At 50.0% G+C, this 130,216-nt stretch overlaps 5 protein-coding genes and 1 long non-coding RNA gene across 22 annotated transcripts; 3 read left to right on the plus strand and 3 right to left on the minus strand.

Annotated features, from left to right (window-relative positions):
- Positions 1–9,780: 9,780 nt before the first annotated feature.
- On the minus strand, positions 9,781–26,411 carry LOC105074541 (cytochrome P450 4F3). Of its 3 annotated transcripts, none has more exons than XM_010962111.3 (13): positions 26,320–26,411; positions 25,715–25,913; positions 20,637–20,781; positions 19,450–19,503; positions 19,230–19,357; positions 17,708–17,829; positions 16,733–17,003; positions 16,324–16,390; positions 16,007–16,136; positions 10,593–10,726; positions 10,448–10,512; positions 10,242–10,324; positions 9,781–10,039 (listed from the first exon to the last, which is right to left on the minus strand). In XM_010962111.3, the coding sequence occupies exons 2-13, from the start codon at positions 25,910–25,912 to the stop codon at positions 9,862–9,864; spliced, it is 1,575 nt and encodes a 524-aa protein (XP_010960413.1). In that variant the 5' UTR covers position 25,913; positions 26,320–26,411; the 3' UTR covers positions 9,781–9,861. The 3 variants fall into 3 exon arrangements, with proteins under 3 accessions (XP_010960413.1, XP_010960414.1, XP_074206641.1); XM_010962112.3 differs by having other exon boundaries at positions 26,301–26,391; XM_074350540.1 differs by lacking the exons at positions 25,715–25,913; positions 26,320–26,411 and adding an exon at positions 22,309–25,004.
- A 7,125-nt stretch (positions 26,412–33,536) lies between these two features.
- CYP4F22 (cytochrome P450 family 4 subfamily F member 22) lies at positions 33,537–63,522 on the minus strand. Of its 5 annotated transcripts, none has more exons than XM_045522004.2 (14): positions 62,897–63,025; positions 54,234–54,348; positions 53,005–53,227; positions 50,003–50,147; positions 45,079–45,132; positions 44,831–44,958; positions 44,530–44,651; positions 41,164–41,431; positions 39,932–39,998; positions 39,708–39,837; positions 38,070–38,203; positions 37,110–37,174; positions 36,143–36,225; positions 33,537–35,762 (listed from the first exon to the last, which is right to left on the minus strand). In XM_045522004.2, exons 3-14 carry the CDS (start codon positions 53,224–53,226, stop codon positions 35,585–35,587), a joined length of 1,596 nt encoding a protein of 531 aa, XP_045377960.1. In that variant the 5' UTR covers position 53,227; positions 54,234–54,348; positions 62,897–63,025; the 3' UTR covers positions 33,537–35,584. The 5 variants fall into 5 exon arrangements, with proteins under 5 accessions (XP_045377960.1, XP_045377959.1, XP_045377958.1 ...); XM_045522002.2 differs by lacking the exon at positions 62,897–63,025 and adding an exon at positions 63,505–63,522 and having other exon boundaries at positions 33,538–35,762; positions 54,224–54,348; XM_010962118.3 differs by having other exon boundaries at positions 33,538–35,762; positions 54,224–54,348.
- A 9,900-nt stretch (positions 63,523–73,422) lies between these two features.
- LOC141574660 (uncharacterized) lies at positions 73,423–85,025 on the minus strand. Its single transcript, XR_012501624.1, has 2 exons — positions 84,394–85,025; positions 73,423–73,683 (listed from the first exon to the last, which is right to left on the minus strand). It is a non-coding gene; the product is annotated as an uncharacterized LOC141574660 (long non-coding RNA).
- PGLYRP2 (peptidoglycan recognition protein 2) lies at positions 84,165–89,534 on the plus strand. Its single transcript, XM_010962119.3, has 6 exons — positions 84,165–84,319; positions 84,992–85,115; positions 85,983–87,077; positions 87,396–87,606; positions 88,260–88,557; positions 89,313–89,534. Exons 2-6 carry the CDS (start codon positions 85,025–85,027, stop codon positions 89,382–89,384), a joined length of 1,767 nt encoding a protein of 588 aa, XP_010960421.3. The 5' UTR covers positions 84,165–84,319; positions 84,992–85,024; the 3' UTR covers positions 89,385–89,534.
- Positions 89,535–91,771: 2,237 nt separating this feature from the next.
- Positions 91,772–102,213, plus strand: RASAL3 (RAS protein activator like 3). Its single transcript, XM_074350543.1, has 18 exons — positions 91,772–91,909; positions 92,039–92,373; positions 94,124–94,254; positions 94,415–94,493; positions 94,605–94,666; positions 95,039–95,109; positions 95,721–95,847; positions 95,934–96,032; positions 96,471–97,013; positions 97,374–97,518; positions 97,768–97,912; positions 98,781–99,017; positions 99,109–99,310; positions 99,417–99,535; positions 100,400–100,790; positions 101,067–101,224; positions 101,728–101,791; positions 101,898–102,213. Exons 2-18 carry the CDS (start codon positions 92,052–92,054, stop codon positions 102,039–102,041), a joined length of 3,039 nt encoding a protein of 1,012 aa, XP_074206644.1. The 5' UTR covers positions 91,772–91,909; positions 92,039–92,051; the 3' UTR covers positions 102,042–102,213.
- A 1,701-nt stretch (positions 102,214–103,914) lies between these two features.
- WIZ (WIZ zinc finger) lies at positions 103,915–129,899 on the plus strand. 11 transcript variants are annotated; one of them, XM_074350544.1, is made up of 13 exons: positions 103,915–104,074; positions 105,480–105,743; positions 110,806–110,878; positions 112,502–114,642; positions 115,776–116,099; positions 120,208–120,378; positions 121,281–121,784; positions 122,846–123,244; positions 123,817–124,368; positions 125,488–126,015; positions 126,213–126,632; positions 126,928–127,123; positions 128,182–129,899. In XM_074350544.1, the coding sequence occupies exons 2-13, from the start codon at positions 105,539–105,541 to the stop codon at positions 128,339–128,341; spliced, it is 5,673 nt and encodes a 1,890-aa protein (XP_074206645.1). In that variant the 5' UTR covers positions 103,915–104,074; positions 105,480–105,538; the 3' UTR covers positions 128,342–129,899. The 11 variants fall into 11 exon arrangements, with proteins under 11 accessions (XP_074206645.1, XP_074206648.1, XP_074206647.1 ...); XM_074350545.1 differs by lacking the exon at positions 103,915–104,074 and adding an exon at positions 104,268–104,707; XM_074350547.1 differs by lacking the exon at positions 122,846–123,244.
- Positions 129,900–130,216: the final 317 nt, after the last annotated feature.

Raw genomic sequence — 130,216 nt, forward strand, 5'->3', positions numbered from 1 at the left:
TGAGCCAGGCCAGTTCTGTAAACTGGGGCTGCCAAATTCTTGGCAGAGATGTTGCTAGTGATTAGGTTTCTCATTGCAGAAAGAATTCAGAGATGAGATGCGGAGATTAAGAAAGCAAAGTGAGGATTTATTAAGGGGTGGATAGTACACTCTCTATGGGTTAGCGGGCAGTCTCAGGTGAGCAGCTGCCCTGAGTTCCTTTGGTAAGCTGGTTACATAGGTTGTAAAAATGAATGGGCAGAATATTAATCGTAAAGGGAAGAGTTGGGGGTTGTACTCCCTGACTTTCATCCCAGCTCCACCTTCCTGAGGAGAGGAGGGATTTTTGTCCTTACTGTCTGGATCAGAAGTGTCATGGCATCAGCGCATGATGGGTACTTTAATCTGCAAGGCTAATTTTATTATAATGAGGGCATAATGAGCAAAACATTATATTAGGACACTGGAGACTCCTGTCTTTTCCCACCTTTGTTTGTAGGCCTCCAGGCCACTTGTCACCCCAAAATGTGTGAATGCTTATCAGCCCAGAGGTTCCTGCTTTTCTTTCTCGGCCCAGGGACCCCTGTTGTTTACATGATGTATGGTTTCCTGCATTTGGCGCCGTGCCCCTCTCCTTTATTTGCCCAATTCCTGTCATTTGGCCCATGTCCCCCTTTCCCTGCTCATATCTAGCTATCTGACTGCTTTAACAGAGGTACCAGGTGAACAAATTAGCTGGTTTGGTAAAAAATAAGGCACAAAGAAAACTTCAGGAAAGCCTAGAAAACCCACAATAGTTGGCATCAACTTGCCCCGGATGGGATTTATTGGGTGATGCCAGTTATAAAAAGTAGCCTGACCACCAGCCAGAACTGGGGAACTCAGGACAGAGAGGTCAACAGAGAACATCCCTGTGAAAGAGGAAAGGGTGTTTCTCATCCAAAAACCAATGGAGGGAGGCTCCAAGACCATCACGCAAAAGGAGAGGAAGGAGTCTGCAGGGGGAAAGAAAGAATTTTGCTCCCCCTTCAGGTGTCTGCTTAGTCAGTGGGCAAAGGGGTTGCCGAGGTACAGAGGAGCCATATTGCCTGTCCGTAGAGACATGTGAAGCTAACACTGACCCACGTTGAGACATTGTGCTGCAACAGTGTTACTGAGTCCAAGCTTGTACTGCTTCCCCTTCTACAGGCCAATAAATCAAGAGGTGAGGTGTTGGGGCAAGGAATAGTGACTTTATTTGGAAAGCCAGCAGACTGAGAAGATGGCAGACTAGTGTCCCAAAGAACCATCTTACCCAAGTTAGAATTCAGGCATCATTTATACTAAAAGAGGAAGGTGGCTACTTGTTGTAGATTTCTTGATGCTGGCCAGACCCTGGAGGAGAAGTGATAATCCTTTGTTCTTTCAGCTGTCCACTCAGGTCTGGTCATGATGTTTCTGTAAACCTCCAACAACACAAATGTTATTCTCTGTTCTTCAACTTTTTATTGCTATATGAATGAAAATTGTTTTGGATTTAAAGGTCAATCTTGGGAGGCAGAGCCTTGAGAATGGGTTATCTTATCTATTTCAGGCTATAGGCAACATTCTTTTACAAAGATGTAGAGCCAGCATGACTAAGCTCAGGCACCAGAGCACAAAGGTTAGAACTAAAGGAATAGATCCAGTATGGGGTCAGAATATATGTGATTTCGGCTAAAGGGTACTTACGATTCAAGATACATCTGGTGGAAGATTACTGCTAGTCATAAGGAGCAGATTTTTCAGTTAATAATCTTAGAATTTGGGTTCATAAAATTTTTTTCTGAAATATAGCTATCTGAAGTCTTGTTCTGCCTGTTTTCCCAATATACAGTGTGCCTCATTCTGTTCTTTGTACTGAATTAGCAACTGTAGTGGCGAATGACTTAATCCTTGTAGAACCAGATGGCAGACAACATTCCTTATTTTACACTGCCTGTAATTTGTAAATGTCCCCTAGTTAAATCCACCCTTATTTAGCCAGAAGTCCTTGCCAGGACCCCACTGTTGTTGCATTCCCCAAAGGGACTGGATACCTCAGCAAACCAGTTGTGTGAGTGTCAACATTTATGTAGGAACAGAAATATCTGAAAAATTACAACCAACACCTGGAATGGGAGGGCAGAGTAGAAGGAATTTTTCTGTTAAATGTATCCATTTAACCGTTTCCTTTTCTTATATGAAGCCTGCAAAGCATTTTTAATTATAATTACTAATCTATATAATTATAAATTATATTTTTAAAAGGAAAAATGCTTAGTGCATGCTTAGTGTCATGCCTAGACACCTGTGAGAAGCCAGAGGGCATTGTGGTTAAGAACAAGGACTCCAGGTGCCGGGGTTCAAATCAGGACCAGTTGTGTGAATTTGGGCAGATCTCTCTACCTCCCTGTGCCTCAATTTTCTTGTCTGAAAATTGAGGATAAGGACAAAGTGATTGTGAAAATCAAATGAATTGACATGAGTTAAGTGCTTACAACCCTCCCTGGCTCATCACCAAGCATAAGTAATTGTCATTATTTCTCTTATTTTATGACGGAATGAGGACATGAGCACCAGCCATGAGCCATAGGTCCCGCTGGCACACACATCAGTGATCTGGTAGGCTAAGAACATTCCCCGTTCATTCTCTCTGCTCTTAGCAGGAAAGAGGCTCCCAGGAAAAGAGCAAGCACCAGACTTGGGATCAGATGGTTCATGGTCAAAGCTGGGCTTTGCCACTCTTCAGCTGTGTGACCTTGGACAAGAGGCTTGCCCTCGCTGAGCTTCACATTTCTCCTCAGTAAAAAGGGGAAAATAACAGGCTCTTGGGGATTGGAGTAGCAAGCCTATGTGAGTGTCTTAGTTTGGGTTCTCTGGAAGTAGACTGTAATGCAAGAATTCAAGTGCAAATAATTTATTTGAAGGCAAGAATTCAACTGCAAGCTGTTTGCTGGAGAAGTGATTCCAGGAAATTCCAGTAGGGCAGTGGGGCAGTGAGATGGGGAAGGGAAGGCAACAGGTAAAGTGTGCTTTAGCAAGAAAGCTTACACTGTGGGCACCATGGGCTCAGTCCCTCTGGGAGACAGCAGAGAACATGCACTCACCAGTCCTTAGTCAGGACTTTATCCAAGAGTGTTATTTCTCCAGAATGTCCTCCTGCACTGCAATGCTGAGGTCTGGGGACAGGGGCAGGGGGCCTCCCACAGCAATTGTTGTGAGGAACACAGCCTGGTACAGACAGTTACAGTGGTTCAGTGACTTCAAAAAACAGACACTCACACCCCTACACACATCCACACACATATATCCACACATGCACACAACTGCATACACAATCACATACGCATATACACTGTGTGCACACAGTCACACAAACACACTTACATACACCCATGTGTGCTTGCAATTACATACACACACATGTGCATGCAAACACACACATGCACGTGCACACATACACACATGCATTTCCCCGTGCACACAATTACATGCATACACTCACATACACACACTATTATGCATGTGTGCACACTGTTGCACACTTACACACAATCGCATATGGAGTCACACAGCCACATACACACACAAACATTGAACTAATGGAGACCAGATGACTTAGAGCTTGTTGTCTCAGAATCTTCCAGCAGAGGGAGCCTCCAACACATACTCAGGAGAGGAAAGAGCACCCTACAGCATCTAGTGACTGGACTAGACCTGAATTATGTCTTGAGAATTAAACACAGGAACCACTGGACCCATGCCTCTTCTCCTCCCTGTCTCTCATTCATTCACCATCACATCCCTTAGTGGAAAGTCAAAGCCTGTGTGTAGTGGGAGAGGAGACATTTGACACTCCAAGTATAGATAACTCTTGAAGGGACTTTCTTCATGGTGGGGGAAAGAAATGATGCATTAACTGGGGGGAAAGTGGGGACAAGGGTAGGTTTTTTTTAATTGAAGTAATACAGCATTATTTGTATTCCAGTGGGAGTGACCCAATAGGCTTCAGGATACATGGTCAATATAAAAAAATTAATTTTATTTCTATATTCCAGGGGTCAGCGAACTATTTGGGCTATGTACTAGATATGGCCTCTTGCCTGTCTTTGTAAGATACATAAGCAAAGAATTGTTTTATATTTTTAAAGGATTATAAAGGAGTGGGAAGAAGAGGAGGAAGAGATCCTGAACATGGTATGCAAGGCCTAAAATATTTACTATATAGGTCTTTGCAGAAAAAGTCTGCCAACCCTGCTGTACACTAGCAACAAACAATTGGAAGATGTTTTCAAATATCATTTTTCAAGTAGCATACACCACAAAAAGTGAAATACTCAGGTATAGGCTTAACAAAATACATGCATGATTTCTATGATGGAAACTTCAGGACACCAATGAAAGAAATCCAAGAAGACCCAAATTAATGTAGAGGTATACAATGTTCATGGAGTGGAAGACTCAAGGAGGGGAGGGTATAGCTCAGTGATAGAGCACATGCTTAGCATGCATGAGATTCTGGGCTCAATCCCAAGTACCTCCATTTTAAAAATAAATTAATAAAAATAAAAATAAAATAAACCTAATTACTCCATCCCCCCCAAAAGACTCAATATTGTTAAGATGTTAAGTCTCCTCAAACTGATCTACAAATTCTAAGAAATCACAATCAGAGGAGGACTTTTTGTAGAAGTAGATAAGCTGATTATAAAATTTACATGAAAATGCAAAGGACTTAGAATAGTCAAAATTTTTCTGAAAGGGGAAAATGTAGCTGAAGGATTTACAATACCCCTTTCAAGACATGCTATAAAACAATAGGAATCATAATAGTGTGGTATTGGCCAAAGACTAGACACAGAAATCAATGGAACAGAAGAGATTCTGTATTAAAAAACAAAACAAAACATGCAGGGCAGGTCAATGCACAAGGATAGTCTTTTCAATAAATGGTACTGGAAAAATTGGATATCTATATGCAACAACAACAACAAAAAGCCAAACCCATACCTCACCATATACAAAATTTTACTTAATATGGATCATAGAACTAAATGATGCAAAAATGTAAAACTTTAAGAAGAAAAAAGAAAGAGAATCTTTGTGGCCTTAGGTTAGACAAAGAATTCTTATATACAACACCATAAACATGATTGTGAAAACTTGATAAATTACACTTTATAAAAATTTTAAAATTTTGCTCTGTGAAAGAAATTTAAGATAAGGTAAAGATCTGCCACACACTAGGAAAAAAGACTTGCAAATCACAAAGGACTTGTATGCAAAATATATAAAGAACTCTTAAAATCCAACAATCAGAAGGTAAATAATCCAAAGAAAATTAATGGGGGAAAGATTTGAACAGGTACTTTACCAAAGAAAATATATGAATGGCAAAAAGGCACAAGAAAAAATGTTCAACATCGTAGTCATTAGGAAATGCAAACTAAAATCACAGTCATATATCATTGCACACCTGTAAGAATGGCTGGGGGAAAACTGACACTGCCAGTTAGTATGTGGATCAAATAGAACTCTCATACATTAATGACAGAAATTTCAAAAGACACAGACACCTTCAGAAAACAGTATGGAGATCTCTCAAAAAATTAAAAATAAAACAACATATAACCATATAATCCAGGAAAACTGAAACCAGGATCTCATAGAGATATCTGCCCTCCCATGTTCACTGAAACATTATTCATAACAGCCAAGATATGGAAACAACCTAAGTGTCCTTCAGTGGATGAAGATGTGGTAAACATGTACAATGGACTGTTATTCAGCCATGAGAAAGAAAGAAAACCCGCTCATTTGTGACAACGTGGATGGACCTTGAGGACATTATGCTAAGTGCAACAAGCTAGAGAAAGACAAACACAGGCAGCCCTCCATGTCTGTGGGTTCTGCATCCACAGATTCAACCAACTGTGGATTAAGAATATACAAGGAGGGAAACTTCAAAAAGCAAAACTTGGATTTTCTGCACACCAGCTACTATTTACATAACATTTACCTTTAATTAGGTATTATGAGTAATCTAGAGATTATTTAAATCATACAGGAGAAAATGCATAAGTTAAATGCAAATACCACACCATTTTATATGAGGGACTTGAGCATCCCTGGATTTTAGTATCCACGGGGAGTCCTGGAACCAATCTCCTACCACCCCCGCAGATACTGAGGGAGAAGTGTACTGTATGATATCACTTACATGTGGAATCTAAAAAAGACAAACTCAAAGAAACAAAGAGTAGAGTGGTGGTTACCAGGGTTTGGGGGAGTGGGAGACATGGGGAGATATTGGTCAAAGGGTTCATTTATAAGATTAACAAGTTTGGGAATCTAATGTACAATATGGTGATTATAGCAATGAACATCTGTACACAAATATTCATAGTAGCTTTGTTCAGTACAGCACAAAACTGAAAACAATCCACACATCCTCCAAATGATGAAGAAAACATGGCCCATCCATACTATGGAACGTTACTTAACAATAAAAAGAAACAAAGTATTAATGCAGACAACACGGATGAATCATAAATGCACTGTTAAGTGAAAGAAGCCAGACTATAGGGGTGGAGAATGGATCAGTGTTTGGCAGTAGTTAGGCTGAAAGGCTTTTGACTACCAAGTGTGACAATGGTAGTGGTGGTTACACAACTCTAGGCATTTGCCAAAACTCAGAACGTCTACACCAAATACAGAAAACCTTACTTTTTTGAAAATTTTCTAAATGTACACAGAGTTTTAAGATGAGGCAGAGGGTAACTAAGCACATATATTATCTGGATAAATACACTATGAAATGATATGCACAAAGTGCTTACCTAAAGATGAGAAAACTGGGAAAATGAAGGACTTATGGAAGATGGCTATTTTTCACTGTGCATTTTATTTTTTACATGAGTGAATGTATTTCCTGTCAAAAGTATTCCATATAAAAATTTAGGCACCACCCACCAAAGAGTCTCATCTGGTAAGCCTGCAAGTGTTCTCCAGGTGATCTGATGTACCTAGGGCTGAAACACACCTTGAAGATCATTTCTCTGGAAGGTAAGGCATGACCTCTGAAACCAAGCTGACCAAACTTACCTCTATCCCACCACTCATCAAATGAGCGACCTTGGTTAAGTAAATCTCTCCAATGCATAATACTGGTGTGAGGATGAAATCATTGTTTACCTGGGGGACCTGAAGTGTCATCACCTTCTCCCTTCCAATGGTCTATTTCTGTTAATAGGACCAAAAACATCAATGTCTATGGAGTCATCAGGACTTAAGTGTTGAATGAAAAGTGTTTAAGCACACTCACATCTTACATGAGTGTATGTGTATCTATTGTTATAAAAATGAAATTTCTAGGGGGTGGGTATAGCTCAGTGGTAGAGTGTGCGCTTAGCATGCAAGAGGTCCTGGGTTCAATTGCCAGTATCTCCACTGAAAAAAAAAAATTAAATAAATAAATAAATAAACCTAATTGACCCCCAGGTAAAAAAATAAATAATTTTTAAAAATGAATTTTCTACATCAAAAGTTATTTGATTTAAAGTAACTCAATTTATCATTGGCAGTGATATCTCAAGCCATCAAGGTGAATAAAGATAATTCTTGTAAAGTGAGATAAACTAAATTATTTCTAACAGAATGTCATTTAAAAAAAATAAAGAGTGGCTTGAATACTTGACACGTAAAGGTTTAAAAAAAAACCCAAGATGATGATTTTATGTTATGGAAGGAGGTTCACGATATATTATTATATGAAAAACCCAGATTAACAAGAAAAGTGTATGATAAAATAGCATTTTTTTGATTGAGGTAAAATTCACATAACAAAAAATTCACCACTTTGACTATTATAAACTGTTTGATTCCTTGCATCTAATACATTCACAGTGTATGCAACCACCACCTCTATCTAGTTCCAAGATATTTGCATCACCTGAAAAGGAAACATCATACCCATTAGCAGTCATTCTCTATTTCCCTCCCCACCCTCCAGTTCTTGGAAATATCTCTATGGATTTGCCTGTTCTGCACATTTCATGTAAATAAAATCATATAATATGTGACTTTCTGTGTCTGACTCTTTTTACTTAATGTAATGCTTTCAAAGTTCATCCATGTTACATGTCTCCATTCTTCATTCTTTTTTATGACTCAGTTATAGTCCTTGTTAAGATATACCACATCCTATTTACCCATTCATCTGTTAATGGATATTTACAAGTGTACAAGTTTTTGTTTGAACACCTGTTTTCAATTGTTTTGGGTACATACCTTGGTGTGGGATTGCTGGGTCACAGGGTAATTCTAGGTTTAATTTATTGAGGAAACACCAGACTGTTTTCCACAGTGGCCACACCATTTTAAATTTCCAACAGCAATGTGTGAGAATTCCAATTACCCCATGTCCTCACCAACACTTGTTATTTTCCATTTTTTATATTCTTGCCATCCTAGTAGATGTGAAGTGGTATCACATTGTGGCATTGATCTGAATTTCCCTAAGGACTAATGATGTTGAGCATCTTTCCATGTGCTTGTTAGTCAGTAAAATAGCATTTTTAAAAAAGGAGATTACATGTAAATGTAATACATTTAGATGTAAATTCAAAATTTTACTTGTATAAGGATTACATATAAATTTAAAATTTGGCATTATATGGGATAGAATATGGACGGTGATTAGTTTGACGTGTTTGGATTATGGATATGATTGTATTTTTTACTTTTTATTATTTGCATTTTCTTCTATGACGAGGTATCATTTGAAGGAAAAGAAAAACATTTTAAATAAGAACTCTGAAGGCAAAGAAAAACAAATGGGGTTTCATCTCAGAATATATTAAATATTTATTCATTGCATGTTACAGGGTTTCTTTCTTGTTTTGCAGCCAGTAAGTCTTCTGGCCCCTAACCTCTAGGCTCCTGAAAAGCTCTGAGGCTAGGACTCTATCCCAGGACCCCCGACGGCCTGAACAGGGCGAGTCCTAGGGCAACCGCTGTCCCTGGTGCTGAAGGGCCTCCAACCTGCCTCCCCATCCCCCACCACCCTCCTCCATCTTCCTCTCACTATTGTGTACCCTCTTGACCTCCACTTCCTAGAACATCTAGGTGAAAATGAAGTCCTGCCTCTCTGAGGGGGGAAAAATGTTTTTTTCAGGCTATCTTCACATCAAAACCCCTTGCAACTATTAACAGTGTAACTGTGGAGATTTTGAATTTACTGAACCTTCTAATAATAGTTTTCTTCAACAGTAAGTTCCTACACTTCCCGAAACTTAAATATAACTTTTGTGACTTTAAAACATTTTAAATTTGAGAAAATGGTGCAAAAAGTAGGGAGGAAATTAACTCATACTGAGTACTGATGCTTACCAGATACAGAATCAGTCATTTTGCACATGCTTGCTTATTCAACTCCACAACAGCACAATAAGGTGGCTACTATTATGTGATAAAGTAACTAAGGCTTAGAGAGGTAAACGATTTCCCCTAAACCGAACAGCTAGTAGATGGCAGACTGGGATGGTGACCTTGGTGGTATAACTGCAGGGAATGGTGGATCCAGGGTCATCTGACCCTGACTGCATCTAGCTCTCTGCTCCATCTTTCCTAAAGAGTAGTCTTGTCCTCGTGATCCAAGATGGAGCTTCAGCTCCCACATCAATCCCCCACTACCCCGTCCCCCAGGTTCACTCCCTGGATCCTCACAGGCCACGCCCACACCCTGGATCCTCACAGGCCCCAAGGGCCCCCTGCTGGTTCTAGACGAGGCTCAGGCAGGGGTGACAGCACAGTTTTATTCCTAGGAATCTGCAAAGTGAGGTGTTTCATGTCAGCGTGGATCCCAGGCCAGGAGGTAGTGGATCATTGCTGTCCTGCGGTCAGTGGCTCCACCCGCAGCCAAAGTCCGCCCTCCGCGCGTAGGATCAGCTCCGGCAACCTGCGCGGCTCCTCCTCATCCGGCAGGACACGGAAGCGCAGCAGCGTGAGCGCTAGGACCACCTTCATCTCAGTCATGGCAAACGTCTGCCCAATGCAGTTCCTGTGGCAGGATGGGGAATGACTGCACCTGGGACCCCTATCAGGTCTCGTCATGCCCAGAAACCACCTGGGACACCCATCCCCTTCTGCAGGGTTAGAGAAGGAGTCTAACCGTGCCTGAGACCCCTAGGTGGGCTTGCATGTTCCCTGAGACCCACTACCATCCTCACCCCAACCCCACCTCACACACGTGCTGGCCTTACCTGGGCCCCGCTGAAAAGGGAATAAAAGCCAGAGGTGATCTCTTCAGGGGGGTTTCTGGATCAAAGCGAAAGGGATTGTATACCTGGAGGCAGAGAGAGGCAGGGCTGCTGGGTGGGCTTTCTCAGGATACCCAGACACCCCTAAAAAAGACAGATGTGGATAGAGTGGAGGGGGGAATATCTGATTTCCCCCGTGGTGGACGCACCTCAGGGTCTGGCCAGACTGATGGGTTGTGATGAATCCCAAAGATGCTGATGACACAGATGTTCCCTATTGGGGAGGAGAGGACAGTCAGGACAAGGTCTCAGCTGATAGGGCCATCACCTTCCTCCCCTTGTCATTTTGGGTACCTTTGGGGATGACCCGGCCATCTGGTAGCACAACGTCCTGGGTACAGCAGCGAGAGATGACTGTGACTGGAGGATGCAACCGCAGACTCTCCTTGATGCACATGGTCAGGAAAGGCAACTGGGTCAGGTCGTCCCTAAGGAACCCCCATGACAATTATCCAGGGGCAAAAACAGAGACTACCCCCCAGCCCTTCTGCTGCCCTGTGAGACCCTCTCTCTGCCTCCCTCTGTCCCTCACTCCTATAACAAAATCAATTCCAGATGGATCAAAGATTTAGGCATTAGAATATCAAAACCACAGAAGTTACTAGAAGAAAACAGCCTGGTATTTTTAGAAGCATTTCTGAGCAAAACGCAACACTCAGAGGGTATCCTTTGAAGTGTTAATATATTTGCATTTAAAAGCTTTTTGAATTATATAAATAGCTTAAAATGAAAAAAAGAATCTCTGTCATGGACTTATAAGGTTATTTGAATGAGTAAGATCTACTCCACAATCTAGGGTGAGATGACCTAATATTATTAAGGTGTCAGTTCTTTCTAAATTAATCAACATATTCAATGTAATCCAACAAAAATTTTAGTTTGGTTTCTTTGGGTGGGCAGGGGGAACTTAGTAATCTTACTCAATTTGAATTAAAGTTCATCAAGAAATAGCTCAATCTGAAAATACAAGATCAAAGAAGAATCCAATCTACCAGATAGTAAGACCTACTACAAAAGCGTAGTAATGAAAAAAAAACAAAAAAAACCAGTGTGGTATTGTTGCAAGAACAGGAAAACAGACCCATGGGGAGAGAGAGAGCTCGAAGATGGTACATGAATAGGTAAGAACATCATCTGGCAAAGAAACCCTAGAAAACCCTGGGCAGCAGATGGATAGTTTGGTAGAAGGTATGCAGATAACTGGTGATGTAGAAACAAAAAAAACCCAAATCCTCATCTACTCCATATACAAAGTGGTGTCTCCTCTTACATGTGACAGGTAAAACCATAAAGTTAAAAAAAAAGATAATGTAGGAAGCATCTCCGTGATTTAGGAGTAGGAAAGAATCCTTAAAACCCCAAAAGCACAAGCTGGAAGACAAAAAGAAATGGATAAATATGCACAGAATTAAGGATTTCATTTTAATAAAAGACACCATGGACCAAAGTAACATTCAGATGAGATATCTGCAATAAATGTGCAGATATTAGAACAATTATCTTGAATATACAAGGAGTTTCTGCAAATCAACAAGAGAGAGGACAGGTCTCTAAGCGAAAAGTAGGCAGAGGACACCATCTAGGAATTCATGGAATTTCAAATGGAGATTTCAAACATGAAGAGATGCTCAAAGTCACTGATTATCAGAGAAATGGAAATTTGATAGCAGTGAGATGTTACTTCACATCTATTCGGGGTGAGAATTAACAAGGTGGGTACTGGTAAGGAGTGGCTGGGGTGTGGGGTAGAGTGATATGCACTGATATGTGGAGGTGTGGACAGGGACCACCACACGGGAGGGCATCAGCGTGGTCAAGGAAAGGCAATGTGTGATTTACAGTCCAGCAAGCTGGCTCCTGGGTTTCTATCCCAGAGAGATTCTCAGACAGGTGAATAAAGTCACATACACAAAGACATTCATTGCAGTGATGAGATGGAAGCAGCCTGGATATCCAGCACTAAGGGATTGGAGAGGAAAGTTTATGATGCTTCAAAGTAATTATCTAAATGGACGTGGAACCATGGATGTCTAATAAAATCATAGCGCTACATTTCTGAAAAGGGTAAGAACCATCATGAAATCTGTCATGTAATACATAATTGTGAATTTTAAAATGCATCCACTCAGAACAACAAATTATATAAACAAAAGGACTGGGCTCTCTAGAATCACATCGTTGGAGGGTTGGACGTGAAGATTTGGGATGACTGGAAATGACTAAGTTTTGAATGGGAAAATGATGACAATTAATCATGTGTCAAGGGGCACAATCAACTCCGTCCTTGACAACTGAGGTCCAAAATCCTAATTAATTAAAAATTTCAAGAATATATTTTGAACTACCCAAACTGATCCTCAGGATTCAAATGAAAAACAAGGATGCAAGAGAAAAATTGTAAAAGCTGTGCAGTGAGGTAGGACTGACCAACTTTGTCACATATGAAAATGTTTTTTAAAGTATGATAAATGAAGACTGCTTGGTGCTTATGTATTAATATATAACTAAATAGAACAGAATAGAGTCCAGAAATAGACCCAAACATATAAATAAATGTAGTTTATTGTGAAGCTATTATTTAGAATCCTAAGACAAACACAAAATATTCACTTAAATTCTGCTGGGACGATTAGTTCGCTATTTGAAGAAAAAAAATAGATGCCTACTTCAGTACTTATATCAGTATAGATTTCATATGGAACAAAGGATTAAATATTTTAAAACAATAAAAAATATTAGATAAATAAAATTAAATTTTTTATAAAATCTTTTAAAATAAATATATCCATTAGAGGAAAACAAATAAGAGTTTTACATTTTAATCTCACAGTATGAAAGGCTTTTCCAAGAATGATTTTTAAAAAGACACAGAAACTGTAAAAGACAAAAATTAATAAATTTGACTACAAATAAATGAACCAAAATGAAAATAAAGTCAAAAGACAATCTGGGGACTAATTCTTGCATAACAGAAAAGAACTAATTTTCTTTATATTTAAAGAGCTGTTATAAGTCAGTAAGGAAAAAAAAAATAAACAGGAAAAAAACCTCAAAGTAAAAAAGACAAATTAAGCAAACTGAAACTCCACAGAAAAAGAAACATTCATGGTTGTTCAAAATGTGAAAATGGTACTCAACTTTACTCATACTTAAATTACTGTTTACTAAAATAACAAAGTATTGTATTTCACCTAGCAGAATGGCAAATTTTTATGTTTCATAATGCACACTATCAGTGAAGATACAAAGAAATTGGCACTCTCAAAATCTGTTTGTAGGAGCAGATTTGCCAAGAGCTATTAAATTGTAAAACTCAAATGGTCTTTGATCCATAACACCACTTCTAGGAATGTGTCCTAGAGAGACATCCATGCATATAAGCTAAACGGATTTTCACTACATCATGTTTATTATAGCAAAAGGCTGGAAACTATACAAATGTCCATTGATAGGGGAATATTTAGAGAAATTATGGTCTATCCATATGATGGAATACTATACAGCTATCAAAAGGGGAAATATAGAGATCAACTAGTCCATCATACCCTGCAGGGTAAATCAATACAGAGATGCTAAAAGGCAATTTGGCAATATCTGTTATAATTGAAAATGTTTACATAAATGTCCCCAACAGAAGCATCCTGGGTAAATGAAGCAATGCTACTTACCCTCAGTGAGAAGGACTGCTGAGACAGATTATTGAGTGAAAAGAACAAGTGACCAAATGTGTCTGTATTTAGATTAAACTGTAATAATCTAATGTAATGCAGGATGTTTCATTTTGTGTCAAAAGAAAAAAAAACTATTCTCATTATTGACTTTACAATTCAAATTTAATTTTCTGAAACTTAAGAAAGGAACTTGAAGTTATATTGTCAACATGCATGCCCGAATGCTCTGCATATACTCTCAGTTGTACAGAGACAAGACAGAATGAATAAGGTGAGAGAGACTGAACCGATAAATGTAGGTATAGACTGAACAAGGTCTGGAAGGACAGAGGAAACCATTGAAGGAAGGGAATGGGTTTAGGACACCAGCATGACAGAGGCTTATGTGAGGTGATGGATGTGTTAACTAACTTTATTGTGATCATTTTACAATATATACATATATCAAATCATCATGTTGTACACCTTAAACTTACATAATGTTATATGTCAATTATTTCTCAATAAATCTGGGGGTTGGGGGAGGCTTCATTGTAAAGTCCATTGTACTATTTGGATTTTTACCGAGTGCATAATTTTTTGAAGTTGGGAGAATCACAAAAACATTTTTCCACTTCACAGGACTGCTGTGCCGAGCAAAGCCTTGAAGTTGAGGGCACTATCTCTAAAATGTTTGTCCAGTCCAATACTTCCTCTCCATCCTTCAGTCTTTGGCCCAGAACCTTCCCCTCTGGACCCCCAGACTGCAGCTCACCCCCTCCAGTTTGCCCCTGTAGCTGCAAGGAGATATTTCTAACATTCACATCTGCCCTGCCTCTCCCCTGCTCAAACATCTCCCATGGCTCCCCATTGCCCTCCAATGTTAGTCATAGATCTCCCTTCAAGAAAGAACTTGCCGTATAGCTGCAAGGAGTGCCATTAGCTGACCACCTCCAGCTATAAGGCCTCTGGGCTCTGCTGCAGTCTTCAAGCCAAGGCCACACTTTCCTAGGCAGCCCGAAGTCAAAGACTGAACACAGTGGGCCTCTACTGCCTGACCATTTCTGCCCAGTGTTACACACTCCTGATGGCAGCATCCCTGCCACGTCTATCTTTTATCCAATATTGGCTCCCCAGAGGACTTGAACTGACACCTTTGAAAACTTTTAACATGGTTTCCAAAGCACTCCAAGAAGGGCTTCCATTAACAGCTCCAGCTTTACTGGGGGCCTTTCTGATCCTCACACTGTATATTTCACAAGGATCCAGCCACCTTTACTCCATCCCAGACATTTCAGGCTCACTCCTGCATGCTTCCATCCTGGCCTTTGCACAAGCTGTCCCCTTGGCCTGGCCACTGTCCACTACCCACATTCAGGGTGGTGAATTCATGTGCAGTGCTTCGCTATCAGTCCTCACCTCCTTTCCTCTCTGGCCCGGCCTTGTCCATGTAGGACTTGAATGGAACCAGACTGTGAGTTGGGAAAGGAGCAGTATAGACATGTTTACTCAACAAAAAGATGGATAGCTTTTTTTACCCCCAGAGATCTCTTGTGAATCCTTGGAGTAGACTCTTAGGTAAGAATTAGAGAAAAGAGCAAAAATTAAGAGAAATAAGGGTCTTTGCCGGAGAAAATGCAACTTCAGGGAGAAAAGCAAGGGAGGTGAGAAGAAGTTTATCTACTGAACATGTACTAGATGGCATCTGCTCTGCACACATTGTCACAGTTCTCCAAGTGGCACTGTAAGGGAGAGATCCTCACCCCACCCCACCCCCATAGAAGAGAAAAGCGGTATTCAGAAAAGGGAATTGGTTTTACTAAAGTCACATAGCAAGTCAGTGCAGCATTCATGTGGACACTTAGATCTTTCTATCCCAGAAGCCTGCAAACTTTCCCCAGCTATTCAGACTAGGTACCAGCCCCTGCCTCTGGGCTCTGCTCCTATTCCCACTAAGCAATAATGACAGAATCAACAAAGAGATCTTTCTACTTCCCCAGCCAGGGAGCAGAGCCCATGAGAGGGGCTCAGAAAAAGGCCATGAGGACTTGCACTCACCATTCAATCTCTTTAGGCTCACGGTCCCTCAGGAGTTCTTGCACCTCCTGCCGGCAGCGCTCCTGGTATTCAGGGTGCTTTGCAAGGTTGTAGAGGATCCAGGAGAGGCCGCTGGCTGTGGTGTCATGGCCTGAGGAGCAGACAGACAGGCTTGGGTCTACTTTAGCATCAGAGGGTGGACAGCACCCTCCATTAAGGCCCTCCCACAAGGAAGATGGGAAGGATTGGGCGAGATGGGATGATCCAGGGCCCACGCACCAAGTCCCTGGGATGAAGAGACCCTGGCCTCTTCTGTAATCCCACATTGGGACCCTCACCCTCAAACATGAAGGTGTCAGCCTCGGCTCGGATGTCCTCATCTGACAGTTCCTTCCCATCTTCATCCTGGACAGGAAGCAAGATCCCCAAAATCACACCAGCTCTAAGGACACCTGAGTCTAACCTGAAATTGTCCCTGAAGCTCCATCATCCAAGCAGGATCCTTCCCTCTCCATCTCCAGAGCCCACCTCACAGGCCCCCTCCCTGGTCTCCTTCTTCCTGTTTACTCCTTCCAGGCAGCCTTCTGCACAGTCCTGTCAAAAACTTATCTCTGACCTGTCCTCTCCATTCCTCAAGCACCCTCTGTGACTCCCTAGCACTCTCTGGATCAAGTCCAAGATCTTTGATCTAACATTGGAATTCAAGGCCCAGTCTACTTCTTGAATTTAGATCCCAGAGAAGCTGACCTTGGCCAGCAGGAGCACATCAATGAAGTCCAAAGTCTTGGCCTTAGCCTTGGCCTGAAGCAAGTCATGGGAATCCTGACTAGTGAGGGTGCAGCGCCGCTCCTGGATGATGGCATTTGTGAAGTTGTGCACCAGGTTGCAGGCCCTCCGGAAGCGCTGCCCGTCAGGGGTGAGGTAGTACAGGAAGTCCATGTGCAGGAAGATCTGGTGGGTCCTTTTTGTCATAAGGGCACTGAGCTCCAAGATGGCAGCAATATATTCGCTGGGTTTCCTACAGGGTCCAACCAGAGAGAGCCTTAGGAAGCAACCTCTTAACACACAGGGAACCTTGGAAGCACCTGCCAGCCAGTAAACAGGACCACATGCCATCCAGAAAAGAGTGTCCTCCAATCATGCTTCTCTCTCTGCCTCCCATCTCTGTGAGCTGCCACATGTCCTAGACCACAGGGCAGAGCTTGGGAATCATGCTCATCTTTCCTCTCTCCTACACAATATCTAGCCCTGCCATTCTTCCTCAGTTTCTCCCAAACCTGCCCCATTTTCTCCACCAAGCTCAAGATTCCTCCTCTCTGTGGTCTCCTTGCCTCCTGTGTCTACACAGCAGCCAGTCTTCTCTCAAGTCACATGACCAAGTTCAGCTTTGACCACGACCCTCATCTGCTCAAACACCTTCCATGGCTCCCTGGAAACCTCAGGATAAAGTTCATGTCCTCTTTGGCACTCCTCCAACTTCACATCCAAGGTGTCTCCTCACTGTTGCACACACCTTGCTCACCCTAGCCCCCTGGCCTTTATCAAACATTTCTGCCTACTGGAAAGGATTGCTCCTTCTCTTTCCCTTCTTTGTCCTTCTATGTCCAGCTCTGACCCACCTCCTCCAGGAAGGCCCTTCTGATTGCCCTGGTCAGTCCTCCCTCCCCCATCTACTCCCTTGGGTCTATGGCTTATGTTCCCAGGCCCTGGGCTGACACTCACTCTTGGCAATTGCTGTCGAAGCTGAAGACACATTTCTGCAGACTGTCCAGGGTCATGAGGCTGATGTGTTCAAACATGTCCAGACGAGTGTTGCCCTCTGAGGCCAGGCACTGCCATTTGGCCTGGACAGAGAAGAGAGCAGAGCTCGGGCTGAGACCTCCCTCCTCTGAGCCTCTCCCCAACCTCAGCCACCTAGATGGACTCCCTTAGACCCCAAATCTTGGTCCTCTTACCCTAGACACCCATCCCCAGGGAAGACCAGGCTTGAGTGGGACTGGAAGCTGTTACTATCAAGACAGGAAGAGCCTACAGCTGGGAGTCAGGAGACCTGGGTTGAAGGTCCAGATCTGCCTCCTATGCTCTGTGTGCCTTTGGTCATCTCATTGCTTTCCACTGGGCTTTTCCACTGTCAAATTTTCAGTAACAGTTAAGATGACTTGCATTGATGTTGGGCAAACCAAATTAAAATTCCTGCTTCACCACACATAGCTCACTTACTAATGTGTGATCTTGGGCAAGCTCTCTAACCTGTCTGATCTTTCATTTCATCATCTATAATATGGCAATTATAATCCGCTCTTCCACATAGGGCTGTGAAAATTAAGTTAGACAGCATATGCCGTGGAAGCGGCACACTGTCTCTGATATACAGTAAGTGCTAAGTAGTTCTTAGCTGCCATCATCATCTTCATCAGTATCACAGTGGTAGACAACAGCAAAAGTGTCCTCGTTCCTCCGTCCCTCCCTGTACCCTCACTCTTTGCAATGAGACTTTGCAGCTCTTTCATCAGGAGGTGGAACCTCTGTCTCCACCTCTTGAATCTGAGCTGAGCATGAGACTTGCTTCAGTCAACAGAAGGTATATCCACAGGGTGCTAGATCTGAAACTAGTCTGCAGGAGGTACTGCGCATTTCTGCCCACTGTCTTGGAGCCCAGTCTTCTCCATTCAGTTGAGCCCAGGCGAGCCTACTGGAGGATGACAGACAAATACAGGAGTCCATTGTCCCACCAAAGCCATCCTAGACCAACTGACAGCTAGCCAAGCCCCAAACGTGTGTCAGAGCTGAAGCTGGCGCAGCAGAGCTGTCTACCGAACCCATCCATGACCACGGATATGTGAGTGATTCCAGCCAAGATGCAGGAACAATTCAACTGACTCATCATCTCATGAACAGTAATAAACACTAATTCAAGTCCATGAGTTTTAAGGTGGTATGTAATGCAGAATGAACCATTATGCAATTTTCAAGCTTATTGTTTTGAATTTAGAGTTTCATGAGGTATACTAGAAACTAAAGCCTTCTGAGCATCTACTGTGTGCCGGGAATATGACTCCATTACATCATCTTGACCACCCTTTAAGAAGGGATTATTATCCTGGTTTTAGAGATGAGGAAACTGAGGCTTGGTGAGGAAAATCAGTGACCCCCGAAGCCCTCCAGCAGAGCCAAGATTCTAGACCATATGTGTCCGAGGCCACTCCTCCTTTCCCAGGGCTCCAGAGGGGCTCAAGAAACTCACGTGCATGATGTCTGCACTCTTGTTGAAAATCTTCACATACGGCTTCAAGATGTCAAAGTGGAAGGCAGGTGTCAGCAGGCGGCGATGGTGGCTCCACTTGTCACCGGCACTCAGCAGGAGCCCATCCCCTAGCAGAGACAGCCACGGGGAGTGAGCAAGGGCAGCCCCTTCCCCTGGGCCCCCAAGGTGTCCCCAGCCCCCTTCACTCACAGTTACTCACCCAGCCAGGGCTTCAGGAAGCTGTAGAAAAACATATCCTTGGGTACGATGGTGGCTGACATGAGAGACAGAACATCAGGGGCCATGGAGAGAGGGAGGGGAGGGACTTTCGGTGGAGGATGGGGGCTCCCAGCCAGGAGTCTGCATTCCCTTTCCAAGCCCAGCATAGCAGAAATGGGGCCAAGGGCAGAGGAAACAGGGAGGAGGGGGCACCAGACCAGGCTGCAGCACAGAGTGAGCAAAGGCAGAACCCACAGAGACATCTCTACATGCTCAGATGCACCCTAACATGGCACATGTCCCAGCATGCTTTGACATGGCTCCCACATGGTCCAGCATGTTCTAAATACCTGAGTACAGCCCAGCACTCTACAAAATGCCTGACAGGAACCTAGGACACTTTGCCCCAGCACGCTCTGACATCTCCAGGAATGTCTGACACAGCCCCAACGTGTGCTAGCATGCCGTAACATGAAGCAGCACGCATGACACGCCTTGACATGGCCCAGCTCTGCGTGGCCTGAGACGCCTGCATGTCCCACATGCCCCTCAGATGGGCCCCAGGCAGGACGTCAATACAGTTCCATTAATGTCCCAGAGATGGCCCAGGGGTGGCATAGACAGCCTCAGTACCCTCCTCCACCCTACACTTGGCATTAGGTGTTGGGGCTCAACAGACTCCTCTGTCCTTAAAGAGACCAGAGGATGCTGTGCCCCTAAGATGCTGAGCTCCACCCAACTAGATACAGTTAGAAACCTGGGGTCTGGTAGTATTCTCCCACAATACTCTGGCCACATCCCTCCCCAAAATCACCTTCTAGCTTAGGGTCCCTCCCATCAGAGGCAGCTAGAGGCAGCCAGAGAACATACAGAGCTAAGAGGGAAGCTTTAGCATGCTACATAGCCTTGAGACATCATTATTAAAACCTGGATCCAGCCATGCCTGAAGACAACCCTCCCTGAGCTTTTCAATCAATAGATTTCCTTTCTCAACAGTGTGAGTTTCCACCACTCAAAACTTAAAGAGAGTTTGTCAACAAGAGAGAGCCAGGGGCCTGCCCAGGATCATCCAGCAGGTCTCTGTCAATGCTGCCCATTCCCCTGCTCAACCTGGTCTGTCCAGGAGTGGGAAGGGCTGGGAGCAGGGGAAGGGGAGAAGCTGGGGTTTGGGGCTCCTGGAAGAGATACCTGGGGCCTGGAGCAGAGGGGCAACGAAGTTAGGGTGGACAAGTCGCAGGATGGGATAGAAGGGCCCCATCCACCAGAGGTGGATGTCGCGGAAGTAGTGGCCCAGATCTTCAATCAGTCGCAAGCCCTCCTCATTGCTCTTCGCCTGGAGATGGGTAGGGATGAGACCAGGCCTGGCAGGGGGCCTCAGGAACTACAACTGCCCACTACATCCCGTACCCACCACACTCACTAACCCCCGTCTCCCCTCCTGCCTGGGTTATCTAAGATCTGTACTTCTCGCCAACTTTTTCCATGTCTATCTGTGTGCTTCTCCCTTCCCCTCACTCTCTTCATCTCTCTGTATAAATAGATAGATAGATAGATAGATAGATAGATAGATAGATAGATAGATAGATAGATAATGGGTGAATAAAAAGGTAGATGATAGGTGGATGGATGGATACACATGATAGATGTAGATAGATGATAAGTGGACAGATAAATGATGGATGGATGGAAAATGGTTAGATAGATAGAAAGATGGGTAGATAATGGATGGATGGAGAAATGATTAGATGGTGTGTAGATAGATGATGGGTGGATGGATGGAAACAGATAGGTAGGTAGATAAACAGATAAACAGATAGATAGATGTGTTTGTATCTATGTGTATATATACATATATATGTGTGTGTGTGTATGTATATATATATTTCTTTTGCTCCATTGATGTCTCTATGTGTCCTTTCTGTCTCCTTCACTCTTTCTCTGTATGTCTCTCTTTCTCTGCCCCTATTTCTGTCTCTCCAACTCCCCATCTCTGTTCTCCTCACCTCCACACCTCCCATGGTGCCCCATCACTCTCAGAATCAATCCCCTGCCCTTACCTGGTCTCGAAGTCCTGCTCACCCTACTCCTCTCTGCCTTTTCTCCCCCTGCAGCACTCTAGTGGCACTGAGCTCCTTCCAGTGGTTCAAAGCCAGGTGCTCACTTCTCACCTCCAGGCTTTGAATGTGAGTATCCTCTCCGTAGAATACACTTTCTTTTCTTTGCTTAAAAAATGCTTACTAATGATCCCAGACCCTCTCCCAAAAACTCTTCCTCCAAGAGCCTCCGGCCTTCCTGACAGTAGAAGCCTTGCCTCCTCTCTGGGCTCCCTTGGACCCTGTCTCTCCATCAGACCCACCCTGACTACACAGGATTAGGAGTGTCTCTAATTCTGTGTGCCCAAGAGTGGACTTCCTCCAGGGCAGAGCCTGGGCTGAGTCTCCCCAAGGACTCCCAGGCAGTGTCCAGAACATCAGAAAGGGGTTGAAAAAATAAATGAAAGAAAGAAAAAGATGACAAAGGGTGTCCAAGAGCAGGAGGGGTCTTTGGACCTACAGGGGCTGCACCGAAGCTTGGCAGTTGAGGGGCTCACGACCCTTGGATGCTGCAATGGCACCCACCGCCACGTGCACATGTGGGAACCTGTGGTGTTGGTGACAGACCAGGCAAGACCAGGGTGGTAGAAAATGGTGAGGAAGACGATGGGTCCCAACCAGATCATAAGTCCCTGGGGGCAGGTAGCCATGTTGAATTAAGTCCCTCAAGCCCTGCAAGGACCATCATTCCCCAGAAGCAGCCACAGCAGGTCCCCCTGCAGCCACTGCATGAAGAAGACATGCTCTCTACCCACAGGGAGGCTAACCTTGGCTCAAGAAGACAGATTTTTTTCATCCTGGGAGTGGGTCCAGCCTCAGGGGCAACCACAGGAGGAGATCCCCATGGGGGAGGTTTGTGGGTAGTAGGGTGGCCTCAGGACTTGTCCTTGGGTTTTGGTCCCACATCCTTTCATGTTCTGGCTGGTCCACACGGCCTCCAGTTCCTTGCATAGTATAGGGTCTGCAATCCTCGGACTTTCCAGACCCCAAAGGACAGATGTGAACTCTGCCTGCCAATCAGGACAGCAGCTCCCACCTATGAACCCGTTCTGCTGGCCAGGCTCTGTGCATAGTGCATCCTATCTGTCTGTCTGTCTATCCATCTATCTAGCACATCCTCTCCATCTATTTCTCACCATACATCCTAGCTATCTATCTATTGCTCCTGAACCTGTAGACACTCCCATCAATCATGCCATTTACAAATGAAGAAACAGAGGCCACATCCTCTAAAAGGGGAAGGCAGGTGGGTCACCAACTAGTGAGGCATCTTCCGCAATCCCTCGGGATGCCCTGTCCAAGCCTGACGAATACCACCAGGTACTCCAGGCAGGTGAATATAAGTCACTTTCACCATTATGACCTGCTCCCTGCTCCCTGCTCCCTGAGGACCGTGAGGTACTTGAAAAGATTGGTCCAAAGAGGGAGAGTGACTCAGCCGAAGTCACACAGGAAGAGAGACTTGAGGAGAGACGAGTGAGCAAGTCCAGCCTCCATGGCTGAGCCTATGGAGGGGGAGTCAGAAGTGCAGGAACTTTGTAACATTCCTGCTGCCTCCAGGGCTCGCTGAGAACATTCCAAGACCCATAATCTCAGGCAACCTCCACGATGACCTTGGGACATCCTTTTCTGTAATGAGCTGATCTCGGGGAGAAGAGGACAGAAGCTGGATGCTTATGCCTTTGGCCTTGGGTAAAAAGGGAGGTGATGGAAGTTACCCAGGCTTCCAGAACAACATCATCAAACATTTATTAAGGGCCTGATGTGTGTTAGCTTCTGGTCTGGGCCACTGTAGGTATTATGTCTGCCCCCCAGATCTACCATCTAGTGGGAGAGATGGAAAATAAACAAATAATTGGACAATTCACTAGGTAAGTATGAGCAAGGCCAAGTCAGAGGTCAAGGTCTGTGAGGGTCAAGGGAGGCCTGTAGAAGGTCGTTACATTTGAGCTGAAAATGGGAGGATAAGGAGCAATTCATTGGGTAACTGCAGGAAGAGAAGTGCTTCCACGCCAAAGAGCAGCACAAGCAAAAGCCCTGCGGTGGGAAGGGCTTGTTCTTTGAGGAGATAAAGCAGGAACTCAGAGTGTCCGTGACGTGCACAGGGCTGAGGAGGACCACAGGGCCTGGCCAGGAAACATTTAGTCTTTATCTTCAGAGCAATAGGCAGGTATTGAAGAGTTTTCAGCCCAGAAGTGGCATGATCTAAATTTCAAACAAATATCTCCATGGCTAAAGAGAGAGTGGATGAGAGAGGACAATGGTAGCAATGAGGAGACCAGAGAGCAGGCTGGGAGAGACTTCCTGGATGGGGCCAGGGGTGGCAGTAGATGCAGAGAGGGGACAAATGGAGGAGAGATTGTGGAGGCAGCACATTAGGACCAGATGCACAGGTGAAAGAGGCAGGTTTGGAGGCCCCAGACTATGGGATGTGGGCAACCGGAAGGATGGACTAGACTAAGGGTGGGGACAGAATTGGGGAGGGAGCCACGAGTTCAGATTCTGACCAAGGGATGAGGTGTTTATGAGACTCTTACATGAGGAGAGAAGGAAGGAGCTGGACACATGACCTTGGGCTCAGGAGAGATGTGAATTCATGGTCCACTTACAAGTTGGAGCCCTGGATAAGAAGGTGGCCTCAGGAGAAAGAGAAGGAGAAGGGGTTAGGATGCTGGTGGTACCCCACATGGGTGAAGAAGGAGCCAAGTGGAGACAGAGGGACCATGGGGAGGTAGGGGAGAGACCAGGGGAGGGTAGTGTCTTGGAATCAAGAGGAAAAGGAGGTTCCAGGAGGACAGGGTGGTCCACAAGCTCAGAGAACTGCTGGGAGGTGGACAAGATGGGGCTGGAGGGAGTCAGTGGGATTTAGAGACCTAGAGGTCACAGCCATTTGGCAGGAGCATGATGGAGGTGGATACCAGACTGGAGCAGGTGAGAGCAAGCAGAGAAATGGAGGCAGAGTGCAAACAACTCTGTGCACAAGGAGATGGCAGAGCGAGCAGACTGGAGGTCTTATGAGGCCCACTGGAAATAGGCAGTTGGGGATTTACATGTCACCCCTCTGTCTTGTTTTGTGACCTTCTCTAGCATCATCACAGAAAAGAGATCAGAGGACGTGGTGGGTTGAGCTCACATAAGGCAAAGGTTTTCCAAAGAGCCGTGAAGGAAAGCCCCGTTGCCAAGAGACTTCAGCCCACGGACAAAGGATGAGAATCTAAGCTATTTGTGTCCAAAGAAGTAGGATCAAAAGGAAGCTGTTGGACTTGGGTGTAGAGGTTAACTAGACATCTTGGCAGGGTCTAGGATGGGAGAAGATGGGAAAAAGAAGCTGGAAGGAAGTAGGGTTGTGGTCAAAGAATGCAACCTCCAGATCAATGGCTTTGGAGGTGGTGACTTTACAGGTGATGACAAAGTCCAAAGTGTGATTTGGCAATAGGGAACTGACACAGCACAGAGGAAGGGCCCCTGGAATGAGGCTAGGAAGGTGGGCCAGGAGCCCCCTCCCAGGAGGTTTGGCCATTAGGGCAGAGGCCAGAGTGATTCCTTCTGAAACGGGGAGTGGTCCATTTTATCCAAGTTGGACACTGCAGCCCACTGATGTACCTTGAGGGTGGAAGACAAAATAAGAAAAAGAAGGTGCCTGAGAAAGAGGAGGAGGAGGAGGGACTGCCCACATGTCTTCTCCAGCCCAGCTGTGCCCCCATCAGGGTAAGACAGGGTGGAGGTCATGGTCAGTTCCTGGGGGGGAAGTGGAAAAACCAAAGTGGAGCAAACACTGGCCTGAGGTCAACAGAAATGAACCAGGCCGGGAACGGACCTCAGACAGTGGCCCTGAGGAGGCCTCAAGACTGGCAGTAAAGACCATGGGGACATCAGGGGACCCCCAGAGGCCCACCCGAGAGCCCCTCAGATGTGCACTAATGTGGGGAGATAGGCAGAAACATGATCCAAAACAGTCTCGGGGTGAGGAAGGGCAAGAACAGCAAGGCGCTGGGGCGTGGAGCGGACCAAGAGGAGAGGGTCGGACCTGCCTGGGGAGTGAGGCAGGAGGTCTCCCTTGCTTCTCTGCCGCCCTAGACCCCAGCCCAACCCCAGACCCCCAGCTCCAATTTCCAGCTCCTCCGGAAATCCATCCACCTGAGCCCTGAGACCTGTCCTGTTGCCCACACTCACCAGACCCAGGTGACCCCAAAACCAGTTCCGTTTCGGGGGCTGCGGGAAACACCGGAGGCGGCGAACATTGTCATAGAAGGCATAGGTCCAAGCCAGGACGCGGGCCAGGAGCCAGGAGACCGCGGCCAGCAGCAGCAGCAGCCACGGGGAGGCTGCCACCGGCCCGAGACCCAGCCAGGTCAGGCTCAGCTGCAGCATCCTGTGGGGCAGACAGGATGGTGGTGAGGACAGGGGCGGGTGGGGAGGGTGAGGCAGAGACAGATAGCAGGAGAGGAAGGAGAGAGTGAGGGGCAGGGGCAGAGAGGGCGAGGATGGGACAAGAAGAGCTTAGAGAAGGGCAGACAGGGAGCCAGAGAGGGGAGGGACACCCAGGGAAATCCAGAGGACAAGGGAGAGAGACAGAGACAGAGAGATAAAGGAGGAAAAGGAGACGAATGAAGAAATGCCCCAGCTGAATCAGCAGGAGGTTGCCAGGGGCTCCGGTTACAAGGAAACCACCGTCCCCTCAACCACCCCGGGCCAGCTCTCTCCCTGGAGCCACCCAGCCTTGGGCAGTGTCCCTCCCAGCCCCAGACCAAATCCTCACTGGCCGCCCAGCCTGGCACCTTCTGTCTGGAGCAACTAGTCCCACACAACTTCCTCTGTCCTCCTCCTGGGAGGTCTTTATCCCTGGCTTGACCTCTCAACTGGGGAGAGGCTGGGTTTGGCTGAGTCAGCCAATCCCAGCACGCCGGGCTGCCTCCTCCCTGCCTGGCGTCTGCCCAAGACTTAAAACCGGAGGCAGCTGAGTCTGGAGAGGAATCAGCTCTGAGTCACATGGTGCAGAAGCTGAGTTCTGAGGATCAGCCCCTCCCACACGGGGTGAGGGGCTTGTGGGGAGTGGGGGGCGGGCATAGGTGACTGCTGCTCAGGTACCAGGTGAGCAGGGCAAACATCTCCAGGGCTCTTCTCCACACGTGGGCCAGGAAGGTGTCACGTACCATTTCTTGACACAGAATCAGGAACCTCAGAGACACAAAGCCTCTGGCCTCTGGGGCACACAGCCTGGTAGGAGTCCAAGTCCTGCCTCCAAGCAGCCCAGGGCCTAGGTTGAGACATGACTGCCGGAGGCAGGAACAGAGAAACCAGCTGGCTGGGGAATTACTCGCATCAGATTTAGGGGATAAAAGGGCCCCATCTGAACAGGGCACCTGGAGGGGTAAGGCTGTGAGGGTCCAGGAGAGAACAGGGTCCAGACAGGGGAGGGCAGAGCTGGGAGATCCTGAGTGGAGTTCTACCCCGCCCTCGCTTTGACTGTTGTCTGTGCTGACCCTCTCTGGGCTCAGTCTTCCCATCTAGGAAATGGGATGTCAGCCCTAAAGGGGGCATACCAGATCCAGATCCTGTCCCAAAGTTGTCTCAGCACCCCCTGAGGTCTCCTCATGGTCAGGCTCCAAGATGAGAGTGAGTTTGAAGGATGAGGTGGCTGAGTGAAAGGGTTTGGACAAGCATTCCTCCTGCAATGAATAGAATGTTGGAGGAAATGCCCTAAATTTCCTCCACTCCCCTCCCCCACCCCCATTCCTTCCAGGCCTACCTGATCCAGCTTCAGGTGGCCGGTCCTGGAGCCCTGAGCAAGTCTGGATTTTCTGCCCTAGATTCTTTTCTTCCTCTGCTGAGGTGGATCCACCTGCTGACAGGTGCATCCAGAGGCGAGTCGGGGCAGGCCTAGGATAGATGAGAAGCAGCAGGACTAGCCAGATGGGGGTGCAGAGAAGCAGGAGGAAAGAAGAGGAAACAGAGGTCCAGAGAGGTGCAGTAACTCACTCCAGCCCCACAGAGAAGTAATTCAACAAGACAGCATGAGTGAAGGGAAATCCTGGCTCAAAGGTTACCTCCTCCTGGAAGCCCTCACATCTCTATTATGATCTGGTACTTTTTTTTTTAATTGACGTATAATCAGTTTACAATGTGCCAATTTCTGGTGTACAGCATGTTTCAGTCATACACACACATACGTATATTCCTTTTCATATTCTTTTTCATTATAGGTTACTACAAGATATTGAATATAGTTCCCTGTGCTATACAGAAGAAATTTGTTGTTTATCTATTTTATATATACTAGTTAATATTTGAAAATCTCAAACTCCTTTATCCCTTCCCACCTCCTTTCCCCACCACCTGATAACCATAAGATTGTTTGCTACATCTGTGAGTTTGTGTTTATTTTGTAGATGAGTTCATTAGTGTCTTCTTTTTTCTTTTCTTTTTTTTAGATTCCACATATGAGTGATATCATATGGTATTCTTCTTTCTCTTTCTGGCTTACTTCACTTAGAATGACGATCTCCAGGTCCATCCTTGTTGCTGCAAATGGCATTATTTTATTCTTTTTTATGGCTGAGTAGTATTCCATTGTATAAACATACTGCAGCTTCTTTCTGTCAATGGACATTTACGTTGTTTCCATGGCACAAAAACAGACATATAGATCCATGGAACATTCTTGACTGTTTAACTGATCATCGCCCGTCTGCCCTTTAGAGGAGCCTCTTGGCAGCATAGATGACGTCTGCTGTGCTTCCTGGCACTTCATGGATGTTCATTAACAATTTAGGGAAGAAAGGGACTTTTATTGCTGTGAGCTTCAAAGAAGTGGCCACTCAAAAACTGTGTTCCTCAGACCAGCCACATGGGCATTAGCAGCAGCACCTAGGAAATGTCGAATTTGGGGCTCTAACCCGGACTCGCAAAGGTGATGGCTACAGGTATTCTGCTTTTGTCCCCAGAAAGAGGAGGAGTTCATTTCTCTTCTTAAATCTGGACTGGCCTGGGGTCAGCAGATGCTGTGCTAGTATGGGCCTTGAAGAGGGCTGGAAGCTTAAATTTACATTTGCTTTTGGAACAGATGCCCTCAAAACCCAGTTGCCACACTGTAAGGAAGCCCAAGCCTGAAGGAAAAGCCTTACTCCTGTAAATCAACAGCCCCAGCGGATTTCCCAGCCAACAGCTAGTGTCAACTGCCAGCCACAAGAGGGAGCCATCGAGCCGGTCCAGCCCAGCTCATCCTCCAGGTTACCACAGCTCTGGGTGACCTCATGTGGTACCAAAGAACCATCCAGTGGAGCCCAGCTGACATGCAGAATTTTAAGAGGAAATAAAATGATCACTATTTTAAGCCACTAAGTTTTTGAGGGGGCTGTTCATTACAGAGTAACAGATCATCAGCACATGATTACATCTACTGAATCAGAATTTATCTTTTAACCAGATCCCAGGGATTCTAGTGCTTGCTCAAGTTTGAGAGTCACTGCTCAAAGAGACCTGAGTCAGGCTCTGCAGGGTATCTCAGGAAACCTTACCCTGTCCTTCAGTTTGTTTGTTTGTTTTTGTCAAATAAGGAGAAAAGTCTGTTTTTGCCAGGGCTGTGTGTTTACTGAGCACCCCCTGTGTCCCAGGCACTATTCTAGATGCCAGGAGGCAGCAGGAAGCACAGCAGGCATCATCTGTGCTGTCAAGAGGCTCCTCTAAGGGGCAGATGGACGACGAGCTGATACATGATCAAGAATGAAAGGGGAAAGGGCAGGGAGGGATAAGTTAGGAGTTTGGGATTAATCGATACTCATTACTATATATAAAATAAATAAACAGCACGGACCTACTGAATAGCACAGGGAACTATATTCAATTTCTCATAATAACATAATGGAAAAGAATCTGAAAAAACATATATCTTTGTATATGTATAACTGAATCACTTTGCTGTTCACCTGAAATCAACTACACTTCAACAAAAAATAAGAATTTTTTTAAAAGAATGAAAGGTGAAGGGGCAAGGTCCAGCTGAGCTCCACCCAGTGATACACTGGGGTGTATCATTGTGGCCATCGTAGTCATTAATAGTCTCCCTTCTCCTCCTCCTCCTCCTCCTCCTCCACTTACACCTCCTCCTCCGCCTCCCTCCACTTATTGTGTGATGATTGTTCACAAAAACTAACCTGACCACCAAAGACCACCCCAAGCTACAGAACGGAGACTTGAAGAAAGGACCCTTGGGAAGTGAAGTGTTATAGAAAGAGTCCACTTGTCCCCCTTTCCTTCCCAAGAGGTGGATTAAAGATAGCAGCAAGGAGGGTATGGTATAGCTCAGTGGTAGAGCATGTGCTTAGCATGCATGAGGTCCTCAACTTCAATCCCCAGTACCTCCACTAAAAAAAAAAAAAAAAAAAAAAAAAAGATAGCAGCAAAATCCTTGCTACCCATCCCCTTAAGAGGTTATGATGATTTCGTGTGTGTGTCAACTAGGCTAAGCTGTAGTACCGAGTTATTTACTTAAACACTTACCCAGGTGTTGCTGAGAAGATGTTTCATAGATAAGAGCTAATATCGGGGGAAGGGCATAGCTCAAGGGCTAGGGTGCATGCTTACCATACATGAGCTCCTGGGTTCAATCCCCAGTACCTCCTCTAAGAATAAATAAATAAACCTAATCACCTCCCCGCACCAAAAAAAAAAAGTTGATATCTACACTCAATCAACTTAAGATAAAAGGGTAAATTACACTCCTTTACTTCAATGTGAATGGGCCTTAAGCAATCCATTGAAAGTCCTCAAGAGCAAAAACTGAGGTTTCCCAAAAACAAAATTCTGCCCCAAGACTGCAGCCTCAACCCTCGCCTGAGTTTCCAGCCACCCTACAGATTTCAGATTTGACAAGCTCCCTCCACAACTGCATGAGCTAATTCCTTAAAATAACCGCCTTTACTATCCATATCTTAAAATAAACATATAAATCTCAAGACATAAATTTATATCTCAGATTCACATCATACATAAATCTTAAGATAGTAGTAACCTACAATGAAAAAGAATATGAAACCATATATATGTGTGTATATGTATGACTGAAACATGATGCTGTACACTGGAAATTGACATGTTATAATTGACTATACTTCAATAAAAAATAAATCTTAAGACAAATATATATGTATAGATAGATGAGGGATAGACAGTTTGTCCTGTAGATAGATAGATGTAAATAGATCAATAGATTAGATAGATAGTATTTATTGTTTCTCTGGAGAACTCTGACTGATACTAAGAGGTAAAGTCTCCTTGAACCTGGGCTGTCCTCAGTGACTTCGGGGACTTGGGAATCTAGGTTACAAGAAGCCTTGCGGCTTCCTCCCAGTCCCTTTGGAATACACTCTCTTAGATCCAACTGCCACGTTAAGAGGAAGCCCAACCGACCCCACTGGAGAGGCCCTATGTTGAGGGGACCCCAGCCAACAGCCGGCACCAAACTGCCCGCCACAAGAATGAGCCACTTTGAAAGCGGATCTTCAGCTGGTCCAGCTGGGCCCTACCCAGATTGTAAGTCTGTGAGCAACCTAAATATTGTCATTTTAAGCTACTACACTTCCTGGATGTCCATTATACAATAAAAGTTAACCAGAACAGATCTATTTCCCATGTTTGGAGTTCTCAAAAAAATTAGTTATATGTGCATAAATGTTTATATATACAATGAAAAACCTCATCTATGCAATTTTGTAAAACTAAAAAGAAATCACAGCAAACTGCTGGGCCAGGGGGTGGGGAGCAAGGAGTAGAGTGGAAATTTTTCCCACGTAGTATTTTGGAGAGAGAGAGAAGAGATTAATGAAGTGCTTACAACAACACTCCCTGACACATAGTCAGCACCAAGCATGTGTTTGCATTATTTCTCTTATTGTATGACCAGATGAGGACACGGACACCAACCATGAGTTTTGGGTCCCTCTGGTGCACACATCAGGACCTTACTGGTTTACAACCCCCATCCCGTTCATTCCTTCAGCCCTTAGCAAGGAGAAGTTTCCCAGGAGGTGAGAAAGCACTGGGCTTGGGGTCAGACCTCCCATGGTCAAAACCCACCTTTGCCACTCTCCTGCTGTGTGACCTTGGGCAAGTGACTTGCCCTCTCTGAGCCTCATGTTCTTCTTGGCAAAAAGGGCATAGTAATAGGTCTATGGGAATTAGAGGAGTGTATCCATGTGTGTGTCTTACTTAGTTTGGGTTCCTCAGAAGTAAACTGCAATGCAAAGATTTGAGTGAAAGTCCTTTATTTGGAGGTGACTTTGAGAACAGTATTCAACTGTAAGTTGTTTCTTTGGAAAGTGATTCCAGGAAACACCAGTAGGGTAGGGAGGCAAGGAAGTTCCCACTTTGGGCACCTGGGGCTCAGTCCCTCTGGGAGACAGCAGAGAATATGCACCCACCCGTCCTTAGTCAAGGCTGCATCCAAGAGTGTTATTTCTCCAAAATGTCCTGCCTGGTGCAAACAGAAGGGAGATTTGGACAGCGTCTCCTGTGATGAGCACAGCCTGATGTGGACAGTTACAGTCATTCGGTGAGTGAGATTCTCCCCTCCTCTCTTCCCAATACATCTATCCACACTCAGTCACACACACATGAACTCACACTTACAAACACACATGCACTCACACAGGTGCAGGCACATACAATCACACACAGGCACACTTTGACACTCACATACTTGCATATACTCACACACGTGCTCACCTCAATGCACCCAAGCATACACAGTCACACATACACGCGCACACAGTCACACTCGACTGCCCGTGCACACAAGCGCGCACACGCTGTACTAAGGGAGACCAGATGCCTCAGCTGTCTTCCCAAATTTTCCGGCAGAAGGAGCCTCCGACATACTCAGGAGAGGAAAGAGCCAGCGTCAGCGCCAGGCCTGGGTGTGCCTTGAGAGTCACACTTGAAGGTGCAGCGGGGTCCCATGTCTCCCCTCCTCCCTCTCTCTTTCATTCACCGTCACTGCTCTTAGCAGAAAGTCAATCTACATTACAAGTATGAAGATCCTGTGAAATCCACAAGACAAGGGAGAATGGAGGTGCAGAGAGAGGCAGTCATGTGCCGCTAGGAAGAGGCAGAACCGGGGTTTAAACCCGAATGTGTCTCTTCTCAAGTCCAAGTTATTTTTGCTGGTGGATGAAGAGGTTGCACGGGAAAAGAGCGGGGAAAGCGGGGGAGGTTGGTGCAATGTTTAGGGAATGATGTGCACTTGGAGACCCTGAGTCTGGACAGGAGTGTGAAAGAGGAAGCATCAACAAGAGCCATGTGGTTCCTGTAAGGCGCGTGACCTCATGTTTCCCTCTCAGCCTGCGAGTAGCTGGCACAGGCGATTCCGGCCGACGATCCCATCATAGGCCACCTGGGGGCGCCCCAGGATCGGCCGCCCAGCGTGGCTTCATCTCCACTTCCCCCAACCCTACCCCATTCCTGTAGAACCCGCTTCTGCGCAGAGAGGCTAGAGACCCAGACCAGGACTAGAAGCCCGAGTGATGGGGTAGGAAAGGACTCGGGGCCCCCTTTGAGATCCCAAGAATATCGTTGTAGGACCTTGGTTGAGTCATTTCACTGGGGAACTCAATTTCCACCTCCATTATATGAAATAGTAACAGTACCCATTTCATAAAAATAGTACCTGTGATAATTAAATGAGAATATCTGGGAAGGGCATACAGGAAGCACTCAACCAACTTTAAATCTCATTATGGTTATATTAACTCTGGAGACTCCCAGAGTTTGGTCCTTTTTACCCCTCCTCCGTATGCTCACAAGTACACACACAGGGGGATCTCACCCAGTCTTTTTAAACAATAGCTAACACTGAGCCTCCCAAATGTACATCACCAGCCCTAAACTCTCTCCCAAATTCAAGACCCATCTATTCAACTGCCAGCTTGACACCTCCAACTCCTCCTGGCCCCAAATGACATGCTGATCTCACCCCGACCCCCCACCCCAAAAAACCCCAACTTACTCCATTCAGGATTCTGCATCTCAGTTGATGATACTTTTCCATCTTTCCAGGTGCTCAGATTCAAACGTGGGGTCCTCCCCTTCTCCTAACCCCCACATTCCATCTGTCTGCAAACCTGACAGCACTACCTTCATGAAAGAACTATTTCTCATCAGAATCCAATTGCCCCTTTTTACCTCTACAGTGTCCAGCTTGGGTCGAGTCACCATCTGATCTCCCTAGTCCCATCCTTGCCACAGTCTCTATTCAACAGAGCAACTCAAGACTGTAAGATAAATCTTGTCCTTCCTCTGCAAGAACCCTCCATGGCTCACCATTTGTCACAATAAAAGTCAAAATTCTTTCAGTGGCTTCCGAGGCTGTGTGAATTTACTAATTTATTTGCTTCTTTATAATCTGTCATCTGTTTCCCATTTCTAGCATGTCAATTATGCAAGGACTCAAATACTGCCTGGCTTACAGCAGATGATAAATAAAAATGTGATGAATTAATATTATTATTGTAGTCATGGTCATTGCCCTACCTTCTATATCATCATATCGGGGACTACTCCCCCAGCCAAATACTTGGCAATCACCCTTATCTCCTCCATCCCCTCAGCCCTCACAGCTAGCTAGGCGCCCCTCCTGTCCCACCTGGACCTCAGCCTCCCTCTTCCCTGAGTTTCCAGCCTCTAGTACAACCTTTCCAAGCCACCTCCCTTTCAGCCCAGATCTAACCATAACCTCCCCTGCCCCTGCTCACACATACACTATGGCTCCCTATTGCCCTCTGCATAAAGCCTGAACTGTGATGTGGCCCTGTCCACCCTTCCTCCATCCTGCCCCTACTCCCGAGATCTAGCCACCCTGGCTCCTTGTGAGTTCCATGAGCACACTGTGCTCACCCTCACCTCAGGACATTTGCAGCTGCTATCCCTGCTGCCTGGAATGCTCTCTCTCCCTTGCCACTACTCAACTTCTGCTCCTGCTTCAGCATCAGAGCAGCTTTCCCTGAGCCACCCTCCACCCCCCTGTTCTGCTTGCCCAGCACCAAGGCCTCTGTTTTGGAGCACTTGTTACAGATTTCAAATACATTTTCATGTGGAATTAATTGTTCAACATATGCCCCCGTCCTTCCAAAGACAGGAATTTTCCTGGGGTTGTGTTCCTGGTCCAGTACCAGCAGACACTTAGGATGCAGTAAGCTGATGAAATAAATGAATGCACAAACTGTCCCCAAAAGTCTGTTTATGTCTGAGGACAAATGGCTTCCCAGCCTCCTAGCCCACAGCTTCCCAACTGTCCAGGACCCTTCATTTTCTTGCTGGGAGCTGGGTATAAGGATCTGGCCTAGCTGAGGCTGGATGATGGGGGATGTCTGCATCCCTTGCTTTTATTTTACAAACATCAGGACACTCAGCAAAGGGCCTTTGAGGAAGGGAGGAAAGAAGGGGCTTGAGAGGGAGGGTGTGAGATTACAAATCAACAACAGACAGCCTGGGCCCTAGGATGCAGCCTGATTCCTGAGGAGTTCACCCATTTGAGCTGAGGGCCTCGAGAAGGTGATGTTCAGGTTCAAGGCTCTGATCTCGGGCTCCATTTCCCAAGTCCTCAATTTAAAAGCCAGTCGGGATCCGAGGGAGACCGGGCTTGTATCCTAGAGGCCTTGGGTGTCCAGTCTTAGGTCCTCCGAAGGCTCATTAGGCTAGGCCTGAAGACCTGAACCCGAATGATGTTAGGGGCGGGGCCTGAGCCCGAGGGGCCTGGCCAATCCTGATCCCTCAAACAAGAGAGCAGGAACTGGCCCTCAGGGGGCGGGACCTTGACCTCAAGGGGCGGGATCAGACCCTCAGGAGGCGGAGCCTTGCTTTGAGGGGTGTGCCCTGCGCCATCAGTCTGCTTAATGGAGGAGCCTGTTCACCCCAGGAGCGGAGCCGGGAGGGGCGTGGTCAATGCCCTCAGGATCTTGAGGGCGGGGCCTGGGCCCTCAGGGGCAGAACCTGAGCCTCTCTGGGCGGGGCTTGGGCCCCCGGGATCCGCGGGGGCAGGCCGGGCCTCACTCAGGCCCGCGGAGGCAGTGGCTCAACGTTGAGCCAGATACCATTCTCCGTGCGCAGAATGAGCTCGGGCTTCCGTCGCACCTTGCGCGTTGGGTCCACGCTCAGGCGGAAACGCAGCAGCGTCAGCGCCACGGCCACGCGCATCTCGGCCATGGCGAAGCTCTGTCCGATGCAGTTCCTGGAGGACGGGGAACAGGGGGCTCAGCCCTAGCCACTGTGTGAGCAGGATCCCTGGGACTGAGTAAATGACCTCCCCCTCTAAGCCTCAACTCTCTCATGTGTAGAACGGGAACAAAGGTATCACAGAGACGACAGGAGTATATGAGACCAGGACTCAGGGCCAAGCATACAGTAGACGCTCTGTACCCGTGGATGATATCGCAGAACCTGATTTGAGGGGGCTTCCTGGTGCACTGAGGGCAGGAAAAAGATACTGGGTTGGTGGAAAGGACACCTGAGTGGGATGCAGTATCTTCTCCTGATAGGCGCACCCCTGACCTTCCACTGGCTTCCATGTTCCTCCTAGACTTGGCTTGGAATGGGGGAAACAGAAGTTACCTGGGTCCTGCAGAGAAGGGCATGTAAGCCAGCGGGGAGCGCTGCTCTGTGTTGTCCGGGTCAAAGCGATAGGGGTTGTACACCTAGACAGGGGCAGCCTGGGGGTGAGTCTGGGGTTTGGCTCAGCCATCCCAGCCTGCCTCCCCCTCCCTCAGCCTCGGGGAACCAGCCCAGAAGGACAGAGAGAGCCTGACTACAATCCAGCCACACCTGTCTCCTTCAGGCATGACAGGCTCATTCCCACCCCAGGGCCTTTGCATTTGCCGTCTCTCTACCTGGAACACACTTTTCCCTGCTCTTTCACACTTTTGAGTGTGAATATTTTCAGTTTCAGCTCAAACATCTCTTGCTTGGTAATGTCTTTCCTCACAATATGAGCTAAAGTGCTCCCTCCCTCTAGTTTTTATTTCTTTTATGTATTTATCAATACCCAAAATGATCTTTTTTTTTTTTTTTGCTTCTTTTCTTCCTCCAGACTTCACTGTGAGCTCTGTGAGGGCAAAGAGAGTATCCTCCTCTGTTCTCAGTGCCCAGCTCTGGGTCTGACACACAGCAGATGCTCAATAAAGATTTGTTGATGTAATGAAGTAACAGTAAATGATGGTATAGCTCAGTAGTAGAGCACATGCTTAGCATGCACAAAGTCCTGGGTCCGATCCCCAGCACCTCCATCAAAAATAAGTAAATAAATAAAAACCCAGTTACCTCCCCCCAAAATAAAATAATAAATTAAAAAATAATTTTTAAAATGTTTTAAAAATGAATGAATGAGTGAATAAACCTAATTTAATTACCTCCCCCCCCCAAAAAAAGTTTTAAAAAATGGAAGGAGGGCCATTTAAGCCCTGCCATCAGCCCTGCCATCTGGCTCCCTAGGAAGCAGAGGAGGGGAGCCCTTGCTGCCCAAGGACTGCCCTTTCTGAGGAAGGAGAAGCTGAGAGAAGGAAGGGTTGGGGCAGGAGCTCACCTTGGCGTCAGGCCACACTGTAGGGTTATAGTGGGTCCCGTAGATACTGACCAGGCAGATGATTCCTGTGGGCAGGAGTCGGGTCAGTGGAGCTGAAGGAAACCCGGGCCTCCTCTGGAGACCTACCCCTCCGTGGCTCTCCCTTGAGCATGCCATTCCAATGAGCCATCTGCCATCCATTCCTGCCTTTCCTTCCCTAAAAAGTCCTGTTGCTCCATCCACTTTCTCGACCTCTCCCTAAGAGGTCCCCATCTAGCTGCCATGCTGGCCACACAGTGATCTTCCTCCCTCACATATCTGACATTGCTCCTCCATAGCTCAAATACCTCCCATGGCTCCCTACTGCCCTGAGGATCAAGGTCAAGCGCCTCAACCTGGCATTCAAGGCCTTTTAGTCTCTGCACCCTGAGGCTCTCCTCCATAAACATGCTGTCTTTCATTTCTAACCTCCAAGGCTCACCTCTCACATTCCCTCTTCCAGGCAGTCCTCCCTGTATTACACCCAAGCTCCAAACATCGTTCATTTGGAGCTGCTCCAGCCTCTCTCCCTCCTTTAGCCCACTCCTCACCCCACATGGCTGGGAATGTCTGTGCTCTGCTGTACCTCCCCCAGAGTGGGTGGTATGCAAAGCCTGAGCCTGGGGATGAGGTTTCTCTAGATGCCAGCATCATCCAGGACAGGACCTGGTCTCTAGGGAATATCTGGCAACTGGATGAAACCAGCCCTTCCCTACCTGCACCCTCACAGGGACCACCCTGCCACACCTGCTCCTTCCTTTCCACTTGGATTCACCGATCTCTCAGTACCCCCATGCACACAGCTGGGTCTCCCCCATAACCCCAGAGGCAACAGGCTATAAAGTGCTGGCTCATTTACAAGGACAGTGCACCTGGGGCAGGCATAGGCAGGCCCTTGTGGGCAATAGAGCAGGCAGGCAGCAGGGAGCAGACAGTGGGCACCTTTGGGGATGATACGCCCATCTGGGAGCTTGACGTCCTCTGTGCATTGACGGGAGATCAGGGTCACGGGTGGGAACTTCCGGAGGCTCTCCTTGATGCACATTGTGGTGAAGGGCAGCTGGGTCAGGTCCTCCCTGGGGAATATGGACCAGTGGGTGCCTAGGGGCCAGGCCATGATGCCACCCCCTCCCCCAAATGCACACACATGTGCACACAGGCAATTAGGAGCAACTGCAGGAAACCAGTCTAGGATCTCAGAATTGCCCCAACTTCAGGCATTTCCAGTGGTGCCTGCACACACCTCTATTCCTCAGCGTGTAAAATATCTGACTCCCAGCCAATCAGAGCAGTGCTAGCCAGACAGATGCAAGCCTAGCATTAACCCTTTAACTGATGAATTATGTGGAGGTCAGGGGGCACCCTGGGGAGGTGCCAGGATAGCCAGGGGACCCTGGGGTATCAGTGATTTACCACCCTTTATAAATCAATTTCAGCACTTATAGACTCATACATCCTCTCCTTATACTGTTATTTATTAATTTTTTTTCCTTTGGACTTTGGGTCCCAAAATTGGATTAATTATAACTCTCAATTCATTATCTAGATTGTTTTCTTTACATCAGCAGATTCTCTTTCGAAGAAACTTTCTGTTCCTACCATAAAGGGCAAATGGCATGCCTGGTATAAAGGTAGCCATAAACACAAACACCACTGGGAAAGCAGAAGAGGGTAATTAAATTCTGGCTAGATACCACCTGCTGCCCAATTCTCAGAATAAGAGTCATCTTCTCCCTTTGTTAAAAAGGCAGATTAACAAGGATTAGCAAGGTGTTGAAGACATTATGGTGCCTGAAAGGGTCACCCTAAAGTCATAATCTGAAAGGTTGACATTGAATCAAAAGGAACTTTCTCACTGTTCAATGCTATTTCATGCTGTGTTCTCTTTGCCTCACCCAAGATCAGCTCTACACAGCACACATCTGAAGTAAACAGGATTATTATTCTTCCTTTCCCCCAACATTGGAATCACCATGTCCTTTGCCATGTGAGTCCGCTCTTGAGTGAATGGAGTATATGTCCCACCCCATTCATGTTGGGTTTGGTCATGTGATCTGCTTTAGCTAATGGAATGTTACAAGGCAAGCAGAGATTTTTAATTGTGTGGCTCTTTATGCTTCTGAAATCTGCCTTGAGAAAAACATGCCCAGGGTGGCTGCTGGTCCAAGAAGAATGAGGAGACACGTGGTACAGACCTGAACCCAAACCTCAGTTTGAAAGCAACACCACTCAGTGCAGCCCCAGCTGTAACAAGAGTTATGTGCAGACAAGAGCAAGAAATATCTGCAGACAAGAGCAAGAAATAAATGCTTGCTGCAAACCACTGAGTTTAGGGACTGTTTGTTACACAGCATTGTTGCAACTGTTGCTGACTAAGACATTCCTAACAAAGAACTCCTACTTTATGAAGTAGGCATATGCATGAATGTCATCCCCATTTTACAGTTGAAGAAATTGAAATTCAAGAAGCTTAAGTGACTTGTCTGAGGTTAGATAATCAGTAAGTGGTACAGCAGAGAGATTCAAACCCAAAGCTCTAAACTCAGCCTGCCCCCACCATCCCCATGACCCCAGACTGACCACTCCAGCTCCTCTAGCTCTCGATTTTTCATGACTTCCTGGATCTCTTCCCGGCACTTCTCCTGGTACTCCGGATACTTGGCCAAGTTGAAGAACACCCATGAGAGCCCGCTGGATGTTGTGTCATGACCTGCAGACAGATAAGGGGCTTCAATGGAGGCTGCCTGCAGATAGTGGAGATGCTGTCTTCTGATAATGGAGCCCCTTCTTGCCCATGTCCTCACCCTCAAACATGAAGGTGTCAGCTTCAGCTCGGATGTCCTCGTCTGACATTTCCTTCCCATCTTCATCCTGGAATGGCAGTAGATTCTGCTCAGCCCACTTTGTCCCACCCTCCAAGTCCTAGGAGTTCTTCCAATGTCAAGCTACCCTCCTCTTTCCCTTAAGCCAAGCTGCAGGGGAAAGGATTCCAGGCAGGTGGAGCTGTGCAACTTGTCTAAGAAAGATGGAAAGTGGGAAGGAGAGCCAAAGATGAAAGGAAGAAGGGAGTTCGTATTTCTTCAGCAGCTCCTAGCCCAAAGCATCCTGCCAGATGCCTGACAGCAATCTTGTGATCAGATATTACGATCCTCATACTGTAAATGAGGAAACTGCGGCTCCAAGGGAAGAGTCAGATGACCAAGGTCAACCATCCATAAGGTGGTAAAGCTAGAAATGGAATTCAGAACTGGCTGAATCCAGAACCCAGGTGCTGCTCAGAAATCCCACAGAAGCACCACTAATCGGTGACTGCCTATCTCTGCCAGTGTCATATTTCTTCAAGGTCTTGTATTTCATCTTTGTTAAGTGTTGTGGCCTGAACTGTGTCCCTCCCCACCCCCACCATAGAATTCATGTAGTGAAATCCTAACCCCACAGCACCTCAGAATGTGACCTTATATGGAGATAAGGCTTTTGCAGAAGTACTTAAGTTACAATGAGTTCATTAGAGTGGGCTCTAAGCCAGTATGACTGATGTTCTCTTAAGAAGAGGAAAGGAGGACACAGATGTGCACAGAGGGACGACCATGTGAAGACATAGGGAGAGGATAGCCAGCTACAAGCCTTGGCAGGTAACCCTTGGCAGGGAAAGGTATAGCTCAGTGGTAGAGCACTTGCTTAGCATGCATGGGGTCCTGGGTCAATCCCCAGTACCTCCATTAAAATAAATAAGTAAATAAACCTAATTACCTACCCCCCTAAATTTTTTTAAAATTGAAGAAAAGAAAAGAAACCAACCCTGCCAACACCTTGATCTCAGAGATCTAACCTCCAGGCTGAGACTGAGAAAATTGACTTCTGTTGTTTTAAACCACCCAGCATGCACATCACTGTGTTAGGGCAATGCTAGCAAATGAATACAGTCTCGCATGTTCTGCATCTGCCTGCATTCTAATCCATGCTAGTTTGGGTGTTTACCATCTTACAGTTGCTGCAACTCATGGACAGGGCTCCACCCTCCAGGATCCAGCCTCACCCTGGCCAGGAGCAGCACATCGATGAAGTCCAAGGTCTTGCCCTGCTTGGCCTTAAGCCAGGCTTCCATGCCCTGTTGGCGGAGCACCCGCCGCCGCTTCTGGATGACCTCCGTGGTGAAGTGGTGCACAGTGTCACAGGCCTGCCGGAAACGCCGCCCGTCCGCTGTGCGGTAGTAGATGAAGTCGAGGTGGTGGTGCAGGCGATACTGGCGCCGGACCACCAGAGCACTCAGCTCAGTGATGGCCGAGATGTAATCGCTCATCTTCCTGCCAGGGAGAGGAAGGGCCGTAAGCATAGGCCCGCAACCTAAGGCAAGCTTCCTCCCCAGAGAGGCCCGAAATTAACTATTTGGTGGGCTTATTTATTTTTTTAATAGAGGTGCTGGGGACTGAACCCAGGACCTTGTGCATGCTAAGCATGCACTCCACCACTGAGCTATACCCTTCCCCCCTATATTCTCCTATTTTCTTATATTCTTGATGCTCTGCCATCTGGGGCCTCACTGTTGGGAGAGACACCTCGTCTCCCGGGACTGACCATTTTTAAGAGCTAGCAAAGGACTCACCCAGGAGCATGCCTTTCTTTTGCAAACCAACCAATCCAGAGTTCATACTCCATACATTATTGGGCTGAGCCACTATCCCCCTGCCCTAATCACACCAGGGCCAGGACACTTAGGGGAAGCCCTATGCCCCAGCGCCTGCTGAAATTATTCAAACTAGCCAATCCTAAACCTGCATAACATACCTTTGCCATTCCTTCCTGTAGAAGCTCCCCCAAAAAGGTTTTTGCCATGCTTTTTCCTGGTGTTTCCCCATGTGGCCCTCCCTGTGTGGTGTGGCATGCCCCCTCATCTTGGGAACTGTAAATAACAAGCTATCTTTTCAATGGCAACAGTCTCCTAATCTGTTGGCCTCACTATACCAGAATCAAACCAAACTCTGGATATATTTTAAAACAGGCTGGGGGGTAAGGGGGTACAGCTCAGTGGTAGAGTGCATGCTTAGCATGCACGAGGTCCTGGGTTCAATCCCTAGTACCTCCATTAAAAAAAAAAAAAGGCCCAAAGAGGGGTGAGGACTTTCAAGTAGATGTAACATCATAAAATTAAATGGCTACTTAGAATACAAATGTTGGTTGCCAAGGGGGCGGGGGGTGGGAAGAGATAGACTGGGATTTCAAAATTATACAATAGATAAACAAGATTATACTGTATAGCACAGGGAAATATATACAAGATCCTATGGCAGCTCACAGGGAAAAAAAAAGTGACAATGAATATATATATGTTCATGTATAATTGAAAAATTGTGCTCTACACTGGAATTTGACACAACATTGTAAAATGATTATAAATCAATAAAAAAATGTTAAAAAAAATTAAATGGCTACTATCCACAGAGTGGAAGAAAATATTTGAAAATCATATATCTGATGAGGAGCTTGTATCTAAAATATATAATGGGCACTTAGAGCTCAATAATGAAGAAGACAGACAACCCAATTTTAAAATGTGCAAAGAATATGAAGAGACAAAATTCTCCAAAGAAGACATACAAATGGCCAATATGCACATGAAAAGGAGCTTAACAGCATTAGCCATTAGGGAAATGCAAATCAAAACCACCATGAGATACCACTTTATTCCAACTAGGATGGCTATAATCAAAAAGACAGATGATAAAAAGTGTTGACGGGGCTGTGGAGAAATTGGAGCCCTCACGTACTGTTGGTGGGAATGTGAAATGGTGCAACCACTTTCGGGAAATGTCTGGCAGTACCAAAAGAGATTAAATGTAGAATTATCAGATAGCCCAGCAATTTCACTCCAGGTATATACCCAAGAGAATTAAAAATATATGTTTATACAAAAACTTGTACATTAATGTTTATAGCAGCACTGCTTATAATAGCCAAAAAGTAGAAACAACCCAAATGTTTATCAGCAGATGACTGGATAAACAAAATGTTGTATTAAGTGGTAAATGGAATTATTATTCAGCAGTTTTGAAAATGAATTATTGATACCTGCTACAACATGGGTGAATCTGAAAACAATATGTTGGTTGAAAAAAATACACAGAAGTGTGTATAATTCCATCTATATGAAATTTCCATAATAGACAAATATATAGAGACAGAAGGAAGATTAGTCATTGCCTAGACCTAAACGAGAAGTTGGAAGTGGGGAATGGGCACTAAAATGTACAGGGTTTCCTTGCTGAAAATACTCTAAACTTGGTTATGGTGATGGTTGCATAACACTGTGAATACACTAGAAACCATTGGTTGTCTACTGTAAATGGGTGAATTGTATTCTATGTGGGTTACATCTTAGTAAACTTATTTTTAAAAAGAAAAAAACTAAATCACGAGGCAAGGTTACAAGAGCTGTCCTTAGTCCTGAAGTGCTTGTTGTTTCCATGCACTTATCACGGTCTGCCATTTTCTTGTTTATTTATTTGTTCATGGTTTCTGCCTGCCTTCCTACCAAAATGTAAGTTTCAGAAGAGCAAGACCTTGTCTGTTTTGTTGACCACTGAATTCTAGTCTGGGGCTGGCGCATAGTACACACTCAATAAATATTTCTTTGACTGATTAATGAATTAATTACCAAGGCCACCTCCACCTTACCCAACGGAAACAATACCCCTACAGGAGTAACAATGTTAGTAGCTTGTTGTTGAGGACCTACTGTGTGCTACAAACCTGACAGTTATTTTGTCCCTTATTCCTTATATCCCCACTTAGACTATAAGCTCCAAGGAACTGGAACTTAGTCTGTTGCCCACCCCTATTGCCTATCCCCAGTAGCTAGCATAGTGCCAGGCACATAGTAGGTACACAACAAATCCTTGATGAGTGAATGAATGAACCAAGACAGTAGTCATTTTACTTATTCATTCAACAAATATTCACTCAGCATCTACTGAGTGTCAGGGCAGTGCTACATCATTTTACCCTTAAAGCAACTCTCAGAGGGTCAGGAATTGTCATCCTTATTTTATAAGCAAAGAAACTGAGGCTCAGAAAGTGTCGGAGGGTGGAGGACACTTTCCAACGACCACATCCTCTTTGTGGAGGAAACAAGCATTTACCAAGTACCTACTGTGTGCCATTGACTCACATTATCTCACTTAATTCTCATACAGTGACTGTGGGGACAGAACAAGGATTTCCATCATGGGGATAAGGAAACAGGCTCAGAGAGGTGATGTCAGTTTTCCAGAACCACACAGCCTGCCAGTGACCGAGCATCAGCAGCCCAAGAGTGCCTGCCACCTAAGAGTTTCCTTTCTCCTCCCTCCCATCACCTCACCCCTCTGGAGCAGCTGGCTCTGTTCCCCGGGGAGGCCACACTCACTCCTGGCAGTCGCTGTTGTAGCTGAAGACACATTTCTGAAGAGTATCCAGGGTCATGAGGCTGATGTGCTCAAACATGTCGAGGGAGACATCCGAGCCCTCCACCAGGCGCCGCCATTTAGCCTGAAAGAGTGAGACACATGGCAAATGGGCACGGAGACCACAGGCTTTAAGCCAGAATGACAATGACCCAGCCCAAGCCTACTTTATAGATAAAGGAAGTGAGGCTTCCTGACATCACCTGGCTTGCCCATGAGCTGGAGTCTGGACCAGTCTCACTCCCAAGAATCCTGGGGACTCACATGCATGATATTGGTGCACTGGTTGAAGATCTTCATGTAGGGCTTCAGGATGTCGAAGTGGAAGGCAGGTGTCAGCAGGCGGCGGTGTCGGCTCCACTTGTCACCTTTGCTGAGCAGCAGCCCATCTCCTGGGCCCAGTAGAGCGAGATTAGGGACCTCTCCTATTACTCTGCAACACTCTAGGAAACCCCACACCTGCCCCCTCTTCCCTGAAGCCCCAGCGCCAGCCTACCCAGTCCCGTGCTCACCCAGCCAAGGTTTCAGGAAGCCATAGAAAAGTTCATCCTTGGGAGCAACAGCAGCTATGGAGAAAAAAGAGGAAATGATGCCTCAAAACAGAGTTCTGACCCTTGACCTCTGCTTATGACCTCCTTAGGCCTCCACTCTAGGTTCTGACCTCCCACCTCACCCCTCCAGTCCAATCCTCCATGCCTGCCTGGAAAGATTCTTATAAAATAAGATCTGATCTGAACATGAGCCTCCCCTGCTCAAACACCTCCTATGTCTCCCTATTGCCCTTGTAAAAAAGTTCAAGCTCAGGCTAGCACTGAAGACCCTGCCACATCTTGCCACCATGTGCCTCTTCCACCTCATCCTTCAGCATACACCAGATAACTCCACATGCTGTCCCTCACTTCCAAACCTTTGCCCAGGCCCTACTCTTTATCCAGAATGGTCTTCATTTACTTCTTCCCCGAATCCACCCCCTCTTTTCTGCCAACTCAGGCCTTGTGAATTATACCTCCTGTGCTCCCAGCCACCAGCCTTGCCCTGTCCAGTCTGTCCCCCACCCTGGACCCAGGGGGGGATCTTATCTGACCCTAGATCTGACCATGTCCCTTCCTGGCCACACAACCATTTGCCTCAAGCACAGCTGCTCTGAATGATCTACCCAGTCCAGACCTCTCTCAAACACCTCTACCCTCCACCATCACCACCTCTTCCCCCAACACACTCAGCTTCCTAACATCACAGAACTTTTCTCAGCTCCTTGAAAAGCCATGTTCTCTCTCTGCTCTGAGTCCTTCCACCAGGTGCCCTCACTGCCTCAAAGACTCTCCCCTCATTCTTCCAGTCTCTGCTTGGATGCCATCTCCTCTTCCACAAGTCACTCTGGATTGTATCCATCCAGTTACAAGCCCCTTGAGGGAAGAGACCTTGTTAATCACTAATATATAGGAGCTAAACAAATTTTTATTGTATAAACAAATTAACCAATCAAAGGATGAATGAATAAAAAAAAACCAGTGAGTGGATAGATGGATGGTTGGTTGGATGGATAAATAAGTGAATTTCCTTTCTATGTGCTGAATAGATTGGGGACAGAATGAGCAGGACCCAGGAAGAAAGCACCCGAAATTCAAGTGATGTCACTTTTATTTGAGATATGACTCAGCCATCTACACACACTCCCCAAGAATTGGCCAGTTATATGCACAGTCATCTGTCTACTCATTCTCCCATTCAGCACACCTGTTCCACCACCTTTCTGTGCCCAACCTATGCTGGGTGATGTGGGGGGGGCCCAGAGAGGGCGCAGCTCCACACCCTGCCTGGAGGAGCTCTGGGTGGAGTGGGAAAGGGAAGCAGAGGCACATCATGCAATTAACAGGAAGGTAGAATGTATGCCAGGAGCAGAGGGAGGCACAATGAAAGGGCTGCTGGAAGTCAAGGCAGACTTCCACGAAGAGGCAGCATTGGAGGAGGAGGTGGGAGCCTAGGTACTCCTCTCCTCTCTGAGCTCTGGACCCCAGGCTAGGCCCTTCTAGGGTCTTTCTGACACACAAAGGCTGTCCTGCTCAAACATCTCCCATGGCTCCACCCTCAGCGTAAAACACAAGCTCCTTCACTTTTTACACAAGCGCTCTGACCCTGCTCCTGTCTCATTTCTGACTTCTCCCCATGCATCATCTTCACTGCAAGTCACCTGAATTCCCTTGGCACTTTAACATATCTGCACCTTTGCACTTCGGGCCCTCCACCTGGGACCTATCATCTGGCAAACTCCTATGCATCCTTCAAGGTCCAGCTTCACTGATAGCTCCTCCAGGAAGCTTTCTCCAAACCTTCTCCCTGGGCACTTTCTCTACCATCCTCAGGTCCCTTCTTGAATGCAATCTTGACCACTCGGTGCCAGGAGAGGCTGTGTCTGGGCTGTCTCTCCCATCAGTTTCCCCTTCATGAACAAGGAGATGGTAATGTCTACCTCAAAAGAGGTAATATAAGAAAAGCTCCTACAAGGCGCTGAGCAAGAAGCTGCATATTACTGTGGTTGAGAGCTTGGCCTCTGGGCTGGCCAGGTCCAGGTTCAAATCTCATCCCTACCAAGAATTTGATGTGTAAATTTGGGCATGTTACCACTCTGCCCCTCCACTTCCTCATCTGCCAAAGGGGAAATAGAACAATCCTGCCTGACTCATGGCATCCCAGCAAAACTCAATGAATTAATGTGCTTCTGGCACACAGTAGGTGCTCATTAAGTATTTGTGCACAAATTCATTTATGTGCACAAAAATCAACTGCTGGCTGTTTTTACTGCTATGAATATAATTATTGCTCACTGGTGCCAAGAACTTGTGAGATGAATATCTGGATCCCCAGCTCACAGCAGAACCCTAGTAAGGAAAAATGAGTGCACAGACACCATGGAAAACAGTTCGGTGTTTCCTTGAAAAGTTAGATGTATGTTCCCATATGATCCCACAATTCCACAACTAGGTAGCTACCCAAGAGAAATGGAAATACATGTTCAAAACTTATACATACATGTTCATGTCACCATAATTCATAACAGCCAAAAGGTAGAAACAACCCAAATGTTTGTCAACAGATGAATGGATAAACAAATGAAGAGGGGGAGGGTGTAGCTCAGTGGTAGAACACATGCTTAGCATGCACGAGGTCCTGAGTTCAATCCCCAGCACCTCCATTAAAAATAAACTAATTAATTAATTAATTAAAACTAATTATCCCCCCAAAACAAACAACAAAACAAATGTGGTAAATTCATATATCCATGCAATGAAATATTACTCAGCCTTCAAAAAGAATGAAGTCCTGATCATTGCTGCAATGTGAGTGAACCTCAAAAACATTATTCTGAGTATAAGAAGTCACTTGCAAAAGAACACATTTTGTATCATTCCTTTCCAATGATATAGCCAGAAAAGGAAAATCCATAGAGACAGAAAGTAGATTAGCATTTACCAGCAGGTGAAGAGATGGGGAGAAGTGGGAAGGGATTACTTAATGGGTGCAGAGTATTTTATGAAGTGATGAAAAAATTTTGAAACTAGAGAGAGCTGAAGATTGCACAGCAATGTGAACTCACGAAAAACCTTATACTTTAAGATCATTAATTACATGGTGTGTGATTTCATCTCAATAAAAAGAGAATATACAAAAATAAGCTATAATTATATGCCTATATATCATGCTTTGTCTTCTATAAAGCATTTTCACCTACTTTCTCCTATGAGTACTCTCTATCCCAAGTACCCTTTAGAAGAGGAAGAAACAGCGGTTCCAAAAGGTGCCGTACTGTTCTCAGGGCCCAGCAGCTCTGCAGTTTTAAGCACAGAGGAGCAAACTCCTCCAGATGTGGCCCCAAGGAGGCCCCAGTCAGGGATGGAACAAAAGACTTGGGGCCAGGCCTGTCCAATCTCAGGCGGGCAGGCACAGTGGGGCAGGGAAGCTGACTTCAGGCTGCCTCCCCTGATTCACAGCCTCACCCTCCCCAACTTGGAGTCCCCCATCCGGCTCCTCCAGGGAGGAAGGCAGTGGATAGCCTGCCTGTCTTGAGAGAGGGGAGGGGAGGGGAGAGGAAGAGACCTGAGCGTCAGAGTGCTAAGCTTAGCAAGTAGGGGATCTGTTCCCTGATCTAGTTGGGATCTCACAACCATGCACGATGACACTCAGAAAACAGATGCTCTGAGGTGGTGGGGGAGAAGGAGAGAGGGAAAGAAAGGGGAAAAAAAGATATCAAAAAGGCAGAAAAGAAGAAACCCTTATTAGTACCTGCCCACACTCTATGACTGAGGCTTCAAACCATCCCATTTTACAGATCAGAAACTGAGGCTCTGAGAAGCTAGATGAATTGCTGGGTCACACAGCAAGTAGGTGCTTCAGCCTGGATTCAAACCCAGACCAGCCAAGTCCTGGTCCAGGCCTCTTGTGACAATGTGGTACCCGTCCCTTGGAAAAGTCACCTCTCCCAGGGTCTAGGTTTCCCTCTTTGTTCAATGGGGATAGTTATTCCCTTATATATGCAATAACGGGGGAACACTGAGGCATGAGTAGGGCATGGCTGGTAAAGAGAAGGGTGGCAGCCCCTTTCTCTTTCATGGCTTCAGGGAGGCAGCCTTGAAGGTGGTCTCCAGACATGTGTTTGAGAAGGTCAAAGCTGAGGCCAGAGATTCTAGAATTCCTGGAGCTCTTTATTTCCCATCCCTTCTCTCTCAAATGTCCCCTGATACCTCTGGAGATGTCCACAGATATGTAAGTCCACCTGAGGGTCCAGAGCCCCGCTTATAAGGAAGATAGTGCTGAACACAGATACATTTAGCTCTAAATGGTTAAGACTGAGAATGAGACAGTCCAGAGTAGAGAGTTATGATCTGTCTGCATGGTCAGGGGAGGCTTCCTGGAGGAGGGGGTCATTAGAGCTGCATGTTGAAGGCTGAGTAAAAGCTTTCCAAGCACACTTGGGAGTCCTACACCTTGGGGTAGGTGCGGACTGCAGAAGGGAGAAGCAATCCTTCAACATCTCCCTCTCTGCCAATCAGGGTCAGCTCAAGTGATGAAAGCAGACTGCAGGCTGGGATAACCACAGAGGGAGTGTGAGAACCCAAAGGATGGGAGTGCCATGGCTTAAAATTGAGCAACAACCATTTAACAAAAGCTTGGGCAAACAATTGCCTATCCAAACATGTTTGGCTCTGACTTTGAGAGGTGGACATCCTCTCAAATTTCCTGGGATTCTTAGATATTGTCTCACCTTTTCCCATGCTGTTCCCTCTATTTATATTGCCATTTCAGCTGTGGTGAACTCCTATTCATCCTTCAAAGCCCAACTCAAATGACCCTTCCTCTGCATAACCCACCCGCCTAGAAACGCAGGTTGGCTCTGGGAGCTGAGGGTTTACTCATTACTCAGAGGCCCAGTACACCTACCTGAAGCGCCCAGCAGGGGCTTGATGTAGTCAGGGTGCACTAAAACCAACAGTGGCAGGACAGGTCCCAGCCACACCAGGATCACGTAGTGCATGCTTTCCAGCACCTTATTCTCATCCTGGAGACCCGACTCATTTGGGAGATACTGCAAGGGGTGAAGGGAAGGGTAGTGAGAAGTTAACCAGCCCCGGCTTCCCCCAGCCCTTCACTCCCACCAACTCCCATGTCCTCAAAACAAGCTGGGAAGAGCTGTATGATTGCAAGAAATCAGCTTCACCTCACTGAGTCTGCATTCCCTCATCTGAAAACTAGGGGGGAAAAAATCAACTCCCCTTCTGAGGGTAGTTGAGAGGATTCATGAAATAGCAAAATGAAAGAGTCCCAGCATGGAGCCTGACACATGGCTGGGGTTCAAGAAATACAAACAGTAACAGTAAACACAATAATGATAACAGCTGGCATTTATGGAGTATTTCTGTTAGGAATAAAATATTACTAGTATTCTATTTAACACATACATGTGCTTGCAGTGTTGGGTGCTGCTGTGGGCATTTTTCATAGAGTCATACTTCAACACACATAAGAACCCTATGACATAGTTGTTACCATTTTCCCCATTTTACTTTACTCAGAGACGTCAAATGACTTGTCTGAAGTTACAGGTAAGTGACTGTACTGGTTTGGGCTCCCCTAGAAGCAGGACCTGAGACAGTTTATTTGGGGGGGATGATCCCCAAAAACATGGATGGGGTGAGAGGAAGTGAGATAGGAAGGGAAAGCAGCCAGTAAAGGGTTGTCAAGAGATTTACCCTTATGGGCAACTGGGGCTCAGTCCCACTGGGAACCTCCAGGGAACACCTATCTCAGAGTAAACCTACACGAGGGTGAGGTAGCCGAGGTATTTATACACCAATTCATCTAGTCCCATAGTTACTGGCTGAGGGCCCCTCCTGGGGCATTAACTTTCAAACTCACAGAACACCCAGGCTGGGTGGGCTTCAGGTGCTAGAGAAAGCCCTAGAACACGGGCACTGGCAGCCAGAAGTCAGCCCATTGCACCCAGAAATGGGCTGAGAAGATTTCAGCAAGCACTGGCATTATCTGACCCAGTGGCAAAGTCAGGGGCTCAAATCCATCTTCAGTGGCTGCATGATCTTAGGCAAGTCACTTAACCTCTCTGAGTCCCAAAGGGTAAATCCATAATATAGGGCAGATTCATTCTTATTTCACAGGCCATGAGAATTGGGAGAGCTCAGACATAAAAGGGCCTAACCCAGTGCCTGGCCAGTGGTAGGGCCCAGCCATTGTAGAATGAATGAATGAATAAGCGAACGAACAAAGGAATGGCTCCTCTCTGGCTCTTATGTGTCCTCGATCAGGCTCAACCCTAAGCCTGTCCACACACAAGACAGGTCACAGCCTCTTCCAGGTCTCATGACTCTGGGAGGCAGGCTGGGCACACAAGGTCAAGGCTGGGCTTCAGAACTGGCCTGGGTCAACAGCCCAGGGCACCAGAGCCTGGCCACTACCTCCAGGACCACCATCCAAGCCAGAGGGCTTCCTGGAATGATGGGCATTGGATATGGGGCATAAAAAATGAGTAGACGTTTGACTAGTCTGGGCAGAGGGCACAATTTCGGCAAAGGCCATGGAGGTGGAAAGTCAGAGCCTTGTTACAGAAGCAGGAAGTCACTCTATGGGATTAGAGAGAGATGGTAGAACAGGTGAGGAGGGAGAATGTTGGAGTCTAAAGGGACTTGAACTCCAGCTTAGGAGCTGGGACATTCTTGGGACAGCAGTGGAGAGCCATAGAGGGTGTGTGAGCAGAGGAGGGACATGGTTGGATTCAAGAATCCTTCTGGGGCCAGGATGGGGGATGGACTAGAGGGGAGAGACTGGAGGCAGGAGCCCAGTGAGGAGGCTGGACCATAGTCCCAGGAGGAGAGAATGAGGCCTGAGCAGACGGTGGAGAATGGAAGAGAGGGAGGAGATTCAGGCACAAACAGGGAAAATCTTAGTAAGTGCTGCCTCCAGGAGGATAATTCCAAAAACTAAATAAAATGAATATTCTTTGTGCTATTGAGTGGAATTGTGTCTCCTGCTTCCTTCCAACCAGTAGCTAAAATATTTCTGGAATCACTGGATGCTTCTAGTCTCTGCAAGACCCAGGAGTTGAGCACACACATTCACCACCGTGCAGCCAGCTCAGCAACGTGAGCAAGCCTGCCCCCAACATGACTTCAGGAATTGTTGAAACAATCCCATGAGGTTATTAGGAATGATTATCGTTCCCACATTGCAGATGGGGAAACTGAGGGACCAGGAGGTGATGTAGCTTGCTCAGGGTCACACAGGCAGTAGACAGGAGAGACAGGCAAGTCCACACTGATCTCTTTTGACCTCTGAAGCCCTTTTAGAAAAATCTAGATTTGAATCCAGATTTGATTCAAAGCTCTGTGACCTAGGGCCAGCTGCTTAACCTCTCTGTGCCACAGTATTCTCTAGAGAGCAAAGGAGACAGTCACAGGACCCACCTTCTAGGACTGTCAAGAAGACCAAGTGAGTTAATATTTATAAAGCATCTGAAACAATCTTGGCATATACACGTGAAACAAGAAATGAAAGGAAAGGGTTGGGACCTCAGATTTAAAGAGAATGAGAGAGTGAGAAATCAAACTGGGAGGCAGATGGAGCAACAAAATCTACGGGAGTGCCCCAGAACCTGATGCATTTCACAAGCGCTGGTACCTATTGCTACAACAATAGCCTGGAATTACAGAGAGAACTTTGGAGTCAAGTCTGCCTCATCCCAGCTCTGTGATCTTGGGTAAACTGTTTGCCCTCTCTGAACCTCAGTTCCACTCAGAACCTATAAAATGAGTCTGTTCATGGCTCCAGATTCTTGGGGGAATGAGGCAAGCCAGCAGGTCCGTCATCCTGACTAAACACCTAGGACCTCCCTAGTCCTGCCCTGCCCCGCCCACCTGCCCAGCCACACACACCATGCCCAGGTGGCCCAGTAGCCAGTTGCGCCGGGGCGGCTGGGGAAAACAGCGCAGCCGGCGGCAGGTGATGTAGAAGCGCCAGCAGAGTCCCAGGAACTGCAGCAGAAGACGGAAGAGGAAGAAGAGCAAGGCGAGAAGGAGCCCGGTCACGGCATACAAGCGGAACGCCGTCTTCTCCAATCCTAGGAGGTGCAGCATGTGCTCTGTGATGGGCAGCATCCTGGGGGGACACACGGGGTAGGGGTCAGTGCAGATGGGAGCCACCCTCCGGTCACAAATGATGCCATACACGCGATGACCTGTGGAATCCAGCAGGGGGTGCCTGGCGCACAGCAGGCATTCAGCGTATGCAGGTCCCAGATGCCAAGCATACTGCTTCCCCCCTGCAGTGACCTCCAGCCAGCTAGCCCCACCCCTGCTCCTTCAGCCTTGACTTTGCAGGGCATTCCTCCTGACTTCGCCCACACACAGCTGGCCAGAGTGCTGGAAAATTAAAACAACCTCCCTCCCCTTCTCCCTGCCAAAAGCAGCTCTCAACCAATGACTGACAAACATTGCTGGATAAATACTCCAGCTCCTTCTCGGTTCCAGTGCATTGACCCCGAGAGGTGGGTTCTACACGCACTACGAGGGCTCCCCAGCAGGATTACACTCCAGCTGCCCACAATAGAAACTTTCTCTATTAGCCGCCTCCCTTCCCTGCCTTACTTCCCCCTTCTCCTTCTTCTCTTCCTTTTTTTAATTGAGGTGAGAGTCACACAATATAAAATGAGCCATTTTAAAGTGAGCTTTACAATTTACATTCACAATACTGTGCAACCATCACCTTTATCTAGTTCCAAAACATTTCCATCATCCCCCAAAAGAAGACCTCTTCCCCATGAGCAATCACCCCCACCATTCCTCCCACTCCCAGCCCCTGGCAACCACTAATCTTTCTGTCTCTGTGGATTTGCCCATTCTGGACATTTCCTATACATGGAAACATATAATATGAGGACTTCTGTGGCTTTTGTGGCTTCTTCCACCCAGCATGTTGTTTGCAAGGTTCATCCACCTTGTAGCACGTATCAGTGCTTCATTTCCTGCCCCACTGAGTAATATTCCATTGTAGGGATGTGTCACAGTTTGTTTATCCATTCATTTGTTGATGGGCGTTTGGACTGTTTCCACCTTCTGGCTACTGTGAAATGTGCTGTTATGAAAATGCACGTACCTGTATTTACCTGAGTCCTTGTTTTCAATTCTTTTAGGTTTACTTTCTTCTTCCTCACTGGTCTTTTCTGTGATCACTTCCCAAAGAAACTATTTGCATTCAAATCCTTGCCCTGGGATCGGCTCCTGAAGGAACCAAAACAAAGTGGATGGGTAGCAATGTATTAATAACACAGTGACCAGGTATGGAGCACTGACTACCTGCCATGCACCGCTATCAGGAGTGTGCATGCCTCATTTTATGGAATCTTAAAGCAGTCCTTGGAGGGAGGTTCCGTCATCCTCTGTATTTTCAAGACAATTCAAACTCAGTGCCTTCAACTCAAGGGAGCTGGGAGCTGACAGAAGCCCCCTGAATCTCCACGAAGGCCAACCTCAATCACTTTGAGGACCCACGGATCTCAGACAACACCAGAGAGACTCCTGAAAATGCTCAGGTCCTGCCCTCATCAATTTTTTCCACTCAGTCCTACCAGCCAAGAGTTCCCTCTGTGCCCCTACCTTCTTGGGTGACACAGCTAAAGGAACCCTGCAGCACAGATTCTCAGCTGAGTCCTCAATCCCCACCCACCCCTGCCAGTGGGGCCCCCGACTACGGACTCCAACTTACTGACTCTTCCGTCAGCCAGTGCCCAACCTCATCACCCATGTGGAAGTGAAATTTCTATTGGTTGCCTCATCCTGAGACAGCAGCTGGGTGGGTCATCTCCAAATGTGGAAGGACCCAAAGAAATGGTCTGACTTACAAGAGAGATGACATGACCACTCATTAGGATAGCTACTATTAAAGAAAGAAAGACCAAAAAATAACAAGTGTTGGCAAGGATATGGAGAAATTGGAACCCCATGTATGGCTAGAGGGAACGTAAAATGGCGCAGCCATGCTGTAGAGAATGGTATGGTGGTTCCTCAAAAAATTAAGCATAGAATTATCATTTGTTCTAGCAATCCCACTTTTGGTAGATCCTCAAAAGAAGTGAAAGCAGGAACTTAAATGGATATTAGACACACACATGTTCATGACAGAAGTATTTACAACAGCCTAAAGGTGGAAGCAACCCGAGCATCCATTGATGAAAGAATGGATATACAAAATGTGGTCTATTCATACAGTGGAATATTATTCAGCCTTAAAAAGGAAGGTAATTGCTGGGTGTAGGGTATAGCTCAGTGGTAGAGCATGCACGAGGTCCTGGGTTCAATCCCCAGTACCTCCCTTTAAAAAAAGTTTTTTAAAAAAGAAGGAAATTAATGCATGCTACAACATCAATGAACCTAAATGACATTATACTAAGTGAAATAAGCCAAACACAAAAGGATAAACACTGTATGATTCCACTTATATGAGGTCCCTAGAGTGGTCAAATTCATAGACACCTAAAGTAGGATGGTGGTTGCCAGGGCCTGAAGGAGGAGGGGATAGGCAGTTAGTGTTTAATAGATAGAAGGTTTTAGCCAGGGAAGATGAAAAAGTTCAGGAGACGGATGGTGGTGACGGTTGCATGACAATGTGAATGCACTTAATACCACTGAACTATACACGTAAAATGGTTAAGATGGTAAATGTTAGGTTATGTGTATTTTACTACAATTAAAAATATTTTTTGAAATACAGACAGCCTGATGTAGGTGATACACCCACTGGAAAGTCCAGGTAGGGGTAGGGATGGGGTGGGGAGCAAGCAACCTTCCCAAATGAAGCACAGAGAGCTCCAAGTCACAAGTCCTGGGCAGATGCTCTGAACTAGGACAGCTGATGTGCAGTTGGGCTGCCTCTTCCACGGGCAGCTCCAGGTGACATGCTCCATAGGAAATAGCTGTGGGTATTTATTTCTTTATCAATTTAATGATGGCTAATGATTCTCCCCAGGCGTACCGGGGAAGCTAGCTAGCAGACACTACTAAGAACTGCGACCTTCCTCTAGCTTCCACAGGCCATGCCTTACACCAAAGGTTCAACATGCATTTGTTCAGCATTCAGTTAGTAATTCATTTCTGAGCCCCTGCTATGTGTGTGGCTCTTCTCTGAGCATGGGGACATAAGGATGGCAGGACAGACATGACCCCAGCCCTTAGGGGAGGTGACCACCAACAGATGTGCTAGGACACCATCTAAAGAAGGTAAAGTGGCATGGGGGAGCAGCTAAATATTGCCCCCTCCCGTCAATACCCCATCCTAAGCCCTGGAACCTGGGAATGTGACTTTATATGGAAAAATCATTGAAGGTGGGATTAAATTAAAGATCTAGAGATGGTGGGGGAGGGTACAGCTCAGTGGTAGAGCACATGTTTAGCATTCATGAGATCCTGGGTTCAATCTCCAGTACCTCCATTAAAATAAATAAATAAACCTAATTACCTCCCTCAACAAAATAAATAAATAAATAATTTATAAAAGATCTAGAGACGAGGATATTATCCTGGATTGTCCAGGTGGGTCCTAGCTGGAATCACAAGTGTCCCTGTAACAGAGAGACAGAGGGAGATTTGACACACAGAAGACCAGGGAGGAGGGTAATATAGCTCAGTGGTAGAGTGTATGCTTAGCATGCATGAAGTCCTGGGTTCAATCTCCAGTACCTCAATTTTTAAAAGAAGTAGAAAAGAAGAAAAAAAAAAAAAGAGAGAGAAGGCCTTGTGACGATAGAGGCAGGATTAGAAGGCCTTGTGAAGACAGAGGCAGGATTAGGGAGGGGTATGCAGCCAGAAGCCAAGGAATGCCTGGAGCCCCCAGAAGCTGGAAGAGGCAAAGAAGCATCCTCCCCAAGAGCCTCCAGAGGGAGGGAGTGTGGCCCTGGCTTTCAGACTTCTGGCCTCCAAGTCTGTGAGGTAATAAATCTGTGTTGTTTTGCGTCACCCAGTTCATGGTCATTTGCTAATGGCAGCCACAGAACACTAACACGTCGGGTAAGAGGATGGTGAGCAACTCTTCAATTTTTTCAGATGAGGTGGTCCAGGGAGGCTTCTCTGGGGAGGGATACCTGGGCAAAGGCTTGAGTGAAGTTAGTAATTAAATGAAGGGGGCTTTCTTATTAATTATGCACACACACACACACACATACACACACACTCTCCATAAGCAGCTGGGTTCTAATCCTGACTCCTTCTCTTTTACAGGTGCCTCCCATTTTCCCATCTGAAATTGGGGGTGGCTGTAAGAGATGATCTCCAGGTCCACCATGATGTGACCTTTCCTGTGTGTGGTCCAGAAAGGAGGGTTGGGGTCACGGGTCACCATCTTGGCAGGCCCAAGACTCCTGGGGGGTGGGGGGTGGAGTCAACATATTCAGCCAACAGGGGGCCACATGGGTCACATCTAACCCCTGGGCAACCTGGCTGAAGTCTGGCTCCCAGTCCACCCACCAGACACCTTTCTAAAAGCTTGTCATTTTCCCCAGCTCTAACTTCCTCCATGGCTCCCTACTGCCCCAGCCTGGCATCCAAAGCCCCATCCTCCACCTCAGACACAAAGATCCCCTTTCTCAGCCTCTTTTGGACCCCTCTTTCTTTACCAAATTGTAACTGTTGACATTCCTTAGAGCTTGGTTCTGGACAGTCTCCTCTGTCTCTGTGCACATCTCCTGAGGATCTCACCCCTTCCATGAGCCAAGTCTGAGGTGCCTCCCATGTCTGAGTGACACCCCCATAGGTCCAGCCACCTTCTGGATATTCCCCCAGGGGTGACCCCCAGGCCCTCAGAGTCATCTCACCTCCTTCCTCCTTCCTACATCTGATCTATTGCTGGCTCCTGCCAGTCATCCATCCTAACGTCTTTCACATCCATTCATTATTCCCCATCCCCATGATCCCACATGTGTCAGGTCACCACTGTGGTAGCCTCCTCCCACTGGTCCCCTGAGTTCCATCCTTGGCCCCCACCACTCCATTCTCCACACAGCAGCCAGAAAGATCTTCCTAGGAATAAATCAGACATGACCATCTCCTGCTAAAAATCCTCCTGTGATCCCCACTCCACTACATTCTGAACACAATTCAGGTTTCTTTCCATGGACCCCAGAGCCCTGAGTGGTCTGTCTCCTGACCCCTGTCTCCCACCACTCTCCGCTTCACTCACTCAACTCTGGCCACTCCAGCCACAGATAAAGTTCATTCCCACCTCACAGCCTCTGCACATGCTGTTCCCTCTTCCTGACATGCCTTTCCCCCAGCTCTCCTCATGCCAGTTCCCCCTCATCCTCCAGGGACCAGCTCTGCCTCTACAGCCTGTTTTTCACTGCAACCAGCCACCTCCCTTCCTTTGCTCTCAAAGGAACTATTGAGCACCGCTGTATGCCATGGCTTTCAGAGTCATACCTTTCAGCTTTCCAGTAGCCCTCGGAGGGAGCTGGAGGACTTTCTAGAGGAGCCACAGCAAATACCCCCACCCCCATCTAGGAGAATCCCAGCTGATATCCCGACCAAGAAAATGTCTTCCTGAAGGATTGAAATGGGAAGGAATTGGAACAAGATAAAGCACCAGCCCTGGAGAAGAGGTCACTGCTCTGGGAGGGTGGGTGCCTGGGGAGAGCCAGAGAAGACCTGTGCCCACCTCTCCACCCCCTCCATGCCAGGCATGGGCTGCAGTCTTTCCTGGGACAGACACCAGCTCTGCTCCTGGCAGAAAGAACACACGCTGTGGTCCCCAACTGGATCTCACCACTGGTGCCTCAGTCTTCTCATCTACAAATTGGGAATAGTTGAAAGAGGTCCACCTGATGCTCATGGGAGGATCTCAATAAATGGGTGCATTGGGGAAGTCCTCTACTTTCCACAGCTGGGATCCTCCTCCCCCAAGACAGGAGGACTTTTGTCCAACCCCCCAAAAGAACATGCTCGAAAAAGTTTTGAGGTGGTTCAGCCACTGTGGGAAACAGTTTGGTGGTCCCTCAAAAAGTTAAATATAGAATTACCCCATGAGCCGGAAATTCCACTTTTAGGTGTATACCCATGGAGTGAAAAACAAGCACTCAAACTGATATTTGCAAACAAATATTCATAGCAGCACTATTTACAATCACCAAAAGATGAAAACAACCCAAATGCCCATCAACTGATGAATGGATATCATGAGGTGTATCTATATGGTGGAATATTATTCAGCAATGAAAAGGAAGTACTGCTATATGGAACAACATGGATGAACCTCAAAAACATCACACCGAGTTAAAGAAGCCAGACACAAAAGTCCGTGTGCTGTATAATCCAGTTTATATGAAATATCCCAAATAAGTAAATCACAGAGGCAGAAAGCAGATTAGTGGTGGCCAGGGGCTGGAGGGAGGGAAAATGGGGAATGACTGCTAATGGGGATAGGGTCTCCTTTCTGGCTGATGAAAATGTTTTGGAACGATTAACAGGTGGTGATTGCACAACATTGTGAATGTGCTAAAAGCCACTGAATCGTTCACTTTAAAACAGCTATTTTCTATTAGATGAATTTTGCCTCAAATTTTTAAGTGCAAAAAAAAAAAAGTTTTGAGGATCCTTGAGAAATTTATCATGGTAGCTTCCTCAGGAAGGGGCCTAGAAGAATTGAGGGCAGGACTGGAAGGGAGACTTAATTCCCGCCTCTCCATCTTTGGGGGCTTTTCAATTTTCTATACCGTGAGCACATATTGCCCACTGAAAAGTGTTTTAATTTACTATTAAAATTAATTAGTTGAGGGGTGAGGGTGTAGCTCAGTGGTAGAGTACATGCTTAGCAGGCATGAGGTCCTAGGTTCAAACCCCAGTACCTCCATTAAAATTAGTTAATTAATTAAACCTAATTACCTCCCCCCCAAATATTTTAAAATTCATTAGTTGATTGCACAACCCAAAGAATGAGCTCTAATGTAAACTGTGGACTTTAGTTAATAACAGTGTTTTCTATATTGTTTATATTGGCTCATAATGATTTATATAGCCAATAATGTCTATATTGGCTCATAAATCACAACAAATACATCACACTAATGCAAGATGCTGAAGGGGTATGTTGGAACTCTATACTTTCTGGGTAATTTTTCTGTAAACCTAACATTGTTTTAAAAAATAAAGTTTATTAAAAATTAGTTGAAGTTGATGAGAAATTAATTAAGATGCTTCCATTGGTGGGAGGCATATTTTGGGGCACAGGCAGTTATTCCCTTTCTTGATCTGGGTGCTGGTGACATGTGTGAGTTCAGTTTGCAAAAATTCCAGTTCTAGAATGTGTACCTTCCTATACCTATTATTACACTTCAACTGAAAAAATTAAAAATAAAATGAAAAGTTGTTTGGGGATTGTGTGACCCTTTCAAATGACTTTTGGATTCAAATCACAGCTCTGTCCCTCCCCAAGTAAGCAGCCTGGAGTGAGTGAGGTCTCCATCCTCAGCTTCCATCTTCCAGTCTGCAAAATGGGTTGATAATAACAGGACCTACCTCCCAAAGTTGGTTGGAATACTTCCATAAGATGAGGCTTGGCACATAAGATGCAAAATTTCAGCCATCATTCCTCTTTCTATTACGATTTTGTAAAAGTGAAAGAAATTCAAAGCTGACACTCTCAGGATGCTTTGGGAGGCTGGCACGCCCACTTTGTTCTGTACCAGCCCCAAGTCTCATCCCAGACACCAGGCAATGTCCTCAGCAGCCCCGCCCTGGCAGAGGTGGCCCCGCCTGCCCTGCTGGGACGGGCATTATCTAAAGATGGAAGTGCCAGCACCTGGCTCCGAGGCAGGCCCACGCCCAGGAAGCGCTGGTTTGTCAGGTTAGCCCGGCCACCAATCAGGGACTTGTCATACTAGGTGTGTGGGCTCATGAGAAGGAATGCAGTAATGTGGACCCTGGCCTACCAGAAACCACATCGCTGCCTCTCTTTGAACTTCAGGTGCTGTACATATTTCCCTCCATGACAGCCTGACAGCCAAGCACCCCACACTGGCCCCACCTCCCTACATCCCAGCTCTGCTCTCCTCTCTTTCATCAAAACAGCCTGCCCCCATCCTGGTTCATGGTACCCCTTTGACCTCCTCTATGCAAAAGGGCTCCCCACCCAAGATTCATATCCTTCCAAAGTGCCAGGCCTCAGGAGGTCTGAGTCATGAGGGGGCCTACCCCAAATTTCTGGGGTTCTGAGAAAGCACTTCAGGGGCAGTGATGAGGGCCAGGCCAAGATGTCAAGACCAGGATGGGGAGCAGGAAGTCTCACTGCGGCTTTGGGCATATTATAAGCATTTGCCACAGATTCTTTGGCCCAAAGGAGATCCTGGCAGAGAAAGAAACAAAAAAACTACTGGTAATCTAGATCATTCCAGGGCTGCAATTGTCTTCGCTTACCGTCCTCATCAAGTGTGGCCACGCGTGGACGTGGGCCTCGGAAAGGAGGCGGAAGAGCTCTGCCTCTCAGCTGTGTGATCTCAGGTGAGTGTCTGCAGCTCTTGGAGCCTCAGTCTCCTCATTCATAAGACAGGAGCCATATTACCCACCTCACGGGGCTGAGATGACCGCGCGGCAATTTTCACATGCTCAGCTCAGTGCTTGATTGGGGACAATAAGTCCGTGATCAAAGGTACCTCTCAACGGCCATCACATTCATTATTATTACCCAAACATCTGGGATTTGGGAATCAGGCCGAAGTCTTGGCAGGGAGGAGAGATGGGATCCCCTTCTCTGAATGTCTCCAGAGTCATCCAAGCCCCTCTGTGGCTACCAACCCAGGTCACAGCCAGACACAGGCCCAGAGCTAATGTTACTACTCAGAAACCCAAGCTGGGCTATAAGAGAGGCTGGGCCATCGGAAAGTGTTCAGGATTTGGGGGTCAGCCAGAGCTGGTTTGTTCAAATCCCAGCTCCCCCACTGTCTCCCTGTCTCCCTCCTACCTCCAGCCTGAGGCTCAGCAGCTGGTGGACCTCAGCTGCCTTGCATGCCTGGCCGGGCTGTCTAGCCAGCCCCTGGTCCAAGGGTCGAGGGCCAGGCCCCAGGGACACCAAGGGGCATTATTTCTCCAGCATCTAACAAGCACCCGCTGGGACCGACTGCAGAAACTCATGCAACCCTCACAGCCCATTCTGGGGGCCCAGGAGGGCATCCTCTTCTCATAGAGGAGCACTTGGAGGCTCTGTGCCTGCCGTGGATGTGTAGAGGGACCATGGAGACCGCAGGACCACAAGCCTCAAGTCCATCCGTGGGACGCTTACCCCCTCCTTTAGGACAGTGAGGAGTGGTGGAGTCCCAGTGACCCAGTCAGCCTTAAGGAGGCATCACAAGGCTGGGCTCCAATCCGTCTAAGATGTCCTGATGGGGAGGGGATGTCTTCTTGAGGCCCTTCCCACCACGGACACCCGGAGAGGATACACCTAGGACTCCGAGGTGCACACAGAGGAAACCGCGCACAAATGCAGCGCCGGTCGGGGACACACCCACATTCTCTCTCTCTCGCTCTCTCTCGCGCGCTCTCTCTCTCTCGCTCGCTCGCTCACACACACACACACACACACACACACACACACACACACACACACGAGAGCCCAGCACTGGCAGTCCGGTCCTGGGTCCTGGGGATCCCTGGGGCCACCTGTGCCCCCGCCGCGCAGACCTTCGCTCCCGCGCTACCAGCACCCGAGCTCCTGCGCCTCAGGTTACCCCGCAGGGCTGCGGCCACGCTCAGGTTACAGCACCCTCCCACCCCCGACCCCGGGGGCACTCACCCTGCGGGGTCTCGGCCTCTGGCCCTCGATCTGGATCCGCCGGAGCCGGAGCCGCAACCTCGGCTCTGACCGCGCCGTCTGGCCACCCGGCCCTTTAACCCCGCCCGGACTGCGGCTGCGAGAGGCCCGCCCCTGGCACTCCCCAGATCTTGCCAGCCTCTGGGTGGGGACAGAGGCGCGGCCCCCAGAGGTGGAGAAAAGGAGAGACAGAGATGCAGACACGTGGAGACAAAAAGGGAAAACTGAGTTGGAGAGAGTGACAGCTGGAGAGCTGGAGAGAAAGACACCGAGAGAGACAGAGAAAGAGACATGCCAAGACACAAAGACTTAAGACACCCGGAGGCCCCAAACCATCAGGCTTCCTGCCGCCCTGTCCCTGCTTGGTTCCCATTAGCGCCCAGATCCCCTGCTGGACCACTAATATCTCCTCCCATATCAGCACCCCTGATGGCCTCCAATCCAAGTTGGGACAGGGGTCCCTAAGCCAGCACCCCTGGTGCCCCACCATCTCCCAGGAGCCTCATCTGGGACCCCCCAGAAATCCTTAGACTCCACTAGCCCTTGGGAGCCAGCCCTTCTACTCCCTCTGGATCCTGGGTCCAACCTACCTGCCTAGGGCTCTGCAACCAGCAGCAGCCTCTCCCTCCCGGAGCACCTCCAACCTCAACAAGCAGCACAGACTCTATTTTTGCTCCTCCCACTCCAGCCACCCACTGTCAGTCACCTTGAACCCTCCAACTAGCATGTTGGCCTTGGCCAGCCCATCTGCTCCAGATGTGCCCAGAGTCAGCCCCACCTCTGGATATACCTCTCCCTGGTGAATGGGCAGGTGGCTGACCTGGGTAAGTGGGCAGACAAGTGGGAGGACTCACAGCTAACCTCTAGCTCCTCACTGTGTCCCCAGGGCCAAGCAAATGACCTTGCACAGACCAGACACCCAAAAATAGTTGTCAAAGGGTGAGGGGAGGGGAGCCACTGAAGACAAGAGAGCAAAGGCCCAGACCATGCACGCCCATCTAGGGAAACTGAGGCACAGGCTCAAGGAGAGACGTGACTGTCGGGTTCAGGCAGGGGCCGGGTCAGACAGTGGGAAGACTGAAGCTGTGATGCCCCTCTCTCAATGAGTTCCAGAGTTAAAACTACAGTAAACCATAAACAAGCTGAAAAGGGGGCAAAGAAGTTCAGATTTTTTTCCTCGGGATGATCACTCCAAAGCCTTTGATTTCTCAAAAATAAATTCTTGATGCAGTTACAGTTACAGACTTAGTGCCTGGTAGGGCCTGACTCTGGGGGCCAACCAGGCAAGAGGTCTGGTTGGCCTGGTGGAAGGGCCAAGAGATGGAGCAGGCCCAGAGAGGTGCTGGACACTCAGGGGGCAGAGCCAGGGACCAAGGCCAAATGCAAAGCCATGGAGCATCATGGTTAGAGTGCAGAGGCAGAGAGTTCAAATGGCTTCATCTCTTCCTTACCACATGCCCACCTTAGAAGGTTGTCACAGTGCTTTAAGGCATTCGTTCTGACCCAAGGCAGTTTTGCAACCCACCCCCACAGGAGACATTTGGCAATGTTTGGCAATGTCTGGAGACATATTTGGTCATCACCCCCAGGAGCTGGGGTGCTACTGACATCTCGTGGGTAGAGGTCAGGGATACTGCCAAACACCCCAGAGCCAAATACTCTACAGTGCACACATACACACACACACACAGGTGAGCGTCTCACAGGAGAAAGTCAACACCCTGTTTCAAGGTGTGTTTTTAGCACAGTAAGTGCTAGGTAATTGCTGACTGCTACTATGGAGGTAACTAGGCTTATTTATTTACTTTTTTTTTTTTTCAGGGGGAAGGAAATTAGGTCTATTTATTTAATTATTTATTTGATGGAGGTACTGGGGATTGAACCCAGGACCTCATGCATGCTAAACACACACTCTAGCGCTGAGCTATATGCTCTCCCACTGAATGCTGTCATTAACCACTGGGGAGCGTCCAGCCTTCTCCCTCACCAGCAAATCCTGATTGCTAACTCCATGTCCTAGTTCAGAGAAAGCAGCAACTTCCCAACCCAGTCCACGCGCAATCTCCAGTCAGGCAAATCCTGACTCTGTCTCTTCCTGAGACTGGGGTCTCCTTGGGAGTGGGCCCCAGGATCACCTGGCACTGGACTGGGCAGCGATTGGCTCAGAATTAGTCCATGCAAGAGTGGAGTGCCCACTGTGTTCCAACCATTGTTTCAGATGCTGAGAATATGGCAGAGGATAAAAACAGACCAAATCCCTGTCCTCATGGAACTGAGATTCAAGTGGGGAAACAGATACAGACATTCCCACCAGTGAAGGGTTGTAACTCAGGGTTTTGCAATGGGGAACAGGGGATGCTACAATGTGAGGCTGGATATCAGGTCCCCGGCTGAAACACAAACAACAAGAATAAATGTTGAATCACGTTGTGCATCTCGAATATACACAACTTTTATTTGTCAATTACATCTAAGTGAAACTGGAAAGAAGAATAAATTTCGAATGAATGAATGAATTTTTACAAGCCTGCACCTCACAGAAACTTCTCTGGCTGGTTCTCAAAGTGTGATACAACTACCCTTAGCTGTTAAGCTCTGTAATTTTAGATGCGCACTTGGAGGAACATTTTCTATTCTATGTGTTTATGTTAAATGAGAGGTTTTTTTTCATTTTTTTTAATTTTAGGAGGAAGGTAATTAGGTTTTTATTTATTTATTTTTAATGGGGGTCCTGGGGATTCAATCCCCAGGACCCCGTGCCTGCTAAGCAAGTACTCTACCACTGAGCTATACCCTCCCGCTACTAAGAGATTTGTTTTGTTGTGTAGAAGAAAAAATATATATTTGGCCTGAACATCAAATCTGCAATCTCGTGGATGTAGTAATAGCAATATAAATTTTGCTTAAAGTAAATGAGGCTTAAAAGGAAGAGCACTGAGTGAAAACTCTTAAGTATTAGTTAATTAAGGCAAAAATGGTGACAGATAATTTTGAATGGCTGAAATTTCAGGATCAAAAACCATCTGTCTGGATTAAGATGAAGACAGAGGAGGAGACTGAAGATCTCTAAATTTGAGTTTTGAAAATATTAGGGCACTAATCTTTCCCAAATTCCAGAAAACAAGAAGCAGAAGGCTCAAAGCTTGAAGGAGGGGATTCTAAAATAAGCATAAGATGTCCCATTTGCCCCAGCAGGTGGTAAACTTGAATGACTTCTTGATCCTTCTTCATTTCCATGAAGCTCTCACGAGGTGGCAAGGGTGGTAGGGGGTGGTGTTTCAAGGTGAAGAAGAGGCAATGCAAATTATTGAAGCTCTGCTGCTCTGATGGAGGAGGCAGAAGGGAGGTCAGGGCCACATGAGGGATGTGACATCTGAGCCAGGACTTCAGGGAGAGGTTGGATTTCAGCAGGTGCAAGAGATGAGGTGGGGCTCGGGCACAGAGAAACCGGAGGGTGTGGCTGGTCAGATGGCTTTCCCTGGACTTGGGGTGTGAGAGACAGGGAAGCTAGAAGGATGCAGGGCCTTGAAGTCCAGTCTGAGTGGCTGAAGGTTGATCTGGTGAGCAATGGGGAGCCATGGCCCCTGTTTGAGCAGGGGAGAAGCCCTGCCCCCGCCCCCTGTTGGTTGGTTTGTTTTAAAGTACATTTGAGCAAATAGAAACAGACTTACAGACATAGTAAACAAACTTATGGTTACCAGAGGGAAAGGAGGTGGGAAGGGATAAATTAGGAGTTCAAGATTTGCAGATATTAACTACTGTATATAAAATAGATTTAAAAAAAAAAACAAGTTTCTGTATAGCACGGGGAACTAATTCAATATTTTGTAGTAACCTAGAATGAAAAAGAATATGAATACGGATATATGTATGTATATGTATGACTGAAACATTATGCTGTATACCAGAAACTGACACAACATTGTAAACTGACTATACTTTGATTTAAAAAAAAAAGTTAAGTGGTTAAAAAAAACAAAGAAAGGAAAAACATTGGAGCTTATTTATTTTTTTAGGAATGTGGAGGATGTCCACAATGGTGACTAGCTGGATGTGGCTTTCCAGGGAACAGAGAAGGAGAGGAGAGGGTATCAGCCCAGCTCTCTGACCTTAGAGAGATGGAGACAAGGAAGGAGGAGCAAGTTGAGGGGCCTGAAGATGGGGAATCACTGAGAGTAGGCTTCCCGGCCACACGATCTTGGGCAAGTCATGTGACCCCTGTAAGCCTCTATCCGCAGAAAGATAAAGTGGAGGAGATGACCAATAGATGAGATGCTGTTTGCAGGATGTTCAGCCCTGTTCTTGGCACAGAGTGTGCGCTGGACAAGCACCAGCACTTGAGTTTATGGTTTGATTTGGGCAATCCTGGCAATTCTTTCAGCTGGAGCAGATTGTCCCCATGGGGACATTTGGTGATGTCTGAAGATACTTTTGGTTGTCACACTGTGGAGGGGATGTGCTACAGGCATCTAGTGGGTGGGGGCCAGGGATGCCATCCAACATCCTACAGTGCACAGGACGGCCCTCCCAACAGAGAATGATCTGGTCCCAAACGTCGACAGTGCCAAGGCTGAGAAACCCTGGGTTACCTTGAGTCTAAAAGGCCCATGGGCTGTTCAGGGAGACACCCAGGAGGCAGGTAGGCCCATCATGAGAAAGATATCTGCAAGTCATGTATATTGGGACGACAGTGGATGCCAGGAAAGTGAGTCAGTGATGTCAGTCCAGAAGATGGACAGAGAAGAGGATGGAGAGGCAGAAGCATTGATCACAGCTACATTTAGAAAGAGGACAGGCAGAGACATGGAGGTGGAAATGGGTCACATCTAGGAGGTTGAGGAAGAGTGATAATAAGTACCATCACCTGTGCCAGAGGTCAGGGAGCCCAAGCCCTAGGAAGAGATGGGGCTGAGCGGTTACCAGGCCACCAGAGTCCTCAGCGGTGGCCAGACTAGGGAGATGGTATCAAAAAGACATCTGGATGTGGGTAAATGTGGAGTGTGGCAGGAGTGTGGGGAAGGACTTTTCCTGGGGCTCCAGAAGCCCCCAGCAGACTTGAAGGGGCAGAGATTAAAAGAAGAGAGATCTCCTCATATGCTGTTGGCTGGGATGTAAAATGGTGCAGCCACAAGGGAAGAACAGTTTAGTGATTCCTTTCTGAGGAACAGAATTACCATACGAACCAGCCAGTCCACTCCTAAAGAACTGAAAACAGGGACTCAGACAGGTACATGAACACACATGTTCACAGCCGCATTATTCACAGTAGTCAGAAGGCAGAAACAGCCCAAGTGTTCATCAATGGATGAATGGATAAACAAATGTGGTGTATTTATGCAATTAAATATCACTCAGCTATAAAGAAGAATGAAGTACTGATTCATCTCCAGTGGGATGAACCTTGAAACCATTATGCTGAATGAAAGAAGCCAGACACAAAAGATCACACATTTATGATTCCACATATGAAGAATCCAGAAGAGGTAAATCCATAGAGATGGAAAGCAGACTGGTGGTCACCAGAAGCTGGGGGTGGGGCAATAAGGAGTGAAGCCTATATGCAGGGGGAATGGATATGGACCTCCTTTTGGTGTGATGAAAAAAACTTTGGAAGTAGGTCGAAGTGATGGTTGCACAACATTTGTGAATATACTAGATGCCACTGCATTGTACACTTTACAATGGTTAACTTTATATCATGTAAATTTAACCTCAATTTAAAAAAAAACAGAGAGTTCTGGCAGGAAACAGAGCACTCAAATGGGGTAATTTGAAAAGAGTTTAATAAAAGCATTGTTTTCAAAGAGATAGTGCAGCACCCCAGGACCTGGTGACAGCCAGGAACTATTACCACCCCAGGAGCTGGGACCTACGGCAAAGGGGATGAGCAGTTATCAGAACTTGGACCAGATAGGACTATGTGGAGAGGACTGCCTGGCAGGAGCTGTGAACACTTGGTCGAGAGACACAGCCAGCCTGTATGGACCACACAGGAAAGGAGATGAGGTATTAACACCCTTACCTCTCTCTCCTCCCTCCCTCATATACCCGCTGTGGCTCCCCATTGGTTGAAGACAACTGCAAGCCACAAAGCAAAAGAGCCTATTGAGTGGTCCATACAAGTCAGCCTCCCAGGAGACAAATAGTGGGTAGAAGGGTAGAGAAGAGACCAATTGAGATTTGAAGCAAAGATGAGAGCAGTTCAGGAGTGTGGGGTGGATGGAGGGGCACACGGCCCTTTCCAACTCATCACTCACCACTCTTCTTGCTCACAGTCTACAAACCAGCCATTTTTGCCAAACCCACCAAGGCCATCTCTCCCACCTCAAAGCCTTTGCACATGCTGTTCCTCCCGCTTAAAATTCTGTTCCCCCTCGCTGTCTCAATTAACTCCTACTTAAACTTCAGGCCTCAGTTCAGAGGCCATTTTCTCAGAGGGCTTCCCCAGCTTCTGACCTCAGTTTAAGACCATACTCAAGGCAGCCACAGTCCCTGGGTGTCCTCAGTCACAGCAAAATTACTCTTGGAATGATTTGTTGAGCCACTGTCTCCCCCTGGTCAGGGCTGTGAGCTCCATGTGGGAAGGTAAATAAGGTCTTTTTTCATTCCCTGCCTTTTCCCCTCCCCCAGCTGGCAGAGAGCACGTGTTCATTCAACAGACATCAAGTTGCCAAAGAGTACCAGGGGTTGCTCTACAGTGAACAAAACAGAACACATTCCTGCTCTCTGGATACTATATAAAGCATGTGACTAGAAACCTAATTTAAGAGAGTATGCTATGTGATACATGTTTCCTAGAAGAAAAAATCTAGCAAGTTAAGGAAATGAGGAAGGCTTCTCTGAAGAGGTGACATTTGAGAAGAGACCAGAAGACAGGGAGGAAGATAATGTGAAGGAAGCGTGTTCCAGGCAGAGGGAAAGGGCCTGAGACTGGACTGCACCTTAAGGAACAGCCAAGAGACCAGGGAGGCTGGAGCAGAGTGAGTGAGAGGGAGAGCTGGAGGAAAAGAGTGCTGGGAGTTAACAGTGTAGATTGTGCAAGTCCTGATGGGTCACTGGAAGAACTTAGGTTTTTACTCTGAGAAAGGTAGAAGCCATGGGGGGTTCTGAGCAGAGGAGGATGAGGCCGGACTTACCTTTTAACTGGCTCCTTCTAGCTGCAGTTTTAATGGCCAACTAAAGGGGCCGCTGGCAGGATATGCTGACAGATCAGATATGATGTGAGAGAAGGAGAAAAGTCACCAGTGTCATCAAAGGTTTTGGCCTGGGCCACATTCTGGAATTTTCAATGGAGAATAAGAAAGAAGGTTTCTATGGTTTCATGTCTTACATTTAGGTCTTTACAGTACTTTGAGGTGTTTTTTGTTGTTGTTTTGGGTTGGTGTTTGTTTGTTTTGGTGTATGGTGTAAGGGAATGTTCTAGTCCCATTGTTTTACATGAGACTGACCAGTATTCCCAGCACCACTGATTGAAGAGACGGTCTTTTCTCCAGTGTCTATTCTGGCCTCCTTCATCCTAGATTAATTGACCACAGGTGCGTAGTCTATTTCTAGGCTCTCTATTCTGTTCCGTTGATCTGTTGATCTCAGTGTCTGTGTTTGTGCCAATACCACAGTTTGATTACCGTAGCTTTGTAATAGAGGCTGAAGTCTGGGAGGGTTATATCTCCAGCTTTGTTCTTTTTGCTCAGGATGGCTTTGGCAATTCTGGGTCTTTTGTGGTTCCATATAAATTTTAGGGTGATTTGTTCTAGTTCTGTGAAAAATGTTCTGGGTAATTTGGTATGGATCGCATTAAATCTGTAGATTACTTTGGGTAGTATGGCCATTTTAGCAATAATAATTCTTCCAATCCAAGAGCATGGGATACTCTTCTATTTCTATGAATCATGAAAAATTCCATTTCCTTCATCAATGTTTTATAGTTTTCACAGCATAGGTCTTTCCCCTCCTTGGTTAAGTTTATTCCTAGGTTTTGGGGGCTTTTCTGATGCAATTTTAAATAGGATGTTTTTTCACTTTCTCTTTCTGATATTTTATTATTAGTGTATGGAAACACACTAGATTTCTGTATATTAGTCTTGAACCCTGTAACCTACTGAATTGATTCATTAGTTCTAAAATTTTGGGGGTGGAGACTTTAGGGTTCTCTCTATGAAGTATCGTATCTGCAAACAGTGACGATTTTACCTCTTGCCTTTCAATTTGGATTCATTTTATTTCTTTTTCTTGTCTGATTGCCATGGCTAGGACTTCCAGTACTATGTTAAATAGAAGCAGTGAGAGAGGGCATTCTTGTCTTGTTCCTGAATTTAACGTGAAGGCTTTCCACTTCCATCATTAAGTGTTATGTTAGCTGTGGGTTTGTCGTAAACAGCCTTTATTATGTAGAGATATGTTCCCTCTATGCCCATTTTGATGTTTTTATCATGAATGCATGTTGAATTTAGTCAAATGCTTTTTCTGCATCTACTGAGATGATCATGTGATGTTTATCTTTCCTTTTGTTAATGTGGTGCACCACATTGATTGATTTGCACAGGTTGAACCATCTTTGTGACCCTAGAGTAAATCCAACTTGATCATGATGTATGATCATTTTCATGTATTATTGAATTCAGTTTGTTAATATTTTGTTGCGGATTTTTGCATCTATATCATAAAAAATATTGGCCTATAATTTTCTTTTTTGCAGTGTCTTTGTCTGGTTTTGGTATCAGGACAATGGTGGCCGCATAGAAGGAGTTTGGGACTGTTCCCTCTGCTGCAATTGTTTGGAATAGTTTGAGAATGACAGGTATTCGTTCTTTATATGTTTGGGAAGTCCCCTGTGAAGCCATCCGGTCTTAGACTTTTGTTTGCTGGGAATTTTTTATTGCAAATTCAATTTCACTTCTAGTGATTGTCTCAACTTCTCTGTTTCTTCTTGACTCAGTGTTGGCAGGCTGTATGTTTCAGAAAGAGAGGGGTGGATGAAAGGGAGAGCACTTCCCAGGGAGGAGGAAGACCATAGCGATAAAGACCCAGGTGGAGATGCTTTGGGGTAGGTGGAGGGAGGAGAGGCCCTGGTCCTCAGAAACTAGAGAGGTGGAGACCGTGTTACCCTAGAAATGGGGGCGCTGCTGGGGAGTGTGGGGAGTTCAGAGGACCAAGGTGCAAGGACCTCACCCTCTGGAGGCAGTGCGATGACTCCTCTCCCGCCTAGGCAGAATCCTAGTAATCCAGTCACCCTGGAGAAAGTGCGATGAGTGGTAGGGAACAAGATGATCTTTCTCACCTCTGCCTAGAGTGGCTCAGCCCCCTCGCATCCTCCACACACACCCGTCTCCATTTCCCAATAGTGCAGAGAGGATTAATCTCCACCTCCCTGTACTAGGGCCCAGGGACACAGGATTTGTGAAGTACATGGTAAATGACACTGCTGACATCAAGGATATTTCATTCTGTCCTTGCCTAAGCCAATCAGACTCTGTCTTCCTATACCTCAGCCAATTAAATGCTCTCCTATCCCTCAGCCCATGAACCTCCAATCCTGTGTCTTATCCAATTAGACTCTGCTCCCTTCCCCCTCAGTCACTCCTAACCCGCAGCCAATCAGACTCTGCCCTCCCCCCTTCAGCCAATCTGACACTTTCCTGCTTCTCAGACTAGACTCCACCCTCCTGTTCCTTAGCTAAACTACTCATGGAATCCTCAGCCAATCTGACTCCCATCTCCTACTTCCCAGCCAATCAGACTTGTTCTGTCTTTGCACCTAACCAATTACTTCCACCTTCCAGTCCCTCAGCTAATCAGGCTTGGCCCTCCCCCTCCCCACCTCAGCCTGTCAGAAACAACCTTCTTGTCTCTAAGTCAATAAGAATGCCCATTTTAGGAAAAGCCCCCAGTAGACCTGGCTCTGCCAATTACCAGCTCTGTGGTCTGGAGTGCTCTTCTTAGCATCTCTCTGCCTCATTCTTCCGAATTGTAAAAGGAGGGCAGTTATCCTCCTCCCCTCTTAGTGTGGTCCCAAGGCTCCAATTGGAAAAGTGGACTCTCTTCAGGAATATGTTGTATAATTGTGTGTTATTATTATTTCTCCTCCCTCCCTCTAATCCCCTAAAGCCATTGCCTCTGCTGGAGGCAGACCACACTTTCCTGCCAGACCAACTCCTATTCATCCTTCAAAGCCCAGCTGCAGCAGCCCCTCCTCCAGGAGTTTTTCTATGATCCTTTCCCATGCTTTACCCAAGTTCCTAATCTAGGCTCTCCTAGTGGCCCAGTCATGACCATATGGTGCTGAGAGTATCTGGCTGCAATTGCCCCTTGTGGGGACAACAGAACCCAGAGCTGGGAACTTCTTTTGGGGGCCTCAGAGTCTCCCAACATGAGGTGGGCACAGACTATTGGTGCCATTTGAATAGCTGCTGAACTGAGTCTGTGAACAAATCAGTTTTAATGCTGATTATCTGGAGAAGGAGTCCAGAATTGGACTTTGGGGGAATCATTAAATCCCTTAAAAGCATGTGCCAAATTATTAATTCATTTTTTCAAGGGAGAATGGGAGCTACAGATTTCACCAGATTTTGGGGGGAAAAAAGAGGTGGGGGAAGGAGGTGAAGGACTTTGTTTAACAAATTGGAGGCCCACAGAGGGCCAGTGACTTGCCCAAGATCACACAGCCTGGTGGTGGAAACAGAGCCAGAATTTTAATTTCTATGGCCCATCTGAGAGGATTTCTGGGACTTGGATGCCAGGCATGAAAAAAGCCTTCATCTTCATGATCCAATCTAGGAGGAAAGAAAATTCATATTTATAATAAGAAGCACAGTAGTCATTCAGTTGACAAATATTCATTGAACATTTGAATGCTGCGTGCCAAGCACTGGTCTCAGTCCTGGGGATGCAGCACTGAGAAGGACAAGTCCCTGCCCTCCTGGAGTTTCCATCCAGTCAGAGAGGCAGCAGTAAATAAACAAACGAATAAGATAATGTCTGGTAAGGACCTTAGGAAATAGGATGAGCTCACAGGGAAGGGCTGGGAACCTAATTTAGGGGAGGTGGTCAGAGCTAGGCCTCTGGGAGGAAGTGATGTTTGAGTGATCCCTGTATGATAGGAAGACATGAATAGGAGCATTCCAGGCAAAGTGAACAGCAAGTGCAAAGGTTCTGGGGCTGAATGAGGGTGGCATCCTCAAGAAGCAAGAGGCCAGTGGACTGGAGTGGGGAACCCAGTAGGAGAGGGGATCAGAGGTGGGGAAAGAAGCCAATTGTTAAGGTTCTAGTGTGTGCAAGGCAGAAATGAGAGGGAAGGTGGATGGGTGCCTCAGGGCAGAGGGACCAGCAGAAGCCAATGCTGAGAGGCAAGGAAGTGCCTGGCTCACCCCTGTTTGGGGCACCGGAAGTCACCCTGCCTCTGGCTGTGCTGATATTAACTGTAGAGCAGAAAGAGGGAGTGAGCAGTTTGGGGCAAATGTGACCTCCGCCAGGGAACTAGTTGTTGTCCATGCCACAGGCCACCTCAGGCTGATTCAGCAAGATTCTGTGTTGTCAAAGGTCAATTCCCCAAAGAACAAAGCCACACAGCAGCAAACCCCTCCCCCCCACCAGAGCACCTGCCTTAGGGATCTCACCTTACTAGCTTCCAGAGGGGTTAAGCTTCAGGAAACAAAAATGCTTGTAGCGTGGATCTAGCCACCTATTGCTATGTGACTTTTGGTAAGTTACTTCATCCCTTTGCACCTGGGTGGACTACTTTTTGGTTTGATGCATCTGTAAATCAAAGGCTTAATACAGGCTCCGTCCTCTGCCTACATTACCACATTCATTCTCCACATTAAATCAGGGACTCAGATTATAGAGAGGTGGAGCTTCCAAGTATACTTGCCCAATGGGAGTTAAACCCAGATCTGTCAGATTCCAGGGGTGCTGAGGCTATGGGGGTCCCATCCTAAGACCCTCCTTAGCAAATGTCTGGCACTCAGTGGTCACTAAGCAGATAGGAGTTATTCTAATGGTCATTAGCCTCAGGATGGTGTGGCACCAGCTCTCCCAATCTCAGTTTCCTTGGCTGCAAAATGGGGACTTAGAATTCTCTCTTCACTGGCTTTGGGAGGCATCAGAGACATACGGTGTGTGAAAATAAATTGTGGGGTTTGGCAGTTCCTCAAAAAGTTAAACATAGAGTTAACCTCGTGACCCAGCAATTCCACTCCTAGACATAGACCCAAAAGAATTGAAAATTGTACTCAAGCCAATACATGTACATGTGTGTTCATGGCAGCACTATTCACAGTAACCAAAAGTGGAAACAACCCAAATGCCCATCAAATGATGATTGGATAAACAAAATGTCAAATATCTACAGAATGGAATATTATTCAGCCATTAAAAGGAATGAAGCCCTGACACGCTACAGCGTTGAACCGCAAAAACAATATGCTGAGTGAAAGGAGCCAGACATAGAAGGTCACATGATGTATGATTCCACTTAAATGAAATGTCCATAATAGGTAATTCTTAGAGACAGGAAGCAGATTGGTGGTTTCCAGAAGCTGGTAGGGGCAGAGAAAACACAGAGTGATTACTTAATTGGTATGAGGTTTCCATCTTGGGTGATGAAAATGTTTTAGAACTAGATAGAGGTGACGGTTGCACAACACCGTGAATGTACTAAATGCTACCGAATTGTTTGCTTTAAAATGATTTCACGGTACATGATTTTTACCTCAGTCATAAATAAATAACAAATAAATAAGTGGTGGGAAGCAGGTTGATGTGATTTCATATCACCCATTCCTTTGGCACAGTCATGAGATAGATAACATGATTATTCCCGTTTTAGAGATGGAAAAATCAAGGCACAGCATTTGCAGCAACATGGATGGACCTGGAGATTGTCATACTAAGTGAAGTAAGCCATAAAGAGGAAGAAAATTACCATATGATATCACTTACATGTGGAATCTAAAAAAATGAGACAAATGAACTTATTTAAAAAACAGAAACAGACTCACAGATATAGAAGACAAACTTGTGGTTACCGGGGGGAAGTGGGAGTGGAGGGATAATTTGGGAGTTTGGGATTTGCAGATACTAATTACTATATATAAACTAGATACACAGCAAAGTCCCACTATACAGCACAGGGGACTATTTTTTTTCAATACCTTGTAATAGCCTATAATGAAAAAGAATGTGAAAAGGAATATATATATATATATGTATATATGTATAACTGAATCACTATGCTGTGCACCAGAAATTAAAACATTATAAACCGACTATATGTCAATTAAAAAGAATTTTTTAACCAAAGCACAGAGAGAAGAGGTGCTCTACCCAGGGAGGGGAAAGCTTGAATTGGACCTGGGGTTCTCTGACCTCAAGCAGATTTCAGTCCTCTGCCTGGGAGCCATGCAGGTGATGGACACCCACAGTGAGGTCACCACCTTTGGAGCACAGGTGACTCAGCAAGAGGGCAGACAAGAACCCAGGAGAGTGGCCAGCTTGACCTGGTTCTTTTCCTCTGGCCAAAGAGAACCCAGCCAGGGAGGCTCAGAGCTAAGGGGCTTTCCTTTGTTCAGGCAGAAAACCTTCTGTTATTGTCACCTCTCTGTGCCCAATCCTGTACTGAATGCCCCAAGAAGACTCAGCCCTGGAGCCAGCACTCCCAGAAGCTCCCAGTCTGAAGAGTATGGAGTTTGACACAGACACTTCCAACCTCTCGGTGTCAGGTTTGGAGTTGAGAAAGGCAAGAGGAGAAAGCCTGAGTAGAAGTGAAATCTTCCTGGATTTGGAGGATGGGTTTTGAAGTATGCATAGGAGTCCACCGGGTTAAATGAAAAAGCTTGTATTTTACATGCTTACATACTTTAGTGGTGGGAATGCAAAGTGATAGGAGCCCTGGGGAGGAGAAATTAGTAATATCTGGCAAAATTATATATGCATTTATCCACTTAGAGGGGATATATCCCAATGGTTTTCTTGCAAAAATAAGAAAAGATGAATGCTTTTCATAGCAGCACCATTTAAAATGTCAAAAGATTGGACATAACCCATTTGTCCATCAGTAGGGAATGGTTGAACAAACCGTGGCACCACTACATGATGGAGTACTATGCAGCTGTAAAAAAGGAATGGGAAAGAGTTCTGTGTGCCAAGATGGAAAGATCTCCAAGAAACAGTGTTAAATGGAAAAACAGCCAAGTGGAATATATATATATAAAATACACCATGAAAAAAATGTACATTCTTATTTGAGGGGGAAGGGAAAAAAGCATGATGGGGGTACAGGAATAGAAGCTAGATGTCTCTCTTTATACCTATTTTATAGATTTTATTTTGGAATCATTTAAGAATCTTACATAATTCTAAACTGATATTAGATTGAAAAAAAATAATTCCCTCACTTCACATGCATTAGGATAGCTATTATTAAAAAAGAAAATACTAAGTGTTAATGAGGATGTGGAGAACTTGGAGCCCTGTGCACTGTTGGTGGGAATGTAAAATGGTGCAGCCACTGTGGAAAACAGTATGGAGGCTCCTCAAAAAAGTACACACACGATTACCACGTGATTCTGTAATTCTACTTCTGGGTATAGTCCCAAAAGAAGTGAAAGCAGGAACTTAAATAGATATTTGTACACACATGTTCATAGCAGAACAATTCATAATCATCGTAAGTGAAAACATCCCAAATGTCCATCAGCAGATGAGTGGATAAGCAGAATGTGGTATAGTCATACAATGGATTGTCATTCAGCCCTAAAAAAGAAGGAAACTGTGGTTTATGTTACAAGAGGGATAAATCTCAGACATGTGCTAAGTGAAATAAGCTGGTCACAAAAGACAAATCTTATATGATCCCACTTATATGAGGTCCCTACAGTAGTAAAATTCATAGAGAAAGGAAATGCAATGGTGGTTGTCGGAGGCTGGGGGTAGGGGGTGGAGAGTTAGTGTTTATTCAGGACAGAATTTCAGTTGAGGAAGATGAAAAAGTTCTTGAGATGGATGGTGGTGATGGTTGTATGGGAATGCAGATGTGCTTAACGCCACTGAACTGGACCATAATGGTACTCATTGGAATGACCCAGTTAGCTTAAGTTGCATTTGTCATAATACAAGATTTCAGAGATTTTTTTAATTGGGGGGTGGAAAAATGAGGCCAATTTTGCAATAATAATGGCAATAATAGTAACAGGTTAATAATAATAATTGCAAAAATATAAACCCAGTTATTTGAGATGTTTTCTAATCACACATTGTTTCTCATTGCACGATTAAAATGAATAATCTTATCACAAGGTGTTGTTGCTTTTAAAAAGAAAATCAACTTTCTTTCACCCCCCAAAAAATTCCCTAAAAATCAGATGCTCCAGGTGAGGGATATAACTGTACAAAGTGAAACTATCTCAAGTGACATTTTGGGACAGTAATTTGATGACACATTCCCAATGGGATATACCCAAAGGACAAAAGAAAAAAAAACTTAAACTTTTTTCAGTAATCATATTGTTTAAAATACTGTTTTATGTTTTTTCTGAGACTGACGTGTGCGTATTGTGGAACAAAGGAAATGTCAGTGTCACTGAGAATTTGAATTTTCCTTGCGGGGGAAAAAAATTTATAGGTATAAGGTTTATCAGGCTAAGTAAAGGTCATGTAATCCCAAATATGAATTGGAAGTATCAGTATAAATCCATGATGTATTTTACTTTAAAACAAAATAGTGGGGATTTCCTATTTCTAGCCAATGAAAAGACCTAGAGATAACAATTAACCCACTAGCCATGATCACCCTTGATTGTGGTCTGTTAAGGACCACTTTTCGATCAAAAGGAACAAGGGCCACTTGGAGAAATGGCCCCAGGCTTGTGGCAGGAAATGCACAAGATGTCCCTGGACTACCTTGTTACACGGTAAAGCAAGAAAACTACCTAAGAGCCCAGTCAAAAAACAAAAAAACAAAAAAAAACTCAGGGGTTAGGGAGCGGTACAGCGACTGCTTAGCATGCATGAGATCCTGGGTTCAATCCCCAGTACCTCCATTAAACAAACAAACAACAAACAAACAAAACTAATTACCCTCCCAAAAAATAAAATAAATGTTCTAAAATTGTTTAAATAAGTAAATAAGGAAACCTAGTTACCTTCCCCCCAAAAATGTAATAAAGTTTAAAAAAAAACTTAGGAGTCAAAGAGGCTCCCACTGGCCAAAGAAGGAATAATAATTTGATTATCATTAACAATAAAAACTACAGTATATGCAACCATATTTGACACATTTCATTAATTTAAATCCATAGGTTCATAAATATACAGGGGAAATCTCATTATTTACCTTTGGAGGATGGGAGGAGCCTAGTAATTATTTTGAAAACTAAGAAAGGCAAAGAATCCAGCATTTATTTTGCCTTTTTCATGTGGATGGTACCACTGGATAACCAAATGGTAGATGAGAGGATGTTTTTCTTTCCAACAGTATCCTGGCTAATAAATGAAGAAGGAATCATATCAATATCACTCTGTTGTAGCTGCTAATGAATTAATGGATCTAGGCAATGATCATCAAAGGCAGATAACATGTGGGTGGAAGTTATAAAAGAATTAAGATGGCTCATGAGTTGACATGTGTCAACTGGATGATATTCATGGGGGTTCATTATACGATGCTCTCTACTTTCACTGTTTGAAATTTTCTGTTTAGAAAAAAAGAACGTTAAGAGCCCTTTGCCCTGTGTCATTCTCTCAAAGCAGGGTACTGAGAGCTAGGAGCCCACAGCACTCTGTAAATATTTCCCAGGAAGTGCCAATATCTGGTCTCATTTACCTCCCACTCATTCTTGGCCTCTAGCATACCACCGAGGGCTGAGCTCACAATTTCACTACAATATCCAGTGTCCTCAGTTACAAAATTCCCTCCTCTCCAGTTCCAGGTGTTGAGAGATTAAATCTCACCTCTCTTCTCTCAGCAAATTGCAACTGAAGTCAACTTCTGCCTGCTGAGAAATAGCACCAGCTGGAGGCTGTGAGGTCGATTGCTCACACCAGGAGTTGCCTTTCCCTTTGGCGAAAGAGGTCCAACCAATTTTGGGGGCTGGCCTATTCCAGATTTAATGATTTGGCTGTGATTTCAGACTGGCTCGAAGCCCAGCCCTAAGGCCCCCCTAATTGCTGAGGGGCCGGGGCCAATAGGGAAGCCTTAGCTTGGAGGAGTGCCCCAGATACAAAAATAATACATGACTGTGAGTCTGGATTCATCCAGGATGTGGCAGTCTGTCCATTATGGATTATCCTGTGGGCTGAACCTCTGCTGGCGAAGCTGGGCAAGGTGTGCAGATCAGCAGAAATCTCTCTGCTCACTGAATGCTCTCCACATGCTGGCCTGGTCCTAAGCACTCTGTACATATCTCCTTGTTTAACTCATAATAATGAGGTTGTTACTATTCTCCCATTTTAGAGATGTGCAAAATGAGGGCTAGAGATTAAGCCACTTTATCTAGCTAGTAAGCAACAGAGTAAGAATATGAATCCAGGTGGGCTGGTTCAGCAGGGGTCAGCAAACTTTATTAAAAGGCCACATGAATCCAAATGAAAGGAAATCAATACCCCAAAATTTATCTGCACCCCATGTTTATTGCAGCATTATTTACTATAGCCAAGACAGGGAAACAACCTAAGTACTGCTCAATGGATAAAGAACATGTGAAATATATATACATATACAATACACATACTATATATATTATACAATACATATATAATACATGTATATATATACAATATACAATATATGTACGTATATTATATATGTGTATATAATATATGTATCAAATATGTGTACATATGCACAATAAACATATATAAATATATATACACAATTCGGTCATAAAAAATAAGGAAGTCTTGCCATTTGCAACAACATGAATGGAAGTTGAGGGCATTATGCTAAGTAAAATAGGTCAGAGAGAGAAAGACAAATACTGTAATGCCTCACTGATATGTGGCATCTAAAAAGAAAAAAATGAATTCATAGAAACAGAGAGTAGAATGGTAGTTGCCAAAGGCTGGAGGTGGGGGAAATGGGTAGATACTTGTCAAAGGGTACAGACTTCTAGTTAGTTATAAGAATAGTAAGTTCTAAGAATCTGCTGTGCAGCATGGTGACTGTAGTCAGCAGTCCTGTATACTTGAAAGTTGCTGAGAGATCTTAAGAGTTCTTACCACACCCAAAGAAAGGTAACTATGTGAGGTGAAGTGATGGATGTGTTAACTAACCTTACTGTGGTAATCATTTTGCAACATATACATGTATCAAATCATCACATGACACACTTTAAACTTACACAATGTGATAAGTCAATTATATCTCCATAAACCTGGGGGTGGAGGACCACACAGTAAATATTTTCAACATTGCAGCACAGATGGTCTCCACCACAATGACTCAACTCTGCCATTATAGCATGAAAACACTCAGACAATATGTAACAAGTGAGAGAAGATGTATTCCAATAAACCTTCATTTTACATAGACAAATTGTGCTACAACCATCCAATGGAATAGTATTTAGCCATAAAAAGGAATGGTTCATAATAAAAAGCAACTGACCCGGCAAGCAGTGGGTAGAGCTCAGTGGTAGAGTGCATGCTTAGCATGTACGAGGTCCTGGGTTCAATCCCCAGTACCTCCATTAAATAAATAAATAAAATGAAAACAAATAAATCTAATTACCTCCTCCTACAAAAACAATTTTTAAAATTTTTTTAAAAGTACCTGATTCATGTTACAATGTGGGTGAACCTTAAAAACACTATGCTCAATGAGAAACAAAACCTGAACACAAATAGTCACATATTGTATGATTCCATTTATATGAAATATCCAGAATAGGTAAATCCACAAAGACAGAGAGCAGATTGGCGACTGTCAAGGGCTATTAGATGATGGGAAGTGACTGCTAAATGGGTACAGGGTTTTATATTGGGGTGATGAAAATTTTGGAACTAGATTAGATATAGGTGACAGTTGTACAACATCGTAAATATACTAAATGCCACAGAATCATGCACTTTTAAATGGGTCATTTTATATTAGATGAATTTCACCTTGGAAAAAAATTTTAAAACATTGTTTACAGAAACAGGGGCACTGTGGTTTAATTTGTGGGGGAGGGAGGTAATTAGCTTTATTTATTTATTAACTTTAATTTTTTTAACCGAGATACTGGGGATTGAACCTAGGACCTTGTGCATGCTAAGCTTGCGCTCTACTGCTGAGCTATATCCTCCCCCCACCCCAACTCCTGCTTTAGAATATCTCTTAAGTAAACCCAGAGCTGAATAAAAACCATGTGAACATATAAAATCTTATCTCAGAACCCCGCCCACAACAGTTTTTATTATTATTATTATCAGGGTCCTCATTATTACCATTACTGTTACCGAAGTGAATGTTATTAACTCTGATCTGGGCCCCCAGTCCAGCCCTGCCCCAAGTTCCTTTTCCTCTGGCCTCTGGCTTTGATCCCAGCCTCACTTCTGATCCAGAGCCTAGGGCTTTGCCTGTCTGTGTCCATACTACCTCCATTAGAGATGTTCCCAGGCCCTGGGTACTCTCATAAGACCCCTGGTCTGTTTGAGCCTGGAGAGAACTTGACCAGCCCTGGCAGGTGGGCCTCATGAGGTGGGAAGGAAGCAGGAGTGGTGGATGACTCATCATGGCAATCCCAGCCTCTGTGCTGCCTCCCAGGCCCAGCCCAGACGAGGAGCCTCGATGTGTGGGTACCTGCATGTGTGTGTTTCAGAGCCTGACCTCAGGCTGACCCCACATTCTTAATCAGGTCTTTTGTGCACTCAGCAGTCCCTCCCTGCTACCCACCTGGTCCCTGGACTGTGGGGGGCATTTCTGGGCACCCCAAGGGAATTCAGTATCTCTTACTCTGGGGGAGATGGAACCAGAGAAAATGGAGGCCTTATATAGATAGATCTGGGTCAGAGGGAGGAATCCCGAGCTAGGGAGCCAGGATAGGGAAAGTGGGGAGCCATGGGGGCAATCAGGGAGGCTTCCTGGAGGAAAGGTCCTACCCCAGAAGATCCCAAATCCCAGATAGACCTTACGGGAAATGCTGACTGGCCCTAACATGTCCTTGGTTCCAACACAACCCACCTCCTACCACCAAATTCAAGCTTTAAAAGGCTATCAAGGCATCTGGCTGGCCCAAGAATTACTGGGTGTGTAGTTGCTTTGTAGTCGGTCCACAAACTTTTCCGCAACGTGAAGGGTCATAATTACTCTGACACTGACCTAGCGACAGGAGGGTGAAAACACGCACTGGGCTGGCAGCCCTCTCCAGATTCTAGCTATATGATCTTAAGCAAGTTACCTCTCTGAGCTCACCCTCCTGCAGCATAGAATGGGCATAAATGGGTTATTAAATAAAATTGCAAGGGTCCCCCACATCCACAATCAGTGGGAGAATCTGAGGGACAAACCCAGGGTCCATGATGCCATATCACGGTCATTCCCAGACCAAGTGGACATTAGACGGGGGATCTCACGTGACAGTCACCCCACCCTATCCTGGGGGCTCCCCTCTGGTGGATGCCGGGCCTGGACAAAGATAAAGCAAGTGAGGCACAAAGATAGGATCGGAATTTCTGATTTTTCCTTCTACCTCTGGCTCCAAAGTGTCTCCGCAAGCACTGTCGCTGATCCTATCTTTACTAAAATGCTGAAATTTTGTTCAACCTGAATTTTTTTCTATTTTTTGAGGGTTAGCACTTTTTAACAAGCACATATTTTTTGTATGTGTTTTAGTCTTTTAAAACATTGCATTAAAATATGATTTATCTTGATGACTGAGATTTTCAGCACTGCCTTAAATTTTATGCCCTCACTTTCCTCTCTTCATTCCTTCCCCGGGTGAGCAGAACACACAGCCCACATCCTCCACGTGGTTCTTCCAGGCAGAGCTCCCGTCCCCATATCCTCAGAAACTGGAGATTTCCTCAGAATCTCCTGGGGAGTAGCCTCTATTCGCTACTTCCCTCAGCACCCAACTCCCTGAGCCCCCACGGTGTGCCCAGATCTTTGCTGGGCTATGCTGGGTGCCCAGAAAGAGGACAATCAATAACTGAGCAGGGTCCCTGGGGATTCCCAGGCCTGGCTCAGCCTGGGCATTCCCGGGCCCTCCCAGGGCCCGCCCTGTGTTGAATGCCCCGTCTGGTGGGTCTCTTGGAAACTCCCTGGGCGAGTTTCGAGATGGGAGGCCCACAGGGAAGCAATTTACACGGCAACACCAGCCACGTTGAGCCCATCCCACCTGACGCTGGATAAAGGGGAGGAGGGCTCTCTTCAGCAAGACTTGGCCACGGGCACCAGAGGAAGAGGGAGGACCCCCCACACTGCCAAGCCAGGTGAGCCTAGAAGTCAGAGCTGGGGGCAAAGCCCACGTCCCGAATGCCCCGGCCCAATCCCTGCTCTCAGCTACCTCTGGTGGCTGGGGATCCGGAGCTGGAAAGGGATGAGAGGTGACACTTCCGGGTCCCCCCATGCTCAGAGCAGACTTCAGCAAAAACAACCCTCGGTCTTGGTCTCTGCAACCTTCCTCTCCCTGAGGCTGACGTGCTGGCAGCAAAGAAGGCAGGAGGCAGAGCCGACTTCAGGCCTCTCCTCTCTCCACTCTCAACACAGCTCGTCTTACCAGTTGGGCAGGCAACTGAGAGTCCCCCCTGGTGGCCAGCAGCAGCTACACAACTATCACCGTAGGGAAGGGGTAGGACTTGCCGGATTGGCCTCAGTCTACTTCTCTTGGGGAGTAGACAGAGTTTGCTAGAGTCTGAACTACCTGGTTTTCAGGCCACCCTTAGAATGGGCTTGGCTTACTGACCCTTGACCTCAGTCTGGGAGGGACGGGATAGGATGGGGGAGCCCCTGAGACCCAGATGACATTGAGCCAGGGCACTCTGTACCCACACCCCCACTGCTTCCTGTCCACAAGCCGGCCAAGGGGCAGCCGTGTCACTCACTGCTGGACTTTGACAGTAGCCAAAGGCACTACTCAGTTCTCCATGCCTGTCTCCTTCAAGCTCTGCCGAGGTCTCCGCTGAGGTCAACTGGATATGTCCCCTGGACACTGGAAGTCCACAATGGTGGTCCAGGGTATCCTCTGGATCCTGTACGGAGTGCTGCTGCAGCCGGAGCCAGGGACAGGTGGGTTAGAAGGCAGAGGCCTGGGGCCAGGACTCTCAGTTCAGCAAAAGTATACTGCTGTCCCTTTTCGTCCAGCCCTGTACAGGGTGAGGCTGGATCCAGGGGGTCTCAGTCTCAACGAATCTTCAGTCTGGGGACACGGATGCTCCCAGCCCCATAGGATGAGGGCACTAGTTGGGGGGAAGAAACTGGGGACAGAAGAATGAAAACCAGAGGGGACATAGGACAGGAGGAAGAAGAATTTTACTTGATGGTGAAGCAAGAAGGGACATTTTAGACAAAGAGAAGAAAATAGTTATAGCGGGATTACTGTGTGAGCTGTCTGGAGAGGAACCTGGATTCTAGCAGACAGCAGAGTGTGAGGATTAAGTCTTTCTGTGTTCAAATCGTGCCTCTGTCACTTCCTAGCTGTGTGATCTTAGGTGGGTAATTTTACCTCTCCATGCTCATAGGGTCCTTGTGAAGATTAAATAGATTCAGTTATATAAGGCACCTAGAATAGTGCCTGGCACATAGTAAATGTTTAATAAATGTTAATTATTACTCAACAACACACCCAGCTCTGAGCCCAGCACTCCTAGGTTCTATGTTCTCCACAAGGCAATCTTACAATGCCAACCTGGCCATGTCTCTCTCTCTCTCTCCCCTGCTCATGAACCTGCCATGGTTCCCCAGTGCTCACTGATAGTCTACACTCCTTAACCCATTGTCTGTGCCTCAGTTTCCTCACCTATATGGGGACGGGGTGGAACATCACAAGGTTGTCCAGTGGAGGCTGGGGGCATTGAGCAGATGTGGGAGCAGCAGGGGGAGGCTCAGAAACAGGTGGTGCTGGGCTGCTGGGCTAACGCCACCCCCCTCCTGCAGCAACCATGCGCCTGCTCATGGACTCCGTCATCCAGGCCCTGGCTGAGCTCGAGCACAAGGCACCAGCCACAGAGGCCAGCTACACTGCCTCTGCATGGCTGTTGTCAGCCCAGGACTCAGGCTCCCACGATCCCCTCCGTCGCTTCCTGCTGGAGGGGCAGACCCTCAAGACCATCAAGCTGGATCTGCCTTCACTGAGCCCAGAGCTTCAGGGCCTGATTGAGGAGGTGGCCAGACACAGTGTGCAAGATGGGAAGGAATACGGGGTGGTGCTGGCACCCGATGGCTCAACGGTGGCTGTGGAGCCCCTTCTGGCAGGGCTGGAGGCAGGGCTGCAGGGGCCCAGGGTTGTAAACCTGCCCTTGGACAGCACAGCCACCCCTCCAAGTGCTGAAACCACCTTTCCAGACATTGGAGCCATGGTTCCTGATGTAAGAGCCACCTCCCCAGGACTCAGGGGTGTCTCTCCAGATGCCACTTTTGCAGATGTTGGAGCCATGTCTCCAAATGATAGAGCCGCAGATCTAGATGTAGGAGATATCTCGCCAGATATTAGACCTGACCAAGCCTCCTCGCCAGATACTAAAGCCAACCCCCCGACCACCATAGACAGCCTCCTTGTGGTCACCCTGGCCAGAGACTTGGGCCTGAACTTCCTCCAGGGCCCCCACACTCAGAGCCATTCAGGATTGGGAACTGAGGGCTGCTGGGACCAGCTCTCTGTTCCCCGGACCTTCACGCTCCTGGACCCTGAGGCATCACCCCTCACCACCGCCTTCCTCAATGGTGCCCTGGATGGGGCCCTCCTTGGAGACTACTTGAGCCAGGCCCCAGAGCCCCGGCCACCCCTCAGTCACCTGCTGAGCCAGTACTATGGAGCCGGGGTAGCTGGAGACCCAGGACTTCGCAGCAACTACCGACGGCAGAACGGAGCTGCTCTGACTTTGGCCCCTGCTCTGACCCAGCAGGTATGGGGGGCCCTCATCCTGCTACAGAGGCTGGAGCCAGTACACCCTCAGCTGCAGGGAATGAGCCAAGAGCAGCTGGCGCAGGTGGCCACCCATGCTACCAAGGAGTTCACTGAGGCCTTCCTAGGTGAGCAGGGTCCCCACCCACTGTGATGGTCCTTCTCGCAGATACCGACGTTCTTAGTGCGGATAGGTCAGGGGGATCTAGGACTGGTGGATTCCAGAGCCGGCAATGAGGGCTTTGGCTAGGAGGCCATCAGGACTAGGATGCTGTTGGATACAGTTAAGTTAGATCCCAATGGGGGCCAGTGTCGTCCTGAGATTGAACTGTCCCCAAATCTGGGAGGAAGCTGGAGGGATGGTCCTTATGTGCGCTCTACTGCGGGAGCAGGAGGCAGGCAGAGAAACGCTTGCTGACCCCCGCCCTGGACTTCCTTCCCCGCAGGGTGCCCGGCCATCCTCCCGCGTTGCCGCTGGGGCGCGGCGCCGTATCGGGGCCGCCCGACGCCGCTGCAGCTGCCGCTCGCGTTCTTGTATGTACATCACACATACGTGCCCTCGCCACCTTGCACGGACTTCCTGCGCTGTGCCGCCAACATGCGCTCTATGCAGCTCTTCCACCAGGATACGCGCGGCTGGGACGACATCGGCTACAGGTAGGTGGGAACCCGCCTCCAGGGCGCTCGCAGGGAGGAAGATGTGTTGGTGCGCGGGTAGAGCCCTGGTGGGCGGAGCCTGACGCAGAGGGCCGGGTTTGGGCAGGAGCAAAGCTGGCAAAAAGGAGGAGGGTTTTGGGCTGGGTGGAGCCGAAGTGGTGAGGGGGCGTGTCCTAGACTACAACTGGGGCCTTCAAAGGGACCAGAAATAGCTGAACAGTGGGACTCTTGAGCCCGGAGTGGGAACTTGGGAAGAAGTCTGGCTTGTGAGAGGAGCAGGACTTTGGTAGGGGCTGGGTCTGGGACGGGGCAGTGATGGAATATGACTAAAAGGGAAAAGGGCTCTGAATTGGTCAGGAGCTGAACTTGAGACAATGAGAAGAGGACTGGACAGAAAGGGACTTAGCCAATGTTGAGGGGCAGATCCAGAGAAATGGGACGGTTTCTGGGGTGGCATTTGGTGGCAGAGTGAGTAGGACAAGGTTGAACGGGGTAGTCAGTGCGACCTCGCGGAACTTGGGGTGGCGCCCTTGGCACAGGTGTGGAAACTGGAGTAGAAGGCCAAATGAGGAGCGGGGCCTCCCTCACGGAGGGAGCCAAGCGCGTCACTCACTCCCTCAGGAGTGGTGCCAGCTTCCCTCTCTCCTCCGCAGTTTCGTGGTGGGCTCAGACGGCTACGTGTATGAGGGCCGCGGCTGGTACTGGGTGGGTGCACACACCCGCGGCTACAACTCCCGCGGCTTCGGCGTGGCCTTAATAGGCAACTACACCGCGGAGCTGCCGGCCGAGTCCGCGCTGCGCGCGGTGCGTGACGAGCTTCCGCGCTGCGCTGTGCGCGCCGGCCTCCTGCGGCCAGACTACATGATGCTCGGCCACCGCCAGCTCGTGCACACAGACTGCCCTGGAGAAGCGCTTTTCAACCTGCTGCGTATGTGGCCGCACTTCAACACGGTGAGCCTCCATGCCTGTACTACCTCGACCTGCGGCTCATCTGTCCACACAAGCCTCAGGGCAGCCCCTGACCCCTGCCTGCCCGCCTAACCTTGGCAAGCCCCTGATGCATTCCTGTAACCCTGTGCCCACAGCCTCGGCCAGGCCCCTGAACTCCTTTGCAGCCCGTCTACTCAGGCAGTCTAGTCCCAGACTTCAGTCATTCTGCTCGAAACATAGCCTACCCACTCCGCCCCTCTGCCTGCACAACCTCATCCCAGACACCCTACCCTGCCCTCACCCCTGCCTGCTACCCAAAGGCTCCCTGTACACACAACACTGACCCAGCCTGTGAGCCTCTACAGAAAACCCCCTTGCCTGCACAACCTCTGTCCAGCCCCTAACCCTGTGTTGTAGTCCTCTGCCCAGACCATCTCAGCCCTGAGGATGTTTGCTCAGTCCCAGCCCCCCTGACCCCTGATGACAACTCTTATGCTGGAGCAATCTAGGCCCAGTCAGCACAATCTCAGCCTGACGACCCCAGCCAACCCCTGACTTTGATCATCAAAACACCTCTATAAGCACCCCTGTACAATCTGGTGGTGCTACCTTCCCACTGCCTCTCTGTTTCATTAAGCTGACCTGCAGTTGGAGATGTACCCACTCCCTCACTTTGGGCCCCTGTCCTCTTAACCACCCAGGTTCCCATAACGAAGAAGGCAGACCCAGCTCCACTACCTCCCCACCAAACCTCACACTCCCTTGTCTTTTTTTAGAATGTGAAACCAAGAACTTCCCGGAGGGCCTCCAGGAGATCCAAGAGGAAGCCACCTCCAATGATCCTCTAGTCACAGACTTCCAATAAAGAGACCATGGGAGATTTGCAAATATTAACTACTATATGTAAAATAAATAAAAAACAAATTTCTTCTGTATAATGAGGGAACTATATGCAATATCTTGTAGTAACCTATAATAAAAAAGAATATGAAAATGAATATATATGTATATGTACGACTGAAACATTATGCTGTACACCAGAAATTGACACATTGTAACTGACTATACTTTAATTTTAAAAAAGAGTAAGAGAGACCATGGGAAGAACATCTGTGTCCATGCATCTTCTGCATCCGCACTTTCTATCTTAGTTTGGCCCAGAAGCAGCCCATGGGGCAAGAATCCCAGTGCAAGTAGTTTGTCTGGGCGGTGATCCCAGAACGTATCAGCTGGGGAACAAGGAAACGACACAAGGAACAGAAGGCAGCTGAGAAAGGGTGCTTTATCAGGCATGTTGCTATGGGAGGCACGTGGCGCTCAATCCCACTGGGGACTTCTTGGGGATAGTATCAGGCATGCATCTCAGAGTCATCCCACCCAAAGGGCAAGGGAGCTAGAGTATTGATCCTCCAACTTCCATACTCATTGGCTGAGGGCTGCTTTCAGGGAGGTGTTATTTTGCTGGCACTTTGGGGCTGTTTGTTGCAGGGGCAGTGTGGACCCCATCTATTTCAGAAAGTCCTCCAGCAAAAAATGCAGGGAGTTGGGAGTGGGGCCAGTATGCAGTGAGGTGGTAAAGGCTCCAAGACATGGCAGCACACAGGGAGACTACCTGTGTGTGCACTGAGTGGACTGAGTGTGGTATGAATGACTGGGCATATCCAAGGTGTGTGCACCTGTGTGAACACAGCCAGCTCCAGGAGAAGGGTTTTTCTCCCTTACTGAAGGCTCTCTTCATCAGGACAGGTTATAGAATGTTCGAGGCCTAGTGCAAAATGAAAATTCAGGGCCCCTTGTCCAAAAAACAAGAAATTCAAGACAGCAACAGCAGAGCATTAAATCAAGTGCAGTGCAGAGCCCTTCTGAGCATGGGGTCCTGCGTGACCACAAAGGTCACATGCCCATGAAAGCAGTCCTACCCACCCCACCCCATGGCTTCTGGTCACCCTTGCTTTTGCACAAACTATTCCTTCTACCCGGCACACTTGTCCCATGACCAGCTCTTCTCATGCTTTAGGTCACAAATTCCACCTCCTCAGGGAGGTTGTCCTGGATTTTTTCAGCTCAAAATGCAGCCTCTATTCCAGCCTGTCTCTTCTCTTCCAAGTACTCCTCACCAGCTAAAAATATCCTGCGTTCATACTCAGAATTTGTCTCCTTCGCTGGACTGTGAACTCCAGGAGGGCAGGAACCAAGTTTGTTTAGTTCCCCATGGCTTCTCTAGCGCCTAGCACACAGTAGGCATTCAGGAAACATTTTGAACAAAGGCTCCCATTATGAACATTCTGAAACCGATATTATCATCTTGTACAAATAAGGAAACCGAGGCTCAGAGAGAGGAAGTGAGTTGCCTGAGGTCACATAGTGAGGGAGCAGCAGCTGGCACTCAAACCCACCCTTGGACCAGTGGGCCAGAGTTCGTTCTACTGACTCTCGTGTTAACTCACTTATTCCTCAAAACAGCATTGGGCCACCTCTTTTTTCAAGTAAATACTTTCTGAAGTATAACAGAGAGACAGGAAAGGGCACCAAAATGTACAGCTCAATGAATTTTCACAGCAGAACACACCCATGTAACCAGCACCCAGCTTAAGAAAAAAAAAGATGTTAAAATTTATATTGTGTGAATTTCCCCTCAATTGAAAACACCATGTTCAGCTCTCAGAAGCCTCCCTCAGGCTCTCCCACTCTGTCCCCAAGCCCTAGCCCCTCCAAAGAAAACCAATACCCTTACTTGTTATACACAGTTTTGCCTGCTTTGGAACTTCATATAAATGGAACTGCACTGTTTTACTCTTCATTGTTTGTGTGGGGTTTTTTCTCAGCATTGTTTTTGATTCATCTGAGTTCAATCATTTTTATTGCTGCATAATATTCCACTGTGTGAAGAAACCACAATTTAACCATTCTACGGCAGATGTACACTTGGGTTGTTTCCAGTTTGGGGGCTACTGTGAGTAGCACTGATGGGCATGTCTATTGGGTACATACCCAGCAGTGGCACTGCTGGGTCAGAGGAGAGGTGAACAGTCAATGGTCATAGATCATGCCAGTTTTCCAGCTTGGATGAATTGGTCTACACTCTGACCAGCAGCAGATGAGAGTTCCAGCATTTGGTCAGTGTGTGCACATTTCACAGAGAAGGCACCTGAGGCTCAGAGAGGGGCATGTGCTTCCTCCTGGGCAGCGAGAGATTCTGGGTCCTGCTCTGTCACCTCCTCTCCTCTCGCATCCTGCCCCAACTGTGTCCTCCCAGCCTGGCTGTGGTGGGGCGGGGGTGGGACAGACAGGGTCACGTGGAGTTGCATTTAGCCGGAGGAAGCCAGGCAGGGTGCAGACGGCTGCTGATTCTGGGGCTGGTCAGGAAATCAAGGTAAGAGAGGGAGGGAATTTGGCCCCCAAGGGGGTTCCCTAGAGGTAGAGCTGAGAGTGAGGAGGGGGCCAAAATGCAGACAGCATGTGGGCAGACGCCAGGCAGAATTTTCACCTTCTCATCCTCCAGGAGAGTCCCCACCATGGACTCACACTCACCGAGCCAGGCCTCCCAAACCCAGCCTGCAGCCTCAACCCCGCTAACCTCCTACCGCTGGCACTCAGCGGGTGGTGGTGAGAAGGGGGCTGGAGGGTTCCGCTGGGGCCGCCTTGCAGGCTGGGGGAGGGCACTGAGCCACCAGGAGCCCTCAGTCAGCAGCCAGCCGGCCCCTCGCTCGCTGTTTCGTCGTGTCCTCTCTGCGCCCCCAAAAGAGTCTCGCACAAGCCGCCTCCGAATATCCAAGACCCTCTGGGGGAGGCATAAGAGCCCACCACTGGAATCGGAGCCAGAGCCAGAGGCACCAGGTACGTGGCCCCCCGACCCAGGTTGGGAGGCCCAGGTTTTGTCTGCCGCGGGAGCATCAGCCTTACAGACACAGGAAATTGTGGGGAGCGCAGAAACCTAACAGGAAGTGACTGGGGCCCAACTGGCTGCCCTCTTCCCTCTTTCCCCCTCACCCAGGGCCTGGGTATGGTGGGAGTGGCCAGGGATCTGTGGGCTGGTGGTCCAGCCTGGGGAAGGAACAGGGAATAGACGGATGATAGCACTCTCTGGATGCCAAATGGTCCCTGGCCCCCACAGGTCTCTCTTCACATTCAATGGCCCAGGCTTATCGTCTCCTGCCTGGATATCCATCTCTGCTGCCTCCTGCCCTCCAGCCACATATTAGTTTCTTCACTTCTTTGAACCTCAGTTTCCCCATAAGTTAAATGGGATTCGTGATTCCCACCTTGAAGGGTATTTTATTTCATTCACTCATTCATTCAGTCAGAGGTCTGTGAGCATTGACTGTTCCAGACCTGCCCTGATTTAGGCACTGAGGGACACAGCAGTGAATAAAACAGGTTAAACTGCCTGCCCTATGGTGCTCATAATGTAGTGGGTGTGACAGTAAACAAGTAAACAAGAAAAGGACACATAGAGAGATCTAGAAGAGTAAAAACATCATGAAGATTGGAGATCACAGAGATAGCGCTGGCCTCAGGACCCAGCACATTTTATGTGATCTGTTAACAAGTGGGAATTATCTCTCATTGATTCCTCTGGTGGTGAAATGATAGAACAGACAGGTAATTTGAGAGGGTTGATTCAGCCCTTCTATTCCTGGAAGCTCATTTAATACTCATCATTTGTATTCTCATTTTGCAAAAGCATCCCTTCAGCCAACCTCCAGGGTATCAGGTATTGCTCACTCCATAGGATCTGGTGAGAGCTCTCTAATAAGCAGACCTTCTCCTCCCCTGCTCAAACACCTCCCATGGCTCCCCAGTACCTCCAGGATAAAACTCCAGCTCCTCTGACACCCAAGGCCCTGCACTAATATCTTCCCTCCAGCCTCCAAGCCCTCCAAGCCCTTTCCCCTTTCCCTTTATTTCCCTGGGCCATGCCATGTGCCATTTCCCAGCCTTTGCTCAAGTTACTCTTGCCTCCATATGCTCCACCTCTGTTTGTCAAAATCCAATCTGCTGTCCAAGACCCAGTGTACACTTGCTCTCTCTGGGAAACCTTCCCTGACCCACTGCACCAACACCTCTCCCAACCCTGCCCTTTTTCTGTTCCTTACTCAAACTTTGAATACTCTTCCCCTTAGACTAGTTTGTTATGTAAGGAACCAAGGCTGCTGTCCTGTTTTTTAACCTTTTGGACCTACCCACTGTCTTGGCTAAGAGAAGAATGCTTGTGTCTGAAGCCCGGCTCAACTACTCACAAGCTGTGTGACCTTGGGCAAGTCACTCAACCTCTGTGGGTTTTCAGTTTTCTTCTTGGGAAATGGGGGTTATAATAACCCTTTGAATGACTTTTGGAGGATTAAATGAGAGAAGGCGTATGGAGTGGTAAACCAAAGTACAGGGCACATGGTTGGTGGGGCTGTGTCCTCTACCCACTGCTGGTGAGGACAAGGCCCAGAGAGGGGTGCAGGCTCACCCAAACAATAGCCTGACATGGCTGCTGAGGGGTCGGGGGTAGGGGAGGATGTGAGCCTTGGTGAGTGGAGAGGTTGTTCTGAGGAAGAGGAAAGGATTACCAGGTCCCAGCACCTCCTCCTCTACCCAGAGCTGGAGCCAGAGCCGGAGCCCCCTGCCCCACAGATCCCCGAGGCCCCCACACCCGACGTGCCTGTCTGGAACATTGGGGCCTTCGCCCTACTTGATGGGAGGCTGGTGCTGCTTGGGGGTGAGGAGGAGGTAAGAGGGGGCACACGGGTAAGAGGAGGGAAGGAGAGGAAGGGAGAGGGACAGACAGTGGGAAGGGGGATGAGAGGGAGGATAACAGAAAGGTGTCTGCCTCTCCCTGGGTCTGCCTGCCTGCCTCCCCTTTCTGACCACCCGCTCCTGTGGGGAACAGGGTGCTCGCCGGCCCCGGATGGGGAGCGCTAGCTCTGAGGGCAGCATCCAGGTGGCCTTGGGGAACCTCAGGGATCCAGGTAAGCTTGAGAGGTGGGGAGAGCAGGGGCATTTGGGAACCTGTCAAGGTGAGGCAGAATTCAAGATGATCCCACCCTCCCCCTCAACCTTACACCCCTGATCACCCACAGATCGGATCTCTGGAAAGACTGAGTCAGAAGCTGCTGGCCCCAACCAGGTCCACAACATTCGGGTGAGGCATCCAGTGGGGGTGGTGGAGAGGAGAGCAAAGACTTCCAGACCCTAAGAGGAGGAAGGGGGACTCTTCCTGGGTGATCTTGGGCAGGTCACTGACCCTCTCTGGGCCACAGTGTCCCTATTTGTCAAATGGAGCCAATGAGAGAAACTCTTTTGGGGGCTGTTTATGAGAAGTCCACAGAGAATGTAGGAAAGCATATAACTGGCATGTTAGAAATGGGAGCTGTTGATTACCTTTAATATTCCTGCTAACGTAGCCTGAGTTTGTGATCCCTCAAGACCAGCAGATCTTCCAGGACACCCTGGGGGGAAAGGAGCTGAGGAGAGAGTGTGGGGGTCTGCTGAGCTGACATCCCCCTCCCCACAGGGGTTGCTCAAGCGGCTGAAAGAGAAGAAAAAGGCCAGGTCGGAGCTGGGAGCCAGCGCTTCCCGGGATGGGTAAGGGTCTCTGAGAAGCTGGGATTCAACAGTGTTCCCTCCCCCTCCTCCTGCCTATAATTCTGACCTTCACCAAATACCCCATGTGGCCTTCTGTGTCCTGCCCCATGTTGGGCCGTGCTGGGGCCACTGAAAGACCCTTAGCATGGGGCCAGCCCTCCCTCTGTTGAAGGGTGGGGGCAGAGTCTGACACAACAACTCTAAAACAGCAGCCAAGTCAACATCCCAGTCTGGAAGTGTCAGGGAAGGGACCCTTGAGCTAGGATCTGAAGGATAGTTGGAAGTTAACTAGGCCAAAGGGGCAGGAAAAGCATTTCAGGCAGTCAGAACAGCAAGTGCAAAAGTTAAGAGGACGGAGGAAATGACAAAAACAAGGCCAGTGTGACTGGAATTAAGTGATGAATTAAGTGGAGGGAAATGAGATCAAAAGGTGAAAAGGGCTGTACTATGCAAGTTCATGCAGGCCACCATGAGAAGCTAGGTCCATCCTAAAGCGATGGATTCAAGTCCAATTTACATTCAACTCCATCCTGGCCTCCTTCCACCCTTCAGACTGTAGGGGGCCGGGGGAGGGGCAGGAATGACAGCTTGTTCACCTGCGCCCTCCCCAGACCCCCCAGTGCTCTGGGTTCTCGGGAATCGCTGGCCACACTCTCCGAGCTGGACCTGGGCGCCGAGCGAGACGTGCAGGTCTGGCCACTGCACTCCAGCCTCCTGGAGGAGCCCCACTGCTTCCAGGTAAGTGCAGGCAACGGGCCACCTCATCCGACCCTTTGTCTCTACCCTTGGCCTCAACCGCACCCTTGGATCCCTCTCCTCAACAGGTAACGTGGGTGGGCGGGAGCCGCTGCTTCTCCTGCCGCTCGGCTGCTGAGAGAGACCGGTGGATCGAGGACCTTCGTCGCCACTTCCAGCCTAATCAGGTCAGAAGTGCGGAAGATCGGATACAGAGGCCCCTCCCACAGCCTGCGCCCCGCCCCTTCCACCCAAACATAAATCCCACCAGCGCCGAAACCCTGCCCTTTAGACTCACCCACCCTTCTATACCTTCGCAACCACTCCGAGACCCTGCTTCCATCTATTATCAGCCCCTCTCCTTTCTTCTCAATCCGAGCCCTATTTGCACCCAAAGCTCCGCCTAGCAGGCAGTCGCCAAGTCCCCACCCCGCGGCTACCCCTCCACACCCTGGGGCTCCGATCTCTCCGGGAGAGCCCAGAAAAGCTAGAGGGTTTCCGCATAGCCATCTTTGGACCCCCGTGGCCTCACTGTCTTCCCTCTGGGAGCACGGGCTCCGCTCTTCACCTCTGGTGCCCAATGTGGAGCACCGACGCCACGCTCCGGTCCCTGCTCCGGTCCGCAGGACAACGTGGAGCGGGAAGAGACGTGGCTGAGCGTGTGGGTGCACGAAGTGAAGGGGCTTCCCCGGACTGCAGCAGGGGCTCCGGGAGTGCGGGCCGAGCTGTGGTTGGACGGCGCGCTGCTTGCGCGCACAGCGCCGCGGACTGGCCCTGGCCAGCTCTTCTGGGCCGAACGCTTCCACTTTGAGGCGCTGCCGCCCGCGCGTCGCCTGTCGTTGCGGCTACGCGGTGCGGGCCCAGGAGACGCGGTGCTGGGCCGCGTGGCCTTGGCGCTGGAAGAGGTGGGCGTCCCCCGCGCGCCCGCCGCGGGCCTGGAGCGCTGGTTCCCACTGCTCGGGGCGCCAGCGGGCGCGGCGCTGCGGGCACGGATCCGGGCGCGGCGCTTGCGCGTGCTGCCGTCCGAGCGCTACAAGGAGCTGGCGGAGTTCCTCACTTTCCACTACGCGCGCCTCTGCGGGGCGCTCGAGCTCGCGCTGTCCGCGCAGGCCAAGGAGGAGCTGGCGGCTGCCATGGTGCGCGTGCTGCGGGCCACCGGTCGGGCTCAGGTGCGGCGCCGCGACGGCACGAACCCGGGTGACCAGGGGCTGGCCGATCGCGCGCTCTAGAGAGGGAGTTAGCGGGGACAGCACCTGAGCTGCACCTTCGAGGGGCGGGGCAGCTTGAGGGGGCTGGGCCTGAGCGTCAGCTGCGAGGGGCGGAGCCTGAACTGAGTCTCAGCGCTAAGAGGCCAAAATTTCTGCTTTGAGGGATGGAGGTTCCCGCCTGCTATGAGCTCCTGCATCAAGGGCTGGGCCTGGGCAGCAGCAATGAGGATGGGGCCTGTGTCCCAGGTGTGAGGGATCCCCCAAGCAGGGATTCCCCCGGCCCAGTCTTCGCCCAACGCAATGTGACCCCACTCTGCGCAGGCACTGGTGACAGACCTGGGCACCGCGGAGCTGGCACGCAGCGGAGGCCGTGAGGCGCTGCTGTTCCGGGAAAACACATTGGCCACCAAGGCCATCGATGAATACATGAAGCTTGTAGCACAGGATTACCTCCAAGAGACGCTAGGTGAGCAGGGTCGGGAGTCAGAGCCTCAGCTGGGCTGGGTAGGGCACCCCAGAGGATATCTGAGAGTACCAGGGTAACCTGGATTCTGGTAGTGGGTGGTGCCACGGGGGTGCTGAGATCTTGGAGGGAACTGAGGGTTCCCCAAGATATTAGGTGCCTCCAGACTAAGCTGGAGATAGAATTGAAGGCTGAGTGTTGTGGGTTCTAGTTGTTATAGCTGGGTCCGTCTCTGGCTGTGTTGGGCTGCAGGGCAGGTCGTGCGGCGTCTTTGTGCCTCCACTGACGACTGTGAGGTGGACCCCAGCAAGTGCCCGGCTTCAGAGCTGCCCCAGCACCAGGCCAGACTGCGAAACAGCTGCAAGGAGGTCTTTGAGAACATCATCCACTCCTACGAGTAAGAATCAGGGCCCCAGCACCTGAGCCTGCCCCTGCCTCTCAGCCACTGTGCTAACCCTGACTCCAAATTAAGGTTTGCATATAAAACACGGGATGCCCAGTTAAGTGTGATACCATATTTGGGACATACTTATACTTAAAAAAAAAAAGGCATTCTTTTTTAAAATCTAAAATTTAAGTTTAACTGTTTATCTTAAAGTTTTATTTACTAAATCTGGCAACCCTTTCCCAATGTCATGCTACCCAACCCCAAGTAACCTGGGACCCAATTCCTTGTCTTCTAAATTACAGATGACCCTATATCCTAATTCCATGCCACCTGACCCCAATTAACATAGAACCTCAATCTTATGACCTCTGACTCCAGTAATGCCATATGCTCATTCCCATGACTGCTGACCTTAAGTGACCCTGTACACCCAATCCTATGTAACTGGGATGCCTGTGATTCCAGTTCCTTGACCTCTGACCCTAGGTTAACCAGTATGCCTAATCCCATACTACCTAGGATATCAATCCATGGTTTCTGAACCTAGGTGACCCTGTAACCCCAGTCCTATTCGACTTCATATCATGTGCTCTATCTAGCACCTCAATTTTATATCCAGTTAGAGCTATGTCCCAAGCTCACGACCTCTGCCCTCATGCGAACCTGTACCCCCAAATCTAAGATTACTGACTCCAGAAGTCACCACAATAACTACTCCATAAACAAACGCTGACCCCAATTGGACCTATAACCCCAATGTCTTCAATCCTGGAACCCAGAACACAGGTGTCTCCTGACCCATGACCTTAGGACTTTGATTATCCATGAACTTTATGCCCATATTCTCCCTCTCTGACCATTGCCTCTTCTTCCCTAGCTGGTTCCCAGCAGAGCTGGGCACTGTGTTTTCAGGCTGGCGAGAAGCATGCAAGGCACGGGGCTCTGAGGCACTGGGACCCCGACTAGTGTGTGCCTCTCTCTTCCTGCGGCTCCTGTGTCCCGCCATCCTGTCACCCAGCCTCTTTGGCCTGGCGCCAGAACACCCGGCACCCGGCCCGGCCCGCACCCTCACATTGATCGCCAAGGTCATCCAGAACCTCGCAAACCGTGCTCCGTAGGTGCTGGGAGGCTGGGGAGGGGGGAATGCTGGGGCCATGGGGGTGATAAATGCCTGACCTGACCCACCCAGTTGGGCTCTAACCCAGGTTCGGTGAGAAGGAGGCCTACATGAGCTTCATGAATAGCTTCCTGGAGGATCATGGACTTGCCATGCAACGTTTCCTGGACCAAGTGGCCATGGTGGATGTGGACACAGCACCCAGTGGTTACCAGGGCAGCAGTGACCTGGCCCTCCAGCTGGCAGTCCTGCATGCCCAGCTCTGTACCGTTTTTGCTGAACTTGACCAGGTGTGGCCTGAGCCTAGAGCCCAGAACATGAGGCAGGGAGGCAAGAGAGCAGGGAGCCTCTTGCCCTAGAGTACTTGCTCAGCATCCTCCCTGCATGCTTCACCAGGCAACCCGTGACAGCCTGGAACCACTGCCCACCATCCTGCATGCCATTGAGGAGGGCCTACCTGTACCTGTGTCTGTGCCAATGCGTCTCCCACCACCCCCAGCCCAGGTCCACTCCAGGTAACCTGCTTGCCTCAAGTCTGGTCCAATTCTGATGGTTGGGAGGGAGCAGGGGAAGGGCCAAAGGCACAGGGTCAGACTGGGGTCAGAGGTGAAGGCAGGATCACATCAGAGGTCAGAGACAACATCATGTTGGTGTCAGTGTCAGAAACAAGTGTTGAATGGAGTGTGGCCAGAGGGCAGGTACAAGGTCAGATTGGAATCCAAGGTGAGGATTATGCATGACAGAAGTCAGGAAGAGGTCACATCTGGGGTCAGAGAGAGAAAGTGACATTGGTCAGTGATGAGTGGCAGATTTCAGTGAGAGGTTGTGGATAGGATCAAATCAGAGGTCAGGTCAGGATCAGATATTAAGATACATTGTCAAGGGTCAGGGACAGGTTCATACTGTAAGAAGATTGAGCCCAGGGTCAGATGGAGTCCAGGGTTATGGGCAGAGTCATATTTGGGGTCAGAAGTCAGGGACTATGATCTTTCAGGAGGCCGAGACAGGCTCAGTTTAAGGTCAGAGACTGGGGACAAGTGGGAGTCAGATTGGGAAGGAAGAGGGTACCACTGTGAGCAGAGGTCAAGCTCAAACAGATTGGAAGCAGAGGTTACAGAGAGGACCAAGTCAAGGGTCACACTGTGTCAGAGTTCAAGGACAAAACTAGAGAGGAAGCAAAGCTTAGATTGCTGTTATGTCAAAGGTCATAGAGAGGACAGTATTGTCAGAAGCCCAGGATCAGAGGTCAAAATGTGATCCTATTAGCGACAGGGTCACAGAAGTAACAGATCAGAGGTGAGGTTATTTCTGGAATTAGGTAGAGATGGGGTCAGCTCAGGAGCCAGTGGAAGGTCTGAGCTCCACCATTCCACCCCCAGCTTCTCTGCAGGGGAGAAGCCTGGCTTCCTGGCACCCCGGGACCTCCCCAAGCATACTCCTCTTATCTCCAAGAGCCAGTCCCTGCGCAGCGTTCACGGCGCAGGTAGTTGGGTCCGGCAGCGGCCAGACGACGAGCGGCCCCAGCGGCTGCCCCGGCCTGTGCAGCGCACGCAGAGCGTTCCGGCTGGTCGCCCCGCTCGCCGCCGCCCGTCTGCTGGGCCTCGGCCGCGACCCAAAGGCTCCCTACGCACGGTACCCGCGCCCCGCGGCCGGCCCTGGACTGGGACCTCGGCCTCGCTGCCTCGGAAGTCATCAGTGCCCTGGCAGCGCCATCTGGATCAGCCAAGGGACAGAGACCAGTCGCTAGGCACCCACCGACCCGTGGGCAAGGTGAGCTACAGCCCAGGTCCGCGCACAGAATGGGGAGACAGGAACAGGAAAAAGACTGAAAGATGGGCAGGTCTTGGTTCAAATACCGAGCTCGCTGGGCTGTGTTACCCCCCAGGCCTAGTCCAACCGTCTCGGGGCCTCCGTTTCCTCCTCTGTACAACGAGAGCGTTGTTCGCCAACAGTCAGGGCAGTTAGGAGGCAGAGCGCAAGGGACAGGGAGGTCAGGGTCTTTGGGGAGAAAGGATGGGACAGGTTACAGTTGCTCCCTCCACACAGCTGGCAGAGCTGCAGTGCGAGGTGGCCGCGCTGCGCGAGGATCAGAAGGCGCTGTCCAGCCTCGTGGAGTCACTTGGCACCCACATTCGGGCCTTGAGTGAGCAGCAGGAGCAGCTTCGGAGTCAGCTGCAGGACCTGGATTCCAGGCTCCGTGAAGGGTGAACCCCGCCCTTTCCATTAGCTCCGCCCTCAGATGAGCTCGCTATAAAGAGATTGGCTCAGGGCCCAGCCTCCTAGTTAGTCCTACCGAAACCACGCCTGGCACAATCACATCCCCTCTGCAAGGCCCGCCCCAACACAACTGTCTAAGGCCTGCCCCAAGCTCCACCGTCCCCAGGTCCCTGGGAGGTCCTCTCTTTCAGGCCCTTAATCAGCTCCTCCCAAACAGGTTGGGCCAAACCGCCTATTTCTCAGTCTGGGCGCGACCCCACCCAGGACTGACCAAGCCCCGCCTCCAAGGGTCGGTTGGTCCTTTCATTCCAGCCATTCCAGGCTCTAATTCAGTAGCCTCTTCTTCATGCGTATCTAGGCCCGGGCCCCCCAAACTGGAAAACTCTTCCTCTACCCCAAGCCCCGCCCCCAAGTGTCTGACTCTCCGACCCCGAGCTGGAGTGGAGTTTCTCAGCCTCTGACTCTTCCCCCTTGCTCCTGATCCCCACAGGACATCGAAGTTGGATCCAGAGCGGGACCCTTCAAGCACTGAGGACCACAGGCTGAAAAGTCTGGTGAGACCCCTGCCCGAGCCTAGTGGCAGATCTGGGCTGGGTGAGGGAACAAGAGTTGGGGTGGAACCCTCCCCTGACTCCGAGCCCACTGCTGCTGCCTCTCCAGGAGCGCCGCCTGGCTGAGATAGAGAGTACTCAGGCCCAGCTGAGGGATACTGTCCAGAGCCGACAGCTTCTTCCCAGGACATCGGGTTCCCGGAGCCAGTCCCTGCCCCTCAAAGCACCCTGCATCAATGGAGACACCACTTGAACTGCCCACTCCGCCCTACGTGCTCTGGGAGCAGAGAGAAAGCTGTCTTGGGGCCTGTCCAACCCCTGCCTCAGCCCTACGTGGCCTGCAGTAAGGAGTGGAGCTGTACGTTCCAACAAGTCTGGCACCATGAGGTTGCCCAGTAAAATCTTGATTTCAGTAAAAAAAAAAATCGATGTTTTTTTTTACCCCTAAGTGTTGCCAGTCAGAAAGCAACCCCCCTCCCCAACTCAGCTCTCCCAAACTCTCCTCTAATTGGAGGTCTCATGGAGGGAAGTGATGTAAGGAGATCCTCACCAGTTAAGTGACCTTAAACCCTCACTCTCTCAGAACCTCAATTTCCTTATTTGTAAAATGAATCTAAAGTTCCGTACACAATAGAAGACCCATAATTTAAAGTGTTCGATAAAAGGTATTTGTCATTGTTAGGGGCAGCACCTGCTTCTCAATGAAGCCTGGATCCCACCTCCACTGACTCCCAGATCCCAGATGAGAGCATCTTCCTAGGGCCCCAAATCCCACATCAGTTCCCTCATGGCAGCCAGGGCATAGGTCTGGGAGGCAGATGAAGAAGGAGTGGGTAGGTATGGAGATGGTTGAGCTCTGTGGGTGTTCACTGGGAAAATGAGTGGACATTTGAATCATGGGTGGGTGGATGAGTGAGGGGTTGGGTGGATAGGACAATAGGCAGGTGAATAGGTTAGCATTTGCAAGATGTTTATCCTGGTACGTGAGTAGTTGAGTAGGTAGCTAGCTGGGATGGACATGTCTGCCTATAAAAGGCCTGGATCATAATAGAAAATAAATGTTTGAATTAATTGAGTAAGCTGTTATACAAACTGTATGCACATTTGTACTCTGGTCTCCTGAGTCTGTTGAGCTGAGCAGTGGGGAAACAATAATGAACTAGACAGACAGAGACTCCTGCCCTCATGTAACTTACACTCTAGCGGAGGAGACAAACAAACAAACATGCAATTGGTAGATGGGTGTCTGCGTGACTGGGTGAAAGGATATATGTAGAGATGGGTGGATGCTTGCTTGGTTGTATGGATAAGTAGGTATTTACTTGGATAGTGGATAGATAAGTAGGTAGATGCGAGGTGGACTGTTGGTTTGAGTGGGTATTTGGATGGATGGATGGATGGATGGATAGGTGGTTAGTTGACTGGATGGGTAGATAAGTGATGGAGCCAGTGAGTGTGGGGAATGAATGGGTGGGGAGTAGGTGGGAAGATGGATGGGTGGTTAGATATGTGGATGGGTGGTGGGTGGGAGAAGTGGCAGGCCTATTATGTGTGCATTACTGGGTAGTCCTGGAGACTGATACTGGGGTTTGGATGGAGATGAGGGGCTTAGCACTGGGGACCTAGGGCAGCTCTAGGGGCAGAGAGGTACTAAAGTCCAATGTGGATGATAGGGAAGGAGGGAATGAGCTTGTGGTTGGAAAGTAGCTGACTGGGGCAGGGGACTGAAGGCTAAGGACTGGCCGACTGGAGTCCTCACAATGACCTGTAAATGACCCGTGGAGGAACTTCTCTGTCCCTTCCCCACTCTTCTGGTGCTACCAGCGGGTTTAGCGTGGGAAACACCAGTAAGGTGATGAAGAGTCATTGGGGGCAGGAGGACAAGAGTGTTGTCATGGTAACAGAGCCTCTCCAGGGACACTCAGGCAGCGCGGGCCCTTTAAGGGTGACCGGCCAGGCCACTTCCAACATGGCGGCGCGCCTACTTGCTGCCCCCCCACTGGGGCGGCGCTGGGGGGTGGGGGGTGGGGGGGTTGGCTCCCCGGACCTCCCCATCATGGCGGCGCGGCGGGGCTGTCGCGCTGAGGTCACGGCGGCGCGCCGGGGGGGCGGGGCGGCGGGGGGAGCGATTTAAAGGGACAATGTCCCCCGAGCGGTGGAGGCGGCGGCGGCTGCGGAGGCCGCGGCACCGGCACCGGGAGCGGCAAGGGCAGTAGCGGTAGCGACGGCCGCACCAAAGAGAGAAGCTCCGAGCCCCGGCGCCCAGCCGGCGGCGCCGCCTCCCCGGTGAGGCCCGGCCCGGCCTGGGGAGCTCGCGGGCGGGGCGGAGCCGGCGCGGGGAGGGGGAGACCCGGGCCGGGCCGGGCCAGGCGAGACCCCCCGGGGCGGGGGGCGGGGGCGGGGCCTGCAGGGGCGGGGCCTGGTCGGGGGCGGGGCCGCACAGGTTGTGGGGGAGGAGCGGGGGTCTTGGGGCAGGTGTCCCCCCTGCCTCGGCGTGTCCCGCGGGGTCTCCCGCCCCGAGGTGCACGGGCTGAGGGCGCATCTTCTGGACCCTGGCGCCCCAAGAGGTGCCCTGGCGCGGCGCCGCTACCACCCCTGCGACCCCCGGGGGGCGTCTAGGAGGGAGCCCCCCTCCCCACGCTGCCAAAGTGCTCCGAAGTTGCGGTCCCGCCCGTTCACCGCGGGCAGTGCCCACCCGGTGGACACATGCAGGTGCTTCCTCGGGGCCTAGGCAGAGACCCCCACCACAACGGCCAGTCCACAGAAGGACCCCCTGGGAGCCCCCAGGCCCCCGAGGGCAGCGCCTGCAGCCAGGCCTGGAGCCCCGGCCCCGCCCCGGTTGCCTGGGCTCGGCCTCCCCACCGATTCCCTGGGGAGGGCGCCTCATTCCTGCCCTTCACTTTCTGCGTTACCTTGAAGGTATTTATAGGTGGAGAAGACAGCCCCCACCCCCACAGCCTCCCCAGGGTCCTCATTTCTGGACCAGGAGCCCCATCCTTCCCTTTTGCCCGCAGACTAGAGAGATCTTGGGAGGGTGGGATGGGTTGAGTATGCATGAGGGGTAATGTTGGGGTGAAGCGGAGGGGTTAATGTGCTGGGGTCAGTTGAGGCTGTGTATGAGGAGGAAGGGATTAGTGCTGGAGAACCCTAAGGTTGTGTGTGGGGAGAGGGTTAGAGTGTGAGAAAAGTGCAGGGGTAACTGATATGGGCAACTGAAGAGAGAAAAGTGCAGGGGTAATGATGGGGGGACTTGAGACCAAGTATAGGATCAGAGTGTAGAAGTGGCCGGGATTCGTGCTGAGGCATGCGCACCGGATATGCATGTGCATGGAAGTGAGGGCACAACTGGGGAAAGTGCAGCAGTGTATGAATGAAGGGAGGCATCTAGGAGAAGTGATAGAATCAATGCTGCAAGAAAACAAGGTGGCTGCGTGTGCTTGTTGTAAAATGTGGTAAACTGAGGCAGCACAGGATCTGTGTAAAGATGAGGAGACTGAGGCATGCTGAAGTTAGGGGCCGTTGGGATACAATGTGTGAGGATAGGGCCTTAGCACCATATACTTACTCACCTGGGCTGGGAGGTAAACTGAGGCACTGAGCCACAAGGGTAAGGACTGGGGCTTCAACGAAGGAGAAACTGAGGCAGAGTCCCTTTCCTACCTCCCCTAAGCACCTGTCTCTCTGCCCCCAGACTTATAATGCCTCGCTGAGCCAGGCCAGCAACTGAGTGGAGCCAAGCAGAGAGCATCTATGGATGGGCCCCTGGCAGGCGGCCTGGCCGCCCCAGATCGTCCTCGAGGCCCCGAGAGACTGCCTGGTCCAGCGCCAAGGGAGGACATTGAAGGTGGGGCTGAGGTTGCTGAGGGGGAAGGTTGCATCTTCCGTTCTACCCATTACCTGCCTGTCACCAAGGAGGGCCCTCGAGACATTCTGGATGGCAGAGGTGGCATTTCCGGTAAGAAGGCGGGCCCTGTGACCCTGGGGGAGCATCCAGCTAGGTCCCTGAGGCTCTGGGAGGGCCAAGCCACCCAGCCCGGCAGGGGCTGAGTTGGAATTCTGATTCTGCCTGGGTCCAGAGGCTTGTCTTTGCATTCCGCTTACTTTCTCATTTTACAGTGGTGAAGACAGAGGTTCAGGGAGACATTGAGCTGACCAAGGCCCCCCAGTGTGTGGCAAAGAACTGGGACTTGACTCAGGTCTACCTGACTTCCTTCTCTGAGCATCCTAATTGGGTCCAGGTGCCCAGCTTAGCACTCCGAGCTCCCTTCCCTGAGCCCACTTGTTCCCCAGGCATGCCCCATTCCCATCAGTCTACTATCCCAGCTCCCTCTTGCTGCACTGTCTTGGTGAGTCCTGCTCCTGAGACATGGGCCAAAACCACTTGTGCCCTCTAGTGGCTGGGTAGTCAGGGATGACAGCCAGCCCTTCACATTGTCCCCACCTTAATATTTGTTATTAACTACTCAGTAACTACTGTGTGCCAGGCTCTATTCTAGGCGCTGGGGATTCAGCTGTAAACAAAAACAGTGAAAGTCCCTGCCCTCAGGGACCTGACATTCTAGTAGGGGAGATAGACAATAAGCAACTACATAAATAACCTATGGGCAGGAAGTGACAAATGCTGTGAAGGTATTAAACAGAGTGCCAGGACTGTGCCTGGGGGACCTGGGAAATCCTCCCTGAGGGGGTGGAATTTGAGTGGAGTGTGGAATGAATGGTGGGAAGGGCAAGCCCGCTGGCGGGAACAGCAGGTGCAAAGGCCCTGTGGTGAGGAGGAGCCTGGCTTACCTGGAGAGTGGTGGGTGCAGTACAGGATGATGTACTACATGGCTCCCTTTATCTCTCCAAACCCTCTAGGCCTTGGTTTCCAGGAACTTCCAAGCACCTTGTCAGGGGTTTCCTACACACCAAGCCCTTTATGTGATCATCTTTGTCATTCTCAAAAGAACCGATTATTATTATCCTGGGTTAGAGATGGGGAAACTCAGACCCAAAAGGGTTAATTAAGTTGTCCAAGGGCCCACAGCTAGGCAGTAACCTGGCTTGATAGCCGTTGTCCTTAACCACCACACTGTGTCAAACTATCCTTCACCTGCCCCAGCTCACCCTTAGCAATGCTGATGATGCTCAGATATTTACAGAGCACATCCTCCAGGCAGGGCACTGGTGTGCAGCCAGTGACCAAGCATACCATCCCCGCACTCACTGGACCCCACCATCTGGGGTCAGAAAGACAGACCACCCATTAGGTGTTACGCCACAGTTGCTGGGGCTTCCATGGGGGAAGCCCAGGCTGGGGGACATCCAGGAGTTCCGGATGAGGAACAGTGAGTCAAGCAAAAAGGGCAGGGGGCATCTAGGCAGGGGCTCCACACATGCAATGATGTGGAGGTGACTGGTGGCACCTGAAAGTGTCATGCTGGGGGATGGCAGGGTGAGACCCTTGAGGGCAGAGTATCAGCGCTCAGAGAACCTTAGCAATCCTCTTCTCCAAACTGTTAGTAACCAAGGCCCAGAGATTGGCAGGACCATGTTCCAGGCCATGAGACTGGCCAGGACAGGCCCAGGACCTTGACTTTGTGGGAGCCCTGGGGAACAGGCTCTGGGTCCTGGGGCCCTCTCTGGATCTGGTCCTGAGGCATTGGCCACTCTACTCTACCTGGCAGAAGTCCCAGGTCTGGAGAGAGGGAGAAGGTAGGTAGGTGGGTAGGTATATCCTCACTCCCCCTGGGGAATCAACCAGGGTCCAGTACATGTGTCTGGGGAGGAAGGGAATGGCTGCCAAGAGGGGCCAGACCCACCCTTAATGACATCCCTGAGCAATGGGGGCATGGAGTGAGAGTGGCTTGACTTGGCATAGGGTCACAGCCTGGAAGTTGGAGGAGGGCCTGGGCTTTGGACACAGTGTCTCCCCCGCTGCCCTCTTGGCCTGTTCCCCCCGCCTTCCCCGAAGCAGGCACCTGCCCTAGGAGTCTTGTGATGCCTATAAATAGGCACAGCCTCTGGGGCTGCTGTTCCGCCCGAAGCCTGGGCCCTCTCTCATCCCCACCTAGCCCTTGGGGCCCCCCAAGGGCAACCCTGGAGGGGCTACCTCCAAATTCCTCCATCTAGACTTGGATGCATCCACTGCCTCCTCTGTCCTCCATCATAGCTGTTGGCCTGGAGTCCCCACAGCCTCCCTGCAGCCCCCTGCCCAAGGGTTTGGCCTCTCTGGTTGGCCTCCTGTATGCACCCAAAGCTTGGGGGGCTGAGACGGTCCCCGTGCATTGATGAAAAGTCTGATGCATGCCTGGCATTGGGACCAGAGGGCTAGGGGATGAACAATGCACCATTTCTGCCCTCATGGGGCCCCAGGCTGAGAAGGAAATCAAAGCATGGAGTGAGTGGGCCTGAGGCTGTCTGTCAAGCCTCCAGCTTCCAGCCTGGGACATCTCTGAGCCAGCCCTGAACCCCTACCCACCCCCTACCCCTGGTGGCACTCCCACCTCCCTTCTTTCCCCCCACCGCCGACTCTCTGGATCAAGCATTTACTGTGTGATCTTCCTTGGCACCTGTTGCTGGCCCCACGAACGTGGGGCAGTGGCTGTTCCCATTATATGGAGGAAGAGACAGGCTTAGAGCGGGAAAGGCATGCCCTTTGGATTCCTGCTTGACCTTGAACTCGGATCTCTCTGACTCCTGTGTCTAGGTTCTTGGCTACTCTGCCAAGCCACCTGGCTTGGGGTTCAAGCTGCTCATGGACGCCCTTCTCATTTTCCGTCTCTCATTTTCAAACCTTCTGTGGACCCCAAATGGCAGGAGTCAATGAGGGCCGCCTGGCACAGCCACTGCCAAGGGCTCCATCCAAGGCACCTTGTCTGACCCATAGGAACTTCTGGACCCTACAGGCTGAGGAGGCCCCTGGAAGAGCCCCCAGCCCCCAAGTGTCTCGGATGCAGGGCCCTGCTTGGCCTGCTTCCTCCAAAGTCGCTGCCACTAAAAATAGGAGCCTCGCTGGAGCCGCTCAAACAAAGAGGCCAATACGGCCCCCTGGCTCGCGGAATTCTTAGACAACAGCAATCGCAGAATCATCGAATCTGGGACACTTGGAATCTCAGGAGCTTGGGGTCCCAGAATCTCAGAATCAGGACACCCATACCCTCAGACTCGCGCCTCTAGGCTGTGCTGGGGCTTGTTGCCAGTGAACTGGCTGCCCTCTCCCGAGAAGCTCACGTCTGTGATTCTTGTGTTCTCCAGAGACCCATTTCTTGGGGTCTCGCTCCCTTACCTGGTCCAGGCCTTGCTTTCCCAACCCTCACACCCTCTCCAATACTCAGTCCACTCCATCCTCCCACCCTGACATTGGCCCTTGCATCCAAGCGCACACCTGACCTGGCATTCCTCCCCATCAGTCTACCCTAAGCCTTCTCAAATGGAGATGATTCTGCCCCAATGGACACTTTGGCAATGTCTGGAGACATTTTTGGTTGTCATGATTGCAGGGACAGCGGACGGGGTGGGGTGGGGTGTTGGCTACTGGCATCTGGTGGGCGGAGGCCCGGGATGCTGTTGAACATCCTACAAGGCACTGGATGCCCCCCACTGTAGAGAATGATTCAGCCCCAAATGTGAGTAGCACCAAGGTTGAAAAACTGTTCTAGATGATGCAAACTTCTGTCCCCCAACTATCACCACACTCAATTCGGGAGGCCACACGACAGTCACAACCCTTCTCTCAGGCTCAGAAGAAAGACGCTTGGCAGTGATCACATTTTTATGGACCCCCCTCACCCCCTATTCTCACCAGCTCTGAGTTCTTTGGCCCCTGACAGTTAGCTCTTAATTTCCTGAGCCAATTGGACATTAAGGGATTTGAAAAAGACCTCACCCCAGCACTAGCCCTCTTTCTGGACCATCCTCAAATTGAAGCTAATCCAGCAATTGCATCTGTTGGGCTCTGGATGGGGCACAAGTTCCCCCAGTATGTTAACCTTGGCCCAAGCAATTGGCCTGTGCCCTGATTGGCATGCTCGCCTGAGTCAGGCGGGTGCAGCAGGCAGAGGAGGTGCAGGCCAGGATTCCTGTGGTCGCTCCAGGCGTTGGCTCCACAGGCGGATAATGGAGAGTTGGCTCTATCTGTGTGAGGATTCCTAGGAGGGGATGTGATTCTAGGATGGAGGCCTGGAAGGGGGTCTGGAAGACAGGGATGGGCCCTCTGCAGCTCAGGCTAAAGGGCCCCTCACCCTTCATCTGTCAGGCATTGGTTGAACACCTGCCATGTGCCAGACGAGGAGATGCTTCAGTGAATGAGGCCCCAGAGGGCTTATGTGCTGGCAGGGAACATGGGCAATTTCAGAGTGCTAAGGAAAAAAGAAAGGAAGGAAAGAAAGAAAAAGAAGAAAGAAAAGAAAAAGAAGAAAGAGAAAGAGAGGAAGGAAGGAAGGAAGGAAGGAAGGAAGGAAGGAAGGAAGGAAGGAAGAGAGGGAGTAATGAGAAAGAAAATCCAAATCCTAGGGGCTCAATTTAGCAGGTAACCAGGGAAGGGTTCTCAGGCAGTGGGAATAGCCAGTGCAAAGGCCCTGAGGCCAGAAAGAGTTAGGTGGGCTTGAGACTTCACAAGGAGTCTGGGAAGAGTGAGAGGCAAGGAGGAGAGGGAAGTGAGGCTGGAAAGACCTGCAGAGGTTTGACCTTGCAGGGCCTGGTAGGTGGTGGTTGGGAATCTGGTTTTTATTGTAGGTATGATAAGAAGCCAGGTGAGTTTTTACCAGGATGTGACTTTTTAAAAAATCATCCTGGCTGCCAGGTGGGAGCAAAGAGAGGTGGGTTGAAGGCAGCAAGCCCTGGTAGTCCCCTAAGAAAGCTAAAGGGGATTCCTCCAAAGAAACCCCTTTCAGGGCTCAGGAGCACAGAGGCCAAAGGCCTCTCAGGGGAGAGGTGGGGGGAGCCGGCCGGGCCCTTCCAAGGAGCCCGGTAGGGCTCCCAGAGTTGGGGTGCTGTGAAGGGCCCCAGCCCCTCAGGGTCTCCCCTCTCTGTTGCAGATGGGCAACCCCATCCCGGCCTCAGCGAAGCCCTCCCCCGTGCCACCTCCGCCACCCATCGGATCAGCAGCTGGTGAGTGCCACGCTGGCCCTGACCTCAGGGAGGGCAGGGGGGCAAGCAGGACATGCCTAGGCCCAAGAGAAGCCCCCAGGAGTGAGAAGGGGACAGGAGGGAATCAGGAGGCCAGGCAGGAGGAGGTGGCTCCCTGCAGGCAAGCCCCTGGGTGTTTGCAGGGGGTGGAGGGAGGACTGGGATGAACACAGACAGTCAACTCTCATTATCCCTGCCAGGAGCAGGGCCAGGGGCCAGGAACCCAGAGGTTGGACCCTTGGAGTCCTGTCTCTGCCAGGTGACCCTTAGAATACTGTTCAGCCTCTCTGAGTCTCAGTTTCCTCATCTGTAAAATGGAGTTCCTAAGATGCATCTCACAATCTTGTCTTGAGGAACTCAAGGGATGCTGAGCTGGAGCAGGAATCAACAGCAGTGCTGGTGGCAACAACCTTTTATTAAATGGCTTGGCGGGTGATAATATGTAATAACATCCATATTGGGATTATTAACAGCTCTCAGTTATTTAACACTTGCTGTGTACAAGAATCTCAGCACAGGTTTACCCCACTGAATCTTTGCCATAGCCCTGGGGGAATGGTCTGTTAGTATTGCACGTCACTGATGGAGCTAAAAGAGGTAACCCCGTGATTTCCACTTGGCCTCTCAGCGGAACCCCTTTCCACATCTGTTTCATGGGCATGATCCATTGCCCCTCATGGAGGCAAGAACTTGAAAATGAGGGAGATTGATCAAGAACAGTCATAATAAGAACCCACACTGGTCACGGGCTTACTGGGAGCCAGGCATCAGGCCAAGTGAAGCATTTCCCAGCACTGAGTTGTGTCATCTTTACCCTACCCTTCACTGGATCAAGGCCCCCGTTTGAAGGGTCAAGGTTGCGATCACGTAAATAAGCACCTGCAGTGTATTAACTTGTCTTTGATTACGGGTATGAGAAAGCTCCTTAGTCATCGCAGGAGGGCACGAAAACCCCTGGTTCTTGGGACTCATCCCCATTTTTAGTATTGAAAAACTGAGGCTCAGTGAGGTTGCCTCGCCTCCCCTCACCCCTAAAGCAGGTCGGGGTCACTGGGGCCCAGGCTGAACAGGGACTTTGCACCTCTCCTGACTCTGCCCTTCCTAGTGGGGAGATGCTGGGAGAAAGGTACATTCCCTTGAGTTGTTTATGTGGCAGTTCCACCAGATTTGCTGGGAAGATGAAACTAAGTGAACTAAATCACCTCAATTTGGGGAGGTCCAAGACAGGAAAGCAGCCTGGAGCACAGGTCAGAGCCTTGGACCCTCCCAGGGGACAGATGAGAGTTGACTGTCCCACCAGACTTGGGAACGCTACTTGTGACCCCTGCTGTGGTCTCTACACACTCTCCCACAATGCAGCAAGGCAAGACTACATGCACAGGTGCATCCTGGGACCTGAATCTAGTTTTTGACCCAATTACTCTGGAAGGGCCCACATGGACTCCCCCGACCTCCCACCCACATCCCCACACTCAGTCCATCTAATGTGGTGCCCTTGGGCTGGGTCTCTGGAGCCTGTCTCAGACTGCCTGGGACCCCCTCCCCTGCCCGAGGAAAGGAAACTGAGGCCATGGCTAACCTGTCCCCATTGGCACTTCCTTGCAGCTGCTGGGATGGAGGCAGCCTGGACTTCCAGCCGGGCTCCCCACCACCCCATCTCCTGGGCCACTTCCCTGGCCCCCCCGATGGCCGGGGGCCCTGGGAGCACCCTCTGGTTCAAGAGGCCAGGGAGGGCATCCCATCTGAGCGGAGATTCGAGGACTCGGTCATTATAAGAACTGTGAAGCCCCACACTGAGCTCGAGGGCTCTAGAAGGTTCTTGTACCACCAGGGTGAATCGAAGCTCTTGGAGAAGGTCCCCCGGGGCCGCCCCAGGTTCGACTGGCTCCAAGACGCAGACGAGCAGGCCCCACTCCAGGACGCAGGGCTGCACCTGGACCTGCCACCCCAGCCGCCACCCCTCACCTCCTTCAGGACGGTGCTCATGCCAGTGGAAGATACCACGAAGACGTTGGATGTGCCAGTGGTGGACACCAGAGAGCACCTGGTAGACCTGGAGGGGCTTGCCCAGCCTTCCGAGTGGAGCCTGCCCAGGTCGGCCTCAGAGGTGGCCACGCAGACCTGGACGGTGAACTCAGAGGCATCTGTGGAGCGGCTGCAGCCACTGCTGCCCCCTGTCCGGACGAGGCCCTATCTGTGTGAGCTGCTGGAGGAGGTGGCTGAGGGGGTGGCCAGCCCAGACGAGGATGAGGACGAGGAGCCAGCTGTGTTCCCATGCATTGAGTGCAGCATCTACTTCAAGCAGAAGGAGCACCTTCTGGAGCATATGAGCCAGCACCGCCGAGCCCCGGGCCAGGAGCCCCCAGCTGATTTGGCCCCGCTGGCCTGTGGCGAGTGTGGCTGGGCCTTCGCTGACCCTGGTGCCCTTGAGCAGCACCGGCAGCTGCACCAGGCCTCCCGGGAGAAGATTATCGAGGAGATCCAGAAGCTGAAGCAGGTCCCAGGCGACGAGGGCCGGGAGGCACGGCTGCAGTGCCCCAAGTGTGTCTTTGGCACCAGTTCCTCCAAGGCCTTCGTGCAGCATGCCAAGCTGCACGTGCGCGAGCCTCAGCGCCAGGCTGCCAAGGAGCCCTTTGGGGGCAGCAGCAGGGCTGGCAGCCCAGGCCCCAATGCCGCCTCCCTCACCTATCAGCCCTATGGAGACTCCTCGGGCCTCAGTGCCTGCGTTTTCTGTGGCTTCCCCACGCCCAGCGAGAGCCTGCTCAGGGAGCACATGCGGCTCGTGCATGCCCATCCCCACTGGGAGGAGGATGGTGAGGATTTCGAGGAGGACCCTGCCAGCAGGCCGGGCACCAGCCAGGATGCTTACACCCCCTTCCCTGATGCCACCGAGGACGACTTTGGCAAAGCTGAGCCGCTCTTGGCCCCCATGTGGCGGGGGAATCCTGCTGGATACGACCCCAGCCTGGCCTTTGGCCCAGGCTGCCAGCAGCTGGGCATGAGGGATTTCCCACTGTCAAAGCCACTCCCACACAGCTCAGGCCAGAGGCCCCTGGGGAGGCCAGCCTTTCCCTCGCCACTAGCATCTGCCCCCTACTCCTTACAGCCCAGGAGAAGCAAGAGTGCCATCTACCTGCAGGGGCTCCCAGCCCAACCAGGGGACCAGAGGCACCCTTGGAGCGAAGAGGATGAGGAGGAGGACATACCTCTAGCCTCAGAAATGGACTTTTCCCCCGAAAGTGGGGTCTTTCCACTGCCAGCCACCCCCGGCCTCATCCCACAGTCAGCCCTGGAGTTGAAACAGACATTCCGAGAAGCCCTGCAGACAGCCGAGGCCTCATGGGCGCAGCAGCAGCAGCTCTGTGGGATGGTGCCTGTCGTGCTGGTGGCGAAGCTCAGCCCGCAGGTCATGGCTGCGGCAGCCAGGGCCCCCCCAAGGCTGCAGCCCGAGGAGCTGGGGCTGGGGGGTGCCCACCCCCTGGACTTCCTGCTCCTGGACACACCGCTGGGTGGCCCTCTGGGGCTGGACCCATTCCTGGATGGGGACCCAGCCGTAGCACTGAAGCATGTGGAGCGGAAATGCCCCTACTGCCCCGATCGCTTCCACAATGGCATCGGCTTGGCCAACCATGTGCGAGGCCACCTGAACCGCGTGGGCGTCAGCTACAATGTGCGGCACTTCATCTCCGCCGAGGAGGTGAAAGCCATCGAGCGCAGGTTCTCCTTCCAGAAGAAGAAGAAAAAAGGTAGGGCAGCTTCGCTCTGGCACCCACCTCCCTCTGAGGCCTGGGAGATGCACAGCTGGGCAGCTGAGTTCTGAACCAGCCAGCCCCCACTCTGAATCTTCCTGTAGTGCCAAGCAGGGTGAAATTAGGGCCTCTCCTCCCAGAAGGTCTGGGAGCTGCAGCAAAAGCCACTGCATCGGAGGAGGTGTGGGGACACCCCAATGCCCTGGCCCTTCCAACAGCTGGAGGAAGGAGTGTGGGCAGAGGATTCAGCCCCAAGCAGGGAATTTCATTGATTCCTTCCTTCAACAAATATTTACTGAGCGAGGTCCCCTCTGTTCTGAGCACTTGGGAAGACAACAGAGAGCAGAACAGCCGTTCCTGCTCTCCTGGGGTACACAGCCCAGGAGCAGAGGTGGTGGGGCCCTGGCCGGCTTCAGAACCCCTGTGAGGTATGCAGATTCCCGGCACCAAGGTTCTGATTCCAGAGGTCTGTTTCCAACACAAGTGCCCTGGGTGGTTCTGAGGCTAGCAGACATGGAGCCCACTTGGGGAAGTGCTGGTATGGTGTTTGAGAGCGTGTGTATGTGTACACTGTGAGGAATGGGCAGGGGGGCAGACAGCCACAAAATGAGGGAATTACAATGTTAAGTGACCAGGGCTGTGATGGGGGAAGCTCGGGGAACCAGGGATCTGGGGAAGCCGAGAGAAGGTCCCTGACTCTGCCTGGGGAAGAGGGGGTGGTCTCAGCAGACTCCCAGAGGAAGGCATCTCATCTGTTTGTCCTTTTCTTCATTCAGCAAAGATTTAATTTATAACACTGGGGTGATCGTGAGCAAAAATAGACATGAGCTCTAGACAAAAGAAACGTATTCACCAAACAGTCACCCAGATAATTGCAAATCCACACTGGAGAGGTATTTCTGAGGATGGGGTCCCTGATGCTTTGAACTGTGTGAGGGGAGAAAACTGGAAGGTCAGACAGAGAAGGCTTCATGGAGTGAGCTGATGCAGGCCAAGGGCAAGGGAGGCATCCAGGTAAGGAACAGCACTGGCTGTGTGATGTGCTGAGGGTGAGCAGCCCCAGGAACAGGGAGAGCTGGGGCTGGAGAGTCACCCCTCACCCAGGCGGTCCATGTCCTCTCTCTCCACAGTGGCTAACTTCGACCCGGGCACCTTCAGCCTGATGCGCTGTGACTTCTGCGGGGCTGGCTTTGACACTCGGGCTGGCCTCTCCAGCCACGCCCGGGCCCACCTGCGGGATTTTGGTATCACCAACTGGGAGCTCACTGTCTCACCCATCAACATCCTGCAAGAGCTGCTGGCCACCTCAGCCACCGAGCGGCCCCCCAGCCCCCTGTGCCGTGAGCCCGGGATGCCGCCCAGTGGCTTCCTGACCTCCCGCCGGCCCCGCTTACCTCTTCCAGTGCCCTTCCCACCTACCTGGGCTGAGGACCCTGGGCCAGCCTACGGAGATGGTAAGGGGAGAAGGGGCAGGCCAGGCTGGAGCCCTGACCCTTTCCGGGGGCCCAGAGGGATGGAGGAGTCGGGGGCGGGCAACCACTCTGCTTTCCTGCAAGTGTTTCAAGACACTTTACAAAGTAGGTTGACAACTGTCCTGCCACTTAGGGGTCATTTCTGTTTTACTCGGGGCTGGGCCAAGGCTCCTTTCAGAGATAGTTCCTCCTCACCCTGCCTGATGGTGATTTTAACATAGGCTTATTGAACTTTTATTAGGAGCCAGATACTGTTCTGAGCACTTTACAAACAACAGACTCATTTACATCCTCACAATAATGTTATTATCCCCATTTTACAGATTAGGAAACTGAGGCACAGAGAGTTTAACATGTCTGAGGTCATACAGCCGGAAGCATGTTGAGTTGGGATTTGAAAGCCCAGGAAAGTTAGGCTCCAGAATCCTTGCTCTTAATGATGTGTTTTATCTAGAGCAGCACTGTCTGGTGGGACTTTCTGAGATGATGGAAATGTTCTTTAGATAACAGTACAGTCCTACAGGGTCACCGCTGGCCACGTATGGCTGTTGAGCACTTGAAATGCAGCTAGTACAAGGTTAGTGGTGATCCCATTGGATAGTGCAGATCCAGAGTCTACATTCTAGATTTTCGATTTGTCCAGCAACATTGATAACCCCACCCATAAGTTAGTGCTTGCTGTGTACTCAGGTTTCATCGCACTTACACCTCAAAACAATTCCACGGTGCTAAGGATTGTTGTGTTCCTGTTTTACGGATAAGGAAACTGTGGGTCATCTGCTTTGCCACAGCCACAGAGCAACAGAGCTAGACTTCTGAACACCATGTTTGGTGGTCTCTACAGGGGAGGATGGCTTGGGAAATCAAGAAATAAAATTTTGGTGAAGGAGCTGGACACTGTGGAGGGAAAGGTGAAGGACCCAGCCTTATAAAGCCTGACTTTGTGGGAGACTTTACGGAACCTCAAAGTAGAAAACTCAAAGCAGTGAGGAGACGGTGGATTCTGAGGAATGGAGAAGTTGCCTGAACAGGGGGAATTGTCCAAGGGATGCTTGGGGCTGAGGCTTCCTTCTCTGTTTCTCCTACCCGGAGTTTGCAGGGTCCTACTTAGATCTGTACTCTGGGCTTTGCTGGACCTATCCACAAGCTTCCTTACCAGTGAAGGGCACTTGAGGGTATGCAAAGGGAAGAGGAGGAGACTGAAGCACAGAGGGAGGATAGTGGTTGGTTGAAGTCACACTTTGGGGAGACGCAGAGTGGGGACATGACCTTAGGCTTCTTGCCTCTGCTGAAGGCTGTCCCCTGGGCATTCAGCTCACACACCTGGCTAGGTTTGTGGTATCCCACTGGTGTCTGGGAGATGGCGCTTGCTCTGAAGATGGCTGGGGGCACAGGTAGCAGTTTGTAGCTCCAACCCTGCCCCCTGCTTTCTGTGTCACTCCAGCAGAGGCCTGAATGTCAGGCTTACACCCTTTACTTGGCACCTGGGCCAGGCAACCCAGGGATGGCAGCATGCACCCAGCAGCCAGGTTCAGCTCTGGCTTAGCTGTTTCCACTAGAAGACCCGTGTGCCAGCTCCCAGTTAGTGCTGAGGGAGCTGGCCAAATCATTGGGGCATAAGGAGTCAGCCTGGTACTGCACTTGCCCTGCCCTTGGTGGGGAAGCTATGATCAGTTTTTCAGTGAACACTTCTGGAACAAGGGCGTTAAGGAGTGGTTGAAAAAATCCTGGAAGCCTTGCCTTGAGGAAAGATGCCGAAGATTAGGGCTAAGTCTCAGCACAGACCCTGCATGGCTATCCTTAGAAGCCTCTCCCACACCTCCCTAAGTGGGCGGTAGGGAACGGGTGCCAGGTTAGAGGCGCTGCAACGGTCAGATGCTGGCCCCACCCAGCTGTCAGGGAACAGCTGGGGGCAGTCGGTTTAGTGTTGGGGAGGGAGAAGCATGTTGTGCTTGAAATGTGGTACTGGCCTTGTAGGGAGTTCCGTAGTATTGCGGGACAGCGCCGTCGGGGAACAGCTGAATACCGGGATGATGTTGGGGGATCCTCGTGGTTGGGGATCAAATGTGTTCCAGGATTCCCGACGCGGAAGGGAGACTTCCAAGGAAGGGAGTTGAACGGGGTCCCGGGGCAGGTCCTAGCTCCGCCCATCGGGCTCCAGGAGCTATTAAGGCGGAGGAGTGTAGCCGGAGGATTCCCATCATCGTCTTAGGGATATCAGGGGTGGAGGGGAGAGCGTCCCTGCCTGCCGAGGCCCAGGCTGGGGCGGTAGTTGGCGACCTCTTGGAGCACTGCATGCATGCGTGCGTCCGCGAGCTCCCCGCCTGCCGGGCCGTGACAAGGGTTTCGTTCGCGGTGCTCGGCGCTCCGCCGGCCGCCCTGAGCGCGCCCCGAGGGGCGGGGCGGAGCTGAGCGGGCTCGGCGGCAGTAGCGCTCGGCGTTCGGCTGCTCCCGCCTGGGGCGGCCGCCCCGCGTGCGCCGGAGCCAAGATGGCCGCCTCCACCGCCCAGTGCCGAGTGACAAAAGCGGAGAGCAAGGCGGCGGCGGGGCCGCGCGCGGGGGGCGCCCGGGAGCGCGCGCCCGCGGGGGCGCCCCAGCCCAGCCCCCCGAGCCCGGGCCCCGCGGCTCTTCCCGCGCCGCCGCCGCCGCCCCCACCCCCGCCGCCGCCGCCGCCGCCGCCGCGGGACGGGCCCAAGGCCGAGCCGGAGCCGGGGCCCGGGCCCGCGCCCGCGCCGGGTAAGAACCCGCGCCGGGGAGGGTTCGGGGAGGGCAAAGTCGGCATCCCGCCTGCCCCCTGCCGCCGCCGCCGTCCCCGACTCCCGCCGTCCAGTCTCCGGGACTTCCCCTCCCCCCAAGGCCCTCCAGTAGCGGGGACCCTGGGCCTCCTGTCGCGGCTTGCAGGGTCCCGGGAAGCAGAAACACACTCCGCCGCCGCCTCACGAGACCCTTACCCCATCTGACAGATGCCCCCTAAACCTTTTGGAGCTCCTGGATTGTCTCTTGCCACAGTCCCGGTCCCTCCCGCGCGGAAACCCACTCCAAGTCACTTCAGCTCTGACACGGTCCCTACCCCATCTGTCAGACGCGCCCCCTCCACCCGGATACTTTGACAAAGTCCTCGGTGTCCCAGGCCCCAGTGCCTTCCCACCTCAGCTTGCCTTCTTCTTGCCTCTGTAGGACTCAAACTGAGCCAAGGACCTGCCTGGCCCCCTACTCATAACACTAAGCTCCTCTAAGGCCCCTATCTGACACACAGTTCCTTCATCCTCAGAGCTCTCTCCATGCTCCGAACGCTAAACCTGGGGTTCAACAGGCCTCTCAGGCCCCTTTCTCTAAAGAGTTAGACCATGAAAACCCACTTTTGATTCCCTGTTTTCATATACACTTCACCCAGAGAAGCTTCCTGATCTGATGGATGCGTCAGAAACTTCCTATAAAGTTCTGTGATTCCCATTCTTTCTGTCTCCATTTAGGTCCCTGCTGGTCCAGGCTCCCAGTTCTTACATTACCCAACCTGGGACTCAGCTTGTGATAAGACCACCCCGGGGTCCCCACTTATCCCTGCAGCCCCAGCGCCAGCTGTCTTGTCTGGTAGAGATTCCCCACAAGTCCCATGGAGCCTCCTTCCTGTCCTGGGCTCCCTGCCTCTGCATTGCCTCTCTGGCCTCTGACCCTGGCCTTGTCTTACTGAATTCCCCTTCTGACTGCCGCCTACTCGCCCCCCAAGACTGACAGTTGCTCTCTTCCACAAATTCTGCCCAGAGAGATATTGTCTCTGAGAGCTGCTAAAATTGGAGTCTTGGCTCAGACTAGCACTGCGTCCCCTGACCTGTCTGTGTTCTGGTAGGTGGAAGCTGTTCCTAGTGTCCGCTGTCAGTTGGCAGCCTCGACATCCCTGCGTCACATTGGTGCTCGGGGTTATGGATGGAGCCTCAGCTTTCATGGGGTGAGCTGCATCCCAAAGTGAGAGCAGGCACCAAGGATGAGGAAGAAGGCTCCCATCACTACCACTGTGCCCCTGCCCTCAGTCCTTGAAGAGGTGGACAGCCCACACCTTGCCTGGGCTGAGCCTGTCTTCCCAACCTCACAGGCCTGGGTTCTGAGGAAAACGCAATGGTGGCCATGGACTTGGGCTCCCCCCCGCTCCCCAAGAAGAGCCTGCCTGTCCCTGGGCCCCTGGAGCAGGTGGCCAATCGGCTGAGCAGCAAAGTGGTTACAGAGGTTCCTCATAGCAGTAAGCAGGAGCTGCCAGACCTCAAGGGTGAGTGGTGCAGGTGGCAGGGATGCTGGTCAGGCTGGCCACACACTCAGGGAGCTCTTGGGCCCGGGGGGGTTAATGACAGGGCTCTAGATTGGCCACAGCTTTCACTTTGGCATCCCAAGGCACCAAGGAGACACCCAGCTGTCTTCTCTCTTGAGCTTTTGCTGCCCCAGGCATGCCATTGCCTTGAGCCTTGGTCAAGGAAGGGGCATCCAGAGAATCAGTGGGCATGGTCATCAAGAGCTCACACCCAGACCCAGTTCATTTGATGACTTTGACTGTCCATAGCTGTGTGATCTTTTGCATGCAACTGCCTTGTCTGTGCGTTGATTCTCAGGTCATTACTGAGTGGTGACAGGCACTGTGCTGGACCCTAGGGATGTGAGAGATGTGAAACAGACTTGGCCCACGTCCTTGGGGTCATTGAAGTTGGGGAGTTGGGAGGCAGAGAAGCACACAGGCAGGGCTCCACAGAGACCTTGGCTGGGACCTCTAACCTAGCATTTGAGGCATGAGTTAAGCTGCAGAGGGTGGCTAGGCTTTAGCTCTTTGAAGTGTGTGTCTGGCAGATCAGCATCTGTGTGAACCTGTTGCCAGGACACCCTTGTACACTAGAGTTCCGAAAGGCACTCCACTGGCTGGTCCACAGAAGGGCTCTGCCTCCTGCTGTGTGCCCTTGGCACAACTCTTCCCCATTCTGTGGCTCAGTTTCCTTATTTGCAAACTGGACATTATTTGCAAAATGACCTTCATTAGGGTCATTTTAAGGGTAGGAGGGGGTTGATGGAAGCAAAACACTTGCAGAAAGCCTGAGTGGGTGGGGCCCCAGGGGAGGAGAAGTGGGAGAGCAGAGCCTGCTTGGCCTCACAGCTGGCTCTCCTGGCCTCCGTCTCGCCCTCTAGCCCAGAGCCTGACCACCTGTGAGGTCTGCGGTGCCTGCTTCGAGACACGCAAGGGCCTGTCCAGCCACGCGCGCTCCCACCTGCGGCAGCTGGGGGTGGCTGAGTCGGAGAGCAGCGGCGCTCCCATCGACCTCCTCTACGAGCTTGTGAAGCAGAAGGGCCTGCCCGACACACCCCTTGGGCTGCCCCCAGGCCTGACTAAGAAGTCCAGCTCACCGAAGGAAGTGGTCGCTGGGGCCCCGAGACCCGGCCTGCTTGCCCTGGCCAAGCCCCTTGATGCCCCTGCTGTCAACAAGGCCATCAAGTCTCCTCCCGGCTTCTCAACCAAGGGCCTTGCCCACCCGCCCAGCTCCCCACTCCTCAAGAAGGCATCACTGGCCCTGGCGGGCTCCCCTACCCCCAAGAATCCTGAGGACAAGAGCCCCCAGCTATCCCTGAGCCCCCGGCCGGCCTCCCCAAAGGCACAGTGGCCCCAGTCTGAGGACGAGGGGCCCCTGAACCTCAGTGAGTGTGGGTCCTGGGAGCCGAGGGAGGTCCTGGTGCCAGGAGGGACTTGAATTCAGCTTGGGCTATGGGGCTCAGGGTTGGGGCAGTGGGGACCGCAGCACCTGCGTCCTGGGTCAGCTGGGTTAGAGTGTCGATCAAGGTGCTGCATCTCCGTTGGGCCGGCCACGCTGCATATTTATCATCTGTCTCCCACTCCACTTCACTGTTCTTCCCCCAGAAGGCTGGCTGTGGCTACTGAGCCTGCCAGGGTCATCCTCGCCTCTTAGGGGCAGCTTTTGGCCTTCTCTGGGCCTACGGGTTGGGACAGTGAAGGTAACCAGGGCTCCTGTGGGGCATCTTGGATCCTGCAGGTAGAGAAGTGGTCTACCTGACAGGAGGCCCCATGGTTAGCCCCATCTTCACATCCTGGCCAACCTGTGCAGAGGTACCTCTGTGCCCAGGGGTGGAGCCATACCTCCTAGGCTGCCTGTGAGAATGGCAAAGAAGGGTTTGGAAAGAAACTCCCAGGCATGGTGAGCAGATTTAACTAGGACATCCCTTAGGAAGTCAGGCCTTCCCACACATTTGTGGGCATTAGAGTTGGGGGTGAGCCTAGGGTCTGGCCCCCTGCCCAACAGAGCACCCCAGTTGCACCTCATATTCCAATGAAGCTGCTTCCACTGCTGTGCTCCCAGGAGCAGGGCCCTGAGCAGGTGTGCCCTTGGCTGTATGATGCTTGGCAGCCGGTGGGCCCCTGCTTTGCACCCCTCACCCACCCTGCACATCTCCTGTAGCTGGAATCTCTGGGAAGAGGGCCAGGGAGGATCAGATTGTTCCACTGGAATTTGGCCACTGCCTCTGTACCCCACATCCTTAAATTCCCTACACTCACCTTGATGCCAAGATGCAGCGTACAGGGCTTCCTGCTTCCCAAAGCCTCTTAAAATAAAAATGTGGCGCAAGTCTTGGACCTCAGCCAGCCTGGGCAGCTGAGAATCGCACCAGGCTCTCCCGCCTCAGTCCCTCAGGGCTGGCCAAGGTGGTGGCCGTGAACGCCCCCCTGTGTTTTGTCTCCGCAGCTTTAGATAGTGACGGGGGCAGAGAGCTGGACTGCCAGCTGTGCGGTGCCTGGTTTGAGACCCGCAAGGGCCTGTCCAGCCACGCCCGTGCCCACCTGCGCCATCTGGGCGTCAGCGACCCGGACGCCAAGGGATCCCCCATAGACGTGCTCCACGGGCTCATCAGGAGGGACGGCGTCCAGACCCGCCTCCCACCCAGGCGCCGCGTGCTGGCCCAGCTGGGGCGGCCTCCTCCCGCCTCTGCGGCCCTCTCCTTGCTCCCCCCACAACCGCCGGCCAAGAAGGCCAAGCTGAAGGCCGCGGGTATGGCCAGCCCCTGGGGGAAGCAGGACCTCTCAGCCGCCGCAGCCGCTGGCATTTTCTGGGCCTCTGATGTGGAGCCGTCTCCTCTCAACCTCTGTAGGTTCTCGCTTCAGCCGCCCCCTCCTCCCTGCGGGCCCTGGTGCCCCTCCCAGGGGGGGGTCACAGCCCCCTCCCTAATCCCTCCCTGCTGGGGCAGGGAGTGGACAGGGGCCCTTAGCAGTGGACCGGTTCTGCCCAGAGATCTGTTGGCAGTCAGCTGCTAGGTCTACTCTCTTGGCCTTTGACCTCCTTGACAGACCTGCCCTGAGAACGAAGGCCAAGGGTGGGGTGCTGCCTTTTGGTGTGGAAGGTGCCCAGAGTTGCCCCTGGTCTGGATGGCAGGGCTGCCACTTCCTGCCCTCATCCTTGTCGGGATCCACAGAGCTGTGGAGTCTTGGTTCTGTCCTCCTCCGCCAGAACCGAGGGCCCACGTGCTCTCTGGATCCTCCCTTTGCTCCTGCCAGGTGTATGGCCCCTGCCCCACTTCTCAGTTCCCTCACTTGCACCTGCCCCCTGCCACCGCCCCAGCCCCTGGACATGCTTCTAGCCACGCATAGCCGTCCAGGAGACCCGCAGGTGACGATGCTAATGGTGCCCACAGTCCTAATTGCCCCTTTCTCCTGCTGCAGCCTCGGGCCCAGAGCCAGCACGTGACATCCGCTGCGAGTTCTGTGGCGAGTTCTTCGAGAACCGAAAGGGCCTGTCGAGCCATGCACGCTCTCACCTGCGGCAAATGGGCGTGACCGAGTGGTACGTCAATGGCTCGCCCATCGACACGCTGCGGGAGATCCTCAAGAGACGGACCCAGTCCCGGCCTGGCGGACCCCCAAACCCATCAGGGCCTAGTCCCAAAGCCCTGGCCAAGGTGGTGGGCAGCGGAGGTCCTGGCAGCTCGCTGGAAACCCGCAGTCCCGCAGACCTTCACCTCTCACCCCTGGCCAAGAAGTTGCCGCCACCACCAGGCAGCCCCCTGGGCCACTCACCAACTGCCTCTCCTCCTCCCACGGCCCGGAAGATGTTCTCAGGCCTCTCCTCACCCTCCCTGCCCAAGAAGCTGAAGCCTGAACAAATGCGGGTGGAGATCAAACGGGAGATGCTGCCGGGGGCCCTTCATGGGGAGCCACACCCATCCGAGGGTCCCTGGGTGGCACCTCGGGAAGACATGACCCCCCTGAACCTGTGTAAGTGTAACCCTGGGGCAGGACAGGGAGAAGAGGTCTCAGGGGTCTTACCCTTAACTCCCCTCATGGGTACCCAGAGCCCCCAGGGTTGAAACAGAAGGGAGGTACACAGGTCCAGTAGACAGGGGGCTAGCTGTGGGTTCCTGCTATGTAGACCCCCAACTGAGCTGCTTCTTGATGATTCTTCATTCCTGTGGGGCAGAACTGTGTCATTTGGCAGCAGCAAAAAAATTCTGTCTGTGCCATCTTTGATTGGTAGTGGCTACCATCTGGATTCCTAGGGAGAAAGACTGCAGGGATCAATTGGTGATGTCTGCCATGGGCAGGAGTATAGGTGCTGGTGATGGGTGTCTGAACTGTGTCTTCCTGATATTCGTGGTCACTAAGTGCTTAATATTTGGAGTTAAGTTGGAGTTAAGGTCTCAGCTGCTCCACAGTCTAGAAACTGACCTTAGGCAGTTTCCTCTTTTGGAAGATGGAGATCAGCATGGTCCCAGCTCTGCACAGTTTTCTGAACTTAGCTTTAACACTTAAACAGAGCCCTGTGTATGCAGTAGTTGTAACATCCTCATCACTCACTTCCTTCCTGAACTGTTTCTATGTTCATCCTGCTCAGGCTGGCTGAGCTGCTGTGTGCTGAGCAGGTGAGGATGGTCCAAGCCTCTGCCTTAATGCTTATATGCATATCATGTCTGCTCTGTATCACATGCTTTGAACTGCTCCCACTTTAGGGACCCCTACTTCCACCCCAGTAACATGGGGAGGTGGTTTTCATCTCCATTTTGCAGAGGAGGAAACTGAGTCTCAGGGGAAGTGGCCCAGCATCACACGGGGTCACAGCCAAGCTTACATCTGAGCCCAGGATCTGGGCAGCCCTTGCTCCTCAATACTTCACTATATCACAGTGAGTCATCATGAAGCCAGCTAGAATTTGAGGTGACAGAACAAGCAGAAGGGCTGTATGATGTACACAAGGGCCTCTGGAGGCAGATGAAGGAGCAGGTCATTCAGGTCTGGGGCTGCGTAGATGGAACAGATGGGCACTTAACACTGACCTTGAGCTTAGAGGCTTCCTGCCACAGCCACCGCCTCCTTCTCCCCTCCCCGGACCCCCTGCAGCATCCCGGGCAGAGCCAGTGCGTGACATCCGCTGTGAGTTCTGTGGCGAGTTTTTCGAGAACCGAAAGGGCTTGTCGAGCCATGCCCGTTCCCACCTGCGGCAGATGGGCGTGACCGAGTGGTCTGTCAACGGCTCACCCATCGACACGCTGCGGGAGATCCTCAAGAAGAAGTCCAAGCCATGCCTCATCAAGAAGGAACCACCAGCCGGAGACCTGGCCCCTGCCTTGGCTGAGGATGGGCCCCCCACGGTGGCCCCTGGGCCCATGCAGGCACCCCTGCCACTGGCGCCAATGGCTGGCCGGCCGGGCAAACCAGGAGCTGGGCCAGCCCAGGTTCCCCGCGAGCTCAGCCTGGCACCCATCACTGGTGCCAAGCCTTCAGCCACCGGCTATTTGAGCTCAGTGGCAGCCAAGAGGCCCCTGCAGGAGGACCGCCTCCTCCCAGCAGAGGTCAAGGCCAAGACCTACATCCAGACTGAACTGCCCTTCAAGGCAAAGACCCTCCATGAGAAGACCTCCCACTCCTGTAAGCAGCGGGTGGCAGGGTCCCGGGAGGGCATCTGCCAGGGCCTGTAGGACTGGGCAATGCCGTGCACACACTTAACCCCCAGCGGGGGTCAAGGCCCCAGTGGGAGGCGGGACTGGCTCCCGACCTGGGCAGCGCCTTCTGGGTACCTTTGCTCCCTACGGGCTGGGGCTCAGCAGCACCCCCTCTGCCTGCAGCCACTGAGGCCTGCTGCGAGCTGTGTGGCCTTTACTTCGAAAACCGCAAGGCCCTGGCCAGTCACGCACGGGCTCACCTACGGCAGTTCGGCGTGACCGAGTGGTGCGTGAACGGCTCACCCATCGAGACACTGAGTGAGTGGATCAAGCACCGGCCCCAGAAGGTGGGCGCCTACCGCAGCTACATCCAGGGCGGCCGTCCCTTCACCAAGAAGTTTCGCAGTGCCGGCCATGGCCGCGATGGCGACAAGCGGCCGCCCCTGGGGCTGGCACCTGGGGGCCTGGCCGTGGTGGGCCGCAGTGCTGGGGGTGAGCCAGGGCCTGAGGCTGGCCGGGCAGCTGACAGTGGTGAGCGGCCTCTGGCAGCCAGCCCGCCAGGCACTGTGAAGGCTGAAGAGCACCAGCGGCAGAACATCAACAGTGAGTGCTGGTGGAGGAGGGTCATGAGGGCAGCAGGCACCTGCCAGGGCCCACCCGGCTGCCCCCTGGGTTCTCTGCCGCGCATCTGCCCTTAAGCCACTTTCCCAGCTGCTGTCCCATTCACTCATCCATCCTCCATCCCACCTGTCCCCAATGTCCAGGAGGTGTCCAGTCACCAGCTTCCCTGACTTAAAATTCCCCACAGCATCTGTCCCTTGCTTGCTGAGGCAGGAACTTCCTCAGGGGCCTTGCCCTCTAGCTTACCTCCTGTTCCTCTTACCTTTCCCTACCACAGAATTTGAGCGCCGGCAAGCCCGCCCTCCAGACACCTCTGCGGCCCGGGGCAGTGAGGAGGCCAATGACCTACAGCAGAAGCTGGAGGAGGTGCGGCAACCTCCGCCCCGGGTCCGGCCCGTCCCCTCCCTGGTGCCCCGGCCCCCCCAGACATCACTTGTCAAGTTTGTTGGCAACATCTACACCCTCAAGTGCAGGTACGGAACCCCCAGGGGAGGGAGGGAAGGCGACCACCTGCCTAGGGCTTGGCTGTCCAGAGCCTCTGAACAGGACAGGGGCTGGTGGAGGCAAGAGATGTAGCCTCAAGGGCTGTCCTGAGTGTGACTGGACCTGGGCTAAGGGCTCCTCACAGACAGCAGCACCTCAGAGCTTTGGGCCAAGACCCTGAGCTTTGTAGCCAGCAAGACCTGGGTTCAATTGCCAGCTCTGACACCAGCTTGGTGACCTCAAGCAAGGACTTACTGCTCCATGCCTCAGTATTCCCACCTATAAAATGGGGTTGATAACAGACCTACCTAATAGATTTGTTACAAGGATTAAAAGAGTTAAATATTTATAAAGCACTTTAACTATGCCTGGCGCATGGTATGCACTTGGCAAGTGTCTGCCTCATTAAGAAAAAAATAGGTCTTAGTTCATTCTTACCAAAGTTCATGCATATTTCAGAGACCAGGAAACTGAGAGTCTGAGATGTGAGGTACCTGCCTCAGGCCACACAGGCCAAGTCAGAAGTAGGATTCAAACCCAAGTCTCTGGAACCATGAGCTTGGGTTCTGGCCCCTATCCTGTGAGGCCTCCCTTGGGACTGAGAGGGCAGGGAGCTGGTAAATTGGGTACATGACTAGGGTGGGTGGAAGTTAGGAGTTAGTGCCCAAACGCCCCTTTCCCTGACTCCTGTCCTGCTGTCCTGGGGCCTGGTGGGATAGGATCTGCTTCTCTGTGTTCTCTCACGTCTCAGAGCACATAACTGAAGTTAATGGTAGAGGTGCTTATACCCAGCACCTGAGCCAGCAGACTGCCCTAAGCATAGAGCCAGAGGCCTCCAGGGGACCCTACCATGACCCCATGATGGATAGAGGAAGCCGTACATGGGGGAGCATCTAGCTTCTGGGTCCCCCTTCCCTCAAACCCTGGGCTTGCTCTGTTCACGTTGAATAGCAGCAGGTGTGCCTGATGCTCAGGGCGGGGCCAGGGCTACGCTTCTGCCTCTCCTCACTGCAGTGGCCACCCCCTCTCTCTCTGTTCCCCAACACAGGTTCTGTGAGGTGGAATTCCAGGGGCCCCTCTCCATCCAGGAGGAGTGGGTGCGGCACTTACAGCGGCACATCCTAGAGATGAATTTCTCCAAAGTGGACCCTCCGCCTGAGGAGCCTCAGGCCCCGCAGGCACAGACAGCGGCGACAGAGGCACCCTAACACAAAAGCATTCCAGATCCCCTCTCGTGCCACCTCTTTCTCCTCTTCCTCCTCCCTCTCCTCCCTCTTTCTTTTCCGTTTCCAAAGGAGCAAGCCAAAACCTCAAACCGGCACCTTTCAGGGGCCGGGCACACTACAGCCGGGGCACCGGAAGCCAGCTAGCCACCCTTTCCCTAGCCCGAGGACTCTGGGGCCACACACAGGGCATCTTCCTTCAGCCCACACCCACCTGCCCACCCGGTTCAGCAGGGGCAGCAGCCAGGTCTCTGGTGGCAGCCGATCTGTTCACAGGGGAGGATGGCCAGCGCTCTCCCACGTCTAGCAGCCAGGCAGGGCTATGTTTGCCATCTGTGGCCATTTGCAAAGCCCCAGGGTCCCCTCCTGTCCCTGTGAATATCCTGTCACACACGCACGCACGCATGCACGCACTCACGTACTTCGTGAGACCCGGGAATCTGCCCCAGCCCTTCAGTTCCCGAGTCGAACGACGACCACGTCATGCCACGGTGCTTGCTCAGGGGAAGGCACGCTCCCTATGTGGCCCGCTGCCAGGGCCTGGGAGCACCCCACTGAGCCCACAATGCCACGGAAATCCTTGTTGGCCGCCCCCCCAAGAGGGGCCTTCCCTGTAGGGAAGAGCTCAGAGCTGACAGCTGCCTCCTGCCATGTCAAGGCCCCCCAGAGCCTCGGGGGCTCCGGGGCCTGGGAGGGGGCGGGGGTGGGACTCTCCTCCCCCACCCCCATCCCCTTCCTTCTTTTCACTGTTGCTTTCTATGTATAGCTCCCTAGACCTTTCACTTTTTTAAAAACGCGTTTTGTGTAGAGAATAAGGAACGTGGATCTTTTTATTTTGCAGTCCTGGGCCAGCTAGAAACCGGGAGCTGATTGACCTTTTAACTTTTTTCAGTGGCCACATTTTGGTTATCAATGTACCTAGAAGTATGTAAATTAGATTAAATTTCTCTTCTGGAAACACCCCGGGGCAGGCGGCCAGCGTGTGTTTTTCTGTCGAGTGGACAGGCTGGCACTGTCTGTCTGGCAGCCAGGGCTGGGATAGAGCTGCCTCCGCCAAAAAGCCCCTGGAAGCCCTGGGTTTTCCCGTTGGCCGCCAAGCCCACCAGACCTGTCTGGGGATGAGCCCACGTTCTCAGCTGTTGGCCCTCGATGCCATGGCTGGTAGGGGGCCCTGGCCAGCTGGTGAAGCAGTTCCTGTGAGCTGAGGAGAGGAACCAGGGCCCTGGGCAGCTGGTCTGGGAAGGGAGCCAGGATTAAGAAGTGATTGAGGCCGGAAGGGCTCTCCGAGGGCAGGAGCTGTCCAGCGAGGGTGTGGGGGACTCGCTGGGGGAGGGTGAAGTACACAGCTGCTGGGAGCCTTCAGAGAGCTGGGACCGGCCTGCCTTCAAGACATGTGACTTATCTGGAGATACATGCAGCCTGAACATGACTAACAGGAGGGGAAAAAGAGAGCTGCTGGCTCCTTTTCAATGTTATTTATTTTCTCGTTCTGCAAATGTTTATTGAACATTTCTGAGATTTTAAGAGATTTTGTTGGCTGCTCCTTCTTGTTTATTGCATGTGGTTTTTCAGCTCATCATTTTCACTTAAATGGCCAAGGGCTGGAAAGTGGGAATGACCTCATGGGGCAGGGGCCTCCTCTGCCCCAACCTATTATCCTCGGCCCCCCACCGTGCCCCTGGCTGGGAAGGAGGGGCTAACAAGCTGTGATAACACGCCCAAAAGAGTGGTCTTGGCTGGCACACTTGGCTTTTCTGCTCGTGTGAGATCAGGACAAACGTCTTGCCTGGTGGAGAGAAGGCCTCTACTACTTAAGTCTAACCCACACTGTGGGTGGGCATGTCTGAGACTTTGAAAGTG

This window comes from Camelus bactrianus, chromosome 22, assembly GCF_048773025.1.
Source record: "Camelus bactrianus isolate YW-2024 breed Bactrian camel chromosome 22, ASM4877302v1, whole genome shotgun sequence".
NCBI classification, from domain to species: Eukaryota; Metazoa; Chordata; class Mammalia; order Artiodactyla; family Camelidae; genus Camelus; species Camelus bactrianus.

What these genes read in the sequence shown, in the direction of transcription:
- LOC105074541 (XM_010962111.3), bottom strand. Translation starts at nt 25,912, where the DNA reads ATGCTGCAGCTGAGCCTGACCTGGCTGGGTCTCGGGCCGGTGGCAGCC. An exon ending in TTTGGGGTCACCTGGGTCTG is followed by an intron (nt 20,782 to 25,714) that starts GTGAGTGTGGGC and finishes ACCCATCTCCAG; the next exon opens with GCGAAGAGCAATGAGGAGGG. An exon ending in TGGCCGGGTCATCCCCAAAG is followed by an intron (nt 10,513 to 10,592) that starts GTACCCAAAATG and finishes CCTCCCCAATAG; the next exon opens with GGAACATCTGTGTCATCAGC.
- CYP4F22 (XM_045522003.2), bottom strand. Translation starts at nt 53,226, where the DNA reads ATGCTGCCCATCACAGAGCACATGCTGCACCTCCTAGGATTGGAGAAG. An exon ending in TACTGGGCCACCTGGGCATG is followed by an intron (nt 50,148 to 53,004) that starts GTGTGTGTGGCT and finishes CACCCCTTGCAG; the next exon opens with TATCTCCCAAATGAGTCGGG. An exon ending in CTTCCTGAAACCTTGGCTGG is followed by an intron (nt 44,959 to 45,078) that starts GTGAGCACGGGA and finishes TACTGGGCCCAG; the next exon opens with GAGATGGGCTGCTGCTCAGC.
- PGLYRP2 (XM_010962119.3), top strand. Translation starts at nt 85,025, where the DNA reads ATGTCCCCTGGACACTGGAAGTCCACAATGGTGGTCCAGGGTATCCTC. An exon ending in GCAGCCGGAGCCAGGGACAG is followed by an intron (nt 85,116 to 85,982) that starts GTGGGTTAGAAG and finishes CCCCTCCTGCAG; the next exon opens with CAACCATGCGCCTGCTCATG. An exon ending in TGGGACGACATCGGCTACAG is followed by an intron (nt 87,607 to 88,259) that starts GTAGGTGGGAAC and finishes TCTCCTCCGCAG; the next exon opens with TTTCGTGGTGGGCTCAGACG.
- RASAL3 (XM_074350543.1), top strand. Translation starts at nt 92,052, where the DNA reads ATGGACTCACACTCACCGAGCCAGGCCTCCCAAACCCAGCCTGCAGCC. An exon ending in ACCAGGTCCACAACATTCGG is followed by an intron (nt 94,667 to 95,038) that starts GTGAGGCATCCA and finishes CCCTCCCCACAG; the next exon opens with GGGTTGCTCAAGCGGCTGAA. An exon ending in TTACCTCCAAGAGACGCTAG is followed by an intron (nt 97,519 to 97,767) that starts GTGAGCAGGGTC and finishes GTTGGGCTGCAG; the next exon opens with GGCAGGTCGTGCGGCGTCTT.
- WIZ (XM_074350544.1), top strand. Translation starts at nt 105,539, where the DNA reads ATGGATGGGCCCCTGGCAGGCGGCCTGGCCGCCCCAGATCGTCCTCGA. An exon ending in GCCGTCTCCTCTCAACCTCT is followed by an intron (nt 123,245 to 123,816) that starts GTAGGTTCTCGC and finishes CTCCTGCTGCAG; the next exon opens with CCTCGGGCCCAGAGCCAGCA. An exon ending in TGAGAAGACCTCCCACTCCT is followed by an intron (nt 126,016 to 126,212) that starts GTAAGCAGCGGG and finishes CTCTGCCTGCAG; the next exon opens with CCACTGAGGCCTGCTGCGAG.